The sequence below is a fragment of the Durio zibethinus genome, chromosome 13, assembly GCF_047325235.1.
Source record: "Durio zibethinus cultivar Kanyao isolate XHJ-2024 chromosome 13, ASM4732523v1, whole genome shotgun sequence".
Taxonomy (NCBI): domain Eukaryota; kingdom Viridiplantae; phylum Streptophyta; class Magnoliopsida; order Malvales; family Malvaceae; genus Durio; species Durio zibethinus.
Window position 1 is genome coordinate 901,866 of NC_143174.1, and position 119,180 is coordinate 1,021,045.

Genomic DNA, 119,180 nt, shown 5'->3' on the forward strand with positions numbered 1-119,180 from the left:
ATGCACTTACCTTGAAGAGTACTTGATATTTTCAATTGGTTCTAACTTTGGGTTTCTTTCAGGCCTCAGTTAAAGGTTTTCTTAATGCCATTGGAGCCAAGTGAGTCAGTCAGAAAGAAGAACAAAGTCAAGGTTTCTAGAAACCTCATCAATGGAGGATGGAAACTTTGAAGAATGATTGATCAGTCAAACACAGTGGCATGACTCCAGCCTTCTTTTTTGGCTTTTAAACTCAAGTTTTGTTTTTTTCTGCGTGTGTTGAAGAGCTCTCTCTCCAAACAACATTACAAATTCCCTGTTAAAGTCTCCAAACTTGTAATGATGATGACTGTTGCTGTTTCTTTTCAATTTTATTTCCCTTCTTTATTGACTAGTTGGTGATTTATTTAATGTTCCAAATGATCAGAAACTGATGGGAAAATCAAATTTGTTTTGATAGTTGACTCTTCTAATTTATAGATAGATAGAAAAAAAAATGACTGATTAATCAAATTCATACCAATGTATCTGAACCCTAAGTTTCAACATAAATTAAAAAAATAAAAAGTTGATAATTATGCACAAGCAAAGTTTGGTTCAATCAAGTTGGGAATAAAAAAGAGATAAAATTAAAGTTATAATAATATTAAATTAAAATTTAAAAGTTAACTCAATTAATTTAATTATTTTTAAAAATATTATTTAAAAAAATTAAAATTTAAATCTCAACACTTATAATTTTTTTATCCAAAACTTGAATTATTATTATAAGAAAAAAATAGTCTAAAGAGGGGAAGATGCCAATAATCAACCTTTTTTTTTCTATCGATTTACGTCTACTAATTTGTTTAATTCAATAAGCCAAAAGACAAGAATATTCTTTATCAATTAATTAAAAAAAAAAAACGAAATATAAAAAATATATAAAGAGGATGGAGTGGCAGTCTCGAGATTGTCCTAGTGGAACAAGGACAATTTCTAAAAATAAATCCCCAAAATAATTTTAAAAAAAAAAAAAAGAGAGAGGAACCATTGGCTTTAAATAATATTTCTTTTTTTTTTTATTTGGGAAATATTTTTAGGCCTCAGAGGCAGACCATTCCCTCTGTTCGGTCTTGGATTTGTATTACCACAGCAAAATATATTCTTTTAAAGGAGAGACATTCGGACAACCTTAAATTCCTTGCTTTCATTCTTCTTTTCTTTTTCGTAAAACAAGACATTCAACATTCAATTATAAATTCTTTGTTTGGTTATTTAACATTTCATACCAATACCATGCCATATTATATATATATATCGACAAGTAGTTTGTATAATTTTATTAGATTACGCTTGGTATAGAAAATTATAATATAACAAAATAAAATAAAATTATAATTAATATTTATTATAATTTTATTTTTTAAATATAAATTAAATATAATATAAGTTGATTATCATTATATTTTATCTATTTTATTTACCAAATGTGGCACTAAAGTGTTAAGTCATTTGAAAATATTGATTAATAATATTATGCTCAGTAATAAATTATGGTTCAATATTATTAGAATTTGAGATTTTAGCTCGAAAATTTTAAGCTCAAATTTTAAATATAAAATTTATAAAACGAGAAAAAAAATTATACTATTTTTTATAATTCTGAAACTATAGAGTTATAATTTGTATGTTACGTTATCAATGAGAAAATCTTCTTGAATTATCTAATTATCTCAGATAGATAAATACAAATAGATACTATTATTTTTTAAGATTGTAATAAGCAATTAAGATCTTTTAATAAAATATTGAACCTTTAATTTTATTGATCAAAATATTTTTATATCTCAATTTGATATATAAACACGAATGGATACGACTATTTTTTAAGAATTTAGCAAACAACTGTAATAAAAATATTAAACTTTTAATTAAACAATCAAAATTTAATTTTAATAATCTCAAATACAAATTTTCAAAAATTAATTAATTATGGTAGTCATATGAATTATGATGGTTCTATATTTTTCATTTTATCTCTATTTTCTATTCTTAAAACTACAAGCAATAGATCCTACTATATTAATCTAATTGCTTCCACTCTATAACTATATTAATCTAATTGCTTTCACTCTATAACTTCACCTATGGCTACATTAATGTAAAAAAAATTGGGTTCCTTACATTAATAATACAAAATTGTTTATGGTGCAAAGAATAAAGATTTTTCTTTAAATATTAATCTACCCTTAAATCTTTTTATCCTATTATATATTTGATTGAAAAAAAAAATATGCATTTAAATTCTTTGGAACTCGTAATTTTCAAATGCAGATCCATAAAAAAATAATGAAAAAAAAATTTTGAATGTTTGTTTGATGGGAAGGCAATTTTCACCTGCTTTTGGCATGCGAGAAAAGTTAGCTTAGCACCACGTGCTACCCACGACTCCACATGCTGTCAAAATACCTTATTAATACTATATATTAATTGGTAAGTATTATTACAATTTGATGAAAAATAAAGAGGCTAAAGGCCAAGAAAGCTACAATTGTATCACAAGCAACAAAGGGGAAAGAGCTATGAAAAACAATTATTGCATTCAAGTGAGGTTGAAATTTATCTTTTTCATTCAATGATTGTGTATTTCAGTGGGATTTTAAAAGATACCAGTAGTAATAATAAAATAAAATGTGGGGATTTTCTGTACTTGATCTCATTTTAAGCAGCTGATGCATGAACTCTTCAATTTTCAAGAAAAAAAATTTGTGGGATTTGCTTTCTTGATTGTATTTAATTCTTACATTTTCCTTAATTATATATATATATATATATATATATTTCAAAGGGCATTTGCATAAATGAGAAGTAGGGTTAGTTTGAGCACATTTCTCTCAAAATAACTGTCTTTGCTAAGGTTTTTTTTTTTTTTTAATTCTTAATCTTTTTAAATTAAAGCATACACGAGAAGTTGTTTAAGTTTTAAAGCTACCCAAGATCGTATGATCATTAAGAAATTTAGGGTTCATTTGGCAGTGTAGTGAGAAGAATTTGTATTTTATGACTCGTGAATCCTTAATTTAGAAACTTTGTGTCCAAAGACATGGTTCATGGTCAGTTCTACCATAATCTCAAAGAACTGGTGGAAAAGAAAATAATGAAAATAGAAATTATTGTTTCCAAAATCAAACCATATGATCATGAAACTTCAAAAAAAAAAAAAAAAACTTGGAATTCATAGTAGAAAACAAATGCAGTTTCTTTTTTCATCATAAAAGATCATTTATATGATAATTTTATTGCATGCACGCAATGGATTTAGTGAAAGTAATGAAAACTGTGTTGTTTTCCACACACAGACACATCACTGGGTTTTAGAGTATAAGGGCAGACATGATTGAAAACACTTCTTTGTTGGTTTGGATCTGATAATGGAAAAGCAAGCTTTAGTTTCAACCTTCACGCACCAACCCTCTTATTTTCAAAAGACAACAGATTTTTTCGAATCGGCCTGCCCTCTATGACTTTGCATTGCATTACTGTGATCCTCTCGGGGTGTTGCTGTCGGCTGTTGGCTATTGCGGCCCAAGAACAAAGCGCATGCCAAATGCCAATGGATTAAAACCATGTGGACGAATCTATACAACAAAACTATTGCAGAAAACAAAAAGCAAAGGAAATTGACTTTCAAACATTGAAAACAGCTAACCCTTTTCATTGCTCCATCTTTGGTGCTGTCGGTCCTTTTTCTCTCTTTCGGACAGCACATTACATTACATTACATGATAATTCTAATTTTTGTAATAGTAAAGATCATGAATTGCTGATTAATGAGTATATTCTTGATGTCTACACCAACCATTTTGGTACTGTTTCTTGTATATCATCATCTGCATTTCTGCCGAATGACTTTATTTTTTTTTTATATCGAAAGACAAAATCTTAGTGCAAGTAAAAAAAAAAAAACTCGATAAAAGAGAGAGACTTGCTTCAAAATTAAGTCTTTAATATCTCCTCAAACACTTTTAATCACTAAATTAAAAGCTTTAGGATATGGCTTCATATTTGCCTTTTGTTTGATGATTGTTAATACTTAAGTTTTGCAATGGAAAACATGAGCTTCACGATTCATATAAATCATATCGATATCCTCCTTTGTCTAATTAGTCTTTGTTGCTTATCCTTTTCTTTTTCTTTTCTCCCTTTCGGCTACCAGCATTAATGTTTACCTAAATCTGATCTTTCATATTACTTAATGTCAAATTAATGTTTATCTTTTTTATATATATATAAAATAAATTGTAATCAAAGGATCAAAAAAATTTTATAAATATTAAAATTTAAATTTAAATATATTAAATATCACTTTTAATATAATTTTTTTATAAATAATTACATAAATAAATTAAATTAAACTTCGTATTCAAATCAATATTTATCTTAATAAGACTTCCTTTAAATGATTTCGATAACAAAATTTAATCAAAAATTGGATCAACTATAGACTCTTATATATCTTATAAATACTCAAAGTTTTTATATATTAAAAAAAATTTATATTTAATGTATTATCTAATTATAAATTTTATTTAATCAAACGGTGATATTTGTTGATAATTGAAAAAGAAGAGGAAAATAGGGTATGCATGAGAAATATATTTCAAATTTCCCCCACCAATGTGTAATCAATGGTATATGATGAGCAATAACAAATGAAGTCAAATGGGTATATTTTTCTTTCTCTTTTGAAAACTTTAGGTGATGGGATTAACATTCTTCCACTTTGTCGCCCTCTGCTCACAATTTTTTTTTTATCTTCTATCTCTCTTTTGTTTAATTTGTGTTGCTTTTTTGATGTTATGTCTTCATGGCAATGGGTGGAGGGTTCCCATCTCCTTTTTCCATTAGCCATTGCTTTTGTCATAGGAAAGGAATAATGCTAGTGCTTCCTTAATCCCTTTGGGCCCCATATCAGTCCAATCATGTGGGACCATCCTGTCTGGCCTAGCTCCATATACACCCCCATAAAAACCCTCCCCTTCGCATGTTTGCGTAAATCAATGGAATGCTGACGTGGCATTGCTTGAAGAATTGATGTCGTTGAAGTGGAGACTTGGTCCCACTCAAAGCTCAGCCACTGTGTCACTCTGTCAATGTCTCTCTCTCTCTCTTTCTCACTTTGCTTTGCTTGTTTGGCAAACTTGCTATTCCTCTTCTTTTCTTCCTTGAAGCATAATTTTATTTCACCTCTCTTTCTTCATGTTCTATTGTTTTCACCATGGCCAAATGGCATTGTTGGGTTCTTGGGTGGCTAGGGTTAGGGGTGTTGCTCAAGCAAAAAAAAAAAAAAAAAGTCAATGGGGATAGGTGGGGGTCACCCCCTCCATATCTTGCCCTTTAGGTTAAAAAAAACAAAACTTGAAACTGTACTATAATATGATAAAGCCCTTTTCACCATGGCCAAATGCCAAGATGCATGTAGATAAGTATTTGTTATTCATATGAAAGTGTGAAGAAAAAGATTGGAAAGTGGAGGACCCAAAAGCCAACATTAAATAATGTGTGTTCCTTAAGACCTGAATGGCCAAAGATGCACTAGAATTTTGGACCATTGTTGTCACATAAATGGATAGGTTGGCTGCATATTTTACTCGAATGATTTTCTGTCATCTTCCTCTTTTCTCATGAAACTTCATGGCTTCTCATCAAAGCTTGAAATAAGCCTCTTATATTTCACATCATTTGACATGAAACTTCACCTTACAATAATATCCTGGATTCTCATGGGGTGAAAAAAAAAAAAAACATTGTTCTAAGTGCTAAATTAGATAAGAAAAATCTTTAACTTCGGTGATATTAAAATTAATTTCAGAATTGGGAATTTCAAGTTTAAATCTCAATAGTAAATCCAAAGACAAAAACATTATATAAAACATATCAAGTTCGTTTTATATGACTTGAAATATTATGATAATATATGAATAAAGAAACTAATATGTACACTACATACATCGAAAGAAAACATATATGAAGAACAGGTAAATCTAAATTATATCTATCTTGAAATTGAGTGAATGACATCAATTGATGTAATTAGGATAATAATGGGAACATTTAGAGACTGACAAATGGGTTTCTAATTTAAAATTTTCTTTGAAAAAAGCTATTAATTTTTTAAATCTAGAACCATGCAGTAGTGATGAAACTAATGTCTACCAGTTTGGCCATAGCAGTCAATGGGAAAGAAAACATTGGAAATTCATTGAAGAAAGAATAATCAATTCAAAAGGGCATTAAATGAACAAAAATGACAAGATACAAGTAAAGCATCCGCCAGGCTCAATGATGTTATTCCACCTTCAATGGCTGCTTCCTCTATTTGTAGAAAGGGGGACTTGTGTGCTTCATCATTTGCTTTGAATCCTCATTCTCGTTTAGGTCTTGGCAAATTGCACCATTCTATGGTCCTCAATATCACAGCAAAAAGTCTTTTTGTTAGGCTGAGCCTACCTACCAAATAAACAATAAAAACAAAAGAAATTCGAGTTGGAGTTTAGACTTATATCACTAATGATTCAAGTAATGCTTAGTTAAGCAAACTCTTATTTTCTACATAATTTGATGTATTTTTCGCACAATATCTTAAAATTATCAAAGCCACATCTGAACGAATCTAATGCTTTTGAATCTTAATGCATTGTCAAATTTTGTACTGGAACTTCCATTAATGTTGCTATGGAAAATAAGAGAGCAGTCAAGAACTTAGCGTAGAATATTAAGCCCATGGATGAGAAAATGAGAATTCAAAAAAAAAATGGGAGTTTCAATTGGACTTGAAAAGATGGATTGAATATGGATTTGGAACATATCTTGTATTGAAGATTTGAAGTTGAATGATGAGATCAATTTTGACCATTAAGTAAAAGAAACTTTGACATTATAATCAAAATATTATTAAAATATTATACTCATTAAACAGTACTGCTTAACAATTGAAAGTTGATTGTTTAAGGAGAGATTTTACTTGTAAGTTTTCAAGTTATCAAGATTAGTCTCAGTTAATGAGTTATCAGCAGTAGTATGGAGATTTCAGCAAAACTCCAGCCTTGTGAAATGTTTCAGACAGAAATGGTTGGAGAGGCTTGGCCCATGATGATTGTAAAAGATCAAAAGAGTCTGGTTTTAAATGCAAGGAATCAAGCCAGCAGCTACCCCACTTCCTTTATGTTTTACAGTTTTCCCAGGATTTGATCAATTACCTACTAATGGGACAGTGAGGTCACATTCCCCACATCCATTGCCTCTTGTCTAAACTCATACTCTAGTAGTTTATTTTATTCTATGACCTGATGCTGAAATAAGCATTACTTCATACTAAAATTTTTATTGAATTGCAGTCGCGTAATATATTAGTAAAATTCAAATCCTGATTATTTTAAATACAAAAAATTATTATCAGTGAATCAGACCGCATACTCTTGTTCTTTAGGAGATATATGGTTGTTATGATTTTGTGCTTTTGCTAGTATTTATTCTGAAGGAGACAGACAGGCAGGCAAAGCCCTGTTAGAACTAATACTCAGCACTAGTTTGGCTTTATGACTTGTCCTGCTCTTCGAGTAAAGAAACAAAGAGGCCTAAAAAAGCCATATCATCTGTTTTATCTGCCAGTTAGGCCCTATAGTCTAGACCAGTGACAAAGACATTGCATTTTGGCCAGTAAAGATCTTCGGTCCTATTATCAACAGTGAAAAATTTTCAAACATAAAAGAAGCCTGTTTTCTGGCTTACAGGCTAGTGAGGATGTTCCTTTCAGACGACTGAAACCAACCCATTTTGTATGGTTAGCATTCTAAAATATGGTGCTGTCAATCTCAGCATGAAGAACAGTGCTTGAGTGGAGCCTAATATGCAATGCTTTAACAACCCTATCAAGGTACACTTTCAACTGATTGAATTACATCGTCCTCCCAAGGGACCACTTTGGTCAATTTTTTTCTTGGAATTAAAGGAAATTCTAGGTCCCATTGTGATCATGTCATCTACAATACTTTGCTATTCAACGATACAGCACCGTATAATAGAGCAGCCATTACAAGAGGCAGCAGAATGCAATAGCCATTGTCAGAGTATGCAAAAGCTACTCAATACTCTTTAAAACCAATTAAATCTTTGCTTATTGTTTTGATTTCAATATAATTTATTAGCTTGGCTAGAATCACAAAATTGTATTGAGAGGAGCATTGAATAGGCAGAACCATTTCCTCCCAATTGGCAAATCATAAGATCATTCGTGTCTCATCAGATTCAGGGGTTCTTCATTTCTTTTAGCAGGGGAACCTACTGCAGTGGGTAATAAAATAAACTAAATAAGAATTGCCCTTTCAACATCACTCTAGACATAGTATGACTTTAATTGCAATGATTTGGAACTGCTGATATTAACTTAACCTGCAGAAACTGTAGCTTCTAAGAAAACAAAAAAGATGCTAAACAAATAGAAAAACAGAAAGGATAAGATAAAAACAGTAATATGATGAGATGACAAAAAGTAACAAAACAAACTGGGTACCAACACAAAACCATAGCTCTTGTCCTATTGCCTCAAATTCGCTCCTTCACTACCATCAGATTTTTGAGTTGTTCTAGACTCTGTACTGTCCCAAATTCTTGCAGGTTCTTTGCTGTTGTGCTTGCAGCTTCCTCTACTTGAGCCGGTGGTTCAACAGGCAGGGTAGAAGCCGTAACAGTTGCAATATCTTCATTTCTAACCGATGGAATATCTTCTTTCCGTACTGGTGGAGCGGCAAATACTGGAATCACTTGCCTAATGGTGACAGGTGGAGCAATACACACGGGAGGAGCTCGCAGCACGTGGGTGGGGAGTTTACATGGTGATTGCTGAGGGGAAACTGAATATTGTGGTGGCTGCACGGGAAGAACAGACTGTGCTGGCGGAGTAGGAATGGCAGATGCTGGTGGCTGAGGGGATACTGCAGATATTGGCAGACGTGGAGGTGCAGAGAAAACAGGCGCTGCTGTTCTTATTGTCACTGGTGGAGCAATGCCATGGCAAGCTGACCGAAATTGTCGAATGGGAACATAAGGAGTTGCTCCAGCTGCAGGGAATTTCTGTGGATAAGCCCCACGACTTTCAGGAGCAGGTGCTTGCAATGATGGCAGTATGGGCTTGTCATTTGCTGTCGCTGACATAGATCTGTTACGAGGAGCCACCTTCGGGCAGATTAAGGGAAGGATTTTTGAGGTGGTAGCAGGAGGCTGTGGACTTGTTGGTCTTGGATTCTGAATGGGAAACTTCTTTGTAAATGGTATTGGGACATCGGAGGAGTTTGCCATAGCCATCTTTTCCTTTATTCGGTAATTCAACAATGCCCGAGCTATTGTGATCTGTTCAAGCTCATCATTGTTCTCTGGCTCTGAAGAAGAACTTGCAGTTTCTTTTGCCACTGGAAATAAAAGATACTATTCAGTTTAGGCACAAAGTTTCTAATCTAGATGAAAAGTTTCAGGAAAATTGCTATAAAGAAGCAGTTAGCTTAATACTGCCAAGAAGACAGACACAGCATCCTTCGATCAGCTCAAAACATGAGGAGATGGAGAATTCCTCTAGTCACACAAGAAACTACATGTTACCAATTTCACCATTCCAACATTTATCCACAAGAAATCTGAAACATGGACTCACATTGTTTTAGAGATGTCCATGCTGCCATGGCTGCATTCTTTTCTGCTTGTTTCTTGTTCTTAGCAGGTTCCCCTGTGAATGTAATTCCAGCCAATTCAACTGTTCCCGTAAAAACAGGCAGGTGTCCAAGGCCTGATCTAAATGTTGTATATTGTGGCAATGGAGCTCCAACTCTTTGTGCAATTTCCTGTAAGAGGTTTTTATAAACCCCTGTCTCATCCTAACATAATGAAGGCTGATCAGTATCAACCCCAACAAAGCTAGAGACAACTAGAAAGGACATATTCAAGAAATTTCAGATATAAATACAGTAAAATTTTCCAGAATATATCATTCTTTTGAATTTGAAAGTTTATTGTGTATTAACATCAATGAACCAGATGAAATGACAACAATTTACTGAAACTGCATGGCTTATATTCGAGTACTAACATGCACAAATTTGTCAACAGATTAGAGAGCATGAACGTGCAGTATGAACACACTCCTAATTTTACAAACTACTTCTATCAGGATGTGAGGATTGAAGAGTCTAAGAGTTGCAACCTAACTAAGATGAAAACAATAAATGCATAAGCACCTAACAAGTTACAACATGACCAAAAGGGTAGTGGCTAATAAACATAAGTATCTCAATCACTATCAAGCACATTGCAGATATGATTATCTAAAATGTATCTAATACTTGTAGCAATGCACAATCGTGCAAAAGTCTGAGCCCCCATTTTAATTGGCTTGCTCATACTTATAAATTTTTCACTATGCCAAGCACACATTATATGAATTCTTGTACAACAATAATCCATATTATTAATGCACCAAAACCTATGTCCCAAGAAGGTTGAGTCTGGTTGTATTAGTACAAGATGGAAATGATAATAACTTTGAAAATCATAGCATCTTAACCCCATACCCGTATTTGCTCGATTAAGCCTATAAATAATCTCTTAAAGGTGATATTTTTGTTTTTGCCAAAACTATATGTTCTTAGTTGACACGCAAATGACTTTATTAAAAGGAAACCTTGACAACCCCAAACCGAACCAGGGCTTTCCGATCCTTCGCTATTGGATAACCTGACCCAAAGGACCACAAATTTTTACAGGAAATAAAATTAGACATTAAAATCTACGAAACTTTTGCATCTCACATTTATTTTTCGTTTTGGGGTTAAATTTTTTTAGGTTGCACCGACAAATGCTCATACACCAACTTGAATTAATTAAAGTCTGCACTAAATTAAGATACCTCTACCGTGTTTTCCTCGGACAGTCAACTGAGACGGCCTGAAAGAAAACATTTTTGTGACCAAAATACCCGTGATTAAGCCATTAATTACAGCAACAAACCCAGATTATGAAAGTACAGCTGTTTCCCAGATTATGAGACAAAAGATTAAAAATCACATATTTAATTAATTAAGACATTCAATGTTGCTAACACCTTTCTCTCACAAGGAAACTTCCCCAGTTCCCATTGTTATTTCCCTTAGAAATTAAACGAAATTTCGCTTTCGTTGCCTAAAAAAGTCAAGAACATCCTACTGGGTTCTACTAATTCATTAACCCCATGAAGGGCATTCAAGTAAATTCCACTCCCTCGCTCCCCACAGCCACCGGAACTGAACCTTCGGCTATCGAGGTTTAACCCCGATCACTCCCCAAGGCTTCGACAAACAAAATACAAAACAAGAGCTTTAAAAACAAGAGCTTTAAGAGGTGGAAATAAGCAAAAGCTTTGAAAAGCTTACTAGGATTCTGGCGGCGAGAGAGTGAGAAGGTCCACGGTTAGAGAGGGACTGGAGGGCGACTTCAGCGGCGGAGTGTTCGGCTTGACGGAGAGTAGAACAATAGTGAGGACTCTCAAAGGTTTCGCCGTTGAAGTTAACGGTGGCTTTGAACCTTGGCGCGTGGTCTGGACCTTCCCTAATGCACGTGTAGGAAGGAAGATTAAAGCAGCTCCTTTGCGCCAGCTCTTGTAGCTGGTTCTTGTACATTTCTCCCTTCTCTTTCCCTCTCTCAAAAGAACAAAAATAATCCTCTTTTTCCCTCTTTTCTTGTTCTTTCTAATTTTCGTTTGGATTCTTTATCTGTGTTCTCCTTTTCCAAGTTGAAGAGAAGGGAAAAATGGAATTGGATCCAGATCGGGTCGGGTTGGAACAGGAAATGGGTCAGATAAAATCAAGGTTTTTAGGGTTTTTGCATTAGAGAAAAAAGAAAGAAGAAGAGAAAAAAAATTAAAAAATTTTAAATTCAAATTAAAAAAAAAAAAAAAGAGATGAATTTGTTGTGAATTGGGAAGGGAAGAGGGGGGCTTTGCTTTTTGGGAGAGTGTAATTTAGTGGGAATTTATTTATTTATTTATGATATTGCTTTTTGTTGAGAGAGTCAACTGTACGTTATACTGCATGGATGTGATCTTTTTCCCTTTATATTTTCTTTTTTTTTTCTTTTTTTAATGAATTTTTTAGTTTTAAATTCATTTAACAAGTATAATTAATTATTAATTTTTTTGTATATTTAAATTTATCAAAATTTAAATTTATTATTGTAAAAAATTTAATAACTAAAAATACAAAAGAAGAAAAAATATTGTTATTATTTTATTTTAGTGATATATATTTATTATACTTTTAAAATTTTTGATTGAATTTATATAATTAATCAAATTATATTAATTTGGTTGATAAAATAATTTAAAAATTAAATAATAATAATAATAATAACATAAAAATAAGGATGAAAATCACAACGAAAAAATAAAGATAATTCAAACTAGTATTGAGGCTATTTAAATTTTGCTATGCTAGGTCTGGCCAGACAGTCCAAAGTCAATTAATCACTGTAGGGAATTATTATTGCGACTATAATCCAACTAGACTTTGTGTCAATCAAATTTATGAGTAATTGAAGAAAAATAAAAAATAAATGGGTTTCCGCCACAAATTAAAAAAAAAATTCATTTAATGTGAACTTATGATTTTTTAAAATTTGTGAGGAAATTGTCTCCTTTTTAGTGTGTGGGACTGGAAAATTGGGTGTCTTAGTACTAATTAGGTCATAATTCATCAATGGTGCCATAAAGCGGCCCATCAACAGTGTTTAATGAATAGAATGATTGAATTAAAAAAATTAATTTTATAATTTAAAATATGATTAAAAAATAATATAAATAAAAAATATAAAAATTATATAATTTAAATTTTTTAATAAATTATTTCAATTTTTTTTATTAATACAAAATATAATATAAATATATAAATTATTAATATTTTATACAATATAAATTTATAAATTATCAAATCTAAAAAAAAACACATCATTGACATGAAAGAGAGCGCCTATCATTTCCAAGGATTCTTTCTTAAACCAATAGTGAATTGATGCAAGTGAAATTCGACATACATTTAAAGTTAATTTATGTTGTTATTTTTAAAAAACAACATTTATTAAATATAATATTTAAATCGAATATTTATAATTTTTTTAATTTTTAAATAAAAAATTATTTATATTAAAAAAAATTTATATAAATGAAATCTAAGTAAAACTTTTAAAAATTAAACAATAACCTAAAATTTTAATGTTGTAATCACTTGTAAATATTTAATTTTATAATAAATTTTTTTATACAAAAAAATTTGAGATAAATAAATTATTTAATCTTTTAAATTAGGATAATATGTATGGTATTTAACAATAAAAATAAATGATTACAAGTCGTGCATTCAATATAATCTCATCAAATGATCATTGGTTACACTTAAACTTAATATCTTTTTGTAAAAAAAGAATGAATATTAATTAATGAAACCAATCACTTGTTGTTAATTTTGTAATAATTTTAATAACATAGCATTTGACTCAAAATAAATGCATATATTTATTATTTAACCAAAAAGTTCTATTTTTTTCAAAAAATATATAAAAGACAATAGTTGAGATATCTTAATAGTACTAACCGTTACAATTCACCTTCTAATTAAAGATTACCAACTCAAATTATTATTATTTTTTAAAAAATCAACATTACAAAAAGAAAAAAAAATTGGTAAACTTTGAATGATTATTAAATTTTAATTCAAAAGTTTTTTTTTATTCTTTTATCTTTTTTAATAAAATAATAATCTAAATAATGGGATGATTCTTTCATTGATCCAAACAAATAATGGGATGCTCACGTGACCTAAATTATGAGTCACGTGCCCCAATGAATCAAAGTATTACTAGGGTTTTTCACATCAATATGAAAATGTGGTGGCCTCCACACCATACTGCACTCTTTTTATAAGATGATGATGATGATGCCCCAACTTAGAGGACCGTGGAATCTCCGAATTATCGATGATGCACAATTATTTATGTACCCTTTCATATTTACCAAGATACATAAGGGGTATGAATTTATGAGGGAGTTTATGGTCATTTCATCAAACATAATAAGGCACTAAGACTTCATTATCATGGAGAAGGTAAGTGGGGAACAAACTTTAATAATAATCTCCGAAATTGATGAAGTTTGACTGATTTGAAATAACGAAAATGCCACTGAACAGGTTTTTTTTTTTTTTTAAGTATAAGGGAAGTATTTTGTTTGAAAAAGTCTTGGGTTCAATTAGTTTTTGCATTAAATGAGAACCAAACACGGTCTTCTCTGTTACTTTTGTTGCATGATTTGGTGTGTAAGAAAGTGTTGACCAAACAAGGCCTAAGGAATTTTCTCAAAATAAAAATTGAACAAACATTATTGAGGGCAGCAAAACTAAAATAATAAGTGAAAAGGCACAGAAGATTTTCTGCATTCTAAATTGCAGAAGCCAATGGGTAAATAGTTTACTGTGACTTCAATAAATTCACTTCACAGAATGACCATTGCTGTCATTGAAATCCGTCTTTGGTTTTATCTCCTTCACTGCTTCCACAAGGAACCATTCACCTCTCTGAAATTAATTTATTATAACTAATGCTTTTGAATCGAGTAATTAATGAGCTTAATTTTTGTTTAAATAAATTTTCGGATTTAAATTTTATGAATGAAAAAAAATTGATAGGAGAATTTATCTTTTTTATCAAATTTGATTCAATTTAATTTTAAATTAATCAAAATTTAAAATGATTATCGGATATAATAAAAATTTTACACCAAAAATTTTTTTTAATTTATTACTAGTTTTTATTTTATTTAAAAAATTTTAGGAACAAAATAAATTATCCTATATTTAAAATTAAAATAAACTATTAATTTAATTAAAATTTATGAATTTATTAAATTTTCATGTATAAAATTTTTAAACTAACAAATCATTTACTAACGAGGGACAGTAAAAAATTTCAAACCCGAATGCATTAACATGCAACATTTGCCCCTGATTACATCTGCAACTCTCGTTGGCAATCCATTTATTGCCATAGGTTAGGTTCCGGGGTTAATGCATCCCTGAAAAAGTGCCAGTCAAACTCACTCAGACAGACTATATATATATATATATATATATATATACACACACAATTTCAGTTCTCTCCAATGATTGTTTCTCTAACAAGAGACAAAGGAAAAAGAGAAAAATGGGGAAGATGGAACTCTTCTTTGAGATCATTGCTCATGGCAATCATCTCCAGCATCTATATATTTATATATATAGACAATTGGCCAGTTTATCAGTTATCACCATGAAAAGGGGCTTGATCACTGCAAAAGAATCTCATTTTCCACATCTTTTACCGGCTGACAAACCCGGCTGCAAGTCTTTATGGCTAGAGCTTGCACATAGCATAAATGAAACTTTAAAGCTTCTTGTACAGAAAAGTGTTCAGTAATGTATTTAAGACAATATTTAAGCTTTGAACATGCTAAATGGTTCAAATGCCGCATATAGCTCAAAATCCCGTATGACCCAGCAGAGTAAAACTGACACAAAAATAAAATCGTTAAGGCTCTTTTTGAATGAACGGCGAGGTTAATTCTGATAAAATTAAAAAAAATAATAAAAGTTATTGTAATTATGATTGAAAGAAATTTAATGAAAAATTTACGTTGAATGAATTTAACTGATATGTCGTGAGCTGCATCACACAAATTGCAGTGGAATCCAAACCTAACCTAATTCGACGAAGGCTGTAATGTAAAAACTGTGTAGTTATAACTCAGTAGCATCTGTTGTCCATTAACCAGAGAGAATTAAGAAAGCAAAATACTGGTTGCAGAAAAGACATTCAAACAGCAAAACAAAAACAAAAATGTATCAAACTTTCTGATATATAGCTTTAGTTCAGATGTCAGTAAAGTTAATGAGAGAGAGAGAATTACCCAAGTTTATCTCTTCCAAACTGAGTTTAATGGGCCCAATTCCTTTATCATGGATGGAAGCATACAGTCTCTCGTAAGCTCTATATAATCTGCACAACAGAAAACCAGTTATTCTACTGATCACAGCAAGGCAAAATACAATATATTATTCAATATGAAAGAAGTTCTGATTGAACTGGTACAAGATTCAGACTTTTTCCTTTTACTGTTGCTGGAGACTGTTAAGCGGTGGGGAGAACTCAGAGGATACGTATTGATCCAGATATATCTACGATAAATGAAATGCCAAAGTCCAGCAGGACCACCAATGTCAATAAATGGTTCCCTAGGCCTCTTAGGAGAATCTGTTGGAAGTCTTAGCTGGCCTAGATTAGGAAATGGTGCGGGTCGAGGAAACGGGTCGACAGGCAAATCCTCAACACGCATTCCACCATCTATCATTGATCTCTGAACTTCACTGAGAACAATGGACTTCGAGAGAACCATTTATATGCGAATCCTATAAAATAAACATTTTATATTTCTACAATCAAAATTAATAGGTACTTTCCCCATTAAGGCATAGGGAAGACTAAATATGGCTATATTTCCATTTGTCGGATGGCCATAGGTCAGTCTCAAGATATGGAGTCAAATGATGTAGAAATCAGAAAGGTTATACCCGAAGTTCACTAATATCATGATCAAATTAGGAAAATACAGGTTTCCTGCAATCTTTAAGGTGATAGGAGGTATCTGAACCGGTGGTAAGCAACATCAAGTACGTATTTTCCACCAGTCAAAACAAAGTAGATTTGTTATCTTGTGTTGTTGGCATGCCCAATGCAGGGAAAACCTATGACAGTATTGTATGTGGTAGAAGTTGAACAAAATTAACATATTGTGAACAAGAGTCACTCACATCAAGAAAATGCACATAAGCATACAAAAACGCCATAGGATTTTATCTTGGTAAGCAAGTGAGAACGATTCTGATGTCCTGCATAAATAATGTAGATTTCATAAGAACAAAAAGCCCATGAAATCAACAGCATAAACACAATATTAAGTGTGCTAAATATTTATAGCACAAAGAGAGAAAGAAAGAAATGAAGAGAGGACTGCACAAAGAATCAAAACTCAATTATTTAAGTTCAGGATTATCAAGATATTGATTGTAATATTGGGCTGTTAAGAGGACTCTTTCTATAACATGGCAACAAAACAACAAAAGCGTTAGTAAACATGTTGATTGCTTACAGTGTAAAACTAGTTTCTAACCTGGAACTTCAATTTTGGAGTTCAATTGTTACATTAGGGAGACCTTTCAGATAAGATACAATGGGATTGAGGTTGTTCATTTACAAAACAATGTTTAGCTAGAAATCCAAATAAAACCAAACTGACCATCCAAGCCAAAAGACTCATCATTACTGCTTTCCACTACCCTACTAAGGAGGATTATCCAAGAGATGGAATTGAACAGAACAATGATATCCCATGTGCTTCTGAGGGCATGATTCAAATGCTCAGAGTTGAACAGTTCAACGGAATTAAAGACCTGTTAACGTTGATTCTACTTAACTAAATGACTCCGATGACATCACAAAGTTCGAAAGTAACAACATATCATCAGGATGAAAAGAGGCTTTTTGCACGCCAACAAGACTGATAACCTGAAATTGATCTTCAAGTCATTAAAATGCTCCAAACAGTAAAATATTATTTTATGGAGTTAAACCAGAAAGTAAAAATGACAAAAACATTGTTGTGCTTACTTTCAGGGCAAAGGAAGAAAAAAGAGGATGAGGGAGTTTTACCTTGTGTTTACACATCAGTATTGCAAATCGTACCCCATAATCAGCAACATCTTGCAATATAGCACCTGCAGCTTGCCTTGATGCACGAGCAAGGGAAGACAAGTGTATGCATGAAGAAATGTAGCAGGGTTCCTGAAAGTAAAAAATATGTTTAGAAGGTACCGTTCAGGTAAAATATGAAAGACAAGGAATTTTGTAACTCACATCTCATCAATAACACAAGTAACATAAATGTCAAAACACAAACACATATTGCTCTTGAATGCAGCACCAATATGTTAAACCAGGGATAGAATATGATAAATTGTTGAACACCAGAAATAGCAAATATAACAATACTTGGTGTTTTCCAGGCTTCACCAATTTGACACGATCTCCTCTGAAAAAAGCAATGAGTGAAATGTCAAAATTCACTCAAAGAACAGACATAAAAAGGAGAAAGCATCCCAAACCATTTCACTCGATAAAGCATGAGAATCGTTACTAAAAACTAAGTAAGCTAGATCCAGCCAAATACCCGTTCTCCACAAAGGAAACAATGGCTTGTAGTGTTGCTAAAAAATCAGCTAGCTTGTGTTCATATCCATATCCGGAAGTCAAAAATACAAAAGAAAATTAAATGGGATTTGTTACAAGTACTACTTAGTAAATTTGCACACATTATGCACCTTCCAATGCTGGCATTTTTACGAAATAGTGACAAACATGGAATGTATTGGTTTGCATAATTACTCATTATCATAAAAAACTCCACAACTATATTAAAATATTACCACATATTTTTATTATTTTTAAATAAATTATAATAAAATATATGACGACCCTCTAATCTGGTTATATATTGTAATGATAAAAGAGATAATTTTTTATAATAAATTATTAAAAAATAAAGTTCGGCCCAACCATATAGCCTCGTTTTAATCCACAATGGGCTGATAACACATTCCTTTTGGGTGGTGCCCACTGACATTACCCACACGTCGCCGCTATGGGCACCAAATGACTGTCAGACTTTTGGTAACAATACTAAACCTACAAATCCCATCTCGCCATAAAGGCGAAAAAGACAGGATGGGGAAATCGACGGGGAACGTATAGAAAACGCCACAAGTTGTTCATACGATAAAGTGGTCACCCGACCGTCACTATATATGTCCCCACCACAGCTAATCTAACAGTTTATAAAAAAACCGTCGTTTAATCTTTTCAACAAAGATGGGCATTTTTCCTTTTCTTTTCTTTCTTTTTTTTTTTCAATTTTCCATTTATTCGGCCTTTCCATTTCTATTATGATTTAATAATTATTTGTTTTTAGTGACTTGGAATATCTCCGGCCCAAACATAAAGTTCATGTCACTTTTTTTGTTTTTTCAACAATTTTCGTCAGTAAAGATTTGATATGTGGGGATGCTTTGTCTCCTAAATTGTCTGTTTTAGTCTTTTTAGATTAAAAAGGTCAATTCTGATAGGACCAATTACATTACCCAATGAAGCAATACGATTTGTCATGTCTCAAATTTGTCTATATTACTTTAGGAATTTTTATTTTGTTACAAAAAATGTGACAGTTTAAGAATAGAAAGATAATTATATGTATTGAAATTTAAAATTTAAATATATTAAATTATATATCTTAAAAATAATTACATGAATCAATAAAAATAATTTTGAATTTAATGTAATGTGATTTGTTAAGAAGTATTTTTATTTAAATTAGTTAAAGTTAATTAACTATTTTATTTTGATTGGGGTTTAGGGTCCTAATACTTTGATATAATGTATGAATTGGTGGAATATAGAGAAAAATAAAATAAAATGGAATTACCTATAATTTATAAGTTTTTTTTAAATTTTTCCTAAGATTAAGTTTGACACTACACCATTGTTTTTTTTTTTTTTCATTGGATCCTCCTTAGTGTTGAGAAGAGTGCTAATTATCAATAGGTTTCATTTGGATCCCTATTGGTTGAGAGATTTGAATTCAGTTTGTTGGAAATTAATTGTTGAGTACATAAGAAGATGAGATCTTTTCCATTTTCTAAAGTTGGTAGTACATTAGGAATACAAATAAATGCACAAGGACAAAGGAAGTTGCATCCCAAAAACAAATAAGATACTATAGTTGTTGAGATTTTAATTTTAAATTTATTGAATATTATATTTTAAATATATATAATTACATAAATTAATTAAATTAAATTTTAAATTCGCAAAAATAAAATATTTATTATTATATACCATACAAAAAGAATATACTTAAATGATTCATTAAGATGAAATTTGAATTGAAGTTTAAAGAAATAACAATGCTTTTGTCTTTATCATTTGCATTGGGTGGGATATGAATTGTATAATTTTTTTTTTATGCATTTTTTTTAGTAACATTATTTTTAGAAATTATTTTAATAGATAAATGCCAATAGTGCTTGGGAATAGCTTTTTTTTTTCCCCTATATATATATATATATTTAAAAGCATTGGAACTTTTAATCAAAGTTTTGATTATTTTATATTACAAATATTATCTTATAGAACTAAAAAAAAAAGAAAAATGGAAACTCCCTTAGATGAGTCTTTCACCACATAAGCTGGCTTATGCTAGAATAATCGAAGTCAATTAGTTCATGTCATAAAACAATTTAATTTATTAGATAAGATTCACTAAGTTAAATAAATAGCTATAATTTGCATACATACCACTTGACTCATCTAGAGTAAATGACTCAACATCCCCCCCCCCACCCCCACCCTTCATAATGCTAAGGAAAAAAAAAAAAAGGAAAAAATTTTAATATTCTATAAATTGTCAATTATATAATTTTTAAATTCTATAATTAATATTAAAATATGAATTTCATATAACTCGATTGATATTGTATTAAATAATCTTTTTAAAAATAAGTAAAAAATTCTTGGACACCCTTACCAACAAAATTATTAAGTTGTGCCAAAATCTTGTGAGTCCAAAATCCAAAAATTCAATTAACAAAAAAGAATTTATCACGTAATTATCACATAATATCATTAAAATAATGTTTTTAGATACCAGATCCAAGGTTTAGATTTTACACTAATCTCCCATTAATATAGATTTCTAGCTAACAAGTGGCCAAACTTATCCACACTTATCCAATTTGGATATCATAAAAAAATTTATAGTTATCCATTTTCAGGAATTTATATATAAAAATATAAAATTAAAATTATTAAATATTATCGATTAAAAATTATTACATAAATTACTTGAATAAATTTCGGTTCAACGTAAACAAATTTTATTAAGATATAAATATGAAAATAAACAAAAAAAAAATAAAGAAGTTGAATTATTTGAAGGGTAGATTTGACAATGAATCATTTTCCAGGGGCCGTCAATGTTGGCTATTGTGGAAACTATTTTTTTCTTTACCAACCCAACTAACATCAAATCGTAAGCCCCACTGATTATTTTTTATTACCAAAATACCCTCAAAGCCTCGGACCACATATTTTCCAAATTTGAAAATAAAAATTCAAGTTCCAAAATATAAATATGGATTTCGAAAATTACTCCGCTAAATCTTATAAAAATCTCTAGTTTGGAATTACACGAAGGAAAATGATCCTCTTGATCACATCACAGTGGCAAAAAAGAAAAAAAGAGAAACTAAAGATGATGATTCTAAAATTTCTCACTTATTTTGATTTAATCTTGGAACCCAATTTTTTCAAAAATTGCATTTCTGACCCTCCTCAGATCTCTTCCTTTCAAAGTCCTTCCTATCCCTTCATGAACCGAGAAGGATGCGATCCTTGTCCTCGCCAAAAACTCGTGAGGTGGAATCCTAACCCCTCCTTCCAACCAATCATCTCCAACAACGTCATCATCGTCGCTCTCCGATCTCCTCCGGCTATTATCCTTGTGCTCTTCCCTCAAAATCTTCGACCAGTCCGGTATGTTGACCGGCAGCGACGTTGGTGCCCCTCCTATTCCAGAATCCCTTCCGCAGCCGCCCTTCGTCGACGGCTTTTTCGCCACTCGACTGAGACGAAACTCAGGTGAGTCAGAGCGAGTCGAGACCACGTTGTTATAAATATCTGACTCGTCTAACTCGAAAGCCACCGAGTCATGACTCAACGTTGCTTGCAGTTGCTGATCGCACGACAGAAATTGGTAGTTCGGTCTCGATTTATAGCTTTTACTGCTCGCCATAAAAAAAAAAATCAATTAATTTTTCTCAATGGCTCTTTGGTTTCGAGTTTCCTCCTTGCGTTCTGCTTATTTCAATCTGCTTTTATAAAAGGTTGGCTTCCTTAATGGATAAGGCTGGCTCGCTCAGTTTAAAAATTAAAAAATAATGTTCGTACTACAACTCGTGAAAAATATAGAAACGCCTCGAGATTTTCAACGAAACGCCACGTAAGAATTCGTGGTTTAAGAAGGAGGACAGGAAAACTGGTCCCCCGATTTCGACACTTGTTGTTGATGGCCTAAGTATTACACGTGGCGTCAGCCGTTAGGGTATAGATCGTGATCGCACGTGAACTGGGCCCACGCTTTTGCTTGGCAGCTGGCTGGGTCACGGTAGGCGAGAATTTGGATTAGAGTTTATGAAGGTTTGTTTTCGTTGAACGTTGAACTGAACTTCACCTTCTGGTTTTGACATTTCAAGTTGTTAATCTTGGATGATATCTATGTTGTATTATAGAGTAAAAAAATATATATATATATATGTTAAAGTGATGGATTATGAAATTAGAATAATGTTTTGAATTAAAAAATGCTATGGTCCAAGTTCCATCAATCAATTTTATGATTTTAAGTAAATTTGATAATATGTGTATTTATATTATATAAAATATTAAAATTTATATATTAATATTATATAAAATATAAAAATTATGTATTATAATTTATATCAATTTAAAAATATAAAATATAATTTTTTATTTTATTAAATTTATATATAATTATTATTAAAATTTTAAATTATATTTCTTTCATATTTATTTTTCGTATTATATTTTTTTTATATTATCTCATCATATTTTAGATTAAATTAATAAATCTGATTGCATGTTTGTTCAATTCACTTTAAAAGTATGGCCCAGAAAACGATCTCTCAATCTATGTACGATTACCAGACCTAATAATTAATTCAACAGTTAATTTGGAAGGATATATATATATATATATATATAGAGATAAATGTATAATCTTGGTGCATATAAAATATAATAAATTTTTATACATAACTAATATATATATTATCGAAGCAAGTAAGATAATTTTAATTATGGTTCATTTATCTAATTTAGTTTAAATTAGCTTTTTTTTGTATATGTATCAGTAAAATGGATAATAAAAATATTTAACTGCCTAAATATATGATATTACGTATGTATGTACATGGATTACCAAATATTCATACATTTTATTTCCTTTTCATTTTTTTTTTTAGCAATTATGGCAATGAAAGTATGCTATTGTAGTGGCGAAAAATATCCAGAAAAGGAAATTAAAGCTAGCTTGGTACAGGGTAAGTAGGCCTTGAAATAACGTTTCCTTTTCATTCAAAAAAGGCAGATGTGGTAGCTAGCCATGCATGGGCCATAGCATGTATAATTTAGTTGCCCTAGTCATATCTATGGCTGGCGATCATGATAATGACTCTTTGAGGCGGGGCCAAAGGAGCACTACCTTTTTTTTCCCATGGCTGTCTAGTGCTTGTGGCTTGGAACTTCGAAGTTCCTCCCCAGTGCATTATTTGTCTTGATGAAAGTTACATTTTGGTGCTTGAATATGCCCATCCCCGTGCATGGTGATTGGCTGATTTTTATCTCTTCTTATCTCATAGCTGTCATTTGCAGCACCTAGACTTGGATCAGCGTTTAAAACATCGGTGGAGCCATCAAATCCAGGCCTTGGTTATAACCATCTTTAAATGTTTCTAAAGTCATCTGTTTTTGTTAACAGTATATCATGGACACTATTGATACAAAGATCGTTAGATTATGCTTGATCATGATAAATTTTAAGAATTCAATTGTCTATCATCGTGATTTTATTTTTTAAATAAAAAAATATTTAATAGAGAAATGGTGACTCTTATTTAAAAAATTACGATTAGAGATGTTAACTTTACTTAATTTAATAAAAATAAAAATAAAAATAAAAATTATATTATGAGCATAAAAATAAAAATAGATATAATTTTAAATTTTTATTTAATACGAGAATATATATGGATAATATAATATCTATTTCGTACAAATATCTTATAAATATTTTTTATATATTTAATAAATAAATTTTTTATTAAATAATATAAATTATTATTTTAGATTAATTAAAATTAATATATTTTTATTAAAAAATATATTAATATATATTTATAAAAAATTACCTAAATATACAAATTAAAAATAAAAAAAATTTAAAAAAAAACTTTAATTTTTATTTTTTTAAAAGTTAGAGTATGAGGATTACTCATACCCATTAACTACTTGCCAAATGAGAATAAATATAAATTTAAAATATTTATTGAATATAGATATAACGATGAATATAATATAAAATTTCAAAAATATGAATAAAAAATATTTTATCCTATCAAAATCTTATTCATTGATATCTCTAATCACAATTTCAACAATGACTTTATAAAAAATAATCATTCTTTCTTTATCGAAACACCTTTTGTCAAAGAATAAAACCATGAAAATAAACTTTTTCACTCTCATAAAAGATAATAATATCTCGTAACAAATGCAGTCCAATAATCTTTATATCAAAAGTATCGATTCGTTGCATCAACAATAGTGAGTTATGTAAGTACCCGTAACTTGCACAATTCGGCCAAAAAACTCTTGTAGAATTTGGACCAAAATCATGGTCTAGATTTTTATAAAAAAAAATTCCTAAGGCCAGTTCAACGTAGGATCAAAGCTTGTAAAAAAATGCTTAGTCTGATCCATTAACTTGCTTGAAGCCCAAAATATAAAATACTACCCACTTTTCTTTCCCCTTTTAGGACGAAAAGTCCAACCCTCCAAATTTCTTTTCTTTTCGTTGCTAAAACTGCAAGCCGATTTTCAGCAAAAGCCCAAACACCGAAACCTCAACAATTGCTCAGTGTGTTAGAGTCATGCCAATGCGGTCGCTAAAAATATTGAAATTACGAATTCACCCATCCTTCATTTCCGTGTTTCCGAACTTCCTTAAAGGTTAAATCGGGTATTAAGTCTGAAACCCTAACTATCTTGTTTCCATTCTGTACACTCCTCCATTTCTGAAAACCCTACAGTCCCTTTCTCCTCCATCAAAGAGCAAGCCCAACAATGCCGCCCAAGTTTGACCCAACCCAAGTCGTCGACGTGTTCGTCCGGGTCACCGGCGGCGAAGTTGGCGCAGCAAGTTCCCTCGCTCCAAAGATTGGTCCACTCGGTCTCTCTCCCAAAAAGATCGGTGAAGATATCGCCAAAGAAACGGCCAAGGACTGGAAGGGTCTCCGTGTCACCGTCAAGCTCACCGTCCAGAACCGGCAGGCAAAAGTCACTGTGGTCCCTTCGGCGGCGGCGCTTGTAATCAAGGCGTTGAAGGAGCCGGAGAGGGATAGGAAGAAGACCAAGAACATCAAACATAACGGCAGCATCAGCCTCGATGACGTTATTGAGATTGCTAAAGTAATGAGGCCGAGGTCGATGGCTAAGGATTTGAAAGGAACGGTGAAGGAGATCTTGGGCACGTGTGTTTCTGTTGGGTGTACGGTTGATGGGAAAGACCCTAAGGATTTGCAGCTGGAGATTGATGATGGCGATGTTGATGTTCCTCTGGAGTGACAAAGCTTGTTTTCTTATTTTTAAGTTTTAGTTTTGTTTAGTTTCGAGGTTTTGGATAATTGATATTTTCGTCAGATATTGTTTTTGAGGTTAATTTAGATGATTTTAACAATGGTTGATCCTTCAATGGTTATAAATGTTATGTTTATTTATATTGGTTTTTTTTTTTTTTTGCTTATTGTATTGTCTTCAAAGTGCAGGCTTTGGTACTGTTTCTGATTGGTAAGTAAGAAATGAATGGAAAATGTTGCATGTTAGTTGAGTTTTAGTTGTTGAATGTGTTTTAGGAAGTCAATAACATCGGTCTGCTGGTAATGTATGTGTTTTTTGATCTTATATTTTAAGATTGACATATCTTTGAATGGTACCTTTTGGATGCTGAGGCTAAGAATTGTGAGTTGCATGGTCTTTTTGGAGGTTGATTTTATGATGAATCCTAAACTTGTAGATTCTGTCTTTGATGGTGCCAAGGAATCACTTACTTTCTTAGTTGTAGCATTCTGACTTAGTTTCTTTATAGAAATTTGAGAGTAGCTCATTCTTTTTCTGTTATTGTTGGCAGCAGTCAGCACTTCTTGATATGTTCAACTCTTGTTTTATCTGTCTAGCTAAAGTTCTGCTTCATTGCTAAATGTTGATTCGTGATACTGTTTCTTTGCTTCGTGCTTTGTTCTTTAATTTTCATATGTATAACAGTGTTTTTCTTGATTCATGTATCGTCGGAAATTTTGATGGATGCATATTATGTGCTGGCATATGGTTCCATACATGCCCAAGGAAAGGCTTTCTTTTGTGTTATATACAGTTCGAATGAGATTTAGGCCTTTCTCTTTTCTAGTCATTTTCTCCTCTACTTCCTATTTATTCTGTTACTATTGAATTGAGATTGCAGCATTGTGCATGATAAAGTGTTTTCTGCGTTAAACTATCATGTAACTTGTTAGAAGTTACCACTATTTGTTCTGACGTCATGATTAACTTCAGCGTTTCAGGTTTTTCATTGTGGCATGACATTGTACATTAATTGCATGGTGCTTTTAATAAGCAAGAGGATGTAGGCTGTTGATGTTACTTAATTCTGAATGACCATAGCATGGGTATGTATGATGCTCTGCTTTAACATAGGAGAATAACAGTAGTCGTAACTAGATGTTAAGTGACCAAAAACCATGTTACTCTGCAGAGTAGGTTTTAGGTAGGGCAAACTGGCCAAGTATTGAACCTTAGGTTAGGGTAGGATCTTTTATTGAATTTGCCCACAGTCCATAGATGATACAACAACTCCCTTTCTGCCCGCCTATCCGTGTTTCTCTGTTTTTGTGTTCTGAGCCATTCAGAAAGCTTGGCATTTTTAGCTTGGGTCTGATTATTTCTTTTGGATTAATTGTTTATAATCGATCAATCTTTGACTTGGTACGGCTTCTGCATTTGGATGGACTAGCTGAATATATCTGAGAGTGTTCCACTGATGAAGTTCTTCCCCCTTCTGTTAGGTATCATCTAAATGTGTGGATCTTTTGAAACGTTTCACTTTTAAAGGAAAGGGATTTTGTAGTCACCAAAAATTCCCCACGTATTAATCTTTTTCTGCCTCTTGCAGTTGGTACCGACTTTGATTTCCCTCAGGCTTGTTGATGCACCTGTATATCCTATTGTATTAATCACGACGGTAAGAGAGCTCAGGCACTTGATGAAGCCTCGGATTGAGGCAGCCCCATCCCTCATCAGTTTCCCGTTGAGGCCTTCCAACACTCCAAAGCTAGATACGATAAGAGAAGAGCGAGCAGAGCAATACGAGGATGATGAAGATGACAATGACGGTCAGTATGAGCCTTTTGGGTATGGCAAGTTTCAGTGGTTGGGATTGGCGTCCTGGTTCTGGAAATTAATGAACTTAAAGAGACGTCAAATGAAGCATTGGTCAATGTCCCGTGGGTGTTGAAAATCATCTACCATGTTCATCTTCTTGGTATAATAGTATCAGTTCTTTTGGTGTAAACTTATTATTCTACTTGTACTTGTATATTGATGTATAATATTCATGCATAAAGCAAAGCAAACCATGCAAAAGTCACCAGCTAATGCATGATTTTCTCTTCTCCTGCCTATAAATCTTTACTTTTCAAGCAAATCCATTTCAGAAAATAATTTTTTTTTTGAGTTCTTAATTTACTCTTAAACCTTCCTTATCGAATTATATATTTGATTTAAAAAAATTATGCGCCTAAGTTTTTTTGAATCAGTAATTTTTCAAATATAAATTTTAATAATATAATAACTGATTTAAAGGATAGTTGACATTTATTTCAAAATTTATAGTGCATGAAATTATGAGTGTTAATTATCAAGAACAAAAGTATTACTCGACTAGTTCACATTTTTCATGAATCTTTTCTGAATAATCAATTGTTTAACACCCTATAGACAGTTTGAAAATGAATTAAAACCTAATGATTTTAGCTTATCATTTTTAATATAAAGCAATTGAACAAAACCTTATTGACCATTTCTGCTACTAATATCATTTGTAGTAACAAAAAAGATTGAAATAATATTATACACTGGACCCAAGCCTTTGGAATTGGAAACAATTTGAAAATTTTAAGCTAGTAATTTATGATTAATTAACAACATGACTTAAAATTTAAAAATTAATTTAATTAATTTACATAATTATGTTGTTGTCATATTACAACATCTTTTATAAAAAAAAAATTAACATGACTTAAAATTTCTTATTAAAAAAAAAAATGCCACCGTCCAGCTGCGGGTCACCATTAACACTACAAGCCCTTAGAAAAAGAAAAAAGAAAAGAAAAATTGGAATTCGATTTCATAATTCCTTGCTTGAAATTTAGACACATGGTACTTTTCCAGCCATAACTGAAATTCAAGAAAGCGACGTCAATTAGATACGATAATCTAAAATATTATACGATAATATGATAAAAATAAAATAAAATATTAATATGTTTTAAAATTTTTATAATAATTACATAAATTTAATAAAATTAAAATAATATATTTTATATTTTTATATTAATTTAAATTATAATACATAATTTTTATATAAAAAAATAATATAAATATAAAATTTTTAATATTTTATATGATATAAATTATTAAATTTAAACTAAGCCACGAGAAAGATAAAAAGCAACGGAACAAAGAGAAGAAAGAGGAAGGGGGGAATTTATAATTATTATTGATAGTGCAATAATTGAGTTAGAATTATCGGATATGCTAGAAGATGAATTTATGAGGTTAATGCTTGAGAAAATGTAAAATTGACAGGTCATGTTTGAGGTGTTGTGGTCGGTCCATTTATACATTAATGTCAGCACTTTGCAAAAATTAATTATTCAAATAATATTGGTCAGCATTGTATGGTTGGTCGATCTTGTTATATTGTTTATTTATAAATTTTGTATTAAAAATATTTTTGACATTTAGTAGTTTTATTATGATCACTATTGATTTGTTGGTTTATTTTGTATTATTAAATAATCCTTTTTATTATCTTCAAATTATTTTCTCTAAATAATAGAATCATATTCTAAAATCAAATAATAATAATAATAATGAAAACCTCAATTATTCTAGCATATAGTATAGAGTTAGGTTAAAGCGTGCAATTTGCAAATAAATTTTTTTATATAGAAAGTCGTATTTAAAGATAAAATTTTTTAATTTTTTAAAATAATTATATAAATTAATTAAATTAAATTTTAAATTTAAATAAGTTTTAATCTTTAAAATGAAATGTTTGGACGAACTTTTTAATACAAATTAAATCCTCTTTTCAAGTCATCTATACAAATTAGAGAGATGATAAGTTGGGCAGTTTTTGTTTTTTTATAAGCAACCAAATCTGTTTGGCTGCCAAGAAAATGAGGAAATTAAACAGTGCAAGAAGAAAAAAAAAAGAAAAAAATAAAAGATCTGCAACATCCTTTATTTATGAAATTTCAGATGCTTTATGATCACAACCATGCACAATCTCATGATTGAAGAAAACAATAAAACATCCACCATGTCTGCTGCAAAATTTAATTGCCTTTTATGTGTATGTCCTGATAAGTTTACCTGGCAAAGCCATCACCAGCCTACCAATTTAATAATTCTAGGGACAGGCCTATTTATATACTACTATTCTCTCTTCACATGACGGCATAGGATAATTTTTTTTTTTTTTAAATTGAATTTCCATGAATTTTTAGCTTTTTTTTAGTAGTTATAGAATTTGTTAGAAATGTTAATTTATATATTTTTATAGTATAAAATATTAAAATTTATGAATTTATATTATATTTTATATAAAAATTATATATTATAATTTATATTGATATAAAAATATAAAATATATATTTTTACTTTTATTAAATTTATATATAATTATTATAAAAATTTTAAATTATATTATTTTTATATTTTATTTTATATTATATTTATATCGGTATAATTGATAAGATTAAAATTTGTGTAGAGAAGAAGACTGTAGGGACATTAGAAAAGAAATAGCCGTTGCATAGCTAATTGTGGGTCCACGAAAACGAAGAAAATTGAGATCAAAGGTGGATTGGACGGCTATAAATTTATGTTAGAATAATGTGTTGCACATAATCACTCTCTTTAATCATTATCATCTTCTCTCCCCCCTTATATACCCTTCTTCACTCAGCTCTCTTCATCCACAGCTTAATTGCAAACCTCAATAAAAAGTTTTAGCAAGGAAAAAGAAATATGGCTAAGGATATTGAGACTGCAGAGCAAGGAGGGGCGTACTCAGGCAAGGACTACCGTGATCCACCACCTGCACCATTAATTGATGCAGAAGAGCTGGCCCAATGGTCGTTTTATAGGGCACTGATTGCTGAGTTTATTGCTACCCTTCTCTTCTTGTATGTCACAGTGTTGACTGTGATTGGTTATAAGGTTCAAACCGACCCTATCAAGAACACTGTTGACCCTGACTGTGGTGGTGTTGGTGTTCTTGGTATTGCTTGGGCTTTTGGTGGCATGATCTTCATTCTTGTTTACTGCACTGCTGGTATCTCTGGTGAGTCTTCTTTCTCCTTTTAACCATCTTCAACAACAACAACAACTCTTGTTTTTGTTTCTACATTTCTCTTGACTGAGAAAGCCAAAAGGAAGTTTCCCAGTAACCAAACAATAGTTGGCAGCATCCGCTCATGTAACTGTTCAATGCACATTTAACTTTGGCTGATGATAATTTTCTAAACTGTGGACACAGGAGGACACATCAACCCGGCTGTGACCTTTGGACTGTTCTTGGCGCGCAAGGTGTCACTCATCCGAGCCATCATGTACATGTTAGCTCAGTGCTTGGGTGCCATCTGCGGCTGTGGGTTCGTCAAGGCTTTCCAGAAGACATACTACAACAACTACGGAGGTGGTGCCAACGAGCTCCAAACTGGCTACAACAAGGGCACTGGATTGGGTGCTGAGATCATTGGAACCTTTGTTCTTGTCTACACAGTCTTCTCTGCCACTGATCCCAAGAGGAATGCAAGAGATTCCCATGTTCCTGTATGTACTTTATCATACCTCTTTAATCCACTCACTTTTATTTTGTTGTTAAGTGTTTTATCTTTTATTTATCTCCACTTCCTTTTCATTTTAGGTTGTAGGTCCTTTTCTTACTGGCCTTTCTTCTTTCTTTGCAAACAATTCACTTAGATTTTTGGAGGACTTTCACTTTCAAGCATGGATCACTCTAAATACAGTAAAAATTTTTAGCCACTTGATGGTTTAATTTAAACCCTTGAAAGAGATCATAGGCAATCCTCTAGGGTTCTATAAGAAAAAGGGATCCATTTTTAAGTTGTAGATTCTATTACTATTAAGTTTTCAACTTTTCCTTGTAGGAACTTTCATGGTTAGGAATAGGAGGGTTGCCATCAACAGTGGTCCCTCCTTTTCCTTCAATTTGTGAAACCGTGACTGATTAATTTTCTTTGGATATAAAAAAATTCAAGGTGTTGGCACCACTCCCCATTGGATTTGCTGTGTTCATGGTTCACCTTGCCACAATCCCAATCACTGGCACTGGTATCAACCCTGCTAGGAGTTTTGGAGCTGCTGTGATTTACAACAAGGAGAAGGCCTGGGATGACCAAGTAAATTATTTCCCTTCCTCTCTATATATTTTCTTGCCGATATTATTCTTTTATGAGCAATTTCAATAGTTTTTGTGTGCTGATATTATGTGTTCTTGTTGTTCAGTGGATCTTTTGGGTTGGACCTTTCGTTGGAGCCGCCATTGCTGCATTCTACCACCAATACATCCTCAGAGCAGCAGCCATCAAGGCCCTTGGATCTTTCAGGAGCAACGCTTAAATTCAGCTTTATTTTCACAGATATATAATTCAAAAAAAAAAAATGATCATGAATTATGATGCAGATGTTTTCCAAAAGAATAACAAATGAAGAAGAAAGCAAGTCCTTTATGCGAGGGCTCCCTTTTGCTTTTTCTTTCTGTCTCTTACATGGGGTTGGAAGGAGAACCTTGAGGAAGCCATAGAACTGTAAATAAGAATATTTATGAACAAAGGGTGTCTTTTCAATCCCTGTTGTTTGAATGTATCAAAGTTGTCTGTGTTGTCACCTAATTTGCTTATCCTTATCATCTCTTTTTTTTTTTTTTTTCTATGTTGTGTATAAATGTTTTTCATGCATAAAATATATATTGTCTTCTTTAGTCTCAACCACTTTCTTCACCCGTTTCACATCAATCCATTGTATTGACTTGCAAATCAAGCTAAGCATGCTATAAAATATAGCTTAGCCAACTGCTGGATGATGACTTGAATCAAATTTTATTTTTAATTAAAATTGATGAAATAATCAAACAGTTGATTGTGAACAATCTTATAATTTTTACCAACATTTAACAAGCTTGACCAAAAAAGGTTTAATTGTGAAGGAATCCCTCTAGACTAGTGATCATCCACTTGAGATAGGGTGTACAATTTATGCACCAAGAAATTTATTAAACAACTCTATCTCAATCAAACTTCTAGTTTATCTTTGCAAAAAATTTGTTTTTGGGTTTTTTTTTTATTTTTATTTATGGGTTTTGGAGAACCTTCTCCTCTTTTCAATAGCATTAGGGTTTAGGGCATTAAATTAATATTTTATCTTAAATTAAGACACTATAGAGCACTGATCAAAGAGGTTAATATTTTGCACAAAAAATAAAAGCTCAGTTGGTTACCCTAAAACTAATACTAGTTCTTAAATTTGTACTTGATAATGATATTCCAAAAGAGATTAGTGGTTTTTGGCAATGAGATTAATTTGATTCCTTATGTATTATTATATAGTGTTTGGTGCATAAGCTATAGTTAGTTTACCTCATCTTGTCCTTATTTTATGGCGCTTTGGTCATTTTCCAGGGCAAAGTAGGTGAGCCCTTAGCTTCTTGATGATGAAAAAGTTGGCTTTAAATTACAATGAAGGTGAGTTTTTGGTGTTGAAGTTGCATATGGAAGAGAAATATTAATTGGATATCATTGTTGATAACACTATATCCTTTGTTTTGGAAGGCAAAATATTCAAATTTGATAGTGGTGAAACCATCAACTTGAAGCGAAACCGAAGAAATTAGCCTATTTTTTTCATGGCTTATTCAATCAAATGCCATATCAGGAAAGTATTGTCAAAGGTGGTAACTTATCAAACTAGAAATGTCTAGATTATGACTAGAAATTTGCCACTGTGAACTGATTTATCTTCATATCTATTTCTTAATTAATGTCAGAATTTTAGATTCTGATTAACGATGGTGTAAATGTTTAGGACCTTTAATTTGTTTGGTAACCTGTAGCTGTTCATTAGTATTAAGATCAGATATTAACAAGCCAACTACCAAACAAGTTAAGTCTAAAGAAAATAATTAATTTGATTTAGGCGATTTGGATGCAATTGCACTTCCGGTAAGATACAATTAAACTCCAAAAATCTCTATTGAAAATCAAATGAAAGTTCAGTGAGGTGTGTTCAGTGTAAAAATTTTTTCAGTCGTAATTATAATAATTTTTACTATTATTTTTAATTTCATCAAAATTAATTTTACTGTTTATCACCTTTGATTTCTGACTGGTTGATTTGGTTAATTAATCTTTATGTCTTGAAGCCCCGGTAGCCAATGAATGTCAAGGCCAGAAAACCATTTTAGCTATTGGCTTGGCATCTTTGCCTGATCCAACCCAATTACCTTGGCTTGGGTTAATCATATTGAACCACTAAATCTGTCCCTTTCCCAAAGTAAATCTTCAACACATATGACTAAAACATGTGAAGCCTAAAAAGCCCATTTACTAAAAAACAAGAATTTTGTGGAAATGTTAAATGGGCTCTGAGGGGGGGGGGGGAGAAATGTGCACAAAAAATGAGATAACAGATACTATAATAAAGCATTCAAAGTGACGTGATTTAAATATTACATGTGGGGAAGGTGGCTACATTGATTTCAGCTTTGGGGATTTTGGGCATGCTTACCAGTTACCCCCTCCTGCAATAATAGTAGAGGGAGGTGACAGGCTAGGCATTATAATTACTCACATCAAATACGTGTTCTTAGGCCCTTTGCTGAACCTTCAAGCTGAGTAAAACCCCATGCTTCCATGACTTTTTCTTTGTAATGTATAATAAAGAATATAATGAAGGTAAAATAAATTTTTTGTTATCAGTCCCTAGTCCATGAAAGTACTTGAGAAGGCACTCAAGCACATAGAAACTTGGCTTTGAGAGAAAGTATATTGAAGACAAGCATAATGATAATAACCCATTAGCTATATTTTACAATGATGAGAAAAGGGGCAGAAAACTAGGAGCATGAGGCATTTAGATTGGAAGAACAACTTGCAATTTTGGACACTTTCTCAAGGGTTGATCTCAATTAGGACTACAATGACTCAACGAGCAAACATTCTGTTAAGGTTTAAAATGAAGGAAAAAAATTTTCAATTTAACTCCATTAGTTCATGTAATTATTTTTAAGAAATGATATATAACAAATTTATAATTCAAATTCTTACCCTTACAACTCTTTTTCCTATTCACAAACGGTAACCCTCTTTGGCATGCACCTTTGAAATATTCATATTGTACACTGAAATTCCAAGGTTCACAACATCATCATTTATTTGCCTTACCAAAATTAAATGCCAAGCAACAACCACTTTAAAGGGCTTATAAAAGCCATTGAGAAGGCACACAAAATTTTCACTCAAAAGGCCACTGCTGTTTTTGGCTCTCCTCAATCAGAAAAAAGCAAAGAGTGTGAAACATGAGTTCATTTGCTTCTTTCTTGCTTCTCTTATCTTCTCTAGCTCTTCTGTCTATTGCTAGGGGTCAAGACAGAGCTCCCCATGGCATTTCTTACGAGAATCCCATGGCCTTCTCGCCCTCAGCCTATGAATTCTTCCATCCGAAAACCCATGAGCCAGACACCCAAAACCCCTGTGCAGCTTCCAATTGCTCACCATTGCCAGTAGCAGCTCAAGTGGACGGTACTAAAGCACTTGAAAGCAAGGGATCAACACAACAGAAATCTGGACATCAACTGGGAGCTGGTGGAATTGCTGGCATTGTTTTTGGTTTGGCGTTTGCAGTGCTTTTGACAATGGGAGTTTACTATGTGCTGAACACCCGTCGAGCTAATGCTAATCGAGCAAACTCTGTTCAACCAGATGCCTGATCACGTGCTCTTCAACCTCCAATTCTCCATTGTATAATATAGGCTAAGGCTCGATAATGACGTACTAGCAGTTAGAATTAAGCCTTTATTATTGGTTTTTCCTCTTTCCAATCATTATGCCAAAACCTGGAAAAATCGACAGGTCTGGTAAAAGCTACAACATATAGTGCTGTAATTCTCCCATTTTATACTCCAAATTGTGTGGTTCAGAGTGCTTCTTTGATAGCTGATTGTGTAGTTCTAAGCATCCATCACCGTCAGGGCTTTAAAGCCCTACGCCAAACTACTTTTCGTTCATTACTAACACCAATGTATCCATAAAGACACATTTCATATTTTGATTTTATGAACTAAACCACAACTGCACTAGCGGGGATTAGATTCAGATTTTAAATGTTTGATACCATACTAAACCACGAGAAAACTACCAACAGTCGCATGATCTGTTATAAAACGCTTAACTCTTAATTCTTTTGGTCAAGGTTCAAATCGGGAAAACTCCGTAAGATCGTATCTATCAGCCACCAATCTATCATCGATCATCATATTGAGAGATGTGAACCATGAAGCAACCTCCATGATCCAATTAATAATTCAATGCTGGAAAATAACGAAACGGTGTCTATCTTGTGGCAGGGACAAAACTTTCACCCTCGTACAAAGAAGTCTCAAGGAAGAAGGTGACGAAACAAATAGATCGGTACATCTTTTCAATGCCATAAATCAGGAATTGCATTTACCATTATTATATGTTATGTCTTACAACATAGGATAGCCCCAGGATGCATGCCCCCTTAAGTTAAAAAAACTAGAGAGATACAACTGCTTGTAAGCCATCGGATGCAATAAAATGAAAGTATACATCAAAAGATACTGTAAATTGGCTCCAAATCTTCTACCATCTACGGGAACTAAAGGACTCAATTACCGGCACAAATATCTGGTCCACCGCTTTGTTCCATAGAAGTGCAAACTCGGAGCGAGATTTCTTTCCCAATATCGGCTCTTTCATCTGGAAGAAGTTCAAATTAAAACTGTGAGAAATTAAACCCCAATCACTGCAAACAATGAAACAAACTTTTACTTGTGAAAGCAAAATCTGATTGTATAGCAAGTTTTAGATAGTAAATTCATCATTTTTGGTGCAGTTAACCATTTCTTTCAAGTAAATATATTCCTCTCTTGCTGTAAATTCCTTTAGATAACACTGCAAAATCGCATTAATAGATCTCATAAGATATGTCCCAAATCACAGGGCATATGAGCTTAAACATAAGGTCGTATTCTTTTTCCAGTAAAGGTAACATAAATTATATACAAGATAGAAGTTTGAATAAAATGATTCTTCAATAGGGTGATAAGATTGCCAAAGATATTTGGTTGTTTCCACAGTCAATAAAACAAGCGTATAAGACATATTTAAAGATTGCAAAAGGAACCAAAACATCTCTAGCAATGGGATCTCCCTTCTAATTAAACCATTAACTGCGAGTTTATTCTGTTTTGTCTATTAAAGATACTAGAATGAAACTTGCAACTAATAAATAATATCAGAGCAGATTAATTGCCTTGATTTATGCAAAGTGCAGTTGGGAAATACTAGGCAGTCTAATCACTGATTTCAGTCATTATTTTCTAAAGCATTGACACACAATAAGAGGTAGATTTTGAGCTTCAAATTTTATGAATATGGCAACATCTCCCAGTCTCCTACATCAAAGACCAGAGAAAACTTATACTGGAAAGCAAGCAACTCTTTTATTTCTCATGTGGCACCCCAATCTCATAGCGGGATGTTCTGAGGATCTGCTATAATATAAACTTAAATCCAAACTTGTAAGACGCCTTTTATGGGACAAAAACATGAAACCTTCGGGTCAAAGTGGATATATTCCTCCTAAAGTTGGGTGCGAGTCTCCACACCTCACAAGTTTTCACTTGTTCAATTTCAACTTTTAGGAAGAACAAGTTAAAGGAGAAATCCTCAAAATGAAGGAAAAAAAAAGCCTTTTCCACCTGTTCTTTCCATGCTAAAAATCTACAGTTTTCCTTACGCATTTGGTTTTTATATATTTTAAATCCTTTCCAGCCTCCTACCAAATTCCCATCTTTTATCACTTGAGCTAAAGAACAAATGTTGCAACTTTCAACAGAACACTTTGCACCTGTGTTGACTACAACATAGTTTCTTGTTCTACAGAAACCATTAGACATTAGCCTAAGCACTTACATAAACAACTACATTATCGGAAAAAGCTTATAGCTTTTTGAATTTTTTTAGGAATCATAAGAACTTTAATCTACTAAAGCATATGCCTAGGGTTTCAGACATAATGTACTAAGCATATTCCTAGGGTTTCAGAAATGAGAAAAGGGGACCTGAGATTGGGAAGCGAGTTGAGATGGATGATCTGCAATAGACTCATAGATGCGTTTTCGCTGCTCGAATACTACGATCCCCGTCAACGCGCATCCGAGTGCGGCACCAAGCAGACGCTCCTGCATTTTCATCAAATATCAGAAATTTAAAAAAGAAATAAGAACAATTACGAAAGCAAAGAGATTAAGCGTTTTGAAATTGATTCGATTGGGAACCTGAGCGAGAATGCTGATCATGGTTAGAATTTTGGCGTCTGATTTGGGGAAATTTCAATCTTCGGTTTAAATTAAAAAATGAAAATGGAAAAGAGGAAGACGACCGATAATGCCCTAATTTGGGCTTTGTTTTCTGTGTCCAAGCCCAAAATAAAAGCATTTAGGCCCATTTGCCCCTATTTAGGTTCACTTCATTCCCTAAATGAAATGGACTGAGGCCTAGTTTTGATCATTCCCAGGTTTTAGATAAAATGAAAGTGAAATTTTAAATAAAAATAAAAAATAGAAAGAATATTTTTTTTTTCTCGTATGTTTATATTGATGAAGTATTGGAAACAAAATTTGATCAAGTTTTAATTATTTATTACCTTTTCAGCTCACCACCTTGATTACCAATAGCATCATTGTCATGGAAAAACAATGTATAAGCAACCTTCCATTCTTACAAAAACCAAACTGTCCCGTTTTTAAGGGCCAAAGACAAACAGTATTGTCAATTTTGTAGACAAACTCAATGAATGGTGTAAAACAGGGAGTGGATTTGGCATTGCAATGCGTGGGATTTGGGGTCCATTTGGAAGGATGATAACATTCACTCTGACGAGATTAAAAACAATAATAAAAATTATTATATTTATAATTAAAAAAAAAATTCATAAAGAAATTTATACTAACTGGTGCTGTTATACCACATTGAAAGTGTGGTGAAATCTGAACCCCCACTTAGTCCTAGAAGAACATCCGTGGAAAGCATCGTTGAAGAGCTAGAACGAAATTGGTTGTTTGCATTTTGAATCAGGTGAGGAGACAGTCTCCACCATCAAGTAGTCAATGTTTCAAACTGTAATTTAACTGAGCTTTTAATGTCAGAGGAGGCTGCATCTCAAGTTCCCAGATTCAGGAGCTATAGTTTCCGCATATTGAGAAAGCTAAAGTTACAGCAACTTCAATACATACACACCCAAGAAAACCTTATCTATATTGCTCCGGCAAACTGTAACCGGTCATGACTATTTTGTCCGCAAACATCTTTCCGGTCTTAGGCATGACATGCCAATGCAATGTTAAGTTGAATTCTTTGCCGTGGAGATTGTTTCCCTAGATGAGAGCAGATTAAAGAAAAGAGAAAATTAATTCTCTATTGTAAAAAAAGCCCTAATTATTTTATGTAAATCTAGATGAACAATAATAGGCTACTTCATCTTAATGGGCATACCTGATCAACAAAACGATACTTGTTTGAGGTATGGATCCAAAATTTTGCATGTTCTTTGGCAGGTATTATAGCATCCCAAAGTGACACCTATAAAATACCATGTCAAAAAAAATCAACGAGTGAACATATTTTCTTCTAAGACCCAAACATAGATAGCCTCAGCCTCGAGTAATCCAAGTCTGAGACAGCTCAAACGGGTAGTACCAGAGGCATTTAAACCTTACCTGATTCAAGGAATTCTTTGGGGTTTCGTACTCAGCTGCTACAAATATGAAAACCTATGATGATCAACAAGGTGATGATATATAAAATCAGTTTCATAATGATGGATAATTGTGAAAAGATAACAGCTGACCACAAAAGGAAAGCGTAAGAGAATTACAACCCATCATAAATGGAATTGTTAGATTACAAATTTGAAATTTTGACATATACAAAAAATAATAGAAAAATCAAAAGAAGAAAGTACTCAAATATTAGAATGAAATCTTTTCAAAAAGTCCATTGTCAAAAGAATTATCTCATGCACCAATAATTTATGGAAGAAGCAAATGAGATGAAGTTCCAAAAAAGGAAAATATAAAGATCTATGAAGAAGCAAACCTGCTTCGTGTTCCATGTAAACAATGACTGCAAATCAGCTGATATATTCATTGTCAGGCTGACCTACATATAGTCAAATGCATTTACTTAGAATTGACCAAAATCTAGCAGCAGTTGCAAGATAAAAGCCAAACTATAGCAGAAAATAAGAGAAGGTTAACCTAATAAACAGATTAAAAATAAGGGAAGAGGTGGAAACACAACATTACCTCATCATTCCCCTGCGGCTGCTTCTGGAACCAATTAATGTTCATAATCTACAGTGCACCCAACAAAACAAAAATCAGAGACAAAAACATGTAACAATCCAAAGGGATCATAAAAAAAGAGAACAAATCATTGATCTAAACACGTAGCCAAATATGAGTATGCGTGTAAAGATGAACCTGGATTTCAGCAGACGGAGAGGGAGTGTTGAGGTTGTCCGATAGAGACGCCATGGCACACATTAGTGCCAGAATCGTCACGGCAAATGTTAGAAGAGCATTTAATCTGTACCCAAAAGAATGCATATTTTCCTCTTCCTTTACTTTGTTTAATTCCACTGCTCCTGCAATTTAAAACTCGACATAATAACACATCATGAATATGATATGAAAATAAAACACAAAATTAACATGGCCTAAAATTTTAACAATAACTATACATGCGTTTAACAAAACCATAGAAGTATACTTCACGTTTTCGTGTCTGACATAAATTATGACAGGCTCAATTTTTTACACTACACAAATACAGGAATTGTCTGATCTACTCTTCACCTATAAGTTCAGCGCCTCTGTTTCCTAGGATTTAAAGTAAAATGAACCAAAAAATTTGAGATAAAAATCTAGAAAAGTTTTCCCTAATAGGCTAATACTACTACACATTCCCCAAAGACAATTATAATTTATTCCAAATTAATCCTTCATAAATCTACATTAGACACATTACCAAAAGGGGAAAAAACCCAACATTAAGATCAAATGACAATAGGGTTTCAATTTGAGAACTGGGTTAGGGAAGAGCAACAGAATAAAACTTAAGAGAGTCAAATCGCCTACAGTCAAGATCAACGAAAACATTCTAGAAATGCACAGATTTAAGAAATTTAAAAATATAATAATAATAAAACAATAAAATTCAGAAAAAATAGCGAAAATGAATTCACAAGAACAAGTTCCAAAAAAATAGAAAAAATAATGAGTGAAGATTTAAAAGATATTTTGCAATTAAAACAAAAACTGAGAATTAAAGAAATCAAATAAGAGCATAAAATTATAAATCTCAACTCTAATTAAACAGAAAGCAAATTACTCAAATAAATAATAAATAAAAAGAGGCAAGAAAATATTACTGAAAGTTGAAGAGAAAGGAGAGGAAGATGCAGAGAAAGTTAAGCTTGTCCGAAAGAGAGGAAGTGAGAAAGAGAGGGCTTGGAAGCGGATTTTATTATACTGATTTTTTACATTTTTAATTGTAGTGGAAAAAACAGTGCGGAAATTATGAGATTTTAAAGTTTTGGTGGCGGCTTGGCAAAAAATATAAATAAAGTGGGCGATAATAAAAATAATGAACAATTATAGGGCTGAGCCCTGACCCGTTAGGCTGTGTCTGGACCATCCAAGAAAACGGATTAAGACTGTCAGTTCTACTTTTTTTTTTTTTTAACATTGATTTTGGATTTTACGTTTTGGTTATTTATTATAAATTGTAAAAGAAAATTAATATTTTCTTTTTTATTTTTAAATTTTCAATTCGAAATAATTAAAATTAAAAATTTACATTTAATACAATATTCTTCAGACATTTATATATGTAGTACTGGAGAGTACATTAATTTCTCACTTGAAAATAAGGTAATATTATGGTTTGGCCCTCCTTTTTCTTAAATTTCGACTCCTTTTGCAAATTTGTACTTCGATATGTTAAATTTGTTAACACTTCTATTTTAGTTTACACTCTAATTTATTTTTTAATTATAAATACAAGTTATAATTATAATAAGTATTACATCTATATATACTAATTATTAAATAATCAAATAAACTAATTAACAAACTTTAATATAACTAAATAAATCAAATTTGAACTAAACTCACAAACAATGAATCTTGAATTTAAAATCTCATAATTACTTATAAAGAAACACTTTAATTTATTAATTACATTTGATTATTTTAACTAAATCATGTCACAGCAAACTAATGTATAATCATGAAACCTAATTGATATCCACATTTTATGATAAAAAATAGTATAATAATCTTTTTTTTGTAAGAAAATGACACATCATTGTACCAAAATTATTTTGATTATTAAGTTTAAACTGACGTGATAAATCGACTTAAATTATTAGAATTTATATCAATTTGATTAATTGTATAAATTCATCTGACGACACATGAATATAATAATTTATCATTCTCCTATTAAACTTTTTTTTATCATATTGAGTCGAATCAATCTTATTAATCAAACATCCAAAATTTAGAGTTTGGATTACACAAATTCAAATATGTTTTCTCATATATAAAACCCTTCAAAATTTAAGTATGAGATTCTCGCTCTTTTTATATTTTCTCTCTCCCAACAATTATTTGAATATCGAAACACAAATATAAAAAAAACCTTCCAACCTTTATTCTTAATAAATTTTCTAGGCCCTTTAAGTCGATCACGACTTCAATGCTAACTCAATATGAAATCAACTTGTAAATGTATATCTGTGTCTATGAAAGCCACTCAAAATTACTACTTACATAGTTATATTGAAAATGTTTTAGTATAGTATGACTGAATTTAATTCCAATTTGATTTTCATCAGATTACTAGTTGGATTGGATATTCATGAAATGAGAATTTTTTTTCATAATGAAAAAATTATTGAGTCAATTTCCTGATTTTCATAAATAGAAAACAAAATGTGAAAATACTACTTTAAGTCGGAATCCAGCGAATTGATCTGGATTCCAGCCATGATTTAATCTTGTCGTGTCAGAGCAATTAAGGCCAATCAAACATTGAAACGACGACGTTGCGCTACATTGTTGACTTCTTGCTCAGTTTGACTTGCTTTCCGTTTCCTTCTTCACTATAAACCCTACTCAGATCTCCCCTCTTGATCCGTTTCTCTACCGTCTCTGATCCCTTCTCAATTCCCCATTGTGGCAGGAAAATGATGTCGTTTCGGTGCTTTTTAATTCTCACCCTCGTTTCTCTCCTCTTATTTTCGACTATCCCTCGTTCCATCTCCGAGACGGATAAAAATGACGACGTTGAGGACGACGAGGATCTGCGGTTCCTCGAAGAAACGGAGGGGAAAAACGACGCCGCTTCACACTCTCATTTCAGCGAAGACGAGGACGACCAATACCCCGACTTAGATGACGATGACTTCGGAAACTACCAAGATTTCGACGACTCCGATTCGGATCCGTATAAAATACCCGAAGTCGACGACAAGGACGTGGTCGTTTTAAAGGGAGGAAACTTCAGTGACTTCATCGAGAAGAACAAGTTCGTGATGGTTGAATTTTACGCGCCTTGGTGCGGGCATTGCCAGGCGTTGACTCCTGAATATGCCGCGGCGGCGACGGAGTTGAAAGGAGAAGGAGTGGTGTTGGCCAAGGTGGATGCCGCAGAGGAGAATGAGTTGGCACAAGAGTATGACGTTCAGGGTTTCCCTACTGTTTATTTCTTCGTTGATGGAGAGCATAAGCCCTATCCTGGTGCTAGAAACAAGTAAGTTTGGAATACAAAAACAAATTTAGGATCATGGGTTTTCTTTTTTTTTTTTTTAATATGTGGATAATTAGATCATGATTTTTTATTATATGTTGTTTCTTGAAAATGATTGGTTTTGGTTAATGTATTGTCTTTGTTCAATGGAAGGTTTAAATTGTTCTTTTAAATTTAAGAGACTACTGATTTATTCACTGACAATTCAGGGAGGCGATAGTGACCTGGATTAAGAAGAAAATAGGACCTGGTATATACAACATTACTACTATGGAGGACGCTGAACGCGTTTTGACTAATGAAACTATAGTTGCTTTGGGCTACTTGAACTCTTTGGTGGTATGATACTAAGATTTCTCTTTGGCTTGTTATATTTTTGTAGTGTATTGTAGTCTTATTAGAGTAGGGTGAAACCTGCTGGTTCAATCAACATCTTCCAATTACGATTCAAAGTTTTGAGGCATGTAAGGTTATCGAGTCTTTGTGTCATGATATTCTTGATCCAATCTATCAATGTTTAACATAAATATATGTAAAACTTTTCTCAGATGATGTTGTAATTCAGATTTGGCCTGTTGTAAATTGTAATGTCAACAGGGTAATGAGAGTGACGAGCTTGCTGCTGCTTCAAGACTCCAAGATGATGTCAGCTTCTATCAAACTGTGAATCCTAATATTGCAAAGCTTTTCCACATAGACCCTCAAGTTAAACGCCCTGCTTTGGTCTTACTTAAAAAGGAGGCTGAAAAAATAAGTCACTTTGGTTAGTTTCTAAACAAATGTAATATTGGTTGGAATCTTGATCCAGCTTGTTTAGGGGAACTTTTATATCCTTTTTTTTTTTTCATCTTGCAGATAGTGAGTTTGTGAAGACTGCAATATCTGAGTTTGTATTTTCCAACAAGCTTCCTTTGGTTACAATATTTACTAGGGAGAGTGCTCCTTCAATTTTTGAAAGTTCAATTAAGAAACAGGTGTGCATGTTATAATTCTGCATTTCCTCCTACTTGTGAATTTTTGGACTACATATGCCTTGAATCAAGCTGTTTAACAATTCTACAATTGCCTTATTAATACATAATAATCTTTTTCTTGAAGCTGTTGTTGTTTGCCACATCAAACATTTCTGAGAATGTTATCCCAGTATTCCAAGAAGCAGCAAAACTTTTCAAGGGAAAGGTAACTTTAAATTGTATATATCAGATAGAAGTCTTCTTTAGTATTGTATGTGCTGGTTTTAATAAACTATTGAAGTGTACTTTGTGTGGAAACTTCTCCACTATAGGTGATGAGTTCAAGAATTGTTACTAATTTTTGTCTTGTATGTTTACTTGCAGCTTATCTTTGTATATGTGCAAGTGGATAATGAAGATTTTGGAGCACCTGTTGCAGATTATTTTGGTGTTAGCGGAGATGGTCCCAAAGTAAGTCTTATAGGTTTTACCCCCTCAATTTTATTTTGTTTTTGGACGGAAGATGTGGCCAAGAGGGGGGGGATATTTGTTGTATGCTCTAGTTGCAATGAATTTGATTGTCACCGTTCTCTTCTGGTGTTTTTTGTCACACAGATCCTTGCATACACTGGAAATGATGATGGTAGGAAGTTTGTCCTTGATGGAGAAGTGACATTGGATAAAATTAAGGTGATCTCTCCCTCCCTCCCTCTCTCTCTCTCTCTCTCTCCATTTTTATGTTTATCAGCCTTTCATTAATGTGGTTGGTTGACACTACCTATATCTTTCACTAAACTTGTAAGTTGTAATGGTTTGACTAAATTTTAGAGTTCTACCTTTCTTTAGGCTTTTGGAGAGGATTTTTTAGAAGACAAGCTTAAACCTTTCTATAAGTCAGACCCAATTCCCGAAACTGTAAGTATCTTTTTTCCTGTGATTGACTTTGTCATCGTTGATTGTAATTTAACTTTCATTTTTCTTTTTGTGGGTTTTTTTCCCTTATTTTTTTTCTATTCCAAAATTCTATTTGAAACAGAATGATGAGGATGTGAAAGTAGTGGTCGGAAATAACTTTGATGAAATTGTTTTAGACGAGTCCAAGGATGTCCTTCTTGAGGTATTGTTGTAGCCCAATATGAAAAAATAAAAAGCTTATTTAAATCTTTCTTTAGATAGGCTTATTCTGTTGAATGCTCTAAATACCAGATATATGCACCTTGGTGTGGCCATTGCCAAGCATTGGAGCCGACGTACAACAAGCTTGCCAAACATCTTCGAGGAATTGACTCTCTGGTTATTGCCAAAATGGATGGGACAACAAATGAACATCCTAGAGCTAAGGTAAAATTTAAATCAATCTGCACTTCCGACCTATAATGCACTTTTACCAGATTCATGGGTGATTTGCTCGACATTTACTTGTTAAGTTGGAACTACCTGAAGGAGAGAGAGCAATAACCTGTTTTAATGTAAAAGGATAAGATTCAATGCTATTTTGCACTTGAGCCTAGAATGAGACTTCATGGTGAAAAGTTGTTTATTTTTGCAGTCTGATGGTTTCCCTACGATTCTGTTCTTCCCAGCAGGAAACAAGAGTTTTGATCCTGTAAGTACTGTATTCTATTCTGCTTCAATCAATCCTCCTATGACATATCATTTTGTCTTTCCAAAAGATTGAATGAAACTGTTGGCAGATAACTGTGGACACCGATCGCACTGTAGTGGCATGTTATAAGTTCCTCAAGAAACATGCTTCAATCCCTTTTAAGCTCCAAAAACCAGTTTCAGCTCCCAAAGATGAACCAGCTTCAACACCCGAAACCAAATCTTCTGACACCAAGGAAAGCGACAAGAGCAGCAGGGCGGATTTGAAGGATGAGTTGTGACCCGATCAAAGGGATTCAAAAGCAGGATTTTAATGACATCCCAAGTTCTATGCCTGCCTTCTATGTGTTATCAATAGTTAGAAAGGGAATAGCTATAAGATAGATTCAAAAGAGGAATCCGAGAATGGTCATGGTTCAAACGTTTGGCCTAGACCCCTTTTTTATCAAGGACAAGAGGCAAACCAAAAAGGGTGTATTGGCTTTTTTAGCCATTGTTTCACCTATGTATCTTCTGAAACATTTACTTCAGAATAAATGGCTCCGTATTCCTTCGCTGCCATGGCTTTCTGCCCCTTGTTTAGTGTTAACCGTGTTGGAAGTACCTCAGAGCATGGATTTTAGATCCATATAGAAATCATTTTCTCCCATTTGTTTTGACTTTTTACTACATAAAGTAGATCCCAAGCAATGACTAATGTTAATTCGGCGGGCCCTAGGGAGCCTGAGGCTGAGCATGTGAAATCATGTGCTACGGCCCTTTAGACTTGGATTTTGTTTCCTACAAATCCAAATGACCACGACCACCAGCGCATGATTATCTAGAATTCTTGAACTCGATGATTTTTTGTTCACATGTTACATTATATCTACTCATATTTTCACATTAAACACCGAAAAGAATATATATATATATATATGAAAGTTCAAACTATATAAAAAATAATATATCAATTATTGAATTAAAGTCATATTTAATATATAAAATGATAATTATTTTATATTATATTTTATTTATATCTAAAAAAAATATAAGATTACAAGATTAATCATTTATTTAACATAAAATTATTTAATTCCCTCAAAGTAAAGATTATTACTTTTAATTTAAAAGATTAAATTTACATATCTTATTATACATTTAAAAATTATATCAATAATTTAAATTGTATAAATTTTAAAAAACGATAATTTTAATTAATAAATAAATTATTTTATTTTATTCTTTACATACATCAAATACAAAATATGATAAGAGAATATTATAAATAGTATTAGATTAAGTAATATCATTGTATCATCGTATCTTATGTTTGATGTATGTAAAGATTATGATAGCATAATTTATTTATTTGTTAAAATTATTTTTTTTAAAATTTATACAAATTAAATTATTAATATAATTTTTAAATATATAATTAAATATGTAAGTTTAATTTCATAAATTAAAAATAATTTTTTTATTTGAAGAGTATTAAATAATTTTATACCAAGAGAATATTATTTTTTTTGTAATTCTTATCTCTCTCTTTAAATATAAATTAAATATAATATAAAATAATTATTATTTTATTTTATCAATAATTTTATATATTAAATATGATCTAAATGTATTATATTTATTGGTAATAGTAAATATGCCAGAAACAACACAGATTTTGTTAAATGGAAAGTGGATAGTGGGTACCATATTCTTTTTCTGTAATGTGGGTCCAAATCCAGCTAGTCCAGCAACAAATTTATAGAGCATTTAAAACTTGATTTTCTCCTTTTCCTAATCTGCTATTATTTGGTGTTCATCTCACCAATAAATATTTACTTCACCTAGAAAGTAATAACCTTATTGATTATGCACATAAATAAGCTTCTCAAATTAAACATGCATGTTCTTCAAGGGTTAAAATATTGTTCTCAGCCAGATAACGTGAATGCTGGAATAGCTGTTAAAAATTATGAGTTCCAAAATCAAGACACGTAACATTTTTTTATTAAAAAAATTTGATACACTAAAAATAAAATTTTTTAATTTTTCAAATGAAATTAAAACAATGATATATATTTTTTATATATTAAAATATTTAATTTAAAAATAAATAAAACATATATTATTTTAATTTTATTATCAATATATAAAATACTAATTTTGTAAAAATTACATTTAAATGAATCAAATAAAGACAAAATTAAAAAAACAAGTTATAGAGAAATATAACGTCATTTTTCTCAAGGCATTTTTAATTAATCTCTTATTAAATTCCCATATTATCCCTTTACGTAATCTTTAAGTCCCTTAAATTCCTCCTCAAAATCCCTCCCTATATACTATAAAAAAAAATCATTTTTAATTTGTTTTCCACGTTCAGTGTCTGGCTCCGTTTCTAACTGTGCGTACGTCTGTCTAACGTGTACACAAAATATTACTTTATTTCCCTATAAATTTCCGTCCCGTTAGGTCTACCCCGTTTTTGTCGTTTTTGTTCTTAAATTCCTTCTTCCAAAGTCTCCTTCACTTAGAAACTTGCTTTACTTCTCTCTATCTTCGATTTTTTTTTTTGAAAATTTTTCAGATTTTTGAGATGTCAAATCTTGGATTTCTTGCCATTGTTTTGTGCTTAGTTCTTGAACTCACCTTCGCTGCTGATTCGCCAGCGCCTGCGCCGTCGCTTGGTGCAGACTCTTCACCGCAACTCGGTCCTACACCGGAGACTGGATCTCCTGACTCTGCACCAGCAACGTCACCGGGGAATGCTGCTTCGCCTTCGGCGCCAATGGCGCCATCTCCATCAGATCTGGCTCATGGAAAGTCTTCACCGGCGAGTTCTCCTGCTTCTTCACCGGACGATGCGAGCGATATCAACCACGGCAACAGCAATGCAAAGGGAAGCGAAGAGAAGACCGGTGGTGACGGAGGAATCAGCGGCAGGAAAAAGGCGGGAATCGTGGTGGCAGTGGTTGCAGCAGCGTGTTTGGTTGGCTTCGGTGGATTGGTATACAAGAAGAGACGAGATAACATCAGGAGATCTCAGTACGGATACGCTGCCAGGAGGGAAATCCTGTGAAAAAGACGAGTACAGATTTCAAACAATGAATAGAAGAGGTTATATAGTTGTATTCAACTTTATTACATGCGTTTGATTTGAATTTGTTACAGTAATGATTAGTTGACGATTCGAAATTTATCATTTTTGATTCTTCATAAAGATTCGTCTGACGATGTGTATTTGTTTGAGAAGATTACTTTTGTTAATAAAGAACCACCATTATAGAATTTGAACTCAATACCATTTTGAATTTTTGATTGAGACGAATCTACCGACTGAATCATTTGAACTCTTCGGCCAGATGGTGCCGGCAAGGCTTGGTCAAAGTAGCAGTATCACGCTCTGTCTTGGACTCCGCCATTTCTATGCGTGGGATTGGGCCCGGCCGGTAGACTTGTAAACCTAAATACAAAGGTGACACAAACACTAGGGTGAGGAAAAAAATTAAAACAAAGTATCTATTTGAATTTTCGGAATGGCAATGTTTGAATCGATTTAGATCCATTTTTTTGTTCGATTTAGATTGATTTTTTTATATTCAAATTAAATTTAAATATTAAATGTATATATAATTTGAATTGAATTTTGGTCAAAAGGTTAAAATAAAAGAATGAATTGAATCAAATTATATATTTATATATATTTTAAATGTTATAAAATAAAAATAATTATTATATATATAAAATTATTTAAATATATTAAAATTTTATATTAAGATAATATATTAAAAATTTTAAAAATTGACAAATCAAATTAAATTCAATTAAAATTGGATTGTATGAAAAAACAGTTCAAATTTAAATCAAATTTTAAATATTTATAATATTATATATTATCTGAAAAAATCAAATCAAATTTGATACATCAAAGATAACACAACTTAAAATTTTTATAAAAATTATATATGAACTTAACAAAAATAAAAAGTATATTGTGTTATATATATAAATATATATATAATATAAATTATGATATATAATTTTTGTGTAAAATACACTTGCGAAATGACTATCCTCGAAAGCATCCTGTACTGCAAAAGTGAAAAGGTTAACTTACTATCATCAGGGGAACACTACGTAGAACTGTCTACATTTCGCAATGTCTAAATGTGATACAACAACATTGCATAATGCAATTTCTCTGCGGCCTACAACTAGGCATTGATCATATTAATATGATCTGCTGCTGCTGTGATTTACTGTATGTGGATTGGTATATTGAGAGTTCCCTTGAACGATGCTACTCCTTCGGCAGGAGGATCCACCCAGCAGCCATGATCTTTTTATTAATTGGATCAGAGCATCAGTTGCATGCTCCACTGCAATTCCACGTTTCACAACAGTCTTAAAGATGATCCGAATTTGAGTCAGGTTTACGGTACGTTAAACTTCGAAACCAGTTATTTTCATGGATTAGAATGCATGACATGCTGTAGTACCTTGCCAACATAGAGGTCAATCTTTCCAGAAGCACCACCCACGTATCCAAAATCTGCATCAGCCATTTCCCCGGACCTATCACGATGCAACCCATAATTCCAATCTGACAAAGAAAGGGAATTGGAATTACATTATTTACTCATGATATTTAAAATAAAATGATGATTCGAATGAGTAATTACGGAAACACCAGGCAAGTGCGATGTCTTTTCTCGTATTTGTGCACTTATTTCTTGAAGTTCAAACAAAGTTCTGCCACAAGATGGGCATGCGAAATACTCCTGCAACCAGAATTCAGGAATGTTAGACATAACTCTGAAGATTGTTGTTGCATTGAAATATTTTGAAGTTCACTTTTTTTTTTTTGTTTGACTCAAAGATAAGATTCATACCGTCTTGGTACTCCTCATTCTACAGCCCTGTAGAAAGTTGAAAGAAGTATTTCTGAGGAAATCAAAATCCTGGTCTGGGGCTTCCAACAAGCACCATCTCCAAGTCCATCCACCAGAAGGGCTCTGGCATTGGTGCCGGCATGAATGACCAAGTCATCCTCGCATGTTGAGAAAAATATTATAAGCCAAAACTATTCATACCCTGCACCTCAATCAACAAGCAATATGGGGGTTTTAAGTTACCTGTGAATCCCATTTGGAAACTGAATATGGTGGATTACAGGGAAATCCAGAGCATTCTCCGATAGATATTCAAATAACCTGCGGCATATAATGTTCAAATATCAGAGACCAAGAATGGTAGGCAGTGGGTGGCAAAATCGTACAAGTAAATAAAATGGAATGATAAAACTAGCATAACCAAAATAGAGAGAGACAGCTGATAACTTGCTTCCTTGGTCATGCTTAATCACGAACTGGACTCAACAACTAGATCTGGACTTTGATTTAAGTTGGCATGCTCAAAATATTTGTAATTGGTCATAAGGCAAGCAATGGCGGATGATTTCATAAGACAAATTCACTCCATCTATTTCATGATTAGAGTAAGCAAATGTGGTTTTTATGCCCTCTCTCTTGTCCATTTTCCCTTTCCTTTATCATCATATAAATTTTTATTCAAAAGCAGCTTGAGTTCAGCTCACCTCTGTTCGGCAAAACATGACACGCAACAAATGTCTTTTATCAGTAATTCAGCAATGAATTGACACAGTGCCTTTGAACAAGCCACCTCACTCCTTTAGTTTATCAATGACTCTGCCTAGAGTTTAAACAAGCCACCTTACACCTTTAATCATATAACAGATAAACAAATTCAAGTCATGAGCAAATTACCTCCTTGCCGCATGCACTCTGCCAATTTTACCTTCATTGTAGGGTATATTATGAAGAAGCATTTTAGCATCAATGTCTTTCAGCATTTCCAACTCTTCATATGGCTAGTTACCACGTACAGATACAACCAAGCATGTACCTGCAAGGTAATGAATTGATCTCATATCAAACAAGAATAAACAAGGATAACCATCTATATGTTAAGAATTCAATATTAAAAATAAGCAGCAGCACCTTCTGGCAAAAGCTTGTAAGCTCCAGTTGATAGTTCTTTGAGGTTTACCAGAGCCATAGCATTAGGCAATGGCTTTGTTAGCTGTTCCGACAAAGGAGTTTTGATTCCCATGCTTATGTCTATCAACCTTTTAAGAGCCAGCCGCTGGTTATAACACAAGAATAATACCAGTCATTTCCATTTTTTTAAGCAGGACAAGAGATGAGGCCCAGACTTCTTTCATTAAAGAAGCAAAAGAAGTCAGATTCTTACAGCATCACTCTTATCCACTGGTGGAAGCTCCCTAAGTATGATTGAGTCCATTGTTGCCAAGTCCTACATCAAAATATGATAATACATAGTAATGAAAGAACACATTACGTAGCCAATCTTTATATGAGTAAATAGACCAAGAGTAGACCTTAAATGGCATGCCAACAACCAGCTTAGCTGCAAGTGACTTGTACAAGAGTTCCGGTGCCTGCAAAGGGGGAAAAAGGAATTACTAAAATTCTACCCATCTAACCAAAGAAATCGAGGAAGCCTGGTGTGAAGAGATTACCTTCAAATCCAGGGAAACAGACATAAGAACAGAGCCATCGCGATGCTAGATGCCTCTATAATCCACCTTTTCACTCTATAAAAAAATAAATTCCCCATTTAAAAGAGTACAGGGCACAAGCATGACTAACACTATGTTATTAAGACGTTTATGCTAACCTCCATTTGTGCTGGCAATTAACCAGATTGACGCCTCAAATCAAAGTAATGTCTGTGCTTTTCCTCAAATGGTGCCTGATGAAATTTTGAGTTTGAGATAGAAAAGGTTCTCAAAATGACAGTATTTGAAGGGCTAAAACATGTTGTCTAATTAACAGAGGTTGTAGAATCCTACCACGCCTTGCTGGAGTTGAGCAGCTCTCATACCAAGGTTAGCCATCTTTCTGCAGGGATCTATCTCCTCCTTTGGTGGCTCTGTAAGTCAAACACTGATTGTGTCACCTAAACCATCCTGCAAGTCAACAGAATTTCAAAGCACTATGGTTATTACAAGATTTTGAATTTGCAAATTATGGCTACATATCTTTAAGAGAAATTAGACAGAAAGGCAACCAATACGACCAATTCCTGTTCAATTATGGCAAACATGCGGTTTCTGGCTCATAGAACCCCATAATCAAATTTTTTTTCAATTCAGCCTTATTGGTATAAGTTCATATTATCAACAAATGAGCCAGAGTTGTCGAATACATTTTTAAAATCACCATAGTCATGGGTCATTGCAGGACCACAGCATGAAAATTTTTAATGGTCATTGCTTCTGTTGGTTATGCTATTTATATCGTGGAGGTACCTAAGGGAGGGTCCCAATGCCAATTGCAGATTTCATCCTCCCATCCTCACCTTCTCCAGCTTCAGTGACTCCCAAGTGTAATGGATAATCCCAACCATGAACATACATTTCAGCCACAAGCAAACGGTATGCCTGGACCATGACAGCTGGATTGCTTGCTTTCATTGAAAAGACAAAATTATGGTAGTCCAACTTTCTACATATCCTAGCAAATTCAAATGCAGATTCAACCTGTTTGATGAAAACCAATTAGTGGGATGCATGGGAAGAGAAAACACACTTGAAAACTGATAGGCAGTAAGAGAAGATAAATGTTCACCATTCCCCTAGGAAAATCCCCATAGTAGCTCATTATACGGTCAGAAAGGCTCCCATGGTTGGTGCCAATACGCATTGCCCTTCCATACTTTTTACATTTTTCAACCAATGGAGTAAAAACCTGTAGTAATACATCGTGGGGAAAAATCAACACGCATGGTGAAACTGATACATGCATAAATAATCAGACTGCAAGAGGTTAGATACTATCGAGTCCTCAGTTTATTTCTTAATAAGTTTCATCCAAATCCTGCTGGATAATGCATGATTGAAATCTAAAAGAAGAGTGGTCAAACTCCTCAATATGCTCAAGTTCTTTTTAATAGTCCTCATCTGTATATTCTATCTTCTCAAATTGAGCCCGTCTATCAGCTGCAATTAACCAACCTTTAGGATTCAGAATAGCTGAAACAGGATCTAGAACAAATATGAACATACAGAAAATTACTCACCAAAATTTCCTGGGTTGACTAGAATTTTGTCAAAGCACTCGGCAACTCTCAATGCTACTGAAGGCGCAAAAGGAATATCTGCCACCAAAGGTATATTGTAGCTGCAGTAATAAAAAGTTAGTAACATGATTAATTTCCACATTACATACATGACTGAACATTTAAAAAGTGCTAAATGGTTCTTAAAAAGAATCAGACCTACTTTTTCTGTACCAGAGAGTTTTTTATTTCAAAACATGCGTCTGCCTCTCTCTTCCCTTGAACAGTTATCCGCACTGTATCTGCTCCTTTGTCTGCTATTCTCATTACCTAATGAAACATAGCAGCAGTTAATTTTATAAGACTAATTTATAGCATCATTGCATACAAATTAGAACATTAGTTATTACTAACAAAAGTCTTAGAGCTCCGGTAAATCCTCCAAAGGCTAATACTATTATAACATTAGTTAGGAGATGAAACATTAGTGACACCTTAGAACAAAAACAAAAGAATCACATTGCACAAATCTGAACATGCACCAGATATATGTTGCCGATCCTAATGACCAGACAATGCAGGAAGAGAGACCCAAACCCATTATTTGAACAGAATAAAGCTTAAGCAGATAAGATGCTCACTACCAAGAGCCACATTCCCAACCATTACTGTCCGTGTATTTCTCCTGTTTGTATGGATTCACAATACTTTTGTCTGGGAACTAAATTAAAACAATTAATTAACCACAGAAAATGGAACTGATACTGAGTGACACCTTAAATCATATGAGATTCCTAGTATACAAATAGAGATAGAAGTAACCAGAATACCCTAATCCTTAAAAACCAAGCTTAACTGACAAATAAAATTAACTTGCACTTGGTATGGTTAAAAGTCATGGGAAAATGAAGCAGAGTTCATTATGATTCGGAACGCAAGTTAAATTAAGGGAAAAAACCCCTCTTTTCAACAAAGTTTGTGGTAGCAGTTCATCTAAAGATCAACATATAATCCAAGAAATCACATACAAATCCAAATTTAGTTTCTTTTCTTTTCTTTTCCTCTGTTGAAACTTTATACCTAAGAGAGGACTCCCTTCTGATGCAGGCTGAAGTTCAGCAATATCCGGACCAGGATTCTGATTCCTAATCAAGAAGATTCTTGTTCTACCAAACTTAATTCTCTTCAAATCACAAACTCTGACTAAATCCATGCTTTTTGCAAATCCTAAGCTTGAGTCCCTGCCCTTCAAACCCGGAAAGGAAGCTGGTACAGCTCCAGTCGCCATTTCCACACAGCACAATGCCTTCAGCTTCAACTGTCCAAAAACATAAAAGCCAATCAATCAAACCACCACCCAATTTTGTGGCTGAAAAAGGGCAGAATTAACAATTCTTTTTAACCCAAAAGTGAAATTTAAAGACATGCAAGATTAATTGGCTCAAAAGAATCAAAGTTTTCGTTATATTATCAATAAAAACAACTGAGAATCACTTTAAAAAACTCTCCTTTTAATCATCAACTGTACAGTACGAGCTCTATTATTACATGATCATCAACTCAACATACCCAAAAAAAAAAAAATCTTGAAAGAGAAAAAATCTACCTTAAAAACAACAACTTTGTAACTGTATCAATCTTTGAAAAAGTGGGGTTTTTTCTTTTTATTCAAAATGACTTTTTTTTGTTACATTCTAGAAGCAATTTTCCCCAAAATGTAGATAAAAAGAAGAGATTTTTAGAGAGGTAAAAAAAAAATGGAACTGATTGAACATGAAAGTAGGCTTATGGTTACCTTAAGCGGTGATTTGGACTTGAAAGAGAACCAAAAATTGATGAATGGAAAGGTCTGGAGAAGAAAAAAATTTGTTGGTGGCAGCTGATTGCAAGGATTTTCAGAATAAATAGGTGAATTTTGGATTATCTGAGAAATTTATGTAGGAACATGACAAAAACATTTATTGAGCATCTGATTATAGTTGGCCATGAAAAATTGGACTGCTAAAACAGAAAGATTTTTTTCTTTACTCATTGTGTTTTGGAATATTCTTTTTTAAGTCCCTGATATTTTTATCCTTGTCATTGTTTAATTTTTAAGAAAGTTCTTTATATTTTTTTCATGCTTAATTAATTTATATTATCCAATATACTAATTTTAAATCATTTTGGATAAATAAAACCAACTTTAATCAATTTAAATAATTTTAACCTGATAATTTTATAATTTATATTTCAATTTATATTTGATATATTATAAATATATTATTAATTGTTATATTATTAATTTATTTTAATATAATTAAATATTTAAATTTAAAAATATTTATTTTTAAAGATTATAAATTATAAAATTTTTAATAAATATGTGATAATCTATAATTTATCAACAATTTGAACTATTATACACTTATAATACATCATATATAAACCTAACTTTCAATGTTTCAATATAAATCGCAAAGAGAGGAAAGTTTAGGATTTAAATTCAATTATCAAATATCCAATTTCACAATTAGGCCATAATACAAGGGTTTAACTGCAAATTTCCAATGGTACAACGAACAAGCAGTAGTTACCCAAAATTAGGAATATTTTATAGGCAGTTTATGAGATTCCGTCGCGGGAAAACCAACCAAAAATTAATTATTTCCACGCGCTCTGCTCACACGAAGACGCGGCTCTTTTCGATTGGCGCGTGGAAAATAAACACTGTCTTGAATCTCCTAAGATTAAAAAGAGCTAAAAAAATACAGTTCGGTTCCACCAAAATCACGATCCAATGTTTCACAAGGACACGTGAATCTTGAACTGTCGTTACGACAATGATATGTTTTGGGAATATGCAAAAATAGCATAACTAAACTTTAGACCTACCGGTTTGTCTATTCGTCCCGCACAAAATATTAAAATTTATATATTTATATGATATTTTTATAAAAATTATATATTATAATTTATTATAAAACTTTTTTTTATATGAGAATAATTTAAAATTTTATTATGATATATATGTAAAAATTTACGTATAAATTTATGAAATATTTTTTATAAAATAAAATATTGAGACTTTCAAATAAAAACGGATAACACTTTATAAATTAGATATAAATTTTTACAAATAATATCAAAGTAAGATTACTAGTTGGATGAAAGTTAAGTGTTACATGATGAAAATTATCTTTAAAATTTTGATATCTGATGTGATCTTGTAATCTATGTATAATTTATGTTAAACTTGCTCAACATTTAATATAATTCTATGAATATATATACTTTATGTTGAGATTGATGAAAATGTAAGCTTTAACTAAAAAAATTTATGATATTCTAATCTTATATCAAAATAATTTAAAATTTTACTAAGTAAAAATTTAAAATGAAATTTATAAGATGCTTTTATAAGATAAAATTATGAGACTTTCGGATCAAAATAAATAATATTTCATAAATTCAACGTAAATCTCCATACTTATATCACTGTAAAACATAAAAATATATTTTTATATTTTGTTAAATTTATATATAATTATTACTAAAATTTTAAATCATATTATTTTTATATTTTATTTATATTATATCATTATATTATATTTTAAATTATCGTATCTATTTTAATTTGGACGTGCTAGAAAGGTGGCAAAATTTTCCGTATGAAAACAAACAAATAATAAAGTATAACAAAACAAAGCGCATGTTGAAGTGTCAAAGCAGATCTATAAAACAGAGGTACCTTCACAAACAAACGTGAAGTTCCTATCATTTCTTTACAGAGTACAGCATGGGAAAAGCACGTGTTACCTTTTGAGTGGCTTATAGAGTACAACAGTCACGTGTTTGGACTCAAACCTATGGGTCAATCCCAGGGCAACAACAGACTGAGATGCCCATCCTTTCTCTACGAAGAGGTGGTTGAGTACAACATGTTGAGGCTTCGAGGATGATGCTCCATCTTGGTTATCTGTTTCGAGAACAGTTAGATGCAGCTGGGATGGAACTACAACAGGCTCCTTTGCAAGATCTTCCTCCGATGGAAATGCCTGACCATAACTGGAATTTGGAGATCCTGGAGCTTCAAACTCAGTTACGCTATCCAGATTTTCAGGTACATAGTCCTGCAAGAAATAGTGACAAGTAATTAAGCAAATGAAGGCAACAAAAATAGTGATAAGTATCACTGAGATCTTAGTTATGGCCGATAAAAAAGGGACGAGCCAAAAAAACCATTATTGAAATGTTTTAAACACGACAGAACCTATGTAACGAACGTCTTTCCTATTCTTTCTTGTATGCTCAATACAATATATGAAAACCTCCCATTTTATGCAACAATGTATGTTAAGTTTGAAAATGCCCAGTTTTGCATGTCGGCTATTTATTTTACATCACACTATGAAAGCACCATTACATGAAGTAAAAAAGAAAGTTACATGATTCAGATTTGAGCAAATGGGGCATATATAAGAAGATACGTACATGAACATCAAGAAGATTACAAACATGGCCCATCTCATCAGCTACAAAAGGCAGATCAGGCGTATATCTCCTTTCGCCATCGACAATAAACTTGTAATGGTATATGCCAGATGGAAGGACCAAGAGAATTGAGTGGTCCTTACCAGATCTCTGCAGTGTCTTCCTGCAAGGAAAAACTAATAGACTCCATTATATGCCATCCATGCTTGGGTTTCAGACAAAAAGACAAACAGTGGGATTTATTATGCATGAAAATGTCAGTTTCTATAACACTAAGGAACTAAAGACCTACCTTGATCTCCAGTTGTCCCAAGAACCTTCCACGGCCACATCATTACCACCATAATTCCATGTAATGATGACAGGGATTCCTTTCTCAGATGGATTATCAGCAACCCCAGGAGAATCATGCCAAATTTGATTCAAAAAGGAATGACCATCACCCCTTGGTAAGGGAGCTACAGGAACCTGAAAATGCACCGAAAGCAACCAACCTATCAGTTGAAAGGCTACAGCCTAGATAGACGAAACTCTTTAGTTCATAAATAAATCATCGGCACACTTCTCCTGCCTCTCCTCATTTATTGGCAATCCCAATAACAGACCACAAACTAATGAATAGATATCAAAAGGTATTGCATGGCCCCAAAACAATTTTGTTTAAAACGAAAAGAAAAATTACTATCTGAACAGGATGAAGATTAACAAATCAAAAGAAACTAATTGAAATAACACAACTTACTCAATTACTTGCAATCAATGTGGATACTCTAGAGCTCCACAAGAATCTATATATGAAATCAAAACCACACATATGTAAAAGGGAAACAATTCTCATGGACAAAAACCAATGTAAAGACCAAAGAGATGGGGAATTCCAACAGTAAAGAAGATTCTGTTTCATGTTTCCAAAAGTTGGACACTTTTGGGGTATTGGCATTAGTTAGTCTTATCAAACCCCCTTCACTCCACGTGTTGACATATGTGTTAGTTCTCATCAATCATCAGCTCAAAAGTTGATAATTAAGATTTAAACATACAAGCATCCACTCTTAAGAATTATAACATATGCAAATACAAGAAGGCAATAATTATAACATGTGCAAATACAGTAAGGTTATGTTTGGTGCATATGATAATGAATAAGATATGATTATAATCATCTTATATCATATTTGATTTGTATATAAAAAAAGGGATAAGATTACAAGAAAAATTAATAATTTCTTTAACATAAGATGATTCAATCCAAAAGTGAGAAGGATTATTTTTAATCCAAAAAATTAAACTTACATGTTTAAAAATTATATCAATAATTTAAATTATATAAACATTAAGAAAATATAATTTTAACCAATAAATAAAATTATCCTATTCTAATCTTTACACACATCAAACATAAACTAAAATGATATTATTTAATTTAATCCTATTCATATCCAATTTTATCAAAACACGCCCAAAAACATTATCTTCAATGTCTCATTCCATGAAACAATTCGAAAATTTTAATTTTCCCTATCTGTCACGCAACACACAGATTTTTCTTCAATTAGTTAATCAATTTTACAATCAAAACTCAGATTTTTCCTCAGTCAAATACATTTTGAAACAAAATAACTCTTTTTTTGGATATTTGAGTAATTGATATTATTAAAAAATACAATAAATTAAAAGTCCAGGAAAGATCATTGAAGTTTTGAAGATGCAAACCTGAGGAGGGAATAAAAGAGGGGGTCGAGACTGGCGAGGGCTCTCCATTGGATCAGACGATGGCACGCGAACTTCTGCTGCTGCTGAGGCAGCCGCAGCGGCTCCACGAACCACCGTCCCGATGCTGTTGGATCTCCCAGAGAGATCGTCGAGGCCGCCGTTGGCTCCGTCTTCTCTTCCGTTTGCATTTCCCATATCTTCAGTCTAATTTTTTTCTTCAGAGAGATCTACAGAGAAAACAAAAATTACGTGAAAAAAAACATTTTGGTTATTGAATAAAGCAGGGGACTTAAAAGGACACTGGTTTCGGTTTGTTACGGAAATAGACACTGCGAACGACAACGTGATCAACTGCAAGTACCGGGAAACGGTTGTTCTGACCACAACTTATTTTTGCAGACGAACAACTCCACGTCACCGGATAAACTAAAAGGGCAAACGTTAATATAAAACCATTCCCATTGATTTCGTGAGTCCTCTTTTTTTTTTTTTATGTTATAACTTTTGAGAATAGACGAAAGCATAATTTTGATAGAAAAGGTCAATGCAATCTTTTAAAAGTAATAAGAATAAAGATTAAATTGTTGGCAACCAATCTTATAAAAAAATGAAGAAAAAAATGTTGAAAACAAACGAAGCTTGAGGATATGGTTATCTAGACAGGATATATGCTGATCTTATCAGATAATGTTTTGAATACATTTTGTTAGATAAACAAATGACTTCGAGAAGACATGTCGATCTTATCTTTACTTTGACTTCTTATATATTTTTTTTCCTTAATGTTAAAATAAATAAATACATATTTGTTTAAACTTTATATTTTGAGAATTAATATCTGCCTATTGGGTCGGATTTATGTTAAAGCACAGTCCATTTTTATGAGATATATTTAACAAATTTTAATTTAAATTTTAACATTTAACATTTATAATTTATTTATTTTAAAAAAAATATAAAAATGTTATATATACTGACAATGAATTTTTTTTAATTTTATAAATAAAAAAATTAAGATAATGACATAAATCTCATTATTTTTAAATGTTTTTTATTTTTTAAAATATAAATTAAAAAATCATATCACCATTTTAATACCGTTCGTAAAATTAAAAAATTTTACTCTTAACATATTTGATAATTTCTAAGAGAAATTATTCCAAACTTTGTAACACAACAACTGTTTAAAATATAACATATTACTCCGAAGGTCCAAAACCTATAAATCATGAATGTTTTAATCTCTAATTTTAAGTGTGCTATTATCTAACAAAAAATTATGTTGCTTTTAAGGTAACACATTTTTATCTGAAAAATAATCCCATTCATTGTAATTCATATCTTCTCCTCTAATGAATTAAAAGATTATCACGTATCGAATATATATTTAAAAATTTAATAACCTTATTTAAAAAATAATGGGATACAAAATAACATTTTTATTTCTAATACCATTCATGAAATTTAAAACGTAATGTATACAAAATAAAATATTTTAATTTATACAATATTAAAATTAAAATTTTAATATAATTTAAAAATGAGATATACTAACATTTTCTTAATTAAATTAAAAAAAAATGGTAGCATTTGCCATAACTAATTTAAAGTTAAAGGAAAATTGGGCCAAAATTGGGCTCCAAACCCATTTCAAACCATTTTATTTGTAAATTGTAAGGCATTTCATAGCTCATCGCCCATGAGCCCAAGTAAACAATACATATTGGGGACCTTTTATGGGACACCACCCAGCACAAGCCCAATTTATTGGGCTATTTGGGCTTTTAGCCCAAGATATTGGGGCAAAGCAGCCCAAAGAGCGGCCCTAAAAAGGAAGACACTTGTGGCACTCATTGATGACTGCTGAAAACCCTAGAGTCAGGAGTCAAAAAATTTTGTTAGATTGTTAGGCAGAGGCTAAGCGATTTTTTAATTTTTGCGAGGAAAAAGAGAAGATGAGGCCAATTTTGATGAAAGGCCATGAAAGGCCATTGACATTTCTCAAGTACAACAGAGATGGCGATCTTTTGTTTTCATGCGCCAAGGACCACACTCCGACCGTTTGGTTCGCTGACAACGGCGAGCGTCTCGGCACTTACCGTGGTCACAACGGTGCCGTTTGGTCTTGCGATGTCTCAAGTAAGTCCCTCGTATTGTTTCTTCATTAATTTTTATCAAAGTTGTAACCTTTAAAAGTGAAGTTCCAAATTTTTAGGGGATTCGACGAGGCTTATCACGGGAAGTGCTGATCAAACGGTGAAGCTGTGGAATGTTCAGACGGGAGCTCAATTGTATACATTTAATTTCGGTTCGCCGGCGAGGTCGGTGGATTTTGCCGTAGGGGATAAGCTTGCTGTTATTACTACGGATCCTTTCATGGAATTGACTTCTGCTATTCATGTTAAACGCATTGCCAGAGACCCAACCGAGCGTAAGCTTAAAGTTTTGATCTTTCTTTACTTTAATGTGATTTTTCAGTGATTGCTTATCCAATTTGTTAAATTTGGGTGGGAATTTTGAAAATTATTGTGCATTAATTGGGTTCCTGGATTTTATGTAATTCGTTTGTTCACGTAATGAATAAAGTTAGGAAATGAGAAAGTGTAGTATATTGACTTAGAGTAGAATGTTGACGTGTAATGTATTTGTACCTGTCCGGCATTGTTGTTTTCTTACTGATTTTTTATTACACAAATTTTACTTTGAGCATATGGTCTGTTGACGTGTTTGATGCCTGAACTCTGGTTCATTACATTGTGGCATAATCATGCAGAGACTGAGGAATCTGTGCTTGTCATAAAGGGCCCTCAAGGTAGAATAAACAGAGCTGTTTGGGGACCCCTTAATAGGACTATCATTAGTTCTGGAGAAGATGCTGTAATTCGTATATGGGATTCTGAGGTAAATTGCTGTTTGATGTGGATAATTTCTTTGGTAGGGGTATTTTTGCTCTACAATTTTGCACAATTAGTCTGTTTGGCTTCAATATTAAAAAACTTCTGATGTAATAGCTGGTTTTGGCTTCTTTTCAATATGCTTCAAATTAAATCTCTCTTATTTTTGAATTATCCTTCTTCGCTTTCCTCCGTCATGTTTCTTTCTTTATTTCTAAGTTCAGTTGATTCATTAGGAATAGCCTTAGTTTTTGGTTTGAAATTTCCTATCTGTCTTGTAGACTGGAAAACTACTGAGGGAGTCTGACAAGGAATCTGGCCACAAAAAGACAATAACATCACTTGCAAAATCTGCAGACGGTTCTCACTTCCTTACTGGTTCCCTGGATAAATCTGCCAAGGTGATGCATCTTATTAAACCCTTAAGTTTTTTAAGTATTTGTGACAATATTTTCTGAAAACGTCAAATTTTTTATCCTGTAGTTATTTTTTTCTCTTCCTGATCCTTTTTTTTTTGTTTATCTGTGAATGTTTAGCTATGGGACATGCGAACATTGACTCTTATAAAGACCTATGTTACAGAACGCCCAGTCAATGCTGTTGCAATGTCTCCACTTCTCGACCATGTAAGTATGAATAAAATATGAGTGACATGACTTGTATTGCAATTTCTTTTGTTCCTGATCACATCTTTCCTTTGTTGGCTGCATTAAGGCCTAAAGATGTTTAATATTGTAGTGCACCTCAAGCATTGCAAAATTGATTATCTATATAGTCAAATGCCTATGTTCAATTGTCTTGTCATAATATTTCAATGAGTACATATATTTGTAGGATCCTGGATTTAGTCCAGGATAAGGGGGTTGAACCGATTCAATAATTAACATTCAGCATTCGGGAATCTTTCTTGTTGCCTTATGTATTACATCTCATTCTAATCTTTCTTCTGAATGCCTTTTGTTCTTCTAGGTGGTGCTTGGAGGTGGTCAGGATGCATCAGCTGTCACAACGACTGATCATCGTGCCGGGAAGTTTGAAGCTAAATTCTATGACAAGGTTAACTTTGTTTAAAGAATGTTTCTGTAGAAAAGATTTGTTATTATGCGATCTTCCCGCATTATCATAATGTTTGGTTGTCTTGCAGATACTTCAAGAAGAAATTGGGGGTGTGAAAGGGCATTTTGGGCCAATAAATGCTTTGGCTTTTAACCCAGATGGGAAGAGGTATTAAGCCAACAATACTTTTAAAGTTTCTTTTCCCATTTATAGCTTGCTTATGAAGCACAACCTAGTTTCCTGTCCATCTATCTCTTTATAAAAATCTGTTTGTTATTTTTAACTGAAGTTAAAATGTCTTATGCATAAATTGTTAGTATTTTCCATGTTTTGTGAAGATATTTGGCATTATCCTGCTAGCTCCATTTCAACATTAATCTAGTATCTCATCATGTTGTCTAATGTTGACTAACTTCCTTGCATGTCTATACGCCACCAAAGTCCAAGAGGGTTTCTACTTTGTATTTGCGTATTTATCCCTGAGTCTTCAACCATTTTACTCATCTCCTTGTCTTTTAAACTTCTAGTTTTTCAAGCGGTGGCGAGGATGGATACGTGCGATTACACCATTTTGACCCAGATTACTTCAACATCAAAATTTAATTTCAGAGCAGTTTACTGATATACCTTGTCCCAAGAAGAAGAGTTGGAAACTAGTCTCGGAGTATTTTTGCAAGGAGCTTCCTGTTTAATTGTGTTGAGGGTGGTGAGATAGACTATATTTGGTGTCTCACTGCAAAGGGAGTAGAAATTTGTACGAGATCCTATTTCTATTCGCATAACCGTCTTTCTTGTTGTGCTTCATTTATGAATTATTGCTGTTTTTAGCTTTATGAATTTTGTTATATTTTCAGTTAAAAGATATAATCTTTTTTTTTTTTTACCTTTATTAAGATTGTAAAAATGTAAAATGATAACCCCGAGCTTTGGAATGGAGGTCTAATTATTGCTTGTAGCATGTCAAATGAAACTTAACATTATAACTTAAATAACATGAACTTGTAATGCAATGAATTCATCTTTATTTCAGTTATTTCATTGAAAAAAAAAGTTACAGTGAGAACCCTCTTTTTTTGAACTCAACATGCATGAATTTTGAACATTTGTACCTTACTGATCGATAAACTTAATAAACAAACATAAGCAAAATTCAAATATGTTAATGAATTGTTTGTCAAATGTTCATTTACACCCTTTCTGTGGAGCTTGAGAATGAAAAACCTGCACGTATTGTATTCCATGCGAAATATAACCTTGAAACGTTTGCAGAACTTCCTTTTTATTGTTAGACACAATCTTCTAGTGCACAACTTCAAATCTTTCTACTTTTATAATTTAACCCCCTTTTTCCTTTTAACTTAAAGGGAGAAACTAAGCTAATCAGCACCAATTCAGTTGTCTTTCAGCCAAATAAACAGAGCCTAACTTAGAAACATGGCGGTTTTTGGAAGCTGTTGAACACCAACACATATGATCATAAATGTACAATACAGAAAACCCTAGGATGAATTCTCAGAGCAGCTCCATCAACAAGCCAAGGGGATGGCCTAACATTCTCAGCAACTACAAAACTCTTAACAGCGGAAGACATGTGTTAGAAAGAGGCAGAACTTGTTCTTCTAAGCTGATATTTAGGTTCAGATGTTTCACACTGAAACTTTTTCTCAAATTCCTACAAGAATGTTCAAAGAATATATAGTCAGATAGAACAAGCTCTGAGAAGTAAAAACATTCAACATATAGCTTCAGTTCTGGCACTTCTTGTGCAAGCAATGGAAATGCAATATATATATATATATATATATATATATAAAACTAGTAAGAAAATGGCACCACCAGGCTTGCATAGATGCACTGAGGATGAACAGTGAGTTTTTAAAAATTTTCATCCATCAACCCTTTCATAAGTGATAATGTATTTGCATTGATCTATTTGGTATTCTATAGTCTTGATCCAAATATGTAAAGTTTTATAAACTAAAGACTCAACATAATGTACCAGGGTAAGCACCAATATTAAATAGGTACAGAATCATGACTCAGGCACCATTGTCAGTAAATATCAAACAGAACTAAATGGATTACAATTTACATATAACTACCGCCAAAACCAGTAGAAGGCTGCATCTCAGAAAGTATCTTAAATAATTCTAAAGGACAAGGTACTTATATTCTATTTATGACCCTAAATTTGTTATATTATTTATGAATAGCAATCTATTGAGGTTGATTGGACTAAACTCAAAACCGAGTAACTTTTACCGTTCTCTGTTTTCAGATTTCTTCAGTTATGAGAAGGACCCTCTTTCCTGTCTCCTTTTGGCAGTTTCATCCATATCCCCTAGTTATGTTTAGGGACCGGTTACTGATAGCACATTGTTAGAAATTTTCTACAAAGTCAAGCCTCACTTCTCTCCAGTCTCCACTAGCTATAAGTAGATGATTTGAATAGGCTATCTAATTCTGGCAAAAATAAAGGCTATCTATTTTGATATTCATTATATACAAAACCATTTTTACTTGACAGAAAATCTTTACATGACTACTATTGTGGGCTTCAAAATTGTAGAGGGGGCAACCCTAATCCCTTACTTCATGAAGCCTCTTATGATATTAAAAAAACCATTATTCATTAACAGAATCTCTGAAAAGAAGTAACCAACATATAATGCACAAATTAAAGTCACTAAAAAAAGGGTTTTGGGTGTGGATGTCAAGAAAGACAGAATGTGGATGATGATTCTACCTTCTCTTTCTTGAGCTTTAGATTATCCTGTTCCAATCGTGAAACCTTGCTCACCAGCTCATTATGGTAAGCCTGTGCAAAACCACAAGACAAAGGCTGCATAAATTAAAGAAAAAAGTAGTTTAGAAATATAAATTAGCCAAAAACATGTTAAAGGCTTGCCTGCTTTCTGGCTCGTGAACGTGCAGCAGATTCCCTGTTCTTGATCTTTCTCCTTAACCTCCTATCAATACTCTTCTCGAGTGCATCTTCGCTATCCCTTTTCCGCCCTGTCATTGGTCTGTCTGATAATGTGCCAATCAATGGGGTAGGTGACAATCCGATCTGCTGTGAAAAACTTTGCAGGGTACTATCTAATTCCATAGTAGGAGCTAAAGATGTTTCAGCAACAAAAAGGCCAGCTTGTACCAAAAAATCCTCCAATGTGGTTTCACCAAGTGTTGATTCTCTTCCGTGATCCTTCATCTCCTCACCGTACCTCTTCTTCTGCCCTTGTTGTATCTCCTTCCACACTTGATCAACCGTCTTCCCACTAAGAGCTCTAGACAAGGTTAGGCTAGCCTGACGTTGGAGAGAAGATGATGAGGATCTTTCAGTATCCATCCCCAAGAACTGGTTTGATTCTGTACTCCATACATTATTAAGAAGCTCATCAAAGTTCATGCTACCTAGGGGCTTCTCCAAGTTCCCAAGTTGGTTCTCAACTTCATTAAGAGTAAGACTATACCATGAATTCTGTCTCACCAACGTAGACGGCTGTAAAAGGGACTGCTGCCCATTGCTTTGGGATCCCATTGTTTGAATCCCCATTCACAACAACTCTCACCCTCAAAACCCTATCAAGACAAACTGCAAAACACAAATCACCCAAAAGAATTACTACAAACCATACTCATCATTCCAATAACTAACAAAATTGATTCTCTTTTTTTTTTCCCTTTCAGCAGCATAATTCAATGTATTTTATTTGATCACCTGGTATAAACAAAAAAAAAAAAAGCAACTTTTCTAAACTAAAATTGAAAATTCAACACTACCAAACTTGTCTACAATCAAAATCCCTAAAAGCCCTAAAATAGTAAATCAAATAAGCCAATATAATCAAAATTTTCTGTTTTTCCCCAATTTCCCACCGTTTAATTACGAAGAAATGAAAATTAAGATGATGGATTGAAATTAATCGTTAAAGCAACCAAATTAACTGTAAATTTCAAATTTTTACTAGTGTAATTAAAAATAAAATAAATAAATAACAATGAAAATTTCAGTATTACCTGGAAATTCTGATCTTGGATTCTAAAAAAAAAAACTTTTGTTCTCTGCTAAGCTGTTGTTACGTGAAAACTCCACGTATTATTGAATTTTAAATGCGATTGTGAAGGCACGAACGGGTTTTTAAACGGGTCCCTATAGATTTCAGTAATCGGAGAATCGGAGCGTTGTGTGTGGGCCCAGTTAAATGACCCATGTGTCTTTGTGTTCATGGCCAATAAGAAGATTCCACGTGGTTGCTGACGTGTAACATTTTGGGATTTGCCATCCATCATCCAATCACGTTTACCTCTTCATCCTTACTGAGGTCATCATCCGACGTCGTTCTATGTATATTGTAATAAAGAAGGCTGACACAAAAGAGCCCAGCTCATGTTTCATTGGGCCCAATTATATCTCGGACCTAGATCCGACCCTGAAAGATGAAAACCAATCAAGAACGAGCCAGATCAAATCAAGTAATTGCCGAGTTTCGTCCTTCACTTGGAAACCCTAACTTCCCAGAGCCCCAGAACCCTAATTTTTATAATTTTTTTTGTTTAATTTTCAAATCTTTATTTCCTCCATGGCCAAAAAGCGAAAGCAACGATCCTCTGAACCCGAACCCACCAGACCAGCGCCGGATCCTCAACAAATCGAGGAAGAAGAGCAACAGCGACCCGAATACATACCCGACGAAGATCCGAACCAGAAAGAAGAAGAAGAAGAAGAAGAAGAAGAAGAAGAAGAGGAAGTAGAAGAAGAAATAGAAGTAGAAGAGGAAGTTGAAGAAGAAGAGGAAGAGGAAGAAGAGGACAACGAAGACGACGATGACGAAGAAGCTGAAAACCAAACCCTAGTTGGCTCCTTCAACGCCGCCTTTCAAAATGGAACATCGAAAGAAAAGGGTGAAGAAGAGGAATTGGACGACGAGCCGTTCGAGAAACTTCTAGAACCATTTGGGAAGGATCAATTGATTACCCTTATTAAGAAAGCGGTCGATGAACACCCGGAATTCATCTCGTCGGTTCGGGAGTTTGCGGATGAGGACCCGGCCCATCGAAAGATCTTCGTTCATGGGCTCAGTTGGGATACCACTGCTGAAACCCTTATCGCCGAGTTTTCTAAATATGGTGAAATCGAAGAATGCAAAGCGGTTACCGATAGGGTTTCTGGGAAATCGAAAGGTTACGCTTTTATTCTATTTAAGCATCGGAGTGGTGCACGCCGGGCTTTGAAAGAGCCCCAGAAGAAGATTGGGAATAGAACTACTTCCTGCCAGTTGGCCTCGCAAGGACCGGTTCCGGCACCGCCTCCAACTGCTCCGCCTGTTTCTGAGTATACCCAGAGGAAGATTTTTGTTAGTAATGTGTCAGCTGAACTGGAGCCGGAGAAGTTGCTTGAGTTTTTTAAACAGTTTGGGGAAATTGAGGAAGGTCCGTTGGGGCTTGATAAGCAGACAGGGAAACCTAAAGGGTTTGCTCTTTTTGTATACAGGTCGATTGAGGGTGCAAGAAAGGCGTTAGAGGAGCCTCATAAGAATTTTGAAGGTCATGTTTTGCATTGCCAAAAGGCCATTGATGGGCCAAAACCGAGTAAAGGTGGTTATGGAGGTGGTGCTTCTGGTGGGCATCATCAGCAGTACCAGCAGCATCAGCAAGGACAACATCAGATTCAGTCTCATTACCATCATACTAAGAAGGGAAAGTATTCATCTGGTGGATCAGAGACTGGTCATTTGATGGCTCCATCTGGGCCTGCTGCTGTGGGGTTCAACCCCGGAGTTGCTGCTGCTGGGTTTAACCCTGGGGTGGCTGCTGCTGCACCGGCTTTAAACCCGGCGCTTGGACAGGCTTTGACTGCATTGCTTGCTACTCAGGGAGCTGGTTTGGGGCTTGGTAATCTGCTTGGAGGGCTTGGTGGAGCGCCTGTGAACCAGGGAGCACCTGTCGCAGGGTATGGGAATCAGGTTGCAGGAGGCTACGGGAACCAGATGGGAATTCAGGGTGGGTATCAGAACCCACAAATGGGGCAGGGCGGCGCTGGTAGGAGTCAACCTGGTGGCGGTGCTTCTTATATGGGACATTAGGTAAGCCCTTAACTGTATATAATCATTTATGTTGGATTTTTTGTCACATATATACTTAATGTTTGTTGTTGCACTTGAATGTTTTTTATGCATTATAGACCTACCAAATTAGAAGTCAAATCTAATTGAGTGACATGTTTTGCTGCATACTGCTGAAATGATCTCACAGTATGTGAGATGGGTAGTTCAGGTTTGGTTATTGAGAAGATGGAAAAGAATTGCATAAAATTGAATAGTAGTTCAAGTGTCAAGGGAATTTAATTGTTGATGGCTTGCTGTTTACCCCAGGAACTTATATTTTTCTCTTTTTTGATTGATATTTACAGGTGGCGTAATTTGAAAGACAACAGTTCTTATTATGTTGTAACTTTTAAGTTAATTGTTTAATTCTAGTTTTACAAACTATTGTTTAATTCTAGTTTTACAAACTAAGTTTTTTTTTGTTTGTTTGAGAAAGACTGGTCTTCCCGAGACAAGGATATTACTGAGTCTTGGCTTATCTACTTTCTGCTAATATGAAGGCTTATTATCAAATTTTATAATTATCAATATTTCTTTAAATTTTATTCGATTTTTGAGCTCCCTTCTTTCTAATGTTATTATGAAGCGTTACTCTTGCTTTCATCTCACTTTATGATGTTTATCGAACTTCATTTTGTATTCTTTCTTTGTCATCCTTCAAATATTAGTTGGATAAAAGCATGTTAACACAAAATCTTTTTTTTTTTTGCCAAGGGTATGAATTCAGTTCATCTTTCTCATTTCTTTTTTTGCAAAATCTTTTGCTTTTGAAACTTGTCTGTTTATGTTTATTATTCATTGTGCAGATTCTCTTATAGATGCATCAATCATTTTGTTTTCGACTATGGTGATTCTGAAGTTCCAGGCACTCATGCAAACGTGGTCTTTCAAATTTGTAACCAAAAGTTGTTACCGTTTGTTTACTATAAAGATCCCAAATCTTAAACCTGTATTTTCATTTCTATTTTAGTACCCTTGCCTATTCATGTGTTTTCAAAAAGATGTACTATTTCGGCTCAAAGATTTATTTCTTGAAAAGTGTTGGGGAACAGGTACAATTTCCAGGCAGAGGACACGATGCCTTGTTCTCTGCCTTTTCAAGTTTTCAAGTGTGTTACTCAAACAATGCCTTTTCTGTACTTTTTTTTCTTAATTTGACTGACGCACTCGTTTTATGGTGACTCTATTTCTTAGGTGAATCAGAAAGTTCTTAATTTAGTTTTACGTTAGACAAAACTTTTTCGGGCTATTTGTATATTTTCTAGATTTCTTGTGGTTTTGTAAACTTACTTTTTACCTTGTCATAAATTGCCTGGAATCTTTTTCTGCTTGTAGAGTTCTGCCCCCATTTTAACTTCATATAGATTGCTGTGTTCATTACTTTGATGATGGGCGCTGTAGCATTAGGGATTATGAATCATTAACTGCAATATTGGATGAGATGAGATGTCAAACTGCAGGTACAATGGCTATATAGTTCTGACTGGTGCTTTCATGCTTATTGTTTTCTTAACAGCACCTCCAGCTCCTCCCACCCCGCCACCCACCCCCACCCACACCCTCTTTCCCGGATCTGCTTCCTTGCCCCTGTGTTTCTCTCATTGGTAGTTTGGTACTGAGAATCTTTACCTCAGGAATGGGAACAAATTGAGTTGTTGGTGTTCTTTTTGCCAATGATTTGTGAAATGGTTTCTTTGTCTTCATTGGCAAATTCTTTGTTCATGTAAAACCAGAAGCATGTTCTAAACTGTGATTTGTGATGGGGAGTTGTATCAGCTAACTTAATTTTCTGAGATGCCCACCAGATTGTGTTGTTCCTGACACGGAAGGTCCTAGATATTGCTTTGCATATAACCTTTTGTTTATTTCCAAACTATACGAAGTAGCATGTCAAGCCTTCTTGACATAGTTGCCCTACATGTCTCCCTCATCTTGTTTGAGGGACTTGGATTCATGGGGCAAGAATTTGTTGGTTGATGAGGTGATGGGACAGGCAAAGCATCTATTCGTCCAAGGTATGAAGCTGGTCTTGGTTGCTCCTTTGACCCTGTCTGAACTTTCACCAAATGACTGCCTTGATCTGAAAATTATAGCCCCTGATTAATGCTCTCGTGTTGATATTCATGCCTTTGTGCATGTAATTCATGAGTCCTGGATACGATGTTTGATTCAAAAAAATAGTTAAATGTATGATACGTTCCTGGCCAAAGCGAAGCGATTGATGGATAAAAAATTTTGGATTTTTCTTGTATGGTTTCATTGGAAATAATCTCCCTTCAATGGCAATGTGCAGATACAAAGCAAAATTTCATGATTACATAAACTGAAGTAGCAGCGCTGTGAGGTAAAATAAAACATCATCAAACATGTTTGAATCATATGAAAATTAGGTTGTAATAGACATGGAGAGAAAAAAAGTTATCAATTTTAAGAGTTATTGACAGACTTTGCAATTGTAAATGCACCTTATTATATAAAATATTATAAAAATAGCATAAAAATATTATAGTTTAAAATTTTGTATTTCAAATGTTGATATGAATTGTGAATTATGATATAATAATCATAATATTAATTTCGAAAAACTAGAAATAAAATATTAATGTATTATTGAAGATATTAAGATATAGATCACAGGGTTATTATAAAAAAAGGATCCGGCCCCATTTAGAAGCTTCTGATCTAGGGTTTCTGACGTGACAGATCGCTTGAAGACCACTCTTTCTTATTTCCACTCCAACCCCACTTTATTTCCGGCGTTGATCAGTGTTCATTGTTTGATTTACTGCACACCTGGAGATGGTAAAAAGTTGTCTGACAACTGTACTTTCTCTCTCCCTTTGATGTAAAAGAAGCAAAACTAACGCAGACACACTTTTGCAAACTTGGTTGGCCTCTGTCTGCAACTGTCAATCTTTCTCAAACTTCCCAACACTCTCTTACCAAACTTTACTTAACTCTTAAAAACCACCAAAGCCCTAATCTTGAAAACCCAACTTCAGTTTTAGTAAACAAAAAGACTCCTTTCATTTGCTTATCACGAGTTGAACTTTGGGGTGATTTTTGAACTGGGTTTTGGTTCTTTTCATCTGGGTTGTTTTCGATTTGTTGGTTTTTTGGTGGCTGTTTACTGGTGGCGATTATGGTGATGGCTGAGAATGAGGCAGGGGATGATCACAAGGAGGTCAAGTCATCATGGAAGACTCCGGTGATTGATGGGGACAAAACGGCTGTTGCTACTGTTATGGGGACCCAATCTTGGCCTGACCTTGGTGGATCGCAGCAAACACTCGACAATCCTCAGCTTGCTGCTGATGGGTCTACTCCAGCTCCATCAGTAGAGCAGGTTAGTCATTGCTTTTTATTGGTATTGGATTTGCTTTTATTGGTGATCAATCACTTTTATGGATGTTAAATTTGGATGAAATTTGATAATGTTCAGGTGTAATTTGAGTTTGTTTCGGTAAACTGTGTGACAAAGTGTAATTGTTAGTTGTAATGTGGTTTTGCTAAAAAGTCATTTCAAATGGTCAGCTTGAAAGACCAGATTTTAAGCCTTTTTAACTTATAAATTATTTGAATGTTAGTTGTTTATCTCACATACAATGGTTTTAATTCCCAGAATAATATCTTGAGAACCAATGATCTACTGCCTTTCTGGTTTCTTAAAATTCTTTGTTGATTTTGTGCCAACTAAAAATCTTTGGGAGAGACTAAGCTATACTGACCAAGTACTACCTTTTCATGACCCTCCTCTTTTTCCTTCCCCTTCTTATTAGATGATCGTAGGAGTTGTTTCCATATAACAGAAAGAACTGAAGCATAATCTCAGATGATAATTTTAATGAACCTTTATGGAATATAACTTCTCTGTGAAGAAATCCCCACATCATTTAGCGATCTCTGACTCTCAGTCAGTCTATTTGTCTGTGTTTGCTTCTTTTTGCATGTGCTGTTGCCTGTGTGTATGATTCTATCTGGGCCGTCATATTAAGTGGGAGATTTATTTGGTTGTTGGCAATATATTTCTGTTTTTTTCTCCAAGCAATTAAGAAAGAAGAAAAAATGAATAAATTGTTATCTCATTGTAGCTTAATTTAAGTATTTATCATTTTTTTGGTCTTCCAGGGAGCAGCCAAGCAGCAGAAGTCAAATGGGTCCAGAAACACCAATGCTTCTCATAAGCATTCATTAGCACGCCATCAGAAGTCAGGCTCTAAGCGCAATCCTAATGCTGGACCTCGTTTTCCTGTACCCTTACCTTATTATCATCCTCCAATGCCACCTGTTTTTCAGGCTATGGTACCTCCACCGCACATTGCAGTTCCTGGGTATGCTTACCAGCCTGTCCCTGGACCTTTTCCTGGTATTGAACCTCAGTTGGTAAAATCTGGATCTGAGACAACAATGCATGCCTTTGGTCCCCCGGTTCAAGGTATTGATGCCAGCAGAAAAATGCAGCCTCCTCCACGAGGAGATCCCAATGCATATCCTGCCAACTTCTCTAACAGAAGACCCAACATGCAAGAACCTGGTAGCCATTTGAATCTTCGCTGGAATCATCAACGGGCATATAATCCTAGAGAGCCTATTCCCATGCAGCAGGGTATCGAACTAAGACCTTTTGCTAGACCCCCATTCTTTGGTCCAACTCCAGGTTTCATTGTTGGTCCAAATTTCCCCGGTAATTATTCAATCCCCATGAAAAGGTGCCTTCATTTAAAACACTACAACCTGTTTTATTACATCTTACTTTTTTAAGCTTCCTTGCCAATTATGTATGCCACAAAGGTAAGGTCTGGGTCTCAGCCACTCAGGTGATGCTGCCTTCGGTTCTTGTTTGAGCTATTGGTTGATATTATGCCTTTCATAAAATGAATTCTGTTTGAAATGACTTATGCCCACCATCCAGGAGCTGTATGCTATGTGCCTATTGCTCCTCCAGGCTCTATAAGGGGACCACATCCTCCACACTTTGTTTCATACCCTATAAATCCAGGGACTGCCGTGTTCCCTCCAGAGATAGTAACTTTGAGGGCCGATATAGTGAAACAAATTGAGTATTATTTCAGGTAAGGGAAGGACTCTCTCTGTCTCTTTTATCTATTTAATAATTTTTCTGTATGGTTTAATTTCTGTTTTCTTTATAGCTGGGTGCCACTGTCTAGAATTGTTGCCAAATTATACCTCTTCCCAGTCTATAGATGCCCTTACAAGTGTTGGAATTTATGGGTATTTGGATTTGTCACTTCTCTGGTGAAAATGATTGATCCATTCCTTATGTAAATGTTTTCACTTCTGAGTCAGTTTGAATACACATGTTATATACGGGGCATCTTATCAAAAACTGATGCTGTGGTATCCACTTTAGAATTTTGTTAACCTCTGACCTATATCAATTATCTGTTGCATGTCATTGTGAGTTTTTGATATAGTAAATCAAATTTTTAGATTTTTGGCATAAGTTTCATGGACAATGTAACTAGTCCATTCATTGGGAGATGATTGTTACGTTAATTGAATGCCATAAATTTATTTGTTTTTTTCACTGATATATAATGTGTGCATGTTTGTATTACTTGTTGACCCTAAAAACTTTTTATGCAGTGATAAAAATCTTCAAAACGACCATTACCTGACTTCCTTGATGGATGATCAAGGATGGGTTCCAATCTCTTCAATTGCAGACTTTAAAAGGGTATGTTTTAACTCACTACCATATAATGCTTATGGTCATATAGCACAGATTATATGCGGCTGCTGTATTTTATATTTGTAGGATTACTGTTTTATTCATGGTTGCTGCATCATTAACTGATTGTATTAAATTTTCTATAATCTTTCTTTTTCTGTAGCTTGAGGAGTATTGGTTTAAAGCTTTTGCGTAATTTTAACATTGAGTCACAGGTTAAGAGAATGAGTACAGACATACAATTTATCCTTGATGCACTGCTGAGTTCTAGTACAGTAGAAGTGCAGGTTAGACTTTTATCTATCTTTCATTGTTACTGTTTGAAATTTGATTTTGTACTGTATGTATGCAAGCTGGGATCATGCCAGATGTTTAATTTTGAACACAGAATCAACCTATTAATCTTTTCCACATGATTAGCTTTAATTTACCCATTTTATCAAATTCATAATAGTTTTGACCAAAATGTTTCTTTTCAACAAGTTTCTTATTTTCAAAAATTGAAAGATCCTTATATGATGCAAGTAAGATAATAACGTTTCTTTATTCAGATACCCTTTTGTAATCTATATTTTTTTAATAAATTATCATAAATTGTTTTTGGCAAAGAACAAATTTTAATGTAGTTGCTGGGGGGCTATGATTATGAACTAATGTTGTTGTTGATACTGGTAATCATACCTTATAGTTATAAATTGTGTGTTCCATCATGTGTATCAAATTTGAGAGGGGCAGATTCTTGGTGAGAATCTGTAATTTTTGTTGGATAGATTGGCATTTGATGCTGTTCTTTGCTTCAATGGCCTTGTCTTTACTTGGTAATTGATTATAGGGTGACAAGATAAGGAGACGTGATGAGTGGTCCAAGTGGATTCCAGCAAGTTCAAAGACAACTTTGTCATCAGAAGTTCAGGTTACTCAATACCACATTGCAGAGAATGTTACTGATTCCTGTGTAAATGGTGATGTGAATGAAGATAATTCAGGGGAAACCTCTGAAGAAAATGTTAAAGATCCATTGAATAGTGCACACTTGGAGCATGTTTCACCTGAGGGCAATCCTGCAGATGTAACATGTAAAAGTAACAGCAAACATGAAGCTGTACACGTTCTATTATATGGTGAGGAAGAAGCATTTGTGGTATAAATGGTGCTTTGAGCAGGAAATTAATTGCTGATTCCCACATTAAATTCTCAGATGTAGATCAGTCAAAAAGAGTTGAGCCTGTAAGGTTTATTGACCACAGAACTGAAAGTGTGGAATTATTATCAAACTTAACAATGCAAAATGTTGCTGAACTGTCAAATGATTTCACAAACACATTTATGCTGGATGAAGAGCTAGAAGTTGAGCAAAAAACACAAAAAACTCTTTCAGCACTTAACAGGTACTAGATTGTTTTTGTTCAGAATGCATATTTAAATGCTTCTAGATATTAATAATGTTCGCTTGATATCTGAGTGGCATTTTTGTTCAGAATGGATGATGAAGATGATGATGTTGTCTACGATCAGGATGTTCAGAGACTTGTGATTGTTACCCAGGTAATATGGTCCTGCTTTGTATGAATTCTTTTTTCGCCACATTATTCTTATATTTAAAGTTTAAAGGGTGGGTCATTTTGGTACCTTCATTGGATCTTCTAAGTTTAGTATTTACTTAGCAATTTATGATAGTTGATCTGATGTCATGACATTTCAATAGTATCACGTTGATTGTTTGATGTCATGAGAAAATGATAAGAATATCAGACTTTACTTATAAATCAATGGAAATCCAATTTAAAAGAATATATATAGAAAAAATTGCCCTATCCAAATCAGTTATTTCATAGGTATTGAACAATTTAATGCTTCCATTTTGTGAAGTTGAAGCTTTCTAAACTTGATTCAGAAGGGTCAGTGTTCTTTCTCAAGTGCAAATTGAAAGATAACCATTTTTTTTCATATCAGCAATGATTTGGAATTTGGACACTTTCAGAGAGGACATTCTACTCCAGTCCTCTCCTCTCATATTGCATCTCTTTTCCCCCAATTTCTTCCAATTTTCTTATTTTTAATTGAGACTGCAATGTTCTGTCTCTGTTTTTAGGTTATGCCCTTAAGCATGTGTTTTGTTTGGATCATGTTTTACTCATATTAAACAGTCAAATGTTACTGTTTTCCTTTTGATGCACTTACTCCTTCTGATGTACAGAATAGCGGGACTGGTGGAGGATCAAAAGCTGGTGCAAAAGATTCAAAGTCCATATCTAGAGAGCTTGCTGCTGTGATAAATGATGGTCTTTACTTCTATGAACAGGTTGAGGCACTAGCTTTTCTAATTCATTTCCCACTGTTTTATGGTAAATATTTTAAAATTTTTCCCTTTGGCATTTCCTTTTCTGTAATCAAATTATTTGAACATGATTGTTATGAGCAGGAGCTCAAAACTAAACGATCTAGTCGTAGAAAGAATAACTTTATTTATGAGAATAAAGATGGAAATCCAAGGTCTCCAAGAGGTGTATCAGGAGTATTAAATTTGAAGACAGGTGAAAATGCTGCTGGGAGCAGTAGTCTTGAAGAGTCTGGAGGAGCAAGTTCCCAAAGGAAGCAAAATAAAGGTTTTCCCAAGCAACAGTCATTCCATAAGCAGAGATTTTTCTCCAGCAACTTAAAAAACCATGGAGCTAGTCGTAATTCAAATGCAATAATATCAGAAAGTCCACCGAGTAATTCAGTCGGATATTTCTTTGGTTCTACTCCTCCTGATAGTCATGGGTTAGTTCCAAGTGACCATTTATTCATTTTAAATATCATGACTAACTGAAATTCTTTTGACTTGTTTTTTTAGCTTTTGATTGCAAGAATATAGGTTGTTACAGGTTTCAAATATAAATGAAACCTAATTTTTTACTAGGCTTCAAACTTTTACAGCCCTAGGCCTCCTTCGAAGTTGAGCTGTTCACCACGTGGAACTCTTTCTAGCAGTCCACCGGTTGGTTCCTTGCCAAAGTCATTTCCACCTTTTCAGCATCCAAGTCATCAGCTGTTAGAAGAAAATGGTTTTAAGCAACAGAAGTAAGGGATGGTAGATTTTTTCTCTAATATATGTATGTATTTGTGTATACTTTTGCACAGTTCCACATATAATATCATGACTTTGTGAGATTTTTGTTGTGCCAAAAAAAAAAGACTTTTTCTTTATGATCTGTGCTTGAGCCCTTCTGCATGCACTTGTGCTTGCTCAGAGAGAGGGAGAGATGGAAAGAAAGAGAAAGAGCACTTGTAAAGCAAAGTTGGCTAATTCATGTTTTTGTTACATTCAGGTACCTAAAGTTTCACAAGCGCTGCCTGAGTGACAGGAAGAAGTTGGGAATTGGTTGCAGTGAGGTGGACTTTATATCTGAACTTTCTAAGCTATTAAATAACTGTTTTATATGAAATGAAACCACAACTTTTGCACAACTTCAATTGTTTAATTGATTAACATGTCTAAGTAACCTCTACTCAAAATATTTACATTTATTCCTCTTGTTTGAGTTTCTCTTGTTTTGTATTGGTAATCAGTCGTTGCACTGAAACTTGGTTGTCTGGTGTTCTACGTCCTCAGTTTGACCATTTGTAATAGAAGGAAATTGAATATAGTGTGCCTTAATTGAGGATGAAGCCCTGAATTTACTGTTGTCACTGTTGTTTTGTCCTCTTAGATCTGTATGTAGTCTAAACCCTGCCAGTCTACAGCACCTGAGCATGTGCATTTTTTCAAAGTCTTAAGGTTTTCTTTACATGCATTTTTTAGACGTAAAGAACTATAACTTTTTTTTTTATGATGCTCCATGGTTTTGCATGCAGGAAATGAATTCACTGTACAGGTTTTGGACATATTTCCTTAGGGACATATTTGTCCCTTCAATGTATAATGAGTTCCAGAAACTTGCTCTTGAAGATGCGGCTGCTAATTACAATTATGGGATAGAGTGTCTTTTCAGGTTTTATAGGTAAAATTGATAATTATGCCCAATTTTATGGCTGTTTGAAGCACTTCTGCAGTTTTTGACTCTGCTTTTGTTTCACCCCTTTTTAGTTAGTTTGTTTCCTTTACAGACTATTTTCTCGTTACTATAAGAGAAGGTTTTGCTTCTTCTTTCCTGTCTATATGCAGACTAATTTAAGTTTTTCCATTTTTCAGTTACGGTTTGGAGAAGAAATATCGGGGTGATCTTTATAAGGATTTTGAGCAACTTACCATTGATTTCTATCATAAAGGCAATCTTTATGGCCTTGAAAAATACTGGTAATTTCCTTTTTTCCTCTATTATCATGGAACATTTTGCTTAAGAAAGTGGATTCCTTTCAAATTTCTGAACTGGAAAAAACTATCATGCCAAGATGCATGTTTAAGATTCAAGAATCTTTTGGTCAAAATGTTTTCCCCTCGTCTGGGAATGGGGACAAACATCAATATGAAATCTAGGATTGTGGTTTGTGGTGACTAAATGATATTTGTGAAGAACCTTTTCTTGTCTCATATTTAGACATTCTCTTCAGTTCAAGATCACCAAAAAGAGAACATTATTTCTCTATTATTGTTAGAATTAGCTGTTTGAGTCTTTCCACTTCATCGTTTTCTAAATGTAGAATTCTCATGTCTGGTAGGGCATTCCATCACTTCCGAGACCAGAAAGAGCCCTTAAAGAAACACCCAGAATTGGATAGGCTACTGAGAGAAGAATACCGGGGCATCGACGATTTCCGTGCCAAAGAGAGGAATACAAGCACAAGAGAGGACAGCCATTATCTACCAAGTGATGTCCTTGATCCTTAGTGCCACTGAATCCCAATTTTGTAGATCAACCTTGATGACTGGAGGAGTTCATGGTCTATGTATCATTTGGTTTGAATGCCAAGGAAAGATGGATTTTGTATATTGTACATTGGGGGGTTGTACACCTCTGTGCGGCTGCTTACTCCTGAGGCTTTCCATTATTGTTTCTTCTTTTTTGGGCTTTCTGGCTACGAGGGTATATCTTTTTTCTTGAGTGGTCTGCAAGCTTGTAGAGGTGGTGCCTGTGCTTTTCTTTGATCATCATTTTCATTCCACTTCCCCCAGCATTGTTGTACATAAGGGAAACTGAAACTGAAAAAAAAAAAAAAAGTTGTTGAAACTTTGTGAAAATTGAACAATAAGAGATTCAATTTTTATCCTGTCTGTAATTCTTTTTCGTCATCTCATGTTTACCTTGCTAAAATGCAATATCTATCTGCTTTGCCCAGAGTTTGTCAACATGTTACATATGTAGGTGGTAAGTAGGGCATTCTAATTGGCCTGTTTGATGGTGCTTTATGTAAATATTCCACGCTCAAAATCCCATATTAGTTACGCAACAAAGTTGAGAGATAAACTAAAAAAAATAAAGGAAACTAAGAAATAGATCCTCAAGGTAACTTCATGCCAACTTTACTGCCAAAACTGGTTCATAGAAACCTTATAATTATCAATGAAAAAAAGATAGAGAAAAAGAAAGTGCATGCTCATTATACCCGTCTGTTCCTGTTAGAAAGAGTGGAGTAACGTTCAATCCAAGTTCTATATCAGCTAAGTTCTTCATATGGTTTCTAACATTCTGCATATCTTTGATTATCCACAGCAGATGTTCTAGAATCAGAATAAACACAATCACCCAAGATTCACATAAAAGGATCTGTTTGAAAACAATTAAGGTGATTATTGACCATGGAAATTTTGTGAGCTAGTTAGTCTGGTCATGCTAAAATGTGCTTCTTTTAACTGGCGCCAGGTTTCTTGCTACAAACTGTTAAGATTTATGTGATTATAGATATGAATGTAAAATGCATGTGCTGGTAACTCATTAGCCTTGTTATCAATAAAGAGCCATTAAAAGAGTGAAAGTTTTGGCGGGAAAAGGAGTGCGTGAAAATGAAGGGCTTGAAGATAATACTTGCCTGCCTGGTGCTGCTTATGGTAACAGTTGTGAACACAGAAAGCAGACAGCCAGTTCTACACAGGGTTGGAGGAGGAAGATTTACTTGGAAACCAAATGTTAACTTCACTGATTGGGCAATTCATGAGCAGTTCTATGTTGGTGATTGGCTCTGTAAGTTCTCTCTTTGATTTTTTTTTTCTTTTTCTCCCATTAATTTCAAATGTGCTTTGATTTTGGTTTCAAGAACCCAGTAAATAGAGCATGTTCGATATTACAAGCGAGAGAGCTGTTGCATTTGACAGTCATGAATTTCATTGTGTAGATTTTGGATTCAACAAGCAGCTATATACTGTTCTAGAAGTGAACAAGACAAGCTATCGCGATTGCATTGATGAAAATTTCATCAAGAACATCACAAAGGGAGGCAGGGATGTGTTTAATCTCACAGAGGCAAAACCATATTACTTCATAAGCAGCCGAGGCTACTGTTTCAAAGGAATGAAAGTTGCCATCGTTGTCCAAGATTCCCCGCCTTTTCCGCTGACAAATGGTTATTTGCCTATTACCATCAGCTCTGCATCAAACTCTCCTGGAAAGTTTGTCCTGCTTGTTATGGTTGCCTCCACTTCGGCATGGATGCTCCTTTGAAACATTACATTTTTTTGGGTACTTAAAATTTTTTGACCACAACATCTGACTCTTCCAAGTTTTCATTTTATTATTATTATTTTTTTTTTTTTTGGCCAATGTAACTCGAACTGAATTCTGAAGAACTGCAACATATTGAGTAAGTTGATAAAGATAGCAGCAGGATCATCCAACGCATACAAATTGCTGCAAGTTATTAATGCCCGGGGCTATGCACTGATGTTCAGTAAAAGGTTGCACGACAAGAAATCTAAAAATCAGACGGGGAAACGGCACTGAAAACATGAACATTCGTTAGTCAACCATACATGTCTTTAGATACATAAGGGCCAAATATCCAATAAGTTAATCAAAATGGATGATGATTCAGAGAACAGCACATCATCAGAAAAGTCTAGGATAGGCCTACTTCAGTTGGTAAAAAACCAAAGCCTATACAAAAACATGGTTCAAAAGGTTTCAGGTTCAGCAGAAGAACATGGAATTGCAGACATTCTCCTTCAATCTGGGCAGCTGGGGGACAGAAACGGCTCCAGGAGCGGTCACCCCACCATGGCTTGAGGATGTCTCAGAAGCCTCCTCAAACTTCATAAATGTACCCAACTGTGAAGCTGCCAAATGCGCATAGCAAATAGGAGCAACTGCACCAAAAGGACATTGTGATATGCAATCCAAGGTAAGATTTGAAACAAACACCTTTAAGAAATGGAATTACAAAATCAAGTAAATAACCGACAGACACTAGGACAAATCTCTTCAAGTGGGAAAATCATTAGGTAAACCAAATAAACTTGGCATTTGAGAAAAAGCATATCAAAAACACTAGGGCAGCAGCTCATCGAGAATATTTACCTACGGATATGGCAGTGGTGCTTCTTTGATACCTGCAATAAACAAAGATTATAAGGATTGCAATAGTGATTACAGCTTAATACATTTGTGAAGCTTTTATAATACACGATTAACTTACACATATGAAAGAGAATGGACAAGTTCCTGCAAATCATCAGGTGAAAATCCAATCTGATCTAACAGAACATGATAATGAGTAGGCCTTGTTGTTCCCTGAACAGCAAACATAAATTATATAAGCAACTGAACATTACAATTAAAGAAATGGAGGGCTACCAAGATTTAGAACACATCAAAAGTCTATAATAGCAATTTCTTTTGTCATGAATTATCAAAGATGTTTAGAACGAACATTCAAATATAGACTTGGCCAATCAAATAAATAAAGAAAAAAGATTGCAATGATTGAGCAAGATCAGCACATGGAAAACAAGTCAGAGGCAGTACCCAGAGCCTTGAATCACATTTAACAAAGAGAAAAGGAACAAAGTTCACAAAGACAGGCCTAAAACTTACAAATATTACTGTTTTAACCAAAAACAAAATTTAACATGGTAGAAATTAAATATCATCTTAAACTAAAAATTGGCTTCTGTATAACACCATCTTCACTTTAACAACTTTTGGCTCTTTTATACAGATACATCGCCGTAAGATATCGCCAAGGCATTAAGAAAAACTTGGATGAAGAATACAATCACCATAAGAGGAACTCTAATCTTGATCACATTTTTTATAACAATAAAAACTTGACTTTAAATACAGATTGAATTCTGAACAGATAAGGCAAGTTGAAAAATGTAGTCAGCAACGTCTTCACTAATCAAGTATTTTGGATGTGTTGGTGTCAAAGTTTATCTCCCTTTTTAGAAGTTTTTGAATAAATGGCATGTTATAAATCTCATTGAACTTCATTGCTTATTTATTTTCCCATCTCTATTCTCTATTGAAATGTGTATTAAGTAGCATGAAACATATTTATGCAAGAATGTGTTTCTCCCAAAAAACAATTATACTCTATACACTGATGTCTAGAGTTAGTAGATATTAATACATCAGATTCATCACAGATCCAGAATGAAAATCATGCATGCGCACAAAGATAAAAGTGATTGTTCAACTGAAACAAAAATCTGGAAATACTTACAATCATTCCAGCATGTGCACAAAGATAAAAGTCATTGTTCTTTGGATGACAGATTTTGTTGTCTATCACAGTTCCTGCATAATAAAAGAAAAGGATCAACTTTGACAATCATAACAGAGGTACCAAATAACGTGCATCAAATAATTAGTAAGCCTCACCAGGTGGGACATTGTCAGGGGATCCCGACTGGAAAAACTTTGTATGATGATTTTTCTGTGCTACAATGACCACAAACCTGGGGTTCCATGCCTCATCAAGAAACTTGCAAGCCTAGAAAGTAGAAATGTTAACAAGAGATGACTTATCCCCAGCACCATCAACTTAAGACAATGTTTTATCACTAGCACTGTTGTCTTATTTAGTTTGCATGAATAATTTAAAAAGAATTGCAATCATAGAATTTAGTTCCCAGGATTGAAAGGCAGCATTGCATACCTCAATAATTTGATCCAGTTCAATATTCAAAACTTGATTGAACTGTGACTCGCTAACCCCGTCCCTGAGTTGAGGCAAGAATAATGAGCAAGAAAATGTAACAGAAACATCAACAGATAAGAACAAACTAGCTTACAAGAAAAATGTACAAGAGACATGATGGTTCATAAGAAGATATAATAAAATTTGCAATAAAAAAAACTGTCAAAAACAGGGCATGTAATGCAATAAAGATTCACCAAGCACCATAACACTTGCAATAGTATTATAAAAATTCACAGCATCCTAACATATAAGAAAGTTTATATAGCGGATATTACATTCATAGAACCTAACCATATGACATATACAAGTAAATGTTTGTGAGAAGGAATACGACATCCTAAGTCATATAACCAGAACAGAAAATGAGGACAATAGAAAAGACTAGAAAATGAGAAAGATCCAAAGAATTTCAAATAGCAGGCAGAAAGAAACATGCTAGGTAGTTTAAAGGACATCAACTTGTACAATCTGCAAGCACAATGAAGATACTTTGCAGATAAAAGATACATGAAGATCAAAACAGTATTTCCCAAATAATAGTTAACACATTCTCATTATACAAGTAAAAGATTATTTAAGAGAATAACTTAAAAGTCAATACAAGTAGAGTTTGCAATGCAGAGACACTGTGGCAATTAAGAACTAGCAAAACCAAATTTTATATCCCTGAGTTCCCCAAAAATGTATTCCTCCACCTATGTATGATTTAGAATATTTTTATTATACAGATGGGATCTGATAAACAGTAAAATGTAAAATGAAAAGAAACCTGAATATTATGATTTGATCAGGCTTTCTCTTTCCTGAACTCGTATAAAAGTCCAAGAGAATCTCCCTGAGATCAAAGAAATTAGGATTAGGTATACAAACTATATACATCACTAGACCCAAAAGTTATAACACTACAGACATAAATGATTACCAGCAGAATAACATATCACACAACTTTCTTACTAAAACAAACTCAATAACTACCACTTGACATTCCAAATAATAAGAAAGGAAAAGGATATAAAAATTAAATTTCAACAAAAAACACTTGTCCTTCGTTTTTTTTTTTTTTTGGCAATGTTTGTCCCTTGTTCAGTCAAATAACTTTATGATTGAAACACACCTCATGATACCTTCATCCTCCTTGTCAGACACTCGTTTGAATAGAGAATCTATCATCTCAACCTTAGGCGACTGCGTACGCACGGATGCCCTATAGCGGGAAATCAAAGGCCACTGCCTGGAGCTGACCACCTAAAAATTAAACACAATAAAAAAAACTCCCAAAATTTGAAGCAGAGACTGCCAAATCACATCTCTATAACTACTGTCACAAATTGCATGCAATTGATGGAAACTCAAGAAACCCAACAATAAGGAATAAGATAATCCCTACAGCAGCAATTGACGGGACATCAGACTGCCCGGGAGAGCCATGTGACACATCCATGCCAAGGATGATAGTCGGAATCTTTGAAACACCAGGGATTGAAGGTGTTTGTTCAATTGCTAATATCGAATTCAGACCTCCAAGCTGTGAGCAGATTGTAATAGACATGTTAGCAGGTTTAATACCAAAGATTAGAACTGCAACAAGAAGAACTGCTTAAAGTTAAAAAATAAAAATAAAAAAAATAAAAAGAGTGCATATTTGATAGGAGCAGACCTTTGCATTGATCTTGAGAAGCAGATTTGTAAGGTACTGATCATTGACCCTAGTTGGAGCCATACACTGAGTGACTATGCCAAACTCAGCAAGATTCTTTCGCTTCCATGGACCTTAAAAGATTTAATGAACATTATATTTAAGGAAAAGATTTCAAGAAAGACTTGCAAGGCCAATGTATGATCAGATGAGATTGTGCACACCATAAAGATCACAATTTTTCCTATCAGGCAGCAGGCAAAGAAGGAACTGTGGAGCTCCAGGAAGTTTAGATTGGATCTCCTCAAACATCTTCTCCACTCTAACCACAGGAGGGGCACGTCTGTTCTGGTTCGTCTCTTGAAACACATCAAATGGAGGATCTATACGCTAAAACAGAGACATGAAAAAGAACTTAAGCCAACAAGTTGAATTCTAAAACTTTATCTATGCTAACTAACAAATCCCTTAAACAAAAGAAAAATCAGATGCTGGACTTACTATTCCTTTCATTTCCCCACATCTAATCAGATCCCGTACTAGGCTATTTATATCACATCGTGCTGAGAAGTTAACAACAGCCCATCGTTCAATCCTGGTTGGCTCCACTAATTTCTACAAAAGCATAAACTGAACTGTTGAGAAACAAGAGATGAAACATATATAACATAGAAGGCTGACCAAAAAAACAAAAGAGAGAGAGAGAGCAAAGACCTTATTATTAAAATTCCACCTCCCATTTCGTGGAAAGAAATCTTCACCATTGCCCACTTTTAACTGTCATTGAAAGATAATTCAGTTAGAATTTGATTTAAATGAAAGCTCATTACTATAACCCTAAACAACCAACATAAATGTTTGATATATCAAGGGGAAAAGAATTTTAGAAAGGCAATTAACATTTATCTACCTTTGGAGCTGGAAGAATACGGCCTTCCACTTGAGTGAAATTAGAGCTTATAGATACACCACATAAGCGCAGCATTGGTTCAGCACCATAATTACTGCTATGTAAAGCCTGCATAAAAAGTTGCAACACTCATGACACATAAGTTATGGCATAGGTGAAGGGATATGAGTCAAAGGCTTAGAGAAAAGACCTACATTAGACAAGACACTCATTCTTTCTTGAGGCTTCTGCCTTGATTTTTCGACCAGCGAAGCTCTTTGGAAAGTAGTTAGTGCTTTTGTGTAACGTTGCAAGGACACCAAAGAACAGAGCTATCGTATCGCAACAGGTGCACAACAAACCATAGACAAGAATTAGTTGCTACACATATCATTTAACTAAACAAAACCATAGCCCATCAATTCACCTCTATAGGAATATATGTTGGCCGCTTTGGCTTGCCAACATTAATGCATGGCATCCTTGAAGAATAACGCAGCTGTATGTTGCGGTGGTTGACAAAATAGTCATAAACAGTAATCTCCAGTATCTCAGCTTCGCCATTCTCATTCTTCATACTTTTCTGCTTCAATGAAAACCTACATCAAGTACACAAGTGCACAATGAATAAAAAATTATCGGTTTAATAACTTGCAACTGAAGCATTACACAACATGCTAACAGGATAAGCTTAAGCTCAATGGAAAAAAAATAGTGGATTTAGCAAGAATCAAAGAAAAAGCAATGTTTTGAAATCAGGAAATCATACAACTGATCTTCACAGAATTGTTCGCTCAATCCAGTAATCTTGTACTCCTGATTGGATGGACTGACTTTTATCCTCAGATTCTTAAGCACTCGTTTAGCCTATTCAGGGAACCATACAATAGTGATTTAATAATTGATGCAAGGGAACACAAATTTACTTGGCAAAAAAGTAGTTATTGATTACCTTGGTCCAGTCCAGGGAGTCGGGATCTCTCGCATTCTGGTTAGCAAGTAAAAAATCCACTATTGGACCAGGTCGAATTATCATGGTAGTTGATACATCTGGAATAGAAAGAAAATGAGTAACTTAACAAACAATATAAAGCACACAAATGCATTAGATCCAAAAGATAAGATGCCAACCGATATTCAGTGAAAGGCCTCCTTGAGTGGTTCTGAAACTTGAATGAAAACCCCGGCAGCCTAAGACACCACCTCCAATGTCTGTAAAATTGTTTGGATTATTTTGGAAGAAAGATTGCCGTACAAGTAGGCATCCCCTATGAAATTCAAGGTAATGTCAGAATAAATATACATCCAGGACCAAAACCTAAAAGTGGAGAAAAGAATTCACAAACACATATTTCAACTCACTGTTTTGCAGCATGCTGCCGTAAAATGATATCGAACACCCTTAGGGCCTCTTGCGAGTTTTCTGATTCCTGTCCACGCAACGCATTTTGAATGGCTTGCATGGGAATCTTTGCGGCAAAGCTAATCTCAACTTTAAATGTCTTTGACTGATATGGTCGCCTTAATCGCTTCCTGTCATGCTCATATGGGCTGTCATGTCCATCAGGGCTTGCATTTCCGTTGTTTCTATACATAAAAAAATCCACAGTTAAGTTGTAATAACAATGACTGGGAGCAGTAGAAATGCTAAAAATCAATCCAAAGTGCATGTCTACCTGTTAGATGTAACATCCTCAAGTATAACAGTAAACTCAAGCTTGTTACTTGGTAGAGGACCAACAGTAAATAAACTCTTCTCCCCATCATATGCAAAGTCCTTTCCAGCCAACTCACTGCTGTATGTATCATGCACCCTATCAATCACTTTTCTTCCAACACCTTTGCCATCAACTGCGCGGCCATCTTCATAAGAAAGAGAAACCTGTTGAACCAAATGCAAAGAAGAAGAAACTTGCATCAATAATTACCATTTACCAAATGTCAAATGAGGAAAAAAGAAAAGCATAGAAAGAAGGAATCACACTACATACACTGTAATGGAAGAAGTGTCCATCAACACTTCCAACATTCACTTTGAAATGATTGGTGAGAATAGGTATCCTCTGCCCCTTAGATCCAACACCTCGCCTGGCCATTGGGACTAGTGCAACCTTCTTCTTTGCAGGTTCAGATTCTGCTTTGATTGGTACCACATTGGAAGGCAAAGGTGGGGGAGGAGGCAGTGAGTCCTGTGCTGCCCCACTACCGTTTGGCTCAAACGAGTCCATATCCTAACATGGAAGAACAATACGTATTACATGAAAAAGAATATTAGCAAGCATTTAAGATTAGCTACAACACAAACTCCCCAAAAAGTAGGTAATAATATGAAGAAAACTATAAACTAGTTTAGAGTTAATGAATTAGTTATTGTTAAAAAGAGAGAGAGAGAGAGAATGAAAGCAATTACTCTTGATATATCACGATCTTAAAACTCATCCATCTATACCATTTAATACTTACTTCACTTATTCAACTGGATAGTGTTTATCTATGTGTATCTCCTTGATAAGATCATACTTCCTATACTTTAAATATAGTAAAACAAACATATATCTAATTCTTTTAAGAAAAACATAGACAAAGACATTCAGGGAGTTCATAATGGCTTAGAAGATTATCTTAGCAGACTGGAATATAAGAAAACATGCAGACATTCAAACAACCAAAAAGAGAAATCAAAGTCAAGATGCTAAAACTATATACCATCAAGAAATGGAATTTTTTTCCAACAATATGCTAAAAAAGCCACCATGCAACCACAGAAAAGACACGTTTACATAGAAAATCAGAGGATCTGCAGCCAAAAAAGCGTCTCTTGATGAATGCTGAAAAACGCACATGCAAAAATAGAGAAATAAGAGTAAATGATGAAATAAAAGAAGAAAAAAACTTCAGAATACAAAACAAGGGAACCTCTAAGAATGTGAGCTTGATCCCAAAGGCACTATGGCGTCATTCAAATGAAGCAAAAATGTAACAGCTTTTCAGATACTTCACAGGGATGACAAAAAAGGAACAATCTTTAACCATAAAAAACAATAATAAAATAAAATAATAGTTATTAAAAGCCTACTGAAGTGAGAAAAAAGTGCTCCACACTGCTAAAAAATACATTTTATTACAGTTTTTTTAAAATGGAAAAAAGGGTTAGTTCAGAAAAAAAAAAAAAGTTAAAGAAGTGTAAAACAAAAACAGGAAGAAAAAAAACCTAGATCAATCTTCTAATGAAGAAACAGCATTGTACGGAACAAACCTAAAAAAAACTTTAAAAAATCAAAACAGAAAACTTTTAAAAAAATTTTCAAAAACCAGTGAAGTAAAAACAAAATCCAAAACAGTAACAACAAACATGTCAAAAAAAAAAGCTAAAATTAAACAGGATTTAGAGAGAAATACCTGAAATTTGAAGAGAAAACAAAGGCAATTGATCAAAGGAAACCCTAAAACCCAAACACTGAAGTAAGTGTCAACGCTACTCTCTTTCTCTCTTCTACTCTGAAATAGAACTTGAAACGACGAACTTGCTTTTGTTCCTCCGTTATGTACTATGTTACTGTATCAATTGTCTCCTCTGCATCGCGGCTTAAACGATCGCTGTACCTTGCCACATCTCTACCGTCCATTTGGTCAATTTTGGTCAACTGTAAGTCGAATTCATCTGTCGACTCGGCTGAAGTCATACGGCTTTGATTTGATCAAAGATAAACTGATTTTGTCATGATGATAGTGAGAGTGCATGGGATCATCCTCTCTTGCCTTTATTGTTAAGTATCCAAAGCGCACGCATTCGGGGGGCAATAACTGTTATGTCACTACCTCGGTTACGGCGATTACGTTTCTCTACGGGGGAAATAAATTTTAATTAATTTTTGATTGGACGGTTATAGGCCTGTTGAAATTTAAAACCCCGGACTTGTCCCTGTTGAATGGGAATGAGGGATGGGTTTGGAGAAGGGTAATTTAGGCAAAAGGAGAAGCGCGAAGAAAAAGTGAGTACTGTGGGACCACGTAGTTATGGTCTGGAGTATTAAAAAATTTTGACTCTGCGGCAATGGATATGGATGTGACAAGATTTGGATGATACGTGCGGGTGAGATTAGGATTTTATTTATCAGATAACTATAGGATTTACCGAATAAGAGATTGAGTGCCTATGTAGATTCCCTCGAACTTGAATTTATCACTTTAGTAAATTTTATTTAATATAAATTTTTTTAATCATAATTATAATAATTTTTATTATTATTTTAATTTCATCACAATTAATTTTATCAATCACTCAAATGAAAATAATTACTATTTTTTTTTGGTACTTATCCATTAATTACTAAATTTTATAATAATAGTATTACCTTATACCATACAATTATCAAAGTGTTTTACATATTTTAATTGTTAATTGCCCCCTTTTTTTTTAACCGGGGGCAATGTGAACCTTTTTTTTTTTTTTAGTTGCAAGTGATTTTTATGTTTTGTTTCATATATTTTTTAAAGTTTATTTAAATATATTTATTTATAGTAAATTTAATAAATTTATAAAATAACTTTTTTTACATTCTCTTAACTAATTTGATTTCAAGTTAATAAAAAATAAAATTTATTAAATTTAATAATTTAAAATATAACACGATCATATAATATAATATCAAAATAATATATAAAAATAATACGATTTAAAATTTTAATAATATTTATATATTAATTTAATAAAATTAAAAAAATTATTTCATATTTTATATCAATGTAAATTATTACGTATAATTTTTATATAAAATATTATATAAATATATAAAATTTAATATTACCTAAAATATAAATACAAATATTTTAATATTATATATGATACCAATATACAAATATCACCGTACCTAAACTCTATTGTACTCGAGTCAATATTATTAATAAGAGATGACGACTGACAGACGTTACATTTTTAAAATTAGTTAAAAGCTTGCGTGATATATATGTTATAAAACAGTGAAAAGGATTACATGGATTATTAGTAGCGTGAAAGGGATGTTTCAACAATTCATACTAAATTTATTAGGTGACGTTTCTCGTGATGTGATTTTTTCGTTTATTTTTTATTGTTTTGGGGATTTATGAGAATTTACCAATTAAAAGGAGAAGCAAATTAGGCAAGAATTGTACTCAAAAGGGATATATATATATATATATTTTTTTTTTTTTTCGACTCAATTGAAATAAATTTTATTATGTCAAATTTAATGAATTAAGAAATTTTTATTTTTTTATATTCTTAATGAATTTAAATTTAAATGATAAAAAAAATGCATTACTTGAATCATTTATCCGTTGATTATATAAAATGTATTTTAATTAGTAAGGTTGTTTTTTTTTTTTATGGGATGGATTCAATTGGAATAATAAAAAATATATGCATTTATTATTAAATCAAACACTTATGTATAACTTGAGTTCTTATCATGCTAACAGTTTATATAAATAATTGGATATAAAGTTATAAGTGATAAATTTTGAATTTAAAATTTTTATTTAAAAAAAATAATTATATAAATTAATTAAATTAAATTTTAAATTTATAACCAAATCCATTTTTAAACATAAATAATAATGTCATTTGATTTCGTAAATTTATTGAAATAATATTCCTTGCAAAGTGTACAATGGATGCAAAATTAGTAAGTTGAGATTAGAAATTAAGAATGAAAACACTATAGTCAATGATAAATTTGATGATTTATGTATTTAAATAATATTTTATATTAAAAATTATATGTTATAATTCATATCATATAAAAATATAAAATATATTATTTTAATTTTATTAATTTTTATATAATTATTATTAAAATTTTAAATCGTATTACTTTTATTTTTATTTTTTTGCATTATTTTCATCTCGCAAATAGTAATTTGGGTCTCCGCGCCTAAACTGTTCAAGCTATTGTCTCATCACCCAAAGCTGGGCTTGTTTGTGAACGTGATGGTATTGTGGATCAAAATGAACCGTATCCAGGCCGAAGTTTCTCATGAACCAATCAAAATGGGCTCACTGACTCAGAAAGGGTGTGAACAAATTTAAAAATAAATAAAAAAAAATGTCAGTGCCCTTTGCTTCACTGTAATCAGATTTCAATTTTCAATTTACGAAATTTTCTGCATCATCTCGATCAGTCAAACATGCCATGTTCCCTTAATTGACCCATTTTCTGTTTCCTAAAATTATTTTTCCATTATATCTAATTTAGTAATAAATTTTGCTTTATATTATTATTTATTAATAATACAATCAAAGATATATTTCGATTTTGGTTGGACTTAATATGCTTTTCGAGCTATATAAAAAATTATAACTCACATTGATTTTAATGCATTTAAAATTTTTATTTTAAAATGTTTTCACAATAATTAAATTATTCCTTAAAAAAATTTAAATCCTAATTGATTAAAAGGAGGAAAGGTAACTAACTCTTGTATGTCACAATGATTATTACAAATAAATATAATTCAATTGTTATATGTATTAAATTTTTAATTTAAATTTATTGAATGTTATTTTTTAAATAAATCTATAGATCAATTTATTTAAATTTTAAATTCTATTAACACATTTGTTAATTTACTACAAGTGTTTGGTAGAATGGAAAATTTTTAAACCATGGAATAATGGAATCTTAGGTAATTAAGATTTTTTTCTAATAAATTATACAAAATAAGAGTGTAATTAAGTCTAACTAAATTAATATAATAAAAAAATTGAGCTCAACTTAAAATTTATTATTTAAAATTTGATTTAAGCTCCATTGAATTTTAATTTTTAAATTTTAGTTATACTTCAAGAGAAAAATAAAGATGTTTCCTACATTACTCACAATATGTGAAAGTATCGACGTAATTTCATAGAATTATTCGGTCTGGATGTTATATAATTATTTGATATGAATAACATAAACCAGATAACGAGAAGACCTAAGATGTAGAAGATCATAACATGAGTGGTTCGACAGATTTAGATTCTTATATATCAACTTATGTGGTGCAATATATATAAGAATTATATGATATATATCAATATGTATAGATATCATCATCTACACCCAAAAAAGTCATATGCTTTGAAAAAAGTTTTGTGCAGTTTGGAAAGGGGTTTTGATTGATTAAAAAGAATAATCTACTTCAACCCATAAATAAAAATCAAATTATTCGAATTTATTTAATTAAATTCATTTAATAAAAAATAAACTCGATTTTAAGTTAAATTATATGTTTAAATTCAAATTTGAACTCAAATTAATATATATATAAGAAAATAATATTTTTTTAATTGAAATAATAAAATTTATTAAAATTAAAAACCTATCTTAAACTCTTATTCGAGTCAAGATATTAAAATGCTTGAATTCAACTTTTAAAAATTTAGAGTTGTTCAAATTCAAATTCTGACTTATTCAATAAATTAAATTATTTAAGTTTATTTTAAAATGATTGAGTTGAATTCAAATTTTATTCAAGATAAATCTAAATAGCTTATAAATATTAATTTATTATTTAATATTAGTACTATTAATTTAATAATTTAAAACTCAAAATTTGGATGCAAAACTATAAAATCATTTTCCTTTAAAAAATAAGATGCTCCATTAATTATTTAAAAAAAAATTAACTATGAAAAGTTTAGTATTGAAATAGATAGAGTAAACGTTGAAAAAGAAGTAAAAGGGATAAACGTAGAGAAGAAAATAACAGAGAGGAACCAATGCCTTTACTCTCCCATTCTCAAAGCCGATTCCCTTTAGAAACCTAACCATAGCAGAGCATCTGAAACTAACATCTCCCATGGCGGCACCGGTCTGGCTATGGGCTTTTTCTGTATCCCTAACCCTGATTCCCTCCGTCTTCGGAAACTCGGATGGAGATGCTCTTTACGCTTTGAGAAGAAGCTTAACGGATCCGGATAACGTGTTCCAGAGCTGGGATCCGACCCTTGTTAACCCTTGTACTTGGTTCCACATCACTTGTAACCAAGATAATAGAGTCACTAGAGTGTATGCTGATTTCTCTCTCCCTTTTGTTTTGGGTTTGAAGGTTGCTGGGTTATGATTTTGGGTTCATTTACTTTGGAGATGGGTTAATTTCATTGTGTGATAGCTTGTGAATTGGTGGTTTAAATTGGGTTTTGGTTTCTTTAATTGAATTTATTGTTTATTTTCAATATGGGTTTGTTTTGGAGGGAAAAAATGGTGGGTATATCCAATGAGAAACTGTTGTATTTTCTGAAGCTTGTATTTCTTGGGGGGAGGGGGTTAATATATGCTTATTTTAATCGATTTTTTTTGTTTATTTTCCTGAATTCTATGAGTAACTGTTGGATTAGATGAGCTAGTACTTTGCTTATTAGCAGTTATTAAAATGCAAATATGTAAAAAAATGGTTTTAAAGTATTTTTATCTGGAATAATGATAGATTTGGCATAATAATACTCTTTATAAAAGTTTATAGCAAAGCTTTAATCATACGTTAGTTAGGGTTCTAGATTCTAAATGGTGTTTTAATTCCTATGCTTTTGGAGGATTCGATTCCATTACACGAGCCTTTTATAAGCAGAATTATTTCAAGTTCTTTGGCACAGGTGTGTTTGAGTCAATGGAAGCTGTAGAATTGCCTGCGTGAATAAGAGATGTTTATGTATAGTGGTCTCCTTTTTCCCTTTATGATGGATTGAAATAAAAATGATACAATTGGATGTTTTTTGATGGCTTTGAGAGAACGATTTTATTTGTAGTTTCCTAATTGGTAAGAGGTGTGCCATTAGCATTCTTATATGGCATTTTTTTATTGTATTACCTACCTCTGGTATTATGAGATTTTGCCATGCTATCTCAAATGGTTTTTTTTTTTTTTTTCTTTCTTTTTGCAGAGATTTAGGTAATTCCAACCTGTCTGGACATTTGGTACCAGAGCTTGGGAAGCTTGAGCATTTGCAGTATCTGTAAGTTCTTTTTCCTTTAACATTTTTCCTCTCCCGCCCTTACTATCCAGATTCTGGAGTTCCCAACATATTTACATGTGTTTATTGTTTGTGCATAAATGTTTACTTGTAGCATATTTATTACCATGCGTCAAAAACTTAAAAGTGGTTTATAGTATTGGGTACAACTGTTGATACGCAACCATTGTTATTCACTTCCGACTCTTTTCTCTCTCATGCAGGGAGCTTTACAAAAATAACATCCAAGGAACCATCCCTACTGAACTTGGGAACTTGAAGAGCCTCATCAGTTTGGACCTATATAACAACAACATCTCGGGCACCATTCCTCCTTCACTAGGGAAATTGAAGTCTCTTGTTTTCTTGTGAGTGTTCAAGTCCAATGTTTGTCTCTTCATGCATGATTAGACTATGATCAGTCGTTCATTTCTCTCAGTTGCTTTCCTTTGTCAGCATGACTTGAAAATCAATGATGGATTAGATAATAGATTATCTGGGGGCTTAAGTAAATTATGAGCAGCAGATAATGGTTGGTTATCTACTAGTGTTTTCTTTGGATGCTGCTATGCTCCATTCATAGTTATTCTCATGTCACAAACTGGAATACTAGTCATTTCTCATTTGTTTTTCTTTCAGGATTAGTCTATGTATCGTTGTAATATCCAATCGCTAGTCTTTCTCACATTGTTTCATTTTACAGGCGGCTTAATGACAACAAGTTAACTGGAGCTATCCCTAGGGAACTTGTTGGTATTTCAAGCCTCAAAGTTGTGTAAGTATTGCAATTTTTCAAGTAATTTATTTTCAAAAATATAATTCTCTGCTATTGTTTTGTGAAATATTAATCTTATGTCATTAGAACTTTACCTCTTTTCTTCCAGCGATGTCTCAAACAATGATTTATGTGGAACAATTCCTACCAGTGGACCATTTGAGCACATTCCTCTGAACAAGTAAGCTTGACCTTCTTCTTTTTTCTAAATTTAGCTACGGATCATGATTGGTTACAAGGATGTTGGTGGTATGTGCATGTTATGGTGCGATTATTGATCTTGGATTCACCTTGGTTGCTAGCATTTATAGATTGTACCCCATTTTCCTTTGGATAAATTTGATAAATTATACCTTGTTATTGGCATTTCTTCTCAAACATTTTTTGCTGATTTTCCCAATTACTAAAAGTCTCTTTAAAATATACATCATTAAAGCCTTTGTATTCATGAATTTGTGAGTTTTTGCATCGGTGGAAGTAATCATTCTGAAAAATTCCATGCCATGTTTACTTCTCTTTCCTACACCTCTCTGGATTTCTTGAACCAATACAATGAATAAAAGAGGAAAATTTTCATAACTGGAAAAGTAACTTGGAATTCATCGTGAATTTGCTATTTCAACCACCCATACGTTCATAATGTTAGTTTTGATGCTGGGATAAAGCTTGAGGAGTGTTTAAAAATTAAAACGAGAAGGATGCATCATGCAGTTTCAAGCCTTTGGGGTAAAAAATATTAAGCTGGATTTTCTAACTGCTTTTAGATAAGCAGAAGTGTAGTCCTTGTGTGTGGCATTCTTTATGATTGTGCAACCAGTGTCAGTTATTCATGGACGGTTTTGGCAGAATGCTATTAAGTGTTCCAATGTGCTTTACACTATAATGCATGGTGATGAGTCTGGGGCAAGTACAGCCTCTGTTTCTTTTACGTGTTTACTTAATATCAATTGGAAACATCCATGTAAATATGATATGATTTGATAATCTACCTATGAGCTTCAATTTATCTCTGCTTGAAAGGGTTTCTTTGATGGAACATTCTGTTCTTATTGATGTGCTTTGTCATTTGTGTTTTTCTCATTGGGCACATTGCTAATATTTATATTTCTGTAGGGCATGCGCCTATGCCTTTGTTTCTTTTGTTCTCCATATAAGTTTATTATTAACTATTTATTTCTTTTGTTTTCCCTCTATGTGAAATCACTGATCTTAATATTGTTCCAATTTATATAGCTTTGAGAAAAACCCTCGACTCGAAGGTCCTGAGTTGCTGGGGCTTGCAAGTTATGACACACACTGTTCGTGAAGGACAGAGTGACGCTGCAAAGCTTTGAATTAGATATGTACTAACAAGATTTTAAGTGTATTATCACACAGCATAATGGGGTTTGTCAAATGCAATCCCTAATATAATTAATCTGTAAATCTGAATACCAGCGTGACTGTATCAGCATTTGTAACACAATTATCCTACTCTTTCCAAGATGTTCAAGACAACTAGCATTGATGTAATGGTAGCGACAAGTTTACGTCTGGTGTGCATCCTTGATTTGGCTTACTTGCAATCTGGTTTCACGTCACATTTAGAATGTCTCTGGATTCCACAGGCTACATTCCATCAAAATGCTCCAGTGGTATTGATGCCTAATGGTATTGTTATAGTAACGCAGGTGCACAGCAAGGGACAAGTTGAACATAAACATTGTTTAGGTTGTAAATGTATGCAAGCAAGCAACTCTGTTTTTGGATCCATAGAACATAAATAAAGGTAGTTCAAAGCCTCTTCCTATATCCCATTTTGCAGAAAGTACAAAAGTTTGAATCAACTATCAGCCCTTCCTTCTTAGGATCTTAAGTAAGCCAGAAACAGCTTGTAATTAAACAAATTTTCAAGTGGCATTCCCAGATTGTTGGCTTGATGGTCTTCTTCTGTTCGGAAAAGAAAAAGTCGAACTTTTTTCTCATCTATTGAAATGGTATCCTATCCATATTATTAGGGTGTTCATAATTCGGTTTTAATTAAATTAATCGGTTAAATTAATTTAATTCGATTAATCAATTAATTGTCGAATTAATTTTGATCAATTAACAAAAGTGATTTTAAAATAATATCAATTTTTTATTAATTCGATTTAAAAATCAAATTAACTTAATTAATCAAAATTTTAATAAAAATATAACAAAATTCAATTATAAAATAAAAAATATATAAAATGAATTATTTTATTTTATAAATTAGAGTTTTTAACATAATATTTAAGTATCTGAATATTTTGTTGGATAATTTTATTAATTTATTTAAAATATGAAAAATTTAAAATTTAAAATATAGTATAATTTAAATATATTTATTATTTGATTAATCAAAATAATTAATCGAATTGATCAAATTAAATTCGATCAATTAATTTTTAAAATTAATAAATTTAACTTGATTAATAAAAATAAAATAAAATAATTTAATTCAAATTAATCAAATCGGCCCCTAACTAATGCCATAGTAGTTCTCATATGATGCTTGTGGCATTGATTTCTTATATGTAATAATTCCATTGACGAGAAATCCTCGATGTACAAAAGCAAGTTTCGAATTGCCTATTGAAAGTCGAATTCCCCAAGTGATCTAAGGCGCCAGTGCGTTGGTTCAAATCCCACTTCTTAAAAGTACTAAACTATTTTTAAAATTTTTATCCTGCGACTTTGGTAGGTATTTCATTTAGGGAAGGCCACTTACTTAGCAACATGCAATAGCATATATATCCACGTCAGACATCCATGGTGTCAAACATGAAAAAGGAACTAAAACAATCATATTTTAACATTTGGGAAACTTCAATCATTGCAAACATGCCAGATACAAATCCAATATGTCTTTTTTTTTTAGGTGGAATCATTGACAATTACAGATAAAGTTGACTAACAATATTCCTTAATTGAAAAATGCCCAAGAATATTAATTCATAGTTGGGAACCTGGTTCCTGTTGGGCAATTGCAAGTTGTGTCACAGACCACCAAAAACGAGAAGAAGATTTAAAGTTGTCAAATGATGCCCAATAATATTTATATTGTATAAAGTATTAAAATTTATATATTTATATCATAATTTATGTCAATATAAAAATATAAAAAATATATTTTTAATTTTGTTAAACTTATTTATTGTTATTATTATTAAAATTTTAAATCGTATTAATTTTATATTCTACTTAAATATATGTTCATGTCATGTTATTATACCGTATTTGATATTTATATTGTAAAGTTTACTTGGGGCCACTAGTGTAGCATTTTGCAGAATGGAAGTTTTCTATTGTCTCTGCAATTTTTGTCCCAGTTTTTGAACAACAATAAGTAGTTTATAAAATCGTTTTCTAACTCGTTTTGTATAGTTGTTCTGCATGATTCTTCATGGGTTTTCTTCCATTTTTATTTTCCTCCAAAACTTTGCTCTAAAGCAACTTCTCAAGTCTCTACCATTCATAATTGGGACAACATGCTGCCCATGTTTATATATTTCTTATACATATTGAATGAAAAGTAAACTGCACAATATATATAGAATGATAGTAATTAAATATATATATAATTATGCTACCAGAAATATCATCATATAATAAAATGCGTATATATATAGTGAGGAATGACCAGGATTGATCAAAGAAAAAAAAATTTTTTTTTAAAAGTAGCAAACATAATGATCAAGTGTTGAATGAAATCAATCATCACTATGGGAAAAAGGCCAAAAAGAGATGCTGCCAACTTTTGCTTGTTTTATTTTACATGTGGAGGAAAAAGAATCTAAACTAATCTCATAATGATGAAAAAACCTGGCGAATAAAAGATAAACAAAATTGGATCTGAATATTTAACTAATAATAAATTTTTTTTGGTGATTTCATCAAACACTTAAAGAACAATTTTTTATCAATCAAGGGTAGAGGACTATTTTCCATTAATCGTGTATTTCAACCATTTGAAAAAAAAAAAAAAAAACCAGAACTTTGATTGTTGATGCCAAATTCCTGATTTCAATATCATATTCTTTAATTCCTTTATTCTTCGGGCATCTTTTGAAGAATAAATAAAGTGGAATCATAATAGTATATAATTAATTAGCTAAATTTTGTTTTGTTACTGTTTTTCCTCAATGGATTTTATTTGGGATATATTCCAAAAAACAATTTGATTGTTTCTGTATTGAAAATGTCTGTCGCAATGAATTTGATTGTGTATTTGAGTATTAATGACAATCCATAAAAATTAGCAAATGAATTTTAGTAAATTTCCTTTATTTTTTTTATTTTTTAAATTACAATTGAGATTTGAATTTAAAATCATGATTGAGCTAACAGTTCATCGGTAACTCCATCTAATTTCTCTATTACTTTTTCCATCAGTCAATAAATATATATAGTCCTCGTTTTGAATAGTATTTATCATAATTAAAACTTATTAGAAATCAGTGTTAATCATTAAAATTAGTGAAACTGTATGATAATTCAATTCTCTTTCTCCTCTTATCATCCAACCGAAAAAAAAAAAAAAAAACAAAAAACAAAACAAAATGAAGGAAAAAGTTGCCTAATGCACGTGAAATTATGCACAAAGTTGTAACAAACAGAAGACAACAATATTATTCGGTGGTGGGAATGCAACCAGCTCTTGAGCCTTGGACTCATGAATCAGCATGATTCACATTCTAATTATTCTTCACCAAGTTGTAGAGAAAAACATCAACATAGTAACTAGAAATATTCGACCAGGGGCATCTTGTGGTTCAAGTAGTAAAATAGATATTTTTTCTTAGAACGTGAGTCATCAATTAAATTGAGATAATTTTGTTAATTTGATCTAAATTGATACGTCGAGATGATTTTAATTTTTAAATTTTATGTCAATTCAGTTACCTTAGCTGATTACCTAATATTATGTGAAGATGTTTATTTGTCACATTGCTGACTATAAGCTCAGTCTGAATTAGCATGTTAACCCTAAGCTTGCTATTTTTTTTTTGTTCAGAGGAGGGTATAGCCCCTTACAATGGGGAAAGGAGAGGGAATCTTAGCTCGAAACCAAGATTTTTATATCTTCATAAAACCTCTTTAGCCATTAGACCAAGAGGTGGAGGACAAACCTACCATTTTAATATTTATAATCTTTTATCTTGTCCTTAGTTTAAATACACATTAGATCAAATTTGGGGTTCTTGAGATTTTTTCAATTAAAAAATCCTTTAAGTCAATAGGGTGTCCAGGAAACACGACTTAGAAATAAAGCAAAGGGATAGTCATAAATAATTAAGACATGTTATATTGGTTGTAACGTTTTGACCTTTAAGGCCAGTTACTTTGGGCATACTATTAAATTTGCTTTAGCCCCGATATTATTACCGCAAAAACCCAGGATCTACATCTACGGGTTGCTTTGCCTGATGCAGGTAGATTTCCCTTTTTTTATCATTTGATTTGATAACTCTTGACTTGTTTAATTGATCTAACGTTTTTTTAAAAGAACAATTGATTAGCATCAAGTGTGAGCAGATATTCTTGTACGAATTCATCATTGGGGGAAATTCACTAGGAAACCTTCTCAATTCTCTTACGAAAATGACGAGCAGACCAGATCGATAACTTGCATTAAGAGTGCATGATGTGAAAGAATTGTGTGCTCAAAGGCCTCCATGGTCACGTTACCAAGTAACCACACACTTGCATGTAAAAACTGCTCCAAGGAGTATTAAAGAAGTAAAATTCAAAGCCCAAGTCTAACCCTTTCAGAGCCTCTATATATAGCTGGCTAGCTAGCTTTGGAAGTATTAGTACAACTAGTTTAGCTCCATCACTTCCATCCACTAGGGGACTCAATATCCTGGTTTTCCATATTGAGAAATGGGTTGTAAGTCTTGGGGCTCCAGGACTCTTGTTTTCTGGTGCTTTGTTTTTTCTTTGATCCATGTTTCATTGGGTTCCAAGGCTAGGCATTTCAAATGGGAAGTCGAATACATTTACAGATCTCAAGATTGTTTGGAACATGTTGTGATGGGTATCAATGGCCAGTTTCCAGGGCCGACCATCAGGGCTAAAGCCGGAGACACTGTTGTTGTGGAACTTACTAACAAGCTTCACACTGAGGGAGTTGTCATACACTGGCATGGAATAAGACAGGTTTTTCTTTTTCTCTCTGATGTCCACGCTAATATTTTGTGGAAGAATCTTTGCATGTGAAGTAGTGCGAGAATATATATGGTTAATTCTTTGCAATTTGTAAAATGTTGTTTTCATCAGATTGGAACACCATGGGCAGATGGGACTGCTTCCATTTCACAATGTGCTATCAACCCTGGAGAAACTTTTCAATACAGGTTCACAGTTGACAGGGTAATCTCTCAATCTTTCTCCTTTTTTCTCTTTTCCTGGGAGCTCTGATCTTCATCCTTCAATGAACGAAGTTCAAACTTCAGAATTAGATCCAAGTTGGAAACACAAACTTATTTTAAGTCATCTTTTTGGTGAATGCTTATAGCATATACTAAATTAATAATACACAGTGGTATGAAAAATAATGTGTTGAAATTCAATGGTACAGCCTGGAACATACATTTATCATGGGCACTATGGAATGCAAAGATCAGCAGGCTTGTATGGGTCCCTTATAGTGGACGTAGCAGATGAAGAGAAAGAGCCATTCCATTATGATGGTGAGTTCAACCTATTGTTCAGTGATTGGTGGCACCAAAGTGTTCATGAGCAAGAAGTTGGCCTCTCCTCCAACCCATTCCGTTGGATCGGTGAACCCCAGGTATTGGTTGGCTAAATTAGTGCAAATCTAACTGCCAATATTGCAGCACTAAGCTATAAAAATAGAACAAGAATCATAAAGATGCTGATGTGATGCCGACCATGATGATTACAAACACCAAGTGACAAAACAAAGTGCAGAACATTGTAGTTCATGGTTTCAATACTTGATTTGAAAAAAAAAAAAACTTCCATTATCATATTGCCATCTTATTCCAATTAATGGGGATAAAAGAAAAACATAAAGGCAAGAGTGTAGGTAAAATAATAATTGTAAAACATTTTTTTTTTTTTTTGCCATCCTGCTTTTCATCTTTGGACCATTTACAATAACGAAAACCTCACATGTTTAGTTTCCTGTTTGTTTTTTCTTTGGGGTTAGACTCTACTGATTAATGGAAGAGGGCAATTCAACTGTTCATTGGCTGCAAAATTTAGCAATGCTTCTGTCAGCCAATGCAAGTTTAGAGGAAATGAGCAATGCGCACCACAAATCCTGCATGTGCGTCGGAACAAAACTTACAGGTTAAGGATTGCCAGCATCACTGCTCTAGCTTCACTCAATTTGGCCATTGAGGTGAGTACAATACCTATTCCTATACCTATACCTATTTCTATTCCTATTCCTATTCCTATTCCTATTGCATCTTTCCTTTTTATCTCCCTATACCTACCATATATTATTTTAACTATAATATGCTTTAAGTTTCTAGTAATATTCTTATTCTTCTCATCAATCATATAATTTATTGAAAATGTTATTTTGATACGAGGAGATCCAATCCAAGAATAGGTTAACCTCTCAGAAAAAATTAAACCTAGTATATATATAAGTTGGATAAGTTTGAAAATGTAAATGGAACATCATTATGTTTTTTAAAATAATTATATCTTTGAGATACAATAAATTTTTAAAATTTTTCAAGAAAAAGTAATAAAAAAAAGTTATGCATAAAGAATTATCTATAATTGATAAATAGTAATATCATTTTGATGAATGCCCATGTCATTTTACATTTAAATAATTATAACTTTTTTGTTATATAATTATTATAAACATTTATTTCTATTCAAACACAATTATTCATTTAAATAATTATATTTCTTTTGTTATTTAAATTATTTAAAATATGAATAAAATTAATATGCAAAATTAAATCTATTTCTATTCAATGTGAGATATAAAATCTTTCTAGATTGGGAGCATTTTACCGACAATTCTCTTTTCTATAATCTTACAATTAACCAATCATAGTAAAATATAAACTTTATATATTATTTTTAATAAATTCTATAAAATACTAAATTTTAATTAGTTAATTATATTACAGTAATTTAACGTGATTTGCTTCCAAACTCTAGATCTAAAATAACATTCTAAACTGCCAACAAAAATTAGCGGAAAAGTTGCTAACATGATGTACTAGGACACTGGGCTATCTCCACCACCTTAGTAGAGCCATTTGGATGTGAAAATAAAATTTCACATTGGATGAATATAGAAGAGAAATGTGTATAAAAGAAATTAGTCAAAAAAAATTGTTTGACAAAGTGTTTTTCTCTAGTTTAACAAAATTTTGTTGCAGGGTCACAAAATGGTGGTGGTGGAAGCTGATGGAAATTATGTGCAACCATTTGCAGTTGATGATTTGGATATTTATTCAGGGGAGAGCTACTCAGTTCTGTTAAGAACAGACCAACTCTCCTCCAATAATTATTGGATTTCAGTTGGTGTAAGAGGAAGAGAACCCAAAACCCCTCAAGCCCTCACCATTTTGAACTACTTTCCCACTTCTGCATCAAAACTCCCTACCTCTCAACCCCCTGTAACACCTCCATGGAATGATTATAATCACAGCAAAGCGTTTACTAAAAGTATATTTGCCCTGATGGGATCCCCTCAGCCACCAAGAACTCATCATCGTCGGATCATCCTTCTCAACACTCAGAACAGAATCAATGGGTCCATCAAGTGGTCTATCAACAATGTTTCCTTGGTTTTGCCTCCAACTCCTTATTTGGGGTCCATTAAATATGGCCTCAACAATGCTTTTGATCAGAAAAGCCCTCCCGACAACATTGATAACAGTTATGATATTATGAAGCCTCCAGTGAACCCCAATTCAACTTATGGAAATGGGATTTACACCATTAACTTAAACACCACTATTGATGTGATACTTCAAAATGCCAATGCATTAGCAAAGGATGTTAGTGAAATACATCCATGGCATTTGCATGGTCATAATTTTTGGGTGTTGGGGTATGGAGAAGGGAAGTTCAGAGAAGAAGATGAGAAGAAATTTAACTTGAAGAACCCACCATTAAGAAACACTGCTGTGATCTTCCCATATGGATGGACTGCATTGAGGTTTGTTGCTGATAATCCAGGAGTTTGGGCATTTCATTGTCACATTGAGCCACATTTGCATATGGGAATGGGAGTTGTTTTTGCTGAAGGTGTTCAACATGTTGGTGAAATACCAAGAGCTGCTCTTGCTTGCGGATTAACAGCAAACAAACAGAACTTAGACTGATTAACTAATGCATTTTGCCATTGAATCAAAAAAATTGGATGCCATTTCAGAAGTACTTAGCTAATTTATGCATTAGGCTTTTTGCCACTTCGACTTGGCTCAAATGACAACAAATAAGAGTTTGGATATCAATCATAAGTTTAAACTTGTTTTCTAGTAATTTTGAGTTTTTTTTTTCATTAATAACAAAACAATTTTAATTTTATAAGCTAAATTAAGAGTTATGACATATGTATGGATTAGTTGCAAATGTACATGATGATTGACCTGTATTCTTGATCTGATTTAGGCTTGGAGATTCATTCTGATCAATTCAATGTTTGTTGCCTTGGGTTGGCGTTGGGTTAGGAATAAGCCAATTAAGGCGAGCCTGTGCCATGGGCTAGCTATGGACAGTGGTTTTAATTTGGGCTAGAGATGAAAATTATATTCTTTCTCTTAATGTGGAGAAAATGATGGGCAACCTCATTTAAGAAAATGTAAATACAATTCTTTTGATTGATTTTGATTATTTATTCAACCATTTTCTAACCTTATACTTCACATAGTTCTTTTTTTTTTTTTCACGAATATAGATTTTTGAAGAGAAAAATTTTATGAGAGAAAATTATTTTTTTTACATTAAAAGAATGACATGTCTCCCAAAATAATAATATTTTAAAAATAATGTCACTTTTTCATTTGCAAAACTAAATCACATATATATTTTTGGGTATAAAAAATCCTACAATAAATAAGTTACTTAATTTTTAAAATTAAAATAAGATATATTATATTCGATAATTTATCGAAATAATTTTAATAAATAATTATAAATTGAAATTGAATTTAAAATTTTTACATCAAAAGATATGATTTTTCGTCGATTGAACCAATTTATTGGTAATTATATTTTTTTATAATATAATTAATAGCAACATTTTTTTGTTGTTTAACCTTTCAAACAAAAAAAAAGAAAACTTTTTTTTATTTCAACTTTTCAAGTAAAACAAAACTCTTTCATTGATAAAAAAAATAATAAAATTAAAAAGAAATGGACCATCCATTAATTGAAGAATTGTTTTCAATTAATAATAGTGTGAACATATTAATTTATCAGCATGGCTAAAAGAAAGAAAAAGAATAAAAAAATTAAATAAAATAAAAGTAACTCCTTTAATGAAAGAAGATAACAACGGATGTAGACAAATGCCCCCCAGGTTCCCAACCCCAACTAACCTGCATTTCCATAAGCAAAGGCCTGAAATAATTGGTGACTGCTCAGCTGCCTCCTGGCTTGACACGCTCACCACTCTGCCATTTTTCATTGTCTTAATTATTAATTAAAGAAAAAAACGTTTACCCCAAGAATGAGATTGGATTAATCTGACCTTCATTTACTTTCCTCTCTTTTCACTGTTGTTTCCTTTTTTTATTCAATTTTTTTTATTGAATTAATGCTTTCTATTTTCCTTACTATTTAATCCATAGTCTCCGTTCCCAAAACTTGGATTTTTATTATTTTATTACACTTTTTTATAGTGTTTTTACAAGTCCCCTGTCGTTTCTCCCAATCTCTCTCTCTCTCTCTCTCTCTCTCTCTCTCTCTCTCTTTCTTCCAATCTATTGCCTTTCACAATCACCAACAGGGGATGCTAGCAGCCACCCTCTCATCAATAATTCTCTCTCGGGGTAGTGGAAAATTCCATCTCTTTCTTCCTCTTCCTCTCCCTCTCTCTCTCTCTCTCCATCCATTTCTCTTTCTCTTTCTTTTTATTTTTCTCCTCTCAAAGTGTACCGTGGGTTGCAGAAGTGACTTCTGTGAGCTTTGTGAAGTAAGCCAAAATCTTGGTTGTGTGCTGGTAAAGCTTTGTGGACTTGGTTTTGAGTGGATCTCTCTGTGGCTGAGTTGATTTTAGTACTTTCTTTGGGTTTTTGTACTAGTTTTCTGATATCGGTTTTTTTAATTAATAAGTTTGAGGTTTGATAGTCTGTTTTGGTTCTTCTGATAATTTTCCGAGTTGGGTTTTGATTATTGATTGATAAAGTTGACGTTTTGATTGTCTGGTTTGGGGTTTTTTTTTTCCTGATTTGGGTTTATTATTATTGTTGATAAAGTTGAATATTTTTTCGCCAAAATGAAGTGGTTTTGATTGCGTGGTTTGGGGTGTTTGCTACCTCTTTGATTCTGTTTTTGATTACTGATTGAAAAAGTTGAAGTTTTTTATTTTCATTTTGGAGTACTTTTCTGATTGGATTTTGATTGTCTCTTTGGGGTTTGCTACTTTTCTATCACGGGTTTTGATTATTGATTGATAAAGCTGAGGTCCTGGTTATATCAGATCCTATCATTTTGAGCTTAGTTCTATCTTTTCGTTAACTTCTTCATTTGAAGATTTTCATTTTCGAAAAATTGTTTGTCTGGAGATCTGACATGCATATGATGGAGCCTTTTTTTTTTCTTTTTCTAAATCTCTTTTGTTCCTAAATTTAAGATTTATGAGTCAGAATTGATTTTGGACATTTATCTCTCAAATTTAAAGGTTATCAGCTGATATTATTTGTAGGCTAGTTTGATCTGTTCAATTTTCTTAGATTCTTTTTGTTTTTGCGAAATCTACGATTTGGATTACTTAATAATCTATTTCTGTTGGAAATTGAAAATCTTTGTTTATGCTTTTGTTGCTTTGGCTTGTAGATTTTAAATTGTTGGAGCCAGGTCTTTAATGCTTTATATTTTTTGAGTTAAATTTATGGTTAGACTGTCTATATCTGTTCACTGGTTAGATAGTGCTATTTATTAAGAAATTTTATGGCCATTGCAGGGTTTCTTTTAACCAATTTATTTTTTATATACAGGTTAACAAAGGCCTTGGTTATTGGATGATTTGAAGTTTTATCAGGGCTAACAGATACTAGAAGAAACTTGAAGCTTTGGTTGACTCAGAGATTTCCTCAAGTTTCGGACTTATTTGGACTCGTATATTGGAATAATGATGATGTTTGATGAGATGGGGATTTGTGGTGATATGGATTTCTTCAGTGCTCCCCTTGGGGAAAAAGATGTGGCGGCCTCACAAACTGAACCAGAGGCGACAGTGGAGGATGATTATACTGATGAAGAAATTGATATGGATGAACTTGAGAGAAGGATGTGGAGGGACAAAATGCTTCTCAAACGGCGTAAAGAACAGAATAAGGGCAAGGAGGGGATTGATATGGCCAAACAGCGCCAGTCCCAAGAACAGGCAAGGAGAAAGAAGATGTCAAGGGCACAGGATGGAATATTGAAGTACATGTTGAAGATGATGGAAGTGTGTAAGGCTCAAGGTTTTGTTTATGGGATTATTCCAGAAAAGGGAAAACCGGTAACTGGGGCATCTGACAATCTTCGAGAATGGTGGAAGGATAAAGTCAGGTTTGATCGTAATGGTCCCGCGGTTATTGCAAAGTACCAGGCAGATAATTCGATTCCTGGCAAGAATGATGGCTGTAACTCAATCGGCCCAACACCACACACCTTGCAAGAACTTCAAGATACAACTCTTGGTTCTCTTTTGTCTGCACTGATGCAACACTGTGATCCTCCTCAGAGGCGATTTCCTTTAGAGAAAGGTGTTCCCCCACCATGGTGGCCTACTGGAAATGAGGAATGGTGGCCACAACTGGGATTGTCCAAAGAGCAAGGTCCACCTCCTTATAAGAAACCTCATGACTTGAAGAAGGCTTGGAAAGTGGGGGTTCTTACTGCAGTAATCAAGCATATGTCTCCTGATATTGCCAAGATTCGCAAGCTTGTAAGGCAGTCGAAGTGCTTGCAGGACAAGATGACAGCAAAGGAAAGTGCAACATGGCTTGCTATCATTAACCAGGAGGAGGCCTTGGCCCGAGAGCTTTACCCTGATTCCTGCCTACCTTTGTCCTCAGGTGGAGGAAGTGGGTCTTTTGTTATAAATGACTGCAGTGAGTATGATGTTGAAGGGGCTGAAGATGAGCCAAACTTTGATGTGCAAGAGCGCAAACCTGAGAATCTCAATTCATCTATTCTGGGCATGGATAGAATGAGGGCCGTCCAACAACCACCTTATACTCTTAAAGGAGAAGTTATGAATAATTTGGATTTCATGCGAAAAAGGAAACCATCCAATGATCTAAACATGATGGAACACAAGATCTACACTTGTGAGTTCCTCCAGTGTCCTTATGGTGAACTTCGCTTGGGTTTTCATGACAGGACTGCCAGGGACAACCATCAATTGACTTGTCCATATAGAAACTCCTCTGCACAGTTTGGTGGTTCGGATTTTAATGTTAATGAAGTGAAACCAGTTATTTTCCCTCAACCTTTTGCGCAATCAAATCCAGCTGCACCAACTATTATTTCTGCTCCAACATCATTTGATCTATCAGGACTTGGAGTTCCAGAAGATGGACAGAAAATGATCAGTGAGCTTATGTCCATATATGATAACAACATTCAATGCAACAAGAATAAGAATCCCGGTAACAATCCAGTTACAGAAGGTCAAAATCTTCTTCAGCCGAAAATCCAACAGCAACAGGATGAATTCTTCCGCGGTCAAGGAGTAATGATGGAGGGAAACTTCTTCGAGGATTCCAGCATGACCCATAATAATCAGATGTTTCCACAAGGGGAAGGTCAGTTTGACCGGTTTAATGGCTTGAATTCTCCGTTCGAGACCAACCACAATAACAATAACTTCCAGTTGATGTTTGGGTCTCCATTCGATTTGTCTTCTTTAGAATATAAGGAAGATCTACAAGCAGTTGGGATGGATACCATGCCAAAGCAGGATGTTCCAATCTGGTTCCAGTAGCAAAGTTCAAGGCCAAAAGTGTATTCCATCCACTTAGCGCTACCAAGCACACCTTGTTCTTGCGGGGGAAATCTAACTTACTCCCCTCCTTGGCATGCCCGACATCCCCAAGGCCTGGCGACACATGCACTAGCTAAAACTTTTTTTTACTTGGTTATTGTATTTTCCGTCCTGTCTGTAGCTGTGGAAGTTAGCAAGTTTAGCAGGTCTTCATTTGGGCTTCAATAAAACGTGGAAAGTCTCACAATCCTGCTACTGATTTATATAGAATGTGACTGTCTCATAAATAAATTAGGTGTATTGTCTTTGTGGTTTTTTTCCCGTCATTGTTACTTTTAATCTGTTTCTACAACCATTATCATGTTGCATAGTAATCCGATTGTGAGTGTTTTGTCCTGTAATGGTTACATAGTGGACGGGTGTGTTGAATCGAAACTGTTGTCTTTTAATGCATCTTGTTGGTCGTTCCCATGTGAGCTAGGCCCACTGCAGTTACTGGTACAAAATGCCTAAATTTGACTAGGTTCACTTTATCATGGAAGATGGAACTGCTCTGTTTTTGTCTGAGTGTGTGGTGGGGTCTGTTCAAGGACGACTAAGTTTCATCCAGCTATCTTGGCTTGTTCTAAAGTTTGGAACTTATCATTTCCGTGGTCCCATTTCAGGAAAAAAAAAATCCAACCACACAATAAAGATTTCATTTAAGGACACACCAAAAAAACAAAAAAGAAAAGATTTTTGGCCAGAGGATCTGATCAACACCTGTTGGCACTATGGTGTGTGTGCTGCTTTTATTGGTTCCTGCAGCTGATGTTTTAGCTATTTTGGAGTTTTAATTATAATTTTTTTTCCTTTGACACTCTTATGTCGACTAAGTAATGCAGTAATTGGGATCAAATGTGTTGCAATATGAATATCAAAAAGAGGTGAATTGCAGCAATATTGGATTACAATTCAAACCAGGTTTCCGATTATATCCAGGTTAATTTGTTCAAGAAAATAAGGTTCCAGTTTTAGCAGTTCTGTCCTGAAAGATGGTATTTTTCATAAATTGGAATTGAATTGTCAAATTGGATTTGCCATTTTCTTCTGCATTGATGATAAGATTTCAAAGTTCCAATGATTAATTCCTAAATTTTCTTCTTTTTTTTTTCCTTTTATTATTCTGAAGGCGACCACCTTAAAGCTTTTTATATTTTGCTTGATTTGGATGATTAAGAGTTTTTGCCATGGTATTATTTCCTAAATTTCTTGAGAATTTATCATGTTTATCTATAACAGACTGATCCTTTTGTCATGGTATGGCCAAGGTAATAATTCTATAAGACAAGAGGAAGAAGAAAAAGTAAAAAACAAAAAGACAAAAGAATGGAAATGTGACCCTCGTTTACTGATTTGTACTTGAAAAGAAATTATGAGCAGTTTTAGACAGAAAATAAAAGAAGGATTTGGTTGTAGCTGCAAAATGCCAAATTGCCAATAAAAAAAACATGGAAATAACCAGAGCAATCTTTTCATTTTCATGGGCATTTAGGGCCACTCCTCTTGGTCTTCCAGATATTCTAACAGGGGCAAACTTCCTTTCCTAGTTGCCATAAGTCCCTGGAAGAACACATTTGCATCTGAATCAGCATTTCTGGCAGGCATTTCTATAGGCTGTGTTCCAGTGCACTCTGCAACCAAAAATTTTCCATTCTCATAGCAAAACAATCATCAATCAAATCCATCAAAACAAAAACACCAAGTTTTCAATGCATTGAATGTAAACAAAGTAACTTATAAAATGGGGTTGAGATACAACACGCGTAATAATTAGATATTTGACATGAAACATGTGTTTCATGGTGATGTGATCTCATGATCTGAATTACGAGAATTTCGTGAGCTCGTTGACTATTCTGATTTTTAAAGTTTTTTTCTTTGAGCTAACTGTTGACACCACAATTAAGTCTTCAACCTACCATAATAGATCAATGTTGAAACGGCTGTATTTTCATGTCGATTATTTTTAGACAGTTTTGAGTTTATATGTATATTCATGATCATGACTTGACATTTTTAGTTTAATATTTTCACTAATACCTAAATAATTATGTATTATTTATTCTTGATTTTAATAAGAATAATGTATTAAATATAAAATTTTTAAATAATGTTTTATCAACCTTGGCTTTTTTTTTTTTTTTTTTCAAAATAAACTAGTTTGGTTAAATATATAATCCATATGCAATTATTTTTCTGTCTTCAAATTATTTTTTATAAAAAATAGTTAAGATTTTGCCTAATTTTATAAAAAGATTATGAAAAGATAATTTTTTAAAAAAATTTTAAATTTACTTAAATCAATAAAAAAATATATAGTAAAACAAAATCTAAAAATCCTTTGTCACAAAAAAAAAAATCAAGTTATTAATTGACAACTACTAGGGTAACTCTTTTATATTGCTAATTTTTTAATTTCCCCTTTTTGTTTCTAATTTTTTATTTGGATTAATTAATTGAACAATAATAAAAAAAAAATCCACCGACATTTTTAATTTTTATATTAATCTATATCTAGGGCATGTTAAAGTAAAATTTTGGTCTGCATAAGTGTGCACAAAAAGGTAAACTCACTTGCCCTTTCTCGGACTTGTGTCTACAAAACCATTTATTTAATCCTTTAGAACCTTCAAACATTTCTTTCATAAAGAAAAGGCTAAAAGGTTGAAAAAAGCATGTGAACTATAATTTAAAAAATTATTTAAATTCTTATTTTTTATTACAATGAATTCACTTCTTAAACATTTATTTACATTTAATTAAATATTTTATTTAGATGAAAAAATTAATATCATTATTTTTTCAATTAAAATTAAATTTCACATCATATCAATATAATCAATTAAAAATTCCCATGTAGTGTAATTAATATATATAAAAATAAAATAAAATATTTTCATTTTTTCTATTATTTTCTCTTTTCTTTAAAATCCTTTTAAGAGTTTAATTAATTATAGTCCAAGCGTTGATTGATTAAATTTTGTTACGTAATTAAATTTTATTCATTTAAAGATTTAATTGAGTTGAAATAAAATATTAAAGCATTAAATAAATATTGAATTATAATTTTGGAACATTTGTTACCCTTGGGCTAAAGAACATTAAAAGTTTATGACTTTTTTTCAATGTCTAGTGTTTACAAAATCATGTGTTATACTGTCATTGTTATTAATTTAATACAAATTTTCTTATAATTTTTTTTTTCAAAAATTAAACTTTATAAAAGTACAAAAGATATCAATAGCTTAAACAAGTTTGAGTTCTGACCAAAAAAAAAATTTGAGTTAAAAAATATTTTTGTTATTTACAAACAAATTAATTGAATCATATACCCATTCTTAAAATATGATATTTAATAAATTTAAATTTAAATTTTTAATACATATAATATTTTTTTATCTTTAAATTGTGCTTTTTATATATAAAAAAAATTTAATCTAATATAAGATATAAGACGAAAAATATTAAAACTAAATCTTAAAATTTAATCTAAGCTATTGATTATAAACCATTTAAATAAAAGTATTAAAGTAATGAAGGGACAAGGTTTCTGTTTATACTTTGTGGTGAAAGTACAACTATGGCATCCAATGAAACACAGGCCCTCCATCTAAAGGTAAAACTTCATTTGAAAATAAAATTTTACTTGGATTCCAATTGTTTCACCGGCAGTTAAGCAGGTTTGGCTGAGGATGTTTGTTTCATTTAAGGATGTCACTGTCTAAGCTAGGATAATAGTGAGTAAAGTCCCATTGAACGCTACAATATAACTTTCGGCATAGCTGAAATAATTGCTGGGTCACCTTGGAGACTTTGCTCAACTAATAAAGCATCGTCCTTTTAATCTAACATGAAAAAAATAATAATAATAATTAAATATAAATTTTAATTCAATTGATCCGTATAAATATTTTAAATAAAAAAATAAAAAATAAAAAATAAAAAATCAAATCAAAATTATAATATTTAATTCGATTTGATTTAATTTATTTATTTATTTAATTTTAAAATTAAATGTATATATATTAGATTCGAATTTATTTTTAAATCAAGTAAAAAATTATATATTTTTATTAATTTTTATATATTTCTAAAAAATTTTATAAAATAAATAAAATTCAATTTATTTTTATTCAGATCATATAAAAGTTCGATTTAAATTCAAATCAAAATTTAAAAACATCATAATTTTATACATTATTCAAAAAAATTGAATCGAATCTATTATGATTCAAACCATCACTCTAATTTTAAGAGATGATATTCAATAAATTTAAAATTTAAATCAAAATATCTATAATCTCTTAACTTGTTTCTTGACTACAATCTTTGTTATAAAGCAAAATCATTTATGGATTCTAATTCTTATTTTCTTAAACAAAACACAAACTTTTGGATAAGCTTAAAATGATTCAAGTATCAAATTATGCACTGGGAAGAATTTATCTAAATTCTCACGACAACAAAATAAGAGCCAAGAAAATGGTAGTCCACTTGACAAGAAGAAGAGGAAGAAAGAGTAAAGTTTGTTTGTCTTATAACATGACATTTTTTTTTTTGGTTTCTATTGTATTATTTTCTAGCTTTCTTCCAACTTTAACAATCTCTGCTCTGCTTTGGGTTTTTTTGATTCGTTTCCTGACCCATTATGGTTGGGTTAGGTTCATATCAGTCCAAACTTGGGCTTAACAATACAAATTTCTGTAAAGTAATTCAGTTTTTTGATAAATTTAAATGGGTTTTTGTGGCAGATTAGCTGAATGTGGGCTGCGAGGGCATGGAAACCATTGAAATGGGCTATAGTTTTCGAGCCCATAGCAATTAGGACTCCCATTTGTTTCATTACTGTCCTAATTGGTATCGGCTAGAAAACTTTAGCCCATTTCAAGGGAACCCACGCGCCAAGGGCCAAGGCACCAACTCAACCAACTACTACTTCATTGCATGTTGCTTTGGTTTTATGCTTTAATTATTAGATTTAATGGCTATTCAACACCAAAAAACAAATCACATGTTCTGTTCTGGTGTCTTCTTCTTTAAATGTATCTGCAATTTATTACCACATTCAAAACAAACATCACCGAACACTCTGATCCTCACTCTCTCACCTCCCTTAACTCACTTTCATTCGGTTTTCTCTGTCTCTGGTCTTTCTTGCATCTTTGACGGTCTCTTTCCTTTATAAAGCAACCCTTTTTCCCAGTTTGTTTCTTCTTTACTTGTTGCTAAGCATTATCTTCTCACTTCTCAGCTCCTTGGTGTGGAAATGTAGGATCTTTTTTTCTGGTGCATTTGAGCTTGTTTTCACTTGATTTGGTTTCTGTTTATCTCAGTGGACATGGGTTTTGAAGCTTATTAGCCGCCTAGATTAGTTTAAAGGAAGCATCTTTCACTGCTTCTTTCATTGTGCTTTTACAAGTATCCGATTGCTTGACCAAAGATTAGTTGAATTCTCTCCTAGTGTTAAATAAAGATGCAAAATCTGGATGCTATATTCATGTGTAGTCTTCTACCTCATTCAAGCGTTGCAATTTGGTGTAGCAGTTCTCTATAGTTGAGTTCTTATCGGTCCCATTCTGATATATTCACTGAGATTTGTGGGGGTAGGTGACTGATTGAAGGAATGCAGAGATTCAATTTAGTCTTTTTGTTGGTAACTGCATTAGCACATTTTGAAGCACTTTTGGAGCTAAAGAAAGACATTGAGAAAGACCCTTCTGGTAAAGTTCTTGCTTCATGGGACTCCAAGTCCCTGGCATCAGATGGTGTCCCAAGAATTGGTTTGGAGTCATTGATGGTCATGTGAATTCAGTTACTCTAAATGAGTTAGGTTTGGTTGGAAACTGCAGTTTCCCTGTCATTGTTGGTCTTAAAATGCTTAGGAATATTTCTATTTCAAGTAACCAGTGGACAGGGACCATGTCAAAGATTGGCTCTATCCCATCTCTTGAGTTTTTGGACCTCTCAAGTCTCAAGTAATACCTTTTCATGGGGTTACAATACCATCAGGCATTGTCAAATTAAAACATTTGGTACTTCTGAATCTTTCTTCAAATAATTTTGAAGGCACATTTCCCTCTGGTTTTAGCAGTCTTAAGAGGTTGAAATATGTAGATTTGCAATCTATTGGCTTTTCTGGGGATATCATAACTCTTCTGTCCCAATTGGAAAGTGTGGTTCATGTGGACCTGAGCAGCAATCAGTTATCTGGTTCACTGGACATGGGACTAGGGAGCTCCAGTTTTGTTTCTTCCATTCAGTATTTAAATATAAGCCAAAATTTGTTGGTCCGAGAGCTCTTTGCTCATGAATGCCTTATTTTGACAGTTCAGAAGTTTTTATGCTAGTAATAATCAGTTAGTGGGAACTATACCTTCCTTCAATTTTATAGTCTCTTTGAGGATTCATCGGCTTGGAAACAACCAGTTGTCCGGATCACTACCAGAAGCTCTTTTGCAAGACAGCTCAATAATCTTGTCAGAGCTAGATCCTAGCCTTGATCAACTGAAGGTATTCCCATTTTAGCAGCCTACAGTAACTTCTCTTATGTCATGCTAGTTTACCTTCTCTTTTTCTGAAGTGAGCAATTGTGTCTGTCTATGTATATTGTACCACTCATCCTTGGTTGCATTATATATAAATTTGGCTCTATGTATATTCATACTCCATGTAGGTTTGGTCATGCATTGGCAATGACATTCTCCAAAGCGTAAATTATAGTAAGATTGAATATACCTGTATCGAACATGGAGTATGAACCGTATAATGAACAACGGGGAGACATTATTAAAAGCCCTTGAGTACCATGACATGGTTTCTGGGGATCTGCATGTGGGTGGAAATTTAACAACCAAAGTCTTCAAAGGCTCAGCAATCTCTAAAACAACTGTAAATCTTTAGGTGGTGCAGATTGGTTCACTTGGTATGCATCCAAAGAAACATGTGGGAATGGAAATTTTACACCCCTTCACAATTTCAAAGGCAGAACATAGAGTTCTTGGAGCTGCCTTTTCACCCTCTCTTTATTGGGTCAAACATGGTAGGTTTGATTCCGTTTCTCTGGCAGCCATTGCATTTTTTTGAAGGGTTCTGTTTGGGACTAGGGAGGCCTGATGAAAAACATCGTTCCAGGCCATCATGTTTGAACATGTGGGGACTTTTGGATTTGTGGTCATGGTGCTTTAGGCTGTTCACTTTTCAAAATTGGAAACATGATCAGTAATTAGCCCTCAAAGGTTAGTGTTCAAACTTCAAATCCAAGGCTTCTGCTTCCATAATGTCCCAAAATGGTTTCAATCAACTGTGGCTGGATTATAATTATAGCTGATAGTAAAGACAAAAACAAATTATTTTGATAATTTGTATATCTGTGTTTATCAATTTCATATAAAATATAAAAATTATTATATCATAATTTACAAAATATATTTTTTTATCACACTAATATATGATTTTATATTTTTTGTATAAATTTTGTTTCATTTTTATATATTTTAAATCGTATTAATTTTAAATATATTTTATTTGAAACGATCCAAATTATACACAATATCAATTTAGTACATACTTTCCTAATAAAAGTGACAATATCATTCATTCTGAGTAAAATATCAGAATCCAAAGAATAAA

The 119,180-nt window shown here is 33.0% G+C and overlaps 15 protein-coding genes and 6 pseudogenes across 35 annotated transcripts; 12 read left to right on the top strand and 9 right to left on the bottom strand.

Moving 5' to 3' along the window:
• Window positions 1-8,368: 8,368 nt before the first annotated feature.
• Window positions 8,369-11,994, bottom strand: LOC111303549 (double-stranded RNA-binding protein 2-like). The gene is made up of 3 exons (XM_022899900.2): window positions 11,418-11,994; window positions 9,668-9,887; window positions 8,369-9,428 (listed from the first exon to the last, which is right to left on the bottom strand). The coding sequence occupies exons 1-3, from the start codon at window positions 11,661-11,663 to the stop codon at window positions 8,566-8,568; spliced, it is 1,329 nt and encodes a 442-aa protein (XP_022755635.2). The 5' UTR covers window positions 11,664-11,994; the 3' UTR covers window positions 8,369-8,565.
• A 3,158-nt stretch (window positions 11,995-15,152) lies between these two features.
• On the bottom strand, window positions 15,153-19,281 carry LOC111302646 (vacuolar fusion protein MON1 homolog; annotated as a pseudogene).
• A 2,028-nt stretch (window positions 19,282-21,309) lies between these two features.
• LOC111304303 (protein S40-4 pseudogene) lies at window positions 21,310-22,008 on the bottom strand (annotated as a pseudogene). The gene has a single exon (XR_016326945.1). The product of XR_016326945.1 is annotated as a protein S40-4 pseudogene (transcript).
• Window positions 22,009-25,002: 2,994 nt separating this feature from the next.
• On the top strand, window positions 25,003-25,745 carry LOC111304304 (large ribosomal subunit protein uL11x pseudogene; annotated as a pseudogene). The gene has a single exon (XR_016326946.1). The product of XR_016326946.1 is annotated as a large ribosomal subunit protein uL11x pseudogene (transcript).
• A 4,537-nt stretch (window positions 25,746-30,282) lies between these two features.
• Window positions 30,283-32,321, top strand: LOC111303551 (putative aquaporin PIP2-2). Its single transcript, XM_022899901.2, has 4 exons — window positions 30,283-30,652; window positions 30,848-31,143; window positions 31,593-31,733; window positions 31,840-32,321. Exons 1-4 carry the CDS (start codon window positions 30,337-30,339, stop codon window positions 31,951-31,953), a joined length of 867 nt encoding a protein of 288 aa, XP_022755636.1. The 5' UTR covers window positions 30,283-30,336; the 3' UTR covers window positions 31,954-32,321.
• Window positions 32,322-34,824: 2,503 nt separating this feature from the next.
• LOC111303553 (uncharacterized) lies at window positions 34,825-35,540 on the top strand. The gene has a single exon (XM_022899903.2). It carries the CDS (start codon window positions 34,907-34,909, stop codon window positions 35,315-35,317), a length of 411 nt encoding a protein of 136 aa, XP_022755638.2. The 5' UTR covers window positions 34,825-34,906; the 3' UTR covers window positions 35,318-35,540.
• Window positions 35,541-36,024: 484 nt separating this feature from the next.
• On the bottom strand, window positions 36,025-38,046 carry LOC111303554 (uncharacterized). Its single transcript, XM_022899905.2, has 3 exons — window positions 37,913-38,046; window positions 37,697-37,816; window positions 36,025-36,329 (listed from the first exon to the last, which is right to left on the bottom strand). Exons 1-3 carry the CDS (start codon window positions 37,931-37,933, stop codon window positions 36,213-36,215), a joined length of 258 nt encoding a protein of 85 aa, XP_022755640.2. The 5' UTR covers window positions 37,934-38,046; the 3' UTR covers window positions 36,025-36,212.
• Window positions 38,047-38,668: 622 nt separating this feature from the next.
• On the bottom strand, window positions 38,669-48,776 carry LOC111303552 (signal peptidase complex subunit 3B-like). Of its 2 annotated transcripts, none has more exons than XM_089742555.1 (7): window positions 48,638-48,776; window positions 40,118-40,281; window positions 39,941-39,988; window positions 39,732-39,794; window positions 39,353-39,406; window positions 39,129-39,215; window positions 38,669-39,010 (listed from the first exon to the last, which is right to left on the bottom strand). In XM_089742555.1, exons 2-7 carry the CDS (start codon window positions 40,241-40,243, stop codon window positions 38,885-38,887), a joined length of 504 nt encoding a protein of 167 aa, XP_089598681.1. In that variant the 5' UTR covers window positions 40,244-40,281; window positions 48,638-48,776; the 3' UTR covers window positions 38,669-38,884. The 2 variants fall into 2 exon arrangements, with proteins under 2 accessions (XP_089598681.1, XP_022755637.2); XM_022899902.2 differs by lacking the exon at window positions 48,638-48,776 and adding an exon at window positions 41,068-41,222.
• On the top strand, window positions 42,839-46,570 carry LOC111303555 (protein disulfide isomerase-like 1-4). The gene is made up of 12 exons (XM_022899906.2): window positions 42,839-43,454; window positions 43,661-43,790; window positions 44,049-44,214; window positions 44,307-44,425; window positions 44,550-44,630; window positions 44,789-44,875; window positions 45,020-45,094; window positions 45,251-45,319; window positions 45,441-45,521; window positions 45,611-45,745; window positions 45,954-46,010; window positions 46,099-46,570. The coding sequence occupies exons 1-12, from the start codon at window positions 42,889-42,891 to the stop codon at window positions 46,288-46,290; spliced, it is 1,758 nt and encodes a 585-aa protein (XP_022755641.2). The 5' UTR covers window positions 42,839-42,888; the 3' UTR covers window positions 46,291-46,570.
• On the top strand, window positions 48,446-49,487 carry LOC111303557 (uncharacterized). Its single transcript, XM_022899908.2, has 2 exons — window positions 48,446-49,105; window positions 49,351-49,487. Exon 1 carries the CDS (start codon window positions 48,585-48,587, stop codon window positions 49,065-49,067), a length of 483 nt encoding a protein of 160 aa, XP_022755643.1. The 5' UTR covers window positions 48,446-48,584; the 3' UTR covers window positions 49,068-49,105; window positions 49,351-49,487.
• Window positions 49,488-50,112: 625 nt separating this feature from the next.
• On the bottom strand, window positions 50,113-54,420 carry LOC111303558 (4-hydroxy-3-methylbut-2-en-1-yl diphosphate synthase (ferredoxin), chloroplastic-like; annotated as a pseudogene). Its single transcript, XR_016326947.1, has 18 exons — window positions 54,315-54,420; window positions 54,113-54,213; window positions 53,957-54,032; window positions 53,662-53,866; window positions 53,343-53,573; window positions 52,884-53,000; window positions 52,709-52,783; window positions 52,551-52,625; window positions 52,410-52,469; window positions 52,262-52,324; window positions 52,009-52,153; window positions 51,775-51,913; window positions 51,124-51,201; window position 51,082; window positions 50,881-51,038; window positions 50,671-50,769; window positions 50,488-50,591; window positions 50,113-50,392 (listed from the first exon to the last, which is right to left on the bottom strand). The product of XR_016326947.1 is annotated as a 4-hydroxy-3-methylbut-2-en-1-yl diphosphate synthase (ferredoxin), chloroplastic-like (transcript).
• Window positions 54,421-55,171: 751 nt separating this feature from the next.
• Window positions 55,172-60,918, bottom strand: LOC111303556 (SNF1-related protein kinase regulatory subunit beta-1-like). Of its 4 annotated transcripts, none has more exons than XM_089742554.1 (6): window positions 60,639-60,918; window positions 60,278-60,504; window positions 58,857-59,032; window positions 58,565-58,727; window positions 57,890-58,203; window positions 55,172-55,409 (listed from the first exon to the last, which is right to left on the bottom strand). In XM_089742554.1, exons 2-6 carry the CDS (start codon window positions 60,470-60,472, stop codon window positions 55,406-55,408), a joined length of 852 nt encoding a protein of 283 aa, XP_089598680.1. In that variant the 5' UTR covers window positions 60,473-60,504; window positions 60,639-60,918; the 3' UTR covers window positions 55,172-55,405. The 4 variants fall into 4 exon arrangements, with proteins under 4 accessions (XP_089598680.1, XP_089598678.1, XP_089598679.1 ...); XM_089742552.1 differs by having other exon boundaries at window positions 60,596-60,918; XM_089742553.1 differs by lacking the exon at window positions 55,172-55,409 and having other exon boundaries at window positions 57,734-58,203.
• Window positions 60,919-62,129: 1,211 nt separating this feature from the next.
• LOC111303562 (eukaryotic translation initiation factor 3 subunit I-like) lies at window positions 62,130-65,060 on the top strand. Its single transcript, XM_022899914.2, has 8 exons — window positions 62,130-62,416; window positions 62,493-62,708; window positions 63,051-63,178; window positions 63,453-63,572; window positions 63,708-63,797; window positions 64,141-64,227; window positions 64,316-64,395; window positions 64,755-65,060. Exons 1-8 carry the CDS (start codon window positions 62,233-62,235, stop codon window positions 64,828-64,830), a joined length of 981 nt encoding a protein of 326 aa, XP_022755649.1. The 5' UTR covers window positions 62,130-62,232; the 3' UTR covers window positions 64,831-65,060.
• Window positions 65,061-65,440: 380 nt separating this feature from the next.
• Window positions 65,441-68,386, bottom strand: LOC111303563 (ABSCISIC ACID-INSENSITIVE 5-like protein 2). Its single transcript, XM_022899915.2, has 4 exons — window positions 68,248-68,386; window positions 67,136-67,822; window positions 66,974-67,045; window positions 65,441-65,899 (listed from the first exon to the last, which is right to left on the bottom strand). Exons 2-4 carry the CDS (start codon window positions 67,781-67,783, stop codon window positions 65,822-65,824), a joined length of 798 nt encoding a protein of 265 aa, XP_022755650.1. The 5' UTR covers window positions 67,784-67,822; window positions 68,248-68,386; the 3' UTR covers window positions 65,441-65,821.
• Window positions 68,387-68,701: 315 nt separating this feature from the next.
• LOC111303561 (UBP1-associated protein 2B pseudogene) lies at window positions 68,702-72,155 on the top strand (annotated as a pseudogene). 3 transcript variants are annotated; one of them, XR_016326953.1, is made up of 2 exons: window positions 68,702-70,313; window positions 71,851-72,155. The product of XR_016326953.1 is annotated as a UBP1-associated protein 2B pseudogene, transcript variant X3 (transcript). The 3 variants fall into 3 exon arrangements; XR_016326952.1 differs by lacking the exon at window positions 71,851-72,155 and adding an exon at window positions 70,640-71,668; XR_016326951.1 differs by lacking the exon at window positions 71,851-72,155 and adding an exon at window positions 71,141-71,668.
• A 934-nt stretch (window positions 72,156-73,089) lies between these two features.
• On the top strand, window positions 73,090-81,225 carry LOC111303559 (la-related protein 1A-like). Of its 6 annotated transcripts, none has more exons than XR_016326950.1 (15): window positions 73,090-73,680; window positions 74,463-75,018; window positions 75,247-75,406; window positions 75,942-76,032; window positions 76,242-76,313; window positions 76,859-77,147; window positions 77,225-77,414; window positions 77,505-77,571; window positions 78,224-78,328; window positions 78,449-78,789; window positions 78,929-79,089; window positions 79,338-79,401; window positions 79,864-80,009; window positions 80,201-80,305; window positions 80,668-81,225. XR_016326950.1 is itself a non-coding variant. In XM_089742557.1 (15 exons), the coding sequence occupies exons 1-15, from the start codon at window positions 73,477-73,479 to the stop codon at window positions 80,834-80,836; spliced, it is 2,703 nt and encodes a 900-aa protein (XP_089598683.1). In that variant the 5' UTR covers window positions 73,090-73,476; the 3' UTR covers window positions 80,837-81,225. The 6 variants fall into 6 exon arrangements, 3 of the variants coding, with proteins under 3 accessions (XP_089598683.1, XP_089598684.1, XP_089598685.1); XR_016326948.1 differs by having other exon boundaries at window positions 78,946-79,099; XM_089742557.1 differs by having other exon boundaries at window positions 78,946-79,089.
• A 599-nt stretch (window positions 81,226-81,824) lies between these two features.
• LOC111302647 (early nodulin-like protein 20) lies at window positions 81,825-82,727 on the top strand. The gene is made up of 2 exons (XM_022898460.2): window positions 81,825-82,127; window positions 82,279-82,727. Exons 1-2 carry the CDS (start codon window positions 81,950-81,952, stop codon window positions 82,602-82,604), a joined length of 504 nt encoding a protein of 167 aa, XP_022754195.2. The 5' UTR covers window positions 81,825-81,949; the 3' UTR covers window positions 82,605-82,727.
• A 148-nt stretch (window positions 82,728-82,875) lies between these two features.
• On the bottom strand, window positions 82,876-91,125 carry LOC111303564 (protein argonaute 4-like). The gene is made up of 23 exons (XM_089742556.1): window positions 91,008-91,125; window positions 89,600-89,839; window positions 89,285-89,490; window positions 88,971-89,195; window positions 88,740-88,876; window positions 88,561-88,658; window positions 88,378-88,475; window positions 88,036-88,207; window positions 87,824-87,940; window positions 87,630-87,737; window positions 87,434-87,496; window positions 87,221-87,334; window positions 86,944-87,109; window positions 86,741-86,853; window positions 86,471-86,608; window positions 86,198-86,328; window positions 85,853-85,918; window positions 85,039-85,102; window positions 84,762-84,873; window positions 84,604-84,677; window positions 83,575-83,669; window positions 83,457-83,488; window positions 82,876-83,245 (listed from the first exon to the last, which is right to left on the bottom strand). Exons 2-23 carry the CDS (start codon window positions 89,834-89,836, stop codon window positions 83,070-83,072), a joined length of 2,742 nt encoding a protein of 913 aa, XP_089598682.1. The 5' UTR covers window positions 89,837-89,839; window positions 91,008-91,125; the 3' UTR covers window positions 82,876-83,069.
• A 4,175-nt stretch (window positions 91,126-95,300) lies between these two features.
• On the top strand, window positions 95,301-98,890 carry LOC111303565 (leucine-rich repeat protein 1-like). The gene is made up of 6 exons (XM_022899917.2): window positions 95,301-95,641; window positions 96,514-96,585; window positions 96,807-96,950; window positions 97,286-97,357; window positions 97,467-97,538; window positions 98,591-98,890. The coding sequence occupies exons 1-6, from the start codon at window positions 95,433-95,435 to the stop codon at window positions 98,661-98,663; spliced, it is 642 nt and encodes a 213-aa protein (XP_022755652.2). The 5' UTR covers window positions 95,301-95,432; the 3' UTR covers window positions 98,664-98,890.
• Window positions 98,891-103,125: 4,235 nt separating this feature from the next.
• On the top strand, window positions 103,126-106,904 carry LOC111304305 (L-ascorbate oxidase-like). The gene is made up of 5 exons (XM_022900846.2): window positions 103,126-103,522; window positions 103,643-103,735; window positions 103,944-104,156; window positions 104,538-104,732; window positions 105,742-106,904. Exons 1-5 carry the CDS (start codon window positions 103,247-103,249, stop codon window positions 106,690-106,692), a joined length of 1,728 nt encoding a protein of 575 aa, XP_022756581.1. The 5' UTR covers window positions 103,126-103,246; the 3' UTR covers window positions 106,693-106,904.
• Window positions 106,905-108,180: 1,276 nt separating this feature from the next.
• Window positions 108,181-111,962, top strand: LOC111303567 (protein ETHYLENE INSENSITIVE 3 pseudogene; annotated as a pseudogene). Of its 5 annotated transcripts, none has more exons than XR_016326957.1 (2): window positions 108,181-108,589; window positions 109,531-111,962. The product of XR_016326957.1 is annotated as a protein ETHYLENE INSENSITIVE 3 pseudogene, transcript variant X4 (transcript). The 5 variants fall into 5 exon arrangements; XR_016326954.1 differs by having other exon boundaries at window positions 108,181-108,533; XR_016326956.1 differs by having other exon boundaries at window positions 108,181-108,522.
• Window positions 111,963-119,180: the final 7,218 nt, after the last annotated feature.

What these genes read in the sequence shown, in the direction of transcription:
- LOC111304305 (XM_022900846.2), top strand. Translation starts at nt 103,247, where the DNA reads ATGGGTTGTAAGTCTTGGGGCTCCAGGACTCTTGTTTTCTGGTGCTTT. An exon ending in ACTGGCATGGAATAAGACAG is followed by an intron (nt 103,523 to 103,642) that starts GTTTTTCTTTTT and finishes TGTTTTCATCAG; the next exon opens with ATTGGAACACCATGGGCAGA. An exon ending in GTTGGATCGGTGAACCCCAG is followed by an intron (nt 104,157 to 104,537) that starts GTATTGGTTGGC and finishes CTTTGGGGTTAG; the next exon opens with ACTCTACTGATTAATGGAAG.
- LOC111303553 (XM_022899903.2), top strand. Translation starts at nt 34,907, where the DNA reads ATGAGTTCATTTGCTTCTTTCTTGCTTCTCTTATCTTCTCTAGCTCTT.
- LOC111303564 (XM_089742556.1), bottom strand. Translation starts at nt 89,836, where the DNA reads ATGGACTCGTTTGAGCCAAACGGTAGTGGGGCAGCACAGGACTCACTG. An exon ending in GAGGATGTTACATCTAACAG is followed by an intron (nt 89,196 to 89,284) that starts GTAGACATGCAC and finishes TTTTATGTATAG; the next exon opens with AAACAACGGAAATGCAAGCC. An exon ending in AGGCCTTTCACTGAATATCG is followed by an intron (nt 88,659 to 88,739) that starts GTTGGCATCTTA and finishes TTTCTATTCCAG; the next exon opens with ATGTATCAACTACCATGATA.
- LOC111303552 (XM_089742555.1), bottom strand. Translation starts at nt 40,243, where the DNA reads ATGCATTCTTTTGGGTACAGATTAAATGCTCTTCTAACATTTGCCGTG. An exon ending in CTCCGTCTGCTGAAATCCAG is followed by an intron (nt 39,989 to 40,117) that starts GTTCATCTTTAC and finishes GGTGCACTGTAG; the next exon opens with ATTATGAACATTAATTGGTT. An exon ending in CAAAGAATTCCTTGAATCAG is followed by an intron (nt 39,216 to 39,352) that starts GTAAGGTTTAAA and finishes GGTATTTTATAG; the next exon opens with GTGTCACTTTGGGATGCTAT.
- LOC111303551 (XM_022899901.2), top strand. Translation starts at nt 30,337, where the DNA reads ATGGCTAAGGATATTGAGACTGCAGAGCAAGGAGGGGCGTACTCAGGC. An exon ending in CTGCACTGCTGGTATCTCTG is followed by an intron (nt 30,653 to 30,847) that starts GTGAGTCTTCTT and finishes CTGTGGACACAG; the next exon opens with GAGGACACATCAACCCGGCT. An exon ending in CAAGAGATTCCCATGTTCCT is followed by an intron (nt 31,144 to 31,592) that starts GTATGTACTTTA and finishes AAAAAATTCAAG; the next exon opens with GTGTTGGCACCACTCCCCAT.
- LOC111303559 (XM_089742557.1), top strand. Translation starts at nt 73,477, where the DNA reads ATGGTGATGGCTGAGAATGAGGCAGGGGATGATCACAAGGAGGTCAAG. An exon ending in ACTCTTTCAGCACTTAACAG is followed by an intron (nt 77,415 to 77,504) that starts GTACTAGATTGT and finishes ATTTTTGTTCAG; the next exon opens with AATGGATGATGAAGATGATG. An exon ending in TATGGCCTTGAAAAATACTG is followed by an intron (nt 80,306 to 80,667) that starts GTAATTTCCTTT and finishes CATGTCTGGTAG; the next exon opens with GGCATTCCATCACTTCCGAG.
- LOC111303565 (XM_022899917.2), top strand. Translation starts at nt 95,433, where the DNA reads ATGGCGGCACCGGTCTGGCTATGGGCTTTTTCTGTATCCCTAACCCTG. An exon ending in CTTGAGCATTTGCAGTATCT is followed by an intron (nt 96,586 to 96,806) that starts GTAAGTTCTTTT and finishes TCTCTCATGCAG; the next exon opens with GGAGCTTTACAAAAATAACA. An exon ending in TTGAAGTCTCTTGTTTTCTT is followed by an intron (nt 96,951 to 97,285) that starts GTGAGTGTTCAA and finishes TTCATTTTACAG; the next exon opens with GCGGCTTAATGACAACAAGT.
- LOC111303549 (XM_022899900.2), bottom strand. Translation starts at nt 11,663, where the DNA reads ATGTACAAGAACCAGCTACAAGAGCTGGCGCAAAGGAGCTGCTTTAAT. An exon ending in CTCTCGCCGCCAGAATCCTA is followed by an intron (nt 9,888 to 11,417) that starts GTAAGCTTTTCA and finishes TCATTATGTTAG; the next exon opens with GATGAGACAGGGGTTTATAA. An exon ending in ATGGACATCTCTAAAACAAT is followed by an intron (nt 9,429 to 9,667) that starts GTGAGTCCATGT and finishes TTTTATTTCCAG; the next exon opens with TGGCAAAAGAAACTGCAAGT.
- LOC111303563 (XM_022899915.2), bottom strand. Translation starts at nt 67,783, where the DNA reads ATGGGGATTCAAACAATGGGATCCCAAAGCAATGGGCAGCAGTCCCTT. An exon ending in GTTCACGAGCCAGAAAGCAG is followed by an intron (nt 67,046 to 67,135) that starts GCAAGCCTTTAA and finishes GGTTTTGCACAG; the next exon opens with GCTTACCATAATGAGCTGGT. An exon ending in TAAAGCTCAAGAAAGAGAAG is followed by an intron (nt 65,900 to 66,973) that starts GTAGAATCATCA and finishes ACATTCTTGTAG; the next exon opens with GAATTTGAGAAAAAGTTTCA.
- LOC111303557 (XM_022899908.2), top strand. Translation starts at nt 48,585, where the DNA reads ATGTCAAATCTTGGATTTCTTGCCATTGTTTTGTGCTTAGTTCTTGAA.
- LOC111303556 (XM_089742554.1), bottom strand. Translation starts at nt 60,472, where the DNA reads ATGGGAAATGCAAACGGAAGAGAAGACGGAGCCAACGGCGGCCTCGAC. An exon ending in CTCTTTTATTCCCTCCTCAG is followed by an intron (nt 59,033 to 60,277) that starts GTTTGCATCTTC and finishes GTGCATTTTCAG; the next exon opens with GTTCCTGTAGCTCCCTTACC. An exon ending in GTAATCTTCTTGATGTTCAT is followed by an intron (nt 58,204 to 58,564) that starts GTACGTATCTTC and finishes TATTTCTTGCAG; the next exon opens with GACTATGTACCTGAAAATCT.
- LOC111303554 (XM_022899905.2), bottom strand. Translation starts at nt 37,933, where the DNA reads ATGATCAGCATTCTCGCTCAG. An exon ending in TGATCAGCATTCTCGCTCAG is followed by an intron (nt 37,817 to 37,912) that starts GTTCCCAATCGA and finishes ATGAAAATGCAG; the next exon opens with GAGCGTCTGCTTGGTGCCGC. An exon ending in AACTCGCTTCCCAATCTCAG is followed by an intron (nt 36,330 to 37,696) that starts GTCCCCTTTTCT and finishes AACTTCTTCCAG; the next exon opens with ATGAAAGAGCCGATATTGGG.
- LOC111302647 (XM_022898460.2), top strand. Translation starts at nt 81,950, where the DNA reads ATGAAGGGCTTGAAGATAATACTTGCCTGCCTGGTGCTGCTTATGGTA. An exon ending in CTATGTTGGTGATTGGCTCT is followed by an intron (nt 82,128 to 82,278) that starts GTAAGTTCTCTC and finishes TTCATTGTGTAG; the next exon opens with ATTTTGGATTCAACAAGCAG.
- LOC111303562 (XM_022899914.2), top strand. Translation starts at nt 62,233, where the DNA reads ATGAGGCCAATTTTGATGAAAGGCCATGAAAGGCCATTGACATTTCTC. An exon ending in TTGGTCTTGCGATGTCTCAA is followed by an intron (nt 62,417 to 62,492) that starts GTAAGTCCCTCG and finishes CCAAATTTTTAG; the next exon opens with GGGATTCGACGAGGCTTATC. An exon ending in TTCGTATATGGGATTCTGAG is followed by an intron (nt 63,179 to 63,452) that starts GTAAATTGCTGT and finishes TCTGTCTTGTAG; the next exon opens with ACTGGAAAACTACTGAGGGA.
- LOC111303555 (XM_022899906.2), top strand. Translation starts at nt 42,889, where the DNA reads ATGATGTCGTTTCGGTGCTTTTTAATTCTCACCCTCGTTTCTCTCCTC. An exon ending in TGAAAAAATAAGTCACTTTG is followed by an intron (nt 44,215 to 44,306) that starts GTTAGTTTCTAA and finishes TTCATCTTGCAG; the next exon opens with ATAGTGAGTTTGTGAAGACT. An exon ending in CAGACCCAATTCCCGAAACT is followed by an intron (nt 45,320 to 45,440) that starts GTAAGTATCTTT and finishes TATTTGAAACAG; the next exon opens with AATGATGAGGATGTGAAAGT.